Source organism: Lissotriton helveticus, chromosome 4_1, assembly GCF_964261635.1.
Source record: "Lissotriton helveticus chromosome 4_1, aLisHel1.1, whole genome shotgun sequence".
NCBI classification, from domain to species: domain Eukaryota; kingdom Metazoa; phylum Chordata; class Amphibia; order Caudata; family Salamandridae; genus Lissotriton; species Lissotriton helveticus.
This window is the reverse complement of record NC_136063.1, coordinates 7,541,507-7,685,685: the sequence shown is the minus strand read 5'-3', so window position 1 is coordinate 7,685,685 and position 144,179 is coordinate 7,541,507. Positions and strand designations below refer to the sequence as shown.

The 144,179-nt window shown below is 48.6% G+C and overlaps 1 protein-coding gene across 2 annotated transcripts; it reads right to left on the bottom strand.

Annotated features, from left to right (window-relative positions):
* Nucleotides 1–51,505: 51,505 nt before the first annotated feature.
* Nucleotides 51,506–121,912, bottom strand: LOC144826890 (ly6/PLAUR domain-containing protein 2-like). 2 transcript variants are annotated; one of them, XM_078685346.1, is made up of 4 exons: nucleotides 121,808–121,912; nucleotides 77,202–77,324; nucleotides 58,803–58,979; nucleotides 51,506–51,738 (listed from the first exon to the last, which is right to left on the bottom strand). In XM_078685346.1, exons 1-3 carry the CDS (start codon nucleotides 121,857–121,859, stop codon nucleotides 58,804–58,806), a joined length of 351 nt encoding a protein of 116 aa, XP_078541472.1. In that variant the 5' UTR covers nucleotides 121,860–121,912; the 3' UTR covers nucleotides 51,506–51,738; nucleotide 58,803. The 2 variants fall into 2 exon arrangements, with proteins under 2 accessions (XP_078541472.1, XP_078541474.1); XM_078685348.1 differs by having other exon boundaries at nucleotides 51,506–51,735.
* Nucleotides 121,913–144,179: the final 22,267 nt, after the last annotated feature.

Below are 144,179 nucleotides of genomic sequence, written 5' to 3'. Positions count from 1 at the left end.
GTTTTTATATTTGTTTATTTAGTTAGAGTTGTCTATTGGTTTGTGTTTTAAATGTATTGGTTGAGATAGCTTTTTAGAATTGTTTAGCTGTTACCTTGTGATTTATTTAATGTTTATTATGTTTATTTATTGTTTGTTTTTATTTTTTGTTTTTTATGTTAATACATTCTATATGTTTTATATATTATATATATGTATGTTAGTCAGTCAGTCAGTCAGTCAAAAAAACTTTATTCGGTTAATTAAAACCATAAAAGCAGTACATAATACGAAAAATGATTATTTTTTATATAAAAAACAATTAAATCAGTAGTAAGGGTTGATTGCATTCCTACTTAAAAACAAAGGATAGGGAACATTAATAAAAAACGATTTGATAGATACAGGAAACACCTAAGGATAACAGTATATGAATTTCACCAGAGTATATATTAGCGATCAGTTTCCATGGGTTGATAGTACAGCAGTTCTTACTCTTTTCTGTCTGGCGGCAGCTACTAAAAAACAGGCTACGCCATAAGCGACTGGCACTGAGTTCAACATCTGTAAATATAGTAATGCTGGCCGTACCTGAACGAAGTTTAAAGGTTTTAAAATGGGCACAAGAAATTTTTTTCGCAGGACCAAAAAGTGCTCACACAGCATAACCAGATGCAAAGTGTCCTGTGTTGAAAAACAGTCGCATGTGCAAGGAGGAGAATTTTCTGGAGTACCCCAATCTGTATACGTACCAAGGATAAAATGGATCAAATTAAATCTAAACCTAATGAGCAGAAATCGATGGTAGGGCTTTGTGACATATTTTAAATAGGGTTCCATCTCTGTAGTAGTGGAAAGTTGAAAAAGTAATCTGACTGTGGGTTTACTGATTTCGGCCGATTCTCTTTCGCCTTCCAGCAGAGATCGGAAATGTTGCTTCACCCACTTTGCATCCTCTTTTTTAAGATGTTGCGGAAGAGAGTACATTTCAGGACGCCCTAGGCTAGCACATGCCGCTCTAACATATGCTAGCCATGGAATGGTAAGAGCTTTATCTAGAGATGTACAATCCTTAAGGATGGAGTGATTCAAACCGATTTCTTCATTGGTCCAGGTTTTGATCCAGCAAAGTACTGGGGACATTTTTAGAAGATCGGTAACGTACCCCATACCTAGTTCATTATGCAAGGAATGTATGGGGGAAGATTTCGGGAGAGTCAACAAGGCCCGTAAAAAAATATTTTCGGCAATTTGTATGCCTGGGACCGAAACATAGCCCCAAATATCTGCCCCGTAGGAAGCAATTGCCAAGCATTTGGCTCTATAAATCCTGGTCATCGCTTCCATAGGTTTCGAGCCCAATTTTTTCGAAAAGCTCAGAAGTGCTGCTGTTGACCTAATTACTCCATTTTCCTTGAGTTTCATTTGTGGCTTCCAGGTTCCTCTCTCGTCAAAGGTGACGCCCAGATAACAAAAGGAGGGCACCCTTGAAATTGGTGAATTATTGGAGCTGAAAGATCTGATCTTCATGTTTTTCTTTCGCGAACCAACAACCATAACATGGGACTTGACGGTGTTAATTTTTAAATCAAGTGCTTCCATGAACTGGCCAAAATGGTCCAAAAGTTTTTGGAGCCCTATGCCAGTCCGCGCTATATGTATGTTTATTTATTTATGTTTTTTAAAATATATTTGTATGTTCTATTGTTTGTTTCCTAATTTGTTTTTGTCTTTTTGGGTTATTTGTTTAAATTAATGTGATTCATTCTTAATTTATATTATTATTTTTTATATTTGGTATATGTTATTTTATTGTATTATAGTAAATAGTATTTTTTATGTTTAAATGTTATTTTTGATATAGTTTATATGTATTTTTTCAATGTTTGTGTTGTCGATATTGTTTGTATCAATATTTTTGATGTGTTTCATTTTATTTTAATGTTAGCCATATTTTTTTGTTCTATATTTTTGTCAGCGATATTTTTGTCATCGAGATTTATTTAAACTGTATTTTTTAATCAATGTTTGAGTCCTTTCTATTTTGTGTATTCTTTGTAGATATTTTTGTTTATGATATTATTGACTTGATAATTCAGTAGTTCGACGTCACGAGAGTCAATGTTGTATCAGTGATCCATTCAGTCGAAGCTGGAGGTGGTGCGTAGGATCGGCCCACCTTAAGGCAGTAGTTTGAGCCACAGACGCTTGAGCACTTGACTCTCCCCTGCAGATGATCCACACATAACAGAAGCCTGTCCGGACATGGAGTAGCGAGGCACTGAGAGAAAGTCTCCTACAAAAATCCAGTTTTATCAGGCTGGAAAGCAGCAGCACTCTGACACTGAGTATGCTTCTTATTCTCAGTAATCGAGTCATCGACGCAGAACTCATGACAGCAGACCCTATGCTATTCTTTCAGTGGAGTCCAGGCAGCTTCACAGCACATCCTCAGTGTCAAGCAGCAACATAGTTTGGTCTTGAGTCCCACAGCAGACCCTTGCGGTTCTTTCAGTGGAGTTCAGGCAGGTTTCAGCTCATTCTCAGATTCAAGTAGCAGTGGAGTTTGTTCTTGACTCCTTCATGAAGGCAATCAATCAAAGTGTCCTTCACACAGATCAGCCCTGACCTCTGCTGGTGCACAGTGCTTTGCTTAAGCAACCATGATTTGTTTGCCATAGCTGAAAGATTAACCATCATAAACACTTTACATAGCATATGGGCCATGCCACATAAGAATTTATCTCTGGAGTATTCTGGTGGTGATTTAGGGTAGGCATGACAAGACACACACTACATACTTATGAAGCCAATGCTGGTGTGGCAGTAGGTTTACTGACTGGGTAATCGTTAGGCTTTGTAAAACATGAGGTGGTCCTGGAAAGCCATTGTGAAGGAGGTACAGATCTCCACAATGTGTGGTTGCCAATGCCCAATACTCCTTAAGTGGGACGACCATTGGACACCTAACAAGAAGTTTGGAATGACGAGAAGATTAAGGTTGACTGGGTATCAATGACAAGTGTAGTGGTATCTGCTGGGCACTGAAGAGAGGTAGATTCAGTAGGGAACATTTCTGGGTTTGAACACTAAGGTCAATCCTTTGAGTACTCTTCATAGCAGCTGCCAGCAGGCTTAGCGACTGACGTCAGAGATTCTAGTGTATTGAATGTTACAAGGAGTTTTTGTGGCAGTGTTTGGTTCTGTCTCCAGTGGGATAAAAGTTTTTACAAAAGAACAGCGATTCCTTGTACTCAAAATATTAAATCTGTAATTTACAAAAGCAATACAATAATATCTATGTTTTGACTGTCCAACTGGACGTAATCATTTTAATGTAAACGGTTAATTAGATTGACATATAAGTGGGACATTTGACAAAAAGAAAAAGGAGAAGGACTCAGGCATTAGTTAGTAAGGCCTATAGCATTATTAAATAGTTTAGACCAACAGGTACAATTCTGGCACCATAGCACTATTTAGTAGGTTGTAAGATTGTGTAAAGGTGCAAATAGTCGACGACGTTTTGATCCACTTGTCAAAATAATGGTATTATCTTGAGGCCAACGGGGATAATGCCTGAGATAAATATTAAGTGCAACAATAGCTAAGAGACAGAAGAGGATGGAGAGAGGGAAGGGGAGGGAAATGGGTAAAAAAGAGAAACGATACTCCGTTAGTATTGGGTCCCAATGGGAATTATGAGAATTAATCCAGAACGTTGAGCGGTACATTGTCCCAAAGTAACAAGACCTGAGAGCGGTGGTATAGGAATCCAAAGGGGGTTGCACATATGTCAGTGTCCATGGATAAGTAGCAGTCCGGAGCCTAGGGGAGAGACGGTCAGCGTAGAAGCAAATAATTGGAAATATTAAAATTTCCTAGCAGGAGAAGAGAAGAGTTGATCTACTGAATCATACCTTTAGAGAAGGAGCAATTTGTCAGGTGATATGATAAGAACCCCAAGGCAGTAGTTGAATACTATGGGGCCCATTAGGATGGCGGGCGGATCGCCCCCCCAGGCCAGCGGTAGTCACTGCCAGCCTGGCTGGGGCGATCCGCCCGTCATCCTAACCAGAATGACCCCCCACCATATTAGCATGGCTGGGGGGTACGCGGCTGACAGAAAGACTGTCCGCCACTTTTCCACCCCGGTCGCAAGGCGACCAGGTAAGAAAAGGGTTTATATGGTGGCTGTGTCTATCAGACACCGCCAGCCATATTAGGATAGTCATTTTGCAATGCCTTTCGGTGGAGGCAATGCAGCCATGGAAAGGCATGCGGAGTCTGCTTTTGGGGGCCCGTTGCGGGCCCCTGAGGACTCGGGGGTGGGGTGTGCACATGGGGCGTACCTATGGTACCCTCCAGTAGTCCCATGGACAACATGGTAGGCACCGCGCGGTGCCTGCCATGTTGTGCTTGGAAGTGCACAGCTTGCCCTCCTGCCATTGTGGCAGGCGGTGCTGAGTGCACCGCCTGCCACAATGGTAGGAATGCTGAATGTGCCTGCCACTGTGGCGGGCACTTCCTAATTCCACCAACAGGACCCCCGCCCTTATGGCGGGCGGTCCCTTTCCACGACAGGAGTGCGGGCGGACATCTTAATGAGCCCCTATGTTGCAGTGATTGATTCATTGAGAATGAGGGTGAGTTGGCAGTGAATTTCCTTGCTTCCAAGGTTGAAGTGGCAGTGGAGGCATTGGTCCGTGGGTGCTCTAGAGTGGATGGAGTTTATGATGGCTGTGATGCTCTATGTAATGCGCTGTTCCTATGCAGTGAGTGAGTGGTTAGGGGTGGCGTCATTTGGTATGAGGAGGATTTAGAGGTCAGTGGCTTGGGTTTCAAAGTTACAGTAAATAGAGGATATTTTGTTGTGGGAGTCATTTGCGAGTGTCAGGAATCCTAGGGTAGCCACCGCACTTGCCGTTAAGGAGTCTCACCAGTGACCCTGGCCTGCAGGCCGATGCCTCTTTTGGAATTCTGCTCACTCATTCATGCAGTAGGAACACGGTCTCATCTTGCAGTTACTCATGGTCATGGACTAGGATACTGTCTAGACCACCTTAGATCTCCTTTTGGGGGCCTTCCTGCCTGCTCTCAGGGTTGCCGTAGTGTAGTTGGGGGCCTTTCATGCATGGCTGTTGTTTGACTTGACTTATACCTCAGATTGTGTCCCAAGCCTTTGGAGTGAGCCTCGAGGCTGGCGAGCCATCCAAATCAACACGAGGCAGACGGTCAACATTGTGCAAGACTTCTGAGTCCCGATGGCCATTTTGCAGCCTTAGGACTATAAGAAGCATGGTTCCTGAACATTCAATGCTTCGCATCGAGGATTCTAGACTAGACACATCTGATTTCCAGACTTCAGCTTTCTGGACAATTCCCTTCCTCAGAAAGATGATAAGTATCAATTTGGAACTTAGATAATAGGCCCATTGCTGTGGTGCTCAATTGGGAGGGGCCTTGTCGCATTTGCTTGGACTGCCAGAGGCTAACTCAGATCAAAACAAAGAAACATTGTATTCCTCAAGGGTGGCAAGACTTCTCAGTTGAACAAATAAAGTTGCTGAACATTCCTGACAGCAAAACTAGTATTATTTAAATCTGCAAAGCTAATGTGATTGTTTTTAAGTGTGTATTGTGCATCATTTCAAAACCTATTGGGTTATTGATTACCATGCAATCTGTGTGGTGATATCTGAGAAGAGAATACTAAACAAAATGTGTGCATTATTTCAGGGTACCAGTGGAATTCACGCATAGGCTAGATATACAGGCAATTATACAACACGTGTTGTGTTGTGCTATGTAATGTGTGTTCAGAGTAGATCTTGTGATATCCTTCATGTATACACCATAGTGAAATCACAGTGTATGTGTACACCATATTGAGGTTATAGTGTTATGCCTACCTTGTGTGTGCTTGTTTAGAAGGTGCAGTATATTGTTTCTACCCTTGAGCGGATGTTAAGGCCCCCCGGAAGATAGCAAGTGTAAGTTTTCATTTTGGGTGAAAAACTGTCCTGCCATCTATACTATACTAACTTATTGATTACTCTGTGTGTAGGTTCAACTGCTGGAGGATAGCTGGCTGACATGCTTGTTATTTTGGTAATTTATTTTAGCCTTTTATTTTAGTTAGTTGTTTGTTCCCAAACCTCTTTTCCTTGTGTTTATCCTGGAACAATCACATTCACTTTTGCCAGTGATGTGGTGCTGGATGTAGGGGAGAGTCACTGATTGCTGCTCCCACTACGGTTGGTTTTGGCCCTCATAGAGTATGACCTAAACTGCAATGTACGCTGATATCAAGTGTGTCGCAGAGCTCCTAGGAAGGGGAGATTGTGTTCTCAGTAGCTGTCAGGGTGGAGAACTCTCTGATGATGCTGAAGAATTCCTTGGTGTGGTTGGCGTTTGCTTTAATGTGATTTTCCAAGGCATGTCTGTTAGGTATTGATGGTATTTTTTGAGGGCTGACTTGAAGGTAGCTCAGTCAGTGGGGACTTTGCTGGTGTGCCATTCCCTATCCAGTTGTTGGAAGTTGCATTTCATTGGAAGGAAGAGGTGTGGCGCCGCGGCTAGGGCGACTGACTCCGGAATCTGGGGATCACGGTTCGATCCCCGGCACCGGCGGCAGATTAGCCCAGCACCATGTGACTCTGGGCAATAGCTTGCTTAATCTTCCCGACGGCCCCCAGCGCCTAGAGACCCTTACGGGTGATTGTGCGCTTTACAAATGTGGATTATTATTATTATTATTATTGTCCTGAGTTCTGGTGTGTACCAACTGGATTGTGTTTAGGCTCTGAGGGACTTAACTGGCTTGGTGGGGGCTACTCTGTCCAGGCGGTGAGGTGCTAGACTGACTAGTCCAGGTTGATTTTGGGGTTAGGCTGGCTGGTGTTGATGCTGTCTGTCCATTGGGTTTCTGTCACTTTGTTCCAGCTGCGGAAGGATGATCTGGGAGGCCTAGTGATACGGCCTGGAGATCCAGCAACGGTGAAGTGGATATTAGCGTAGCCGGTCCAGATGAGTTGTATGACATGGCTGAACTAAACCCTGTTGCCGGTCATGAAGATCGGGTCAAGTGAGTGACCTGCGCTGTGTGTGGGGTCAGTGACCAGTTGTGTGAGGCTCATGCATTCCAGGAGATTGACGGTGTTAGCATTGTAGCGTTCATCCAGGTGGAATTTGTGGTCCTGAGTGAAGATGTGTTGCTTGGAGTCAATAACTACTGGGGTGATGAATTTGTGGATGGCATCGCAGAAGCTGGGGTGTGGTGATGGGGTTCCATAGCCAAGGGTGCCTCTGATGGTCATTTTGCCGTTGGTGTGGACTAGGAAGTTGAGGTGTCCTGTGATTGGTTTGTTGTTATCCTCTGTGGTGGTGCATTGGATTGACTCCTTGTGAATGATGGCAATACCTCCTCCATTGTTGTTGATGCGGCCCGGTGTGTCATGTTGTAGCTATTGGATATTGCGGTGGTGATGTCGGGGTGGAGGAGGGGCTGAACCAGTTCTCTGTGATGAAGACCACGTCAGGGACGAGGATGGTAATGGGGTCCCAGATTTCAGTGACCTGTCTGTAGAGTGATCAGGAGGCACTGGAGTGGGTCATGGGTGGTTGAGATCAGAGCAGTGGGGGTTGTACAGCTTTCCATGGGGTGGAGGGTACTGAATTGCAGGTAAGTAAGTATTGGATTTATAGAGTGCGAACTAAGCCCAAGGGCGTCAAGGCGGAGAGAGAGCAGCAGCACTTGAGAGGTCCTACCATTGATCAAGGGGATTAGATGCAGCAGTAATTGTTATGGTATCTGGCGTCCATTTCTCAGAGTTCTGTGGTGGTGTATCTGTGGATGGCCAGCGGGCCATGGTTCCTGGGGCTGGGCATAGTCCAGGTACGGACTGGCGCACACAGGTTTGTCTTTGGTGCACCTTCAGTCTCCATTAAGTAGGTCCTGGGAGGAGGGTGAGGCGGTGGGTGGAGGGGGGCGATGGGTGTTGTGAGGAGGGACTAGTGATAAAACTGTGGGAAGCAAGCAGCAAGGCGGGCCGACTCACTGTACAACAAAAGTGGATAAAGAAATCAGATCACAAATAAATAAAGCTAGAAAATGGAAAATAAAGCAACACAACAAAATACAATGTTAGGGGCTAGACTAGACAGAAACAGAAGACTAAGGGCCAGATGTAGGTAAATCTCATTTACCGATTCATAAATACCGAATTTTACCGATTCGGTATTTATGAATCTGTAAATGAGATGTAGGTAAAAATTCGGTATTTTTTACCGAATCAGTAAGATTCGGTATTTACCGATTCGGTAAATACCGAATCGATATTTGCTATTGAATCCTATGGGCCTTGAAGCCCATAGGATTCAATAGCAAATACCGATTCGGTATTTACCGAATCGGTAAAAATACCGAATTGCTAAGGGGGACAGGGTGTCACTTTGACACCCTGTTGCACCCCTGTAACTGGCTTTTGCGCCATGTGGCACACATACATGCCCTTAGGGCATGTCTGTGTGCCACATTGCACAGGTGTACATGCACAGATATGCATGTACACAAGAATTCGTAATTTACCATGCAATTGTATTGCATGGTAAATACCGAATTCTTAAGGCCCTGTAGCACTGTTAGAAGTTCTACCTATATCTCGAAATACATATTCGGTAATTTTACCGAATGGTAATTTTACCGAATCGGTAAACTTTACAGAATCGGTAAATTTACCGATTCTGTAATTTTAACGATTTGGTAAAATTACCGATTCGGTAAAATTACCGAATATGTCCGTTTTTTGTGCGCCTACATCTCCATAGCCCTTTACCGGTCGGAAATGGCCGAAAATCGGTATTTTCGGCCGATTCCGACCGGTAAAGGGCTACCTACATCTGGCCCTTAACCGATACAGGCACTCTAAATTTAACAGCAATAAAGGCTGCACTGACACAGTACATGTACAGAATGACAGTTCAAGGATCACAGGGAAGGTGTCAGGAAGGGCGGTAGCGGCAAGTGGGGAGAGTGAATCGAGCGGTAAACGGCAGACAGAGCAGGGCCAGGAGACAAGCTTGACTGCAGTGTGCGTAGCTGGTGCAACAACCTGTTGATTAATTGTCTTTTTGTTGTTTTGCATATTTAAGAATAATTTGCAAATTGTAATGTATATGTAGAAACGTATCTTTCTATATATAGTTTACATGTTAGTAGTGAGTTATTTGTTTTAGAGTGGAATGAAATGGGAAGTTAATTACTTTTGATTAACTTTTTAATTTAAATAAAAAATTTAATTTGTTATTATGCAAATTATTTATTTGTATTAATGAATCAATAATGTGATTTTGTTTTCTTAAAAATGTCATTGTCATTTTAACGTTTTTTGAGCAATTTATACTTTAGAAGAGTGTTTAGGCAATTTTATATGGGAATTAAGTGGTTATTGGATTTGTCATTTTTCTAATTCATTTTTATTCATATTTTATTGATTAATGATATTTTGTTTTTAAAGGACACATTTATTTTCTCAATTAATTATATTAAAAATGGTCTTATTAAATTATTTTTTGTGAGAATTTAAATTGTTAGATGAATAAGGTGTGAGACATAGTCAAGCAACAGCCACAGTTCCTTGAAGAGTGAACTACAAAAAGTCACTAAATTAACCTGTGCCTAACCATGCATAGCTTGACACAAAAAGCAGTCAGGCATAAATTAGAGACTTAGGGGCCTATTCCGAAGACGGACAGACCTAAGTTTGCCCGACATCGGGCAGGAGCTGTAACCGACATACCTGCTGTCGTCGGCTACAGCCCTGATGGTACGATGCGACCGAACAGGGTTCGGTCGCATTCGTATACCCTACAATGCAAGCATGCTTTCCGACCACTTGCAATGTAGTAAGCAGGGGTGCAGTTCATCCCTGCACCCTGTGGCCGGCACCCCAAGGTGCCTGCCGCCGGGTGCAGGGATCAACGGAAGGGCACCATGGGTGCCCCCAGGCGGTCATCTGGCAGCCTCACACCAATGGGGGCCCTGCTGGGGGTCCCCAAAGACAGCTTCCGACTGCCTTTTTTTCCTGCCGAACAGACCGGCATGAAAAGGGAGTGAAAAGATGCCATCGTACTCCCTCGGTCGCACAGAGGCGACCGGGGGAATACTGGAGGATTTCCGGACTGCGGACAGGCTCTCCGAGCCTGTCGTCCGCAATCCGGAAATCCAAATCGGATTCCTTCCCGACCCAGCCCATCGGAATGGCTCGGTCGGGGAGGAATCCGGCCAGCACTGACCGATTCGGTCGGAAGGGCTCAGAACATGGTTCGGAGCCCTTCTGGCCGAAACAGGAATTGGCCCCAAACTGTAAAGTATTTATGCAGCAGACAAGCAGTAATAAAGTGACAAAACAACAAAAGAAAAACCCCAAACCAATTCATAAAAATAGAATATATTTTAATAAATTATATTACAACAAAATGACAAAAATACCATTAGTAGAACCTGCGTTATGAATTTTTTTTTTTTTTAGTGAAATCTAGTGCTGAAAAGATCAAAGTTCAAACAATGGAAATCAGGTCACGGGATGGGTTCATAGTCGAATGTTAAAGCTGACCTATATGGAGCATGTAGGAATACAAGTAGTAGATTGGGCTTGGACAGCTCTTACCTTCAGACTTAAAAGCATTTTGAAAGAAAAATATGTGAGAATGTAGAAGTTTAGTGGGGCAAGGCTGCAGAAGTGTTTGAGGAGATTAGCGTCATCGTCTGATGGCCATGAAGCGAAGCAGCGGATGAAGTTTTTACCTTCCGACTTAGTTACTAAAATGGAAGTCAAAAACCTCCAGGGGGATAAAGCATAGGGCTGTAGCTGAAGACAGTTCAACAAGGTCAGATATCCATGTGGTGAATGACTGCTGAAATGGATTTGCTACTACATGGAAGACCGAAATGGGAGAAGCTGTGAAATCAATCCGACCAGCGAGGCACCTTGGGCAGATAGGCAAATAGGTTGGTCAGAATCCTCTCCTGGTTCTCAGAGCACTTTTTGGCCAAATTCTTTCTATGTGCTTAGTTTTGGAAATTGGCCATCTGGGCATGTTAGCACCACAACTAAGGGTGTCATTAGAATCTCAGGCAGATCGCCACCGCCCGCATGGCGGTGGTGATCCGCCCGAGAGCTGTACCGGTCCGCCACCCATTTCCCCCCCACCATATTACCATGACGGGGGGACTGCGGTGGACGGAAAGACCGTCTGCCGCTTTTCCACCCGGTCAACAAGCCGGCCGGGTGGAAAAGAATTTAATATGGTGGCGGTGTCTGTTAGATACCGCCAGCCATGTTACTATGTGGTCGTAAACATGCCTTACCGTGGCAGCATTGCCGCCATGGAAAGGCATGCGGGAATTGCTTGTGAGGGCCCGTTCCGGGCACCCAGGGACTCTGGGGGTGGGGGGTGCACATGGGGGGTACCTATGGTACCCCCCTGCATTTCAATAGACAACGTTGCAGGCACCGTGCGTTGCCTGTCACGTTGTGCATTTGAATGTGAGACATGTATTTTTAGCATTGCGGCGGGCGGTGTTAAATATGTTAAAGGTGCGGGATGTGTCCGCCACTGTGGCGGGAGCATCCTAATTGCCCCCACGGGACCCCCGCCTTTATGGCGGGTGGTCCCTCTTCACATCAGGATGGCGGGCGGACAAAGTCCACCTGCCATCCCATTGACCCCCTAAGGGTCCAGTAGTGGATGTATACCTCTTGGGGTTCAGGACTCACTCACACTGGGTCCTGGTACGGTTTCAAGCTGGTGGAAGCCTGTTTTGTCCCTGTGGCTCTGAAGAGGAGGACAGCAAACTAGCCCTTGGAGTCACTTCTGGCAATCCTGGAGGGACAGGTGAAAATGAAGGGCTCAACAGCAGCGCTTGCCTCTGAGAGTTCAAGGCAAGCTCCAGGCAGTGATGCAGTACTTTCAGGTACCCCAGCAGTCTGGCAGTGTTCACTGCAGTAGGCAGTGCTTTGAAAGTCCATCCAGAGCTCCAGCATTGAGCTGAAGCATGGGTCTGAAGGTCCTATTTTTATTTATACTGTGGTGTACTTCTTCAGAAGGTGGGAGACGTTTCTGCAAATGTTCTGTGAAGTGCTTGAAATTTCCTGACTGACCTTCCCTGGCTACAAACCGGCTGTAGTGACAATACCGGGTTGTTAAGTCTTTTGTGTGGAGACAGGACACAGCCTATTCAGGTGTGATTGAGGTTGTGCTGAGCTCTGCCCTCCTCCTGCTAGTAATGTCCCATTGAGCCACAAATCTTTCTATTGTGTATCACTCACCCCCAGTCACAGTTCTGGGTTGAATCCCGCATCGTTTTTTTAGCTCACTTCACCAGCCCAGTTCAGACACAGCTATATGCAAATCATTCTTGACCATCTGCCTCATGGGCACCTCATCTTCCTGGGGCACCTGACTAGATGTGGTTGGAGGATGCTTGTTTACGGTTCAGGAAAGATATGGTTTGGATGATCGTCAGGACTGTTCCCATTGGTGTCAATGCTGGGAGTCCCAACTTGTTGCGCGGAGTGGTCAACAAATTTCATTGCACGCGCTGCATTGCCAAATGCGATGCAGCACACACAACAAAATCGGTTTTATTTATTTATTCGTTTACTTACCTCTGCTGGGCCATATTCCATAGTTTAGTAGCCCCACCCTTCTCCACCCTGCCCCGCCGCACCTCCCCGCAGCACTAGCACCACCATTCGCTACTGCTAGGATTGACTATATTGTATCATCTGCGGACCAGTTAGAAGAAATTAGAGAGGTAAGCCATCGTGCAAGTGGTATACCAGATCACTCGCCCTTCTGGGTTTGGATAGAGGTAGGAGAGCCTACAATTGGTAGGACGGCCCGATTAGTCCATGGTATCTTAAGAGCCCCCAGATAAAAAAAAATTGTACGCGACACTGAGCTTTATTTTCAAGAAAACAAGCATTCGGTGGATTCAGCTCAGATACTGTGGGAGGCATACAAGGTCATGACACGAGGAGCCACTATCTCTCAGCCCGCTGCAGTCAAAAAAGATGAACAGGTAGCATTAGTGCGATTAGAAATTGAAATACTGGAATTGGAAAGGAAGCTCTGAGATGTGAGCTCTGATGGGGTAAGGCACGCCTTAATATTAAAAATAAGGAATATACAGTCCTGGCTGCCGATGCGGGCAAGGCACAATATAAGGCAATGCTCAGTAGGATATATGAACTTGGGACAAGGCTGGGAAAATGCTTGCCTGGCTGGACCGTAGGGAGCAGGCCAATAGAGTGGAACTAGTTGTAGAGTCCGGTAGGAGAATCACTGAGCCGCAGATCGCAAATACATTTGAGGACTACGATCGCAGTATTTATACTTCCCAGACATCATACACAGAAGCAGATGCACACTCTTTTTTGAGATATTTCTTTACCCATGCTCTCAGAAGAAGAACAGTTGAACCTGGAGCAAGACTAGAGCACCACACAGGTAGAGAAGGCTATACAAGAGTTATGAATGGGTAAGGCGACGGGCCAAAATGGCTTGCCCATTAAATTATACAAACTTGTCCGAGTAAGATAGCATCATATCTGGCTAAAATGTTTCATGAGAGTTGCAAAGCAGGCTGCTCCCAATTAACCACAGGTTGGCAACTATAGTGCTCATTCACAAGAGTGGGAAGCCGGAGAATTTATGTTCCTTGTATCGATTAATATCACTGCTTAATGCAGAAGCCAAGATCCTGGCGAAAATACTGGCTACTCGTTTACTGCGTGTTATAAGCCAGCCAGAAATACCTCTCTTAATTTGCAGAGACTACAGGTAGTGCTGGACCAAGCCAACACGATTTGCGAGGATGCGGTGGCAGTGTCTCTTGATGCGGCTATGGCGTCCTGTATGTTTTCAGTATTAAAGTAGCTGGGATTTGACCCCCGGCTTTTTGAGATGGGTCCACCTCCTATATCAAGAACCACTAGCCCAAATAGTAGTCAATAACCAAAAGTCCCACATATTTGCACTTAAAAGGGGTACCTGATAGGGTTACCCCCTTTCCCCATTGCTTTTCGCCCTTGTGCTCGAGCCATTGGCAATGTGAATACAGAGAGATCCCATTAGCAGGAGCCTCAGGCGGGCCAAAAGAGTGTTCCATATTTTTTAAGTATTTGGAAGTTTTTTCAGTTATAGGATTAACTGGACCAAGTCAGTCATCTATGTCTGCAGTGGTAGATTGCCTTCCTTGCCCAGGGGTTTCACAATTACTGAAGCGGAGACTGGGTTCAAATACCTCTGAATCCAGGTCTCCAATAACTAGACTCACTTTTACAAATGTAACCTTCTGCCCCCGCTGCAAAGACTCCAAAGTAATATTTTACACTGAAAGTCATTCCCACTATCCCTACTGGGACACGTAGCCCTATTCAAAATGATGTCCTATCCACGTTTTTTATACGTTTTGCAAAATACGCCGTTTCTTGTAGAAACTGAATACTTTAAATCGATAGAGGGTGCCTAGGAGAGCTTTTGTGGGAAGGAAAACTGTCCAGAACATCTATTTAGAAGCTCAAACGAGGGTGGTATGATGGGGGAATTGCCTGCCAACATTAAAAGATGTCTCAGGTCTGCCATTGCGCCCTGCGTGTAGTTTTATACTTCATATTTGGCTTGGCAAAATAAACCTTTTGCCAATCCTTAAACATCTTTTTTAATATATATGTCACCCCTAGGGTAGGCCCTAAAAACCCATAGAACAGGGTGCAGTGTATTTAAAAATTGTGACATGTACGTTCACGATTTTCATATCCTGATAGTGAAAAAATTAACAAATTTGTTTCCACTCCTGTGAGGCATACCTCTCCCATAGGATAACATTGGGCTACCTTATTACATTTATGAAGTGTTAATTTTTGTTTCAAGTCAGCTAGAGTTGTCATGTTTTGTGTCTAAGGCATAGCAATTTAAATGTTTCTTTTGTTTGTTTGTTTGTTTTTAGGTTAATTTAGCACTTTTGTGGTTCATCCTGACAAGGATCGTGGTTGTTGCTTGAAAAGGGTGGACAACGCCCTCAATCATTAACCCAAATTCTCACACCATGTATTATACATTTGCAACATGTTGTATATGGGCTAAAGTCAATGCAAGTCGCTTAGAAGTACTGTCACCAACTCCTCGGGACTTGCAACCACCTTACAATGTGCAGCAGGGGGGACTTCATCTCATGTATGATTCACGGCACAGATCTGCCCAAGGGCACTGTTGGAGCCATCCTGAACACATCTTCTCTTCACTGTCCTTCTTTCTGTCCTTCTCACTTGGAATCCAGCTATAGGCACAGCTCCTGTTCTGTCACTGGATATATTGGGGCATAGTTATGAGAGCCTTGCATCACATTAGCCACTTAAAACCAAACTCTGTGACTTTGACCGGCCTCATAAATCTTGAGTAAGATAACACGGCGCAAATCACTGCGTCACCTTACTCTACATTCAGGAGGCGTTCTGCGGGCATTGCGGTGGGTGTTCCTATGCCACTTTAATGTTTTTTATGCATTTCCAGATTTACAGTGCTCTGCAACAGTACTGTATGCCTCTCCAGAGCAGGCGCAACAAGGAGACATCTCATTATTTCTCATTGTTTTTCCCTCCTTCTAAGCGTGCTTGATCCTGCAGCACACATAGAAAGAGGAATATGCCTCCCAGGATTGTTTATAAGCAGGAAGGGGCCCCTTTCTGCACAACACCAATCCTGCCAACAACACAGGCACCCTTACACCAAAGTGCATGGGTGCTGCGTGCAAGGGTGCCTGCGTTTGCACTATGGTGCTGAAACAGGGCCAGTGCAGGGGGAAAGGACAGGAATGTTCAATACTGAATTTATATGATGCATTCCTGCCCTTTCACTTTGACAAAGGGCACAGGAAGATGACTTCTTGCAGGTCCGGCCGACGCCAAATCCCCATCAATGAGGGTCGTTGACTGCTCCCTCCACTATACGCACATTCCTCAACAGAAGACCCAACCATGGCCGGACTATGCTCTCTGCCACTCCAGCAATCTTTAGGTCTGCTGCTGGCATGAGGGCTGATATCAGAGCTGGGTGGGCTGAGATGACCCCACCAGGCCCCCCCGCGGCCTCACTCCAGAGACCTCTTGTGCAGTGTGTGCCTGGTTTGAACATTGTTGCCAGGGCTGACTTTGATTTTTCTTCTCTGACACAGAGCACAACACATCACATTGTAGTTAACACAAAAAATGAACAGTCTGACCATTCCTTTCATGATAGCAAGGTGCAGCTTTAGGGATACCCCAAGGTACAGGGTCAGTTTCGCATCTTACGAACGACCTCTGTTAGAGGCAACAACGTTTCCCTTGTCTTTCAAAAGATGGTGTGCTGGGAGCCTGTGGGTGCAGAGAGAAGTTATATTGCTCACTGATTCAGAACCCATGATGAAGAACCAGGATACCGGAGTCTGTCAGGTGTGTTGGGAGCAATGTTTATGCATGAGCAGAGGAGACTGAAGTCATTAACTCATCACTAATAAACATTTGTTTTTTCACATCATAAGTTACCTTTATTGCAGAAGTAACTCAATTCTACACTTATTTCTGTGTCATGAGAAGCACTGCAAACAGAGAGATTGTTTGCTGAACTAACATATGATCTTCTATAGGCAGTTTCATGTCTGCCTCTTATGAATTTAATTTTACGAAATACGTTTTAGGGGACCACCACCGTGTGAGTGAGCTGACCCCAATCCTTCCTTCACTGGCCCTGAAAGTGGCCTGTTTTAAACCAGGGGGAGACAAGAGCCACAGCTCACTGTTCTAAACCGGGGGGAGACAAGATCCACAGCTCACTGTTCTAAACCAGGGGGAGACGAGAGCTACAGCTCACTGTTCTAAACCAGGGGAGACGAGAGCCACAGCTCACTGTTGTAAACCAGGAGGAGACAAGAGCCACAGCTCACTGTTCTAAACCAGGGGAGACAAGAGCCACAGCTCACTGTTCTAAACCAGGGGAGACAAGAGACACAGCTCACTGCTCTAAACCAGGGGGAGCAGAGAGCCACAGCTCGCTGTTCTAAACCAGGGGAGACAAGAGCCACAGCTCACTGTTCTAAACCAGGGGAGACAAGAGCCACAGCTCGCTGTTCTAAACCAGGGGAGACAAGAGCCACAGCTCACTGTTCTAAACCAGGAGGAGACAAGAGCCACAGCTCACTGTTCTTAACCAGGGGAGAGAAGAGCCACAGCTCACTGTTCTTAACCAGGGGAGACAAGAGTCACAGCTCACTGTTCTAAACCAGGGGAGACAAGAGCCACAGCTCACTGCTCTAAACCACGGGAGACGAGAGCCACAGCTCACTGTTCTAAACCAGGGGAGACAAGAGCCACAGCTCGCTGTTCTAAACCAGGGGAGACAAGAGCCACAGCTCACTGTTCTAAACCAGGAGGAGACAAGAGCCACAGCTCACTGTTCTTAACCAGGGGAGACAAGAGCCACAGCTCACTGTTCTTAACCAGGGGAGACAAGAGTCACAGCTCACTGTTCTAAACCAGGGGAGACAAGAGCCACAGCTCACTGCTCTAAACCAGGGGGAGCAGAGAGCCACAGCTCACTGTTCTAAAACAGGAGGAGACAAGAGCCACAGCTCACTGTTCTAAACCAGGGGAGACAAGAGCCACAGCTCACTGTTCTAAACCAGGGGAGACAGGAGCCACAGCTCACTGTTCTAAACCAGGGGAGACAAGAGCCACAGCTCACTGTTCTTAACCAGGGGAGACAAGAGCCACAGCTCACTGTTCTAAACCAGGGGAGACAAGAGCCACAGCTCACTGCTTTATACCAGGGGGAGACAAGAGCCACAGCTCACTGTTCTTAACCAGGGGGAGCAGAGAGCCACAGCTCACTGTTCTAAACCAGGGGAGACAAGAGTCACAGCTCACTGTTCTAAACCAGGAGGAGACAAGAGCCACAGCTCACTGCTCTAAACCAGGGGAGACAAGAGCCACAGCTCACTGTTCTAAACCCTTGGGAGCAGAGAGCCAGAGCTCACTGTTCAAAACCAGGGGGAGACAAGAGCCCCAGCTCACTGTTCAAAACCAGGGGGAGCAGAGAGACACAGCTCACTGTTCAAAACCAGGGGACAAGAGCCACAGCTCACTGTTCAAAACAAGGGGAGACAAGAGCCACAGCTCACTGTTCTAAACCAGGGGAGACAAGAGTCACAGCTCACTGCTCTAAACCAGGAGAGACAAAAGCCACAGCTCGCTGTTCTAAACCAGGGGAGACAAGAGCCACAGCTCACTGTTCTAAACCAGGGGGAGCAGAGAGCCACAACTCACTGTTCTAAACCAGGGGAGACAAGAGCCACAGCTCACTGTTCTAAACCAGGGGGAGCAGAGAGCCACAGCTCACTGTTCTAAACCAGGGGAGACAAGAGTCACAGCTCACTGTTCTAAACCAGGGGAGACGAGAGCCACAGCTCACTGTTCTAAACCAGGGGAGACAAGAGCCACAGCTCACTGTTCTAAACCAGGAGGGACAAGAGCCACAGCTCACTGCTCTAAACTAGGGGGAGACAAGAGCCACAGCTCACTGTTCTAAACCAGGGGAGACGAGAGCCACAGCTCACTGTTCTAAACCAGGGGAGACGAGAGCCACAGCTCACTGTTCTAAACCAGGGGGAGACAAGAGCCACAGCTCACTGTTCTAAACCAGGGGGACAAGAGCCACAGCTCACTGTTCTAAACCAGGGGAGACAAGAGCAACAGCTCACTGTTCTAAACCAGGGGAGACGAGAGCCACAGCTCACTGTTCTAAACCAGGGGAGACGAGAGCCACAGCTTGCTGTTCTAAACCAGGGGGAGACAAGAGGAACAGCTCACTGTTCTAAACCAAGGGGAGCAGAGAGCCACAGCTCACTGTTCTAAACCAGGGGGAGCAGAGGGCCACAGCTCACTGTTCAAAACCAGTGGACACAAGAGCCACAGCTCACTGTTGTAAACCAGGGGGAGCAGAGAGCCACAGCTCACTGTTCTAACCGGGGGAGACAGGAGCCACAGCTCACTGTTCTAAACCAGGAGAGACAAGAGCCACAGCTCACTGTTCTAAACCAGGGGGAGACAAGAGCAACAGCTCCCTGTTTTAAACCAGGGGGAGCAGAGAGCAACAGCTCACTATTCGAAACCAGGGGGAGACAAGAGCCACAGCTCTTTGCTCTAAACCAGGGGGAGCAGAGAGCAACAGCTCACTGTTCTAAACCAGGGGAGACGAGAGCCACAGCTCACTGTTCTAAACCAGGGGGAGCAGAGAGCCACAGCTCACTATTTTAAACCAGGGGAGACAAGAGCCACAGCTCACTGTTCTAAAACAGAGGGAGACAAGAGCCACAGCTCACTGTTCTAAACCAGGGGAGACAAGAGCCACAGCTCACTGTTCTAAAACAGAGGGAGACAAGAGCCACAGCTCACTGTTCTAAACCAGGGGAGACGAGAGCCGCAGCTCACTGTTCTAAACCAGGGGGAGACAAGAGCCACAGCTCACTGCTCTAAACCAGGGGAGACAATAGCCACAGCTCACTGTTCAAAACCAGGGGAGACAAGAGCCACAGCTCACTGCTCTAAACCAGGGGAGACAAGAGCCACAGCTCACTGTTCCAAACCAGGGGGAGACAAGAGCGACGGCTCACTGTTCTAAACCAGGGGAGACAAGAGCCACAGCTCACTGCTCTAAACCAGGGGGAGACAAGAGTCACAGCTCACTGCTCTAAACCAGGGGAGACAAGAGCCAAAGCTCACTGTTCTAAACCAGGGGGAGACAAGAGCGACGGCTCACTGTTCTAAACCAGGGGAGACAAGAGCCACAGCTCACTGCTCTAAACCAGGGGGAGACAAGAGCCACAGCTCACTGCTCTACACCAGGGGAGACAAGAGCCACAGCTCACTGTTCTAAACCAGTGGGTGCAGAGAGCCACAGCTCACTGTTCAAAACAAGGGGAGACAAGAGCCACAGCTCACTGTTCTAAACCAGGGGGAGACGAGAGCCACAGCTCACTGTTCAAAACCAGGGGAAGCAGAGACCACAGCTCACTGTTCTAAACTTGGAGAAGACAAGACCCACAGCTCACTGTTCAAAACCAGGGGAGACGAGAGCCACAGCTCACTGTTCTAAACCAGGGGGAGACGAGAGCCACAGCTCACTGTTCTAAACCAGAGGAGACAAGAGCCACAGCTCACTGTTCTAAACCAGGGGGAGCAGAGAGTCACAGCTCACTGTTCTAAACCAGGGGAAGACAAGAGCCACAGCTCACTGTTCTAAACCAGGGGAGACCAGAGCCACAGCTCACTGTTCTAAACCAGGGGAGACCAGAGCCACAGCTCACTGTTTGAAACCAGGGGAGACAAGAGCCACAGCTCACTGTTCTAAACCAGGGGAGACAAGAGCCACGGCTCACTGTTCTAAACCAGGGGGAGACAAGAGCCACAGCTCACTGTTCTAAACCAGGGGAGACGAGAGCCACAGCTCACTGTTCTAAACCAGGGGGAGACGAGAGCCACAGCTCACTGCTCTAAACCAGGGGAGCAGAGAGCCACAGCTCACTGTTCTAAACCAGGAGGAGCAGAGAGCCACAGCTCACTGTTCTAAACCAGGGGGAGACAAGAGCCACAGCTCACTGTTCTAAACCAGGGGGAGCAGAGAGCCACAGCTCACTGTTCTAAACCAGGGGGAGACAAGAGCCACAGCTCACTGTTCTAAACCAGAGGGAGACAAGAGCCACAGTTCACTGTTCTAAACCAGGGGAGACAAGAGCCACAGCTCACTGTTCAAAACCAGGGGAGACGAGAGCCACAGCTCACTGTTCAAAACCAGGGGGAGACGAGAGCCACAGCTCACTGTTCTAAACCAGGGGGAGCAGAGACCCACAGCTCACTGCTCTAAACCAGGGGAGACAAGAGCCACAGCTCACTGTTCTAAACCAGGGGGAGACAAGAGCCACAGCTCACTGCTCTAAACCAGGGGAGACAAGAGCCACAGCTCACTGTTCTAAACCAGGGGGAGCAGAGAGCCACAGCTCACTGTTGTAAACCAGGGAGACAAGAGCCACAGCTCACTGTTCTAAACCAGGGGGAGCAGAGAGCCACAGCTCACTGTTCAAAACCAGGGGGAGCAGAGAGCCACAGCCCACTGCTCTAAACCAGGGAGACAAGAGCAACATCTCACTGTTCTAAACCAGGGGAGCAGAAAGCCACAGCTCACTGTTCTAAACCAGGGGAGACAAGAGCCACAGCTCACTGTTCAAAACCAGGGGGAGACGAGAGCCACAGCTCACTGTTCAAAACCAGGGGGAGACAAGAGCGACGGCTCACTGTTCTAAACCAGGGGAGACAAGAGCCACAGCTCACTGCTCTAAACCAGGGGAGACAAGAGCCACAGCTCACTGTTCAAAACCAGGGGGAGACGAGAGCCACAGCTCACTGTTCAAAACCAGGGGGAGACGAGAGCCACAGCTCACTGTTCTAAACCAGGGGGAGACAAGAGCCACAGCTCACTGTTCTAAACCAAGGGGAGACAAGAGCCACAGCTCACTGTTCTAAACCAGGGGGCGACGAGAGCCACAGCTCACTGTTCTAAACCAGGGGGAGAGAAGAGCCACAGCTCACTGTTCTAAACCAGGGGAGACAAGAGCCACAGCTCACTGTTCTAAACCAGGAGGAGACAAGAGCCACAGCTCACTGTTCTAAACCAAGGGGAGACAAGAGCCACAGCTCACTGTTCTAAACCAGGGGGAGACGAGAGCCACAGCTCACTGTTCAAAACCAGGGGGAGACGAGAGCCACAGCTCACTGCTCTAAACCAGGGGAGACAAGAGCCACTGCTCACTGTTCTAAACCAGGGGGAGACAAGAGCCACAGCTCACTGCTCTAAACCAGGGGGGCACTGAGCCACAGCTCACTGTTCTAAACCAGGGGGAGCAGAGAGCCACAGCTCACTGTTCTAAACCAGGGGAGACAAGAAAGAGCCACAGCTCACTGCTCTAAACCAGGGGAGACAAGAGCCACAGCTCACTGTTCTAAACCAGGGGAGACAAGAGCCACAGCTCACTGTTCTAAACCAGGGGAGACAAGAGCCACAGCTCACTGCTCTAAACCAGGGGAGACGAGAGCCACAGCTCACTGTTCTAAACCAGGGGTAGCAGAGGGCCACAGCTCACCTCGCTGCTTTTCTACCAAGATTCCAGAGGGTTAAGTTAGGTTAATTTAGCAATTGTTTGGTTCATTGATTGAAAAGGGTTAACAACACCTTTAATCATTAACTCAAATTCTCACACCATGTATTGTACATAAAGTCACTGCAAGTCACTGAGAAGTACTGTCACCAACTCCTCCATGACTTGCAATCACCTTACAAAGTGTGGCAGGGGTACTTTATCCCATATAAATAGATGGATATATGGGTAAAAGGGTGGATGGGTTTGTGACAGGATGGATGGATGAGTGAAAGCTTAGATGATGGGCGAGTGAATGGGTGGATGGATGATTGAAAGGGTGGATGGATTGAATTGATAAGAGAAAGGGTGAATGGATGAGTAAAAGGAGATAGATGACCAAAAGGATGGATAGATGAGTGAAGAAGTGAAAGGGTGGATGGATGAGTGAAAGGATAGACGAGTAATAGGATCAATGGATGGAATTAGTGAATGGATGAGTAGATGGAAGGGTGGGTGGATGGATGGATGGATGGATGTATAACTGAATGGGGGATGGAGAGAGAAAGGGAGGATGAATGACTAAAAGGGTGAATGGGTGGAAGGATAAGTGACTGGGTGGATGGATGAGTAAGTGAATGGATGGCTGGATGGGTGAAAGGCTAAATGGCTGGATGGATGAGTGAATAGATGGATGGGCGGAAGAGTAGATGGACTGTACGCATGGATGTGGTGAAAGGGTGGCTAGATGAATAATGGATGGATGAGTGAAAGGGTGGATGGAAGGATATATGATGGAATTTTTGCAAATGTTTCAATGTGTTTGGATATAGATGGGCACATAGATGGAAGGACCGAATGAATGGTGAAAGACTGTATAATAGATAAAAGTATGATTACACCTTGTAGCACCCATTATCTTAAGTAACATTTCCTATATATTTACTTTCATGTTAATATGAGTCAGTGTCTCTATATAATGTGTGTGATGTAACGCACTCCGACACCCTGCCCTACATACTTGGTATGAGTAACACTATAAGAGAAATTAAATACACAGGAGAGACGGTCTAAGTGAAGATGAGGGGCACCATTGGAGGGTGGTAGCAAGGCCAGACGGGTCAGACCCGGCATCAGGTTTTCCCTGGGAGGCTGGAAAGGGGGGCGGGGGGGTTTGTTACTGGGGGTTGGCACTGCAAAGTTCTGTGTATATCCAGTGATTTTCAATCAACAATAAAATTGGCCTCACTTATATTCAGGTGTGGTTCCCCGTTGTCTGCTGACTAATGTACCTGCTGGAGTGAAATGTGAATTTTGAATCGTCTAAGGTAGCAAGCTGCGGCCATCAAGAAAAACCGTGAAGTGCACAACTGTCTCAACCTAATATAAACTTATTTTGACTTGTACTTAGATGGTTGTCTATTTACTTACTTATATGCTATTGCACGACCACCTCTGACGTGTCCGTAAAACTTACCTTTTGATCCGAAATTTTGTCCTGAATTTTGTCCTTTTGCTCTGAATTTTAACACTCACCGTCCTGAATTTGCACCTATGCCAGTTGGTCACCCTATGGCGCGGGGACTCGCATCATAGCAGGGTGAGCTGAGATGACCCACCCATCGCCCTCCAGGCCTCCCTGGCATTCTTCAGGTGTGCCGCTGTCACGGGGGCTGATATCAGAGCAGGATGGGCTGAGATGACCCAACCAGGCCCGCTGGCTTGACTCCGTAGAAGGTCCAGTGCACTTTGGCCGGGGCTGACCTTGTTCTGGCCCAAAGCCGCACACCTTATGGGTGTGAACAGAAAAATCTGACTGCCTGACCCTTCATTGCATGATAAGAGAGCGTGACGTCAGGAATCGCTAAAGGTACCGGGTCTCTTCATCACCTTGGTTACAAATGTGGTCAGGAGCTACATTTTCTTTTTTTTCCCATTTAAAATAAAAATTGTATACACAGTTGTGGTTTTGGTCAGACATACTCGATGCCAGACTTAGTTATTGACTGCATTTTCTTTTTTAACAGAAAACAAAATATTTAAAAAGTTGCCTTTCACAGGTGCATTTTCTTTGTTTCTTTGCATTTTTCAAAAAGCAGAATATATTGTGAACTGTGTTCAGGGGTGCTGTGGGTGCAGAGAGATATTTTTCTGCTCACGGATGCAGATAGAAAACCCTGGAGCAATAACAAGAAGGGTAACAGCTGAGTGTCCGCCATGCTGGGCGCCATCTTTATGCATGAGCCGCAGCGCCTAGAGGGACTGCGTGCAAAACAGGAAGCCGCTGGAGGGTCCTGGGTGCAGGGTAAATACCCTGTAGGTGCGACACATCAAACGTAAATTTCGTCCTGGCGTATCATAAGTTACATTTATTCCATTAGTCACTCAATGCGACACTCATTTACATAGTTTTAAGACAAGCCCTGCAAACAGAGGCATGGTTTGCAGGGCATAGTTCTGATGTCATCAGCTCTCCAGACAGTGTCCTGTTTGCCTTTAGTAATGAATGTATTTTAATTACAGCGCGGTCCTCTTTAACTACAGTGCCGCAGGTATTCACAATGGAGCCGCCCCAACCACAGAAACACAGAAAAGGGACCTGAGTGCCGGATGGGAGCCTGTGATGCCCAGCTCACGCATCCGGCACCAGCCCCGCCTGGCAGCATCCACAGCTCATTCCCTTCGCCAGGAGGAGCACCTTTCTTCTCCAACATCTGCCAAATCATGTTAGATCAGGATTCCCTGTATACAGCATTTCCGCTCGGGTGCCTTAATAGTGTCACGATTCGCTCCCTGTGCTCCCAGTGCTCTCATACCCATCACCAGGGGGCCACATAGTGGGACTTTGCAGTCTTCTAATAAGCTTCCAGACCCTCCCCTGCACGCATATCCTGACTTCCAGCCATTTGGACACTTATTGGGAACTGACATCCATTTCCAATCTATTCCGGGCTTTGTGAAAGCCAGCCTGCTTAAACTTGAAACCAGCCTACTCATGTCTGAAACTCCATTACCCAGAATTCCCTGCTCACTGCTTTGTCTCCACCCCTGCAGGCCAAGGATGGGTGGAGGAATTCAGCTCACCTGTGGCTGGCTGCTGCTAGCCTGCTCACACCTGCTGCATGTGAATACTGTGAGCTCTTATAAGCCCCAGCTCCCTTAGGGCCAAGGCTGGTCATTGTAGCTGTTGGAGGGGCAATCCCAGGGGAGGGCAGACTCACCACCTGACCACCCTGTGACCCACCTCTTCTAGGAACACAGCCAAGCACTGGCGGGAGACCCCTCCGGGAGAGGACCTTCGATCTAGGATCGTACGCGCTGCGCTAGCACCACTCGACAAAGGGACACCACACCGTAGGATTAAGAGAACGTATTCTTTATCTTCAAGAAAGAAATGGATCTTTATGATCGGCAGATTTTTATGTACAGGCGAACAAGGGCTCAAAAATGTCTCGGTAGGGGTAGGGTAGCGGGGCAGTCTCAAAGTTCAAAGTTACTTGCGGGTGTGTATCCTGCGCACAGCTCTCAATCCTCGAGCCAGGGAATACAGGGTGATCTTTGGTCCAGCCGGACCAGGGTAGTCTCTGAGCCGCGATCGAATCAGCAGGGCTCGAGCAAGAAAGTTGCAGTTCTTACGGTCTTTGGAAGCCGAGATCGAATCAGCAGGGCTCAGGAGTTCTCAAGGTTGCAAGGGCGCCGCGACAGCGTCAGCAGGGCTCAGTGATCGTTCGGTTGCAGGGGAGCCGCGACAGCGTCAGCAGGGCTCAGGTGGTCTCGGCAGAAGTCCTTCTCTGCTCGGTAGGAGCCGCGACAGCGTCAGCAAGGCTCAGGTGGTTCTTGAGGTTGCAAGGGAGCCGCGACAGCGTCAGCAGGGCTCAGGTGGTCTCGGGCAGAAGTCCTTCTCCGCTCGGTAGGAGCCGCGACAGCGTCAGCAGGGCTCAAGTAGTCTTCAGGTTGCAGGGGAGCCGCGACGAGGTCAGCAGGGCTCACGTAGTCCAGAATACAACTGGGGAACGTCCCTAGAGCCACTCTTGATATAGGACTGCTCCCCTTTGATGTCCGGAGTCCTCGCCGGCGAAGGTCTTAGCACCTGGGGGCCGGTTGTTGGGGGTTCCGCCTCGGCGGCTCCTTTCATCCTTTCAAGTTGGGTCTGGAGGGATCCCAGACACTCAGCGGGCCTGGAGGCAGCCCTCAGGGAAGCCGGATGGGTGATCAAAACTCATCTCTTGCGGGGAGGTGGGAGGTGTGATCGAGCTACTCCTCCCTCTCTCACTCACAGGGAGCGCTCTACCCCCTGGCCGGGTATGGCGCCGAAGGCCGAGGTCGGGCTGGGGCCGGGGCGGCCAACTTAGGTGCGGGGACATGGGCCTCGGCCTCGGGTACCAGGGAAATGGAGGGCGAGGACGGGGAAGCCCAGTGTCGGGGATGTGGGTCATGGAGGGAATGGTCGGGTGAATCAGGGTCATGGGGAGCTGCACGGGTCAGGAAGGACCACGCCACGAGGCCGGGTCCAACAGTAGCTGTTTACCGGTGAGACTGATCCTTGTTTCCAGTGTTTCCTGAGCCTTTGAAATCCTTGTATCTTGATTCCTGAGCTATAGCTATTCCTTGTACCTTAATTAGCAATGCCTGAAGTGCTACCTTGTTTCCTAAGTTCCTAAGCTATAGTTATTCTTTGTTCCTGTTCCTGGGCTTCTGCTATTTCTTGTTCATGATTTGCACTGCTTGCCGTGCTCTCTTGACTCCTTGTTTCCTGAGCTGAGCTCTTTCCTGTTTCCTTGAACCTGTACTGCCTGCATTGTGCCCTTGACTCCTGAGCTCTAGCAATTTCCCTGTTCCTGAACCAGCACTGCCTGCAGTGCTACCTTGATTCTTGAGCCTTAGCTTAAGTCTTGTTCTAGCCCCAACACTGCCTTCTATTCTACTTTTTTCTTGATTTCTTAACCTGCACTGTTCTAGTATACCCTTGTAGCCTCCCCTTCTGTATACCCCTTTCCAGTCCCTGTCTTTCTTCCCATTTCCTTGGTTCCAGTTCTAGCTTGCTGTCTTTCTATTCTGCTGTCTTGCTTCTGTTGCCTTGTATGTTTGTTACCTGCTTTCTGCCAAGTGTGCCCTGACATTTCCTTCCTTCCCTGTTAAGCACTCCTCCTTGCTAGCTCCTTGTCTATTGTGCTTGTGTTTAGTTCTACCCCCTTGCTGTTACTGCCTTGCGTGTTCCTGTTTGATTGCCAGGATCCGTGGGCACAGCTGACTACCTAGATGGTGTTTCTTGTTCACTGTGAGTTTTGTCTTTGAGTTGCATTTATAGCATCACCATAGGTATCAGCTCCACAGACCCTGCCTTTGTATCCATATCCTACATGTGGGTATTTGCAGTCAGTATCTGTAACAGCAATTGCGGGTAAGAAACTTACTGAGCTTCAGTCTTACCTTGTGGAGCTCCTGAGTGCTTTACCCCACACCTCCTTTATTGTTAATGTTGTTTCATATATATGTCTTGCACATCTGTCCTGGGTGTAGTTATTCTGAATGCTAAATTGCCTCGTGAGTGCCCTTCCTTTCTGAGTCTTACCCATCTTGTTCACTTGTACAGGCTCCCACTTTGGATCCCATTTTCTCCTCTGACTCCCTGTATGATCCTGGGCAGCACTGTACTCCTCTTCCTGTGAAAGTTTTCTACCCAGTTATCAGTCCTTGCCCAAGTCCCTGACTGTGTTCCCCAAATAGTCCCGGACAGTCCCTGACAAATAGGCATACATACTAAATCTATACATAACAAACTAAGGGCCAGATTGACGAGCCCCCTGCGCCACCAGTGCTTCACCCACCTTTTGTGTCGTACTGGTGGCGCATGTTACTGCTCCATATTCACGTGAACAGGAAGAGCCACCCTGCACTTTGCATGAATGGGGCATTCCATGTTGCTGTGGGTGTTCCCACGCAACACCCATGGAAGGTGTTAGAAATGGGGATTTCTGGTTGGCTGAGGCTTGCGCCAAAGCCAGGCAGAAACCACCACTCTAGTCAGGGCAAGGAAGTCACCCGTCAAGATAACCCCTGCTCACCCGCTTGGTAGCTTGGCACGAGCAGTCAGGCTTATCCCGGAGGTAAGGTGTAAAACGTTTGCACCCGCACCCAGCAAAAAGACCCAAGGCCCACCACAAAGGAAACTCCACACAAGGTTATATATAAAAATAGCCTTTGCATTATACCAAACACATTAGATAACAAACACACATTTTACACTGTGCCACTGGCAGGGGCAGAATTTACAGGGGATTATATACAAGGGACAGGGCCACGTGAACCACTGTCAGGAATAAGCACTTGGTAGAACTAGCACTTTGTAGAAATAGCACTTAGGACATAGAATAATTGTAGCACCAAATAGCAAATGTAGCACACAACCAGTAACCACTGGTAAAAGGTAAGTACACCCTACGCAATCCTAAACACCTTAGGCATATATCACGCAGGGAACCATGTGCTCTCTAGCATAACTATACTGGGAAAAATAACCTCCTAAGCATAAACATACATTTAGAGGTATAGGCAACAAGCATCGCATAAATCACATTAGACTAGTAACACATTTGTGCCAAAAAGTACACAGAACTGACCCCAGGCCAACCTGGCCTCTCAGGGGTGCACTGGCCCAATGCCCAGAATGTCTGAGCTGGCTGCGCAGGCAGCCAAAGAAGATTGAGCAAAGGCCTAAATGAGGCAGCTGCCCACTAAGTGCTGGGTAGCTGGGGGACTGAGCCTGGCACCAGCGTGCCTTCTGGCTCTCCTCTGGGGCTCTGGACACAAAGATACCCCCATAGATGTAGGAGCCACGTGGGATCTGAACAACGATGGGCCCTTGGAGCTTCGTGGGCTCGAAAGAACAAGACTGCCACCAGGGGCCGCTCTACCCTCTAAAATCCCCCTTCATTGGTGGGGCCTCGTGGACTCTAAACAAATGCCCCCGAGATTGTTGGAGTCCCGTTCTGGGGACTCTGAAAACAATGGGAATCCCGCATCACAGCAGAGTCTCTGGCAAGCTTGGCATAGAATTGCGGAGTCCCCCGGCAGGCCTCTACTTCATCCAGGCAGCCCCCACAGTCCTGCGTGAGCCCACACATCAGTTAGTCTCCCCCACTCACCGGTGCTTCTCTGGGGCGACTCTCGATCTCGGCGGCGGCTGTAGGGGAAGCTCTCTCTCCCCTCGGCTCTCTCCCGGCCCTGCAACTCTTCAGGCACATTAACGCTGCACACATCATCGCGCAGCATTTAATCAAACGAGTCCACTCATACCAAACTCGACCCCCACACATCAGGAACTAACATGGACACATACACTCAGCGTGCGCACTCACTTTACACTGGGACACAGTGAAAGTGTGCAAAAGCCAAAAACAACTAACACCAAGTCACGTATCAAAGCAAAAAGTTTAGGGGTGAACCTGCCAGAAAGGCCACGTCCAACAGAAGGAGTCATATTTCCAGATTTACGAGTGATCGGTGATCTGGAATTGTGTCAGTATGCTACCCCACCCTAGGGGTGGCGTAGCGAGGCACAAGGAGGAGAAATGTTTTCATTTCTCCTCGTTTTTCCCTCTTTCAACACATGCTCGAGGAGTACTCTGGTCCGGCTGGACCATTGACGCTACCACACGACATGAGTCGACTCGAAGTGAGTGAAACAGTCGGTACGACCATCATCTTCTGTATCCCACGGCTCGAGGATTGAGAGCTGTGCGCAGGGTACGCTTCGTACTGGCCTAAAGACTGAGACTGTCCCGCTTCCCTCTTCCCGAATTCCTGAGACATTACGATCCCTCAATCGCTTGTAAATAAGAGTGCTGATTCCTTTTTACTGTTCATAAAGAACGTGTTACTGAAAACCTACGGTGTGGTGTCCGTTCGTCAGTGTGGTGTGAGCTCAGTGTGTACGATCCTAGACCCAACGACCTCCCCGGCGAGGACCTCACGATAATACTCGGCATTACTTGTGGGAGAGGTGGGTCCCGGGGTGGTCGGGTGAGCATAACCTGGCCCTCTGAGATCGCCCCGTCTAACATTGATGGCAGGCGACGGGATAACAGCCTACGTCTAGGGATCGTACAGTAAAACAACTGACACACTATCTGAACGTAGAACAACCATGAGTCTCACGGCAACAAGCGAAAAAAACACATTCCAGAAGGACCTTCTGGAAGAGTATACCCACCGAGAACTGAAACAATTCTGCAAGGATTTCCATATCACTACCACTGGGTTGAGTACCAAAGACGACTTCCAAAAAGCCCTGACAGCATGGGTAGAGGCCGGAGCCCATCTTCCCCTGCCAGAAGGAGACGGTGGAGAAGGAGGGTCACAGACCGAAACCCGCGATCAAGAGGGTGAGGGAAGTGACTCCCTAACACAGAGTCCCAGCACGGAGAGAGGTCTGTCACCAGAGGAGATGACAGACCGAGAACGCAACCGAAGTCACGAGCTAGAGCTGGCACGCCTGAAAATGGAAGGTGAGCTCAAGTTGGCTGAAAAGAAACTGGCCATCGAGCAGTTACGGCTGCAAGGAGAACTGGAGGAGAAGAAGCTCCAGAGGGAACACGAAGGCAAGAGACTCCAGCTGGAGCACGAGCGCGGCCTGAAGGAGATCGAACTCAAGGCCCGGAGCAGAGACAACCGGACCTCAGAGATCCGAGAAGTTGTTCCCCCGGCAGAACCAAAAGTCCACATCCCCAAGGATGTGGTCAAAGAGTATTACAAGAACGATGATATCCAGCAATGATTCAAGGCCTACGAAGTCGCCATGACCTCCCACCGAGTTCCTAAGAACTTATTACTGAAAACCTACGGTGTGGTGTCCGTTCGTAAGGGGGGTGTGAGCTCAGTGTGTACGATCCTAGACCCAACGTCCTCCCCGGCGAGGACCTCACGTTAAGACTCGGCATTACTTGTGGGAGAGGTGAGTCCCGGGGTGGTCGGGTGAGCTTAACCTGGCCCTCTGAGATTGCCCCTTCTAACATTGGTGGCAGGCGACGGGATGCGAGCCTACGTCTAAGAGATCGTACAGTAAACGACTGACACACTACCTGAACGAGGAACAACCATGAGCCTCTTTGTAACAAGCGAAAAGACCATATTCCAGAAAGACCTTCTGGAAGAGTACACCCACCGAGAACTGAAGCAATTCTGCAAAGATTTCCATATCGCTACCACTGGGTTAAGTACCAAAGAGGACTTCCAAAAAGCCCTGACAGCATGGGTAGAGGCCGGAGCCCATCTTCCCCCGTCAGAAGGAGACGGTGGAGAGGGAGGGCCACCGACCGAAACCCGCGTGCAAGAGTGTGAGGGAACAGAGTCCCTGACACGGAGTCCCAGCACGGAGAGAGGTCTGTCACTGGAGGAGATGACAGACCGAGAACGCAACCGAAGCCACGAGCTAGAACTGGCACGCCTTAAAATGGAAGGGGAACTCAAGTTGGCTGAGAAGAAACTGGCCATCGAGCAGTTACGGCTGCAAGGAGAACTGGAGGAGAAGAAGCTCCAGAGGGAACACAAAGGCAAGAGACTCCAGCTGGAGCACGAGCGCGGCCTGAAGGAGATTGAACTAAAGACCCGGAGTGGAGACAACCGAACATCGGAGAACCGAGAAGCCGTTCCCCCGGCGGAACAAAAAGTCCACATCCCCAAAGATGTGGTAAAAGAGTACTACAAGAACGATGATATCCAGCAATGGTTCAAGGCCTACGAAGTCGCCATGACCTCCCACCGAGTTCCGCTGAAGGATTGGGGAGCCGGGTTGTGAGGTCGATTCCTGAGCGAGGGGCGAGACACCCTGCTCGATCTACCGTCCTCCGAGCAAACATCCTACAGCCACATGAAAGAGGCCCTCCTCACGAGATATGGGCTCACCCCAGAGATGTATCGACAACGGTTTAGAGACTGCAAGAAGATCCCCGGCACCACATGGGTAGAATAAGTGAATTTCTACAGCCGGGCCTTGGAAGGATGGATCAAGGGCAGCAAGGGGACCACTTTTGAAGGACTCATTGATCTCATCGCCTATGAACACTTATCATACAATTGCTTTGTGGAACTGAGACAGCACCTTCTGGACAGCAAGTTGGCCGACCCCCGGAAGCTGGCTGTCGAAGCAGACCGCTGGGTAAGCACCAGAGTCCCCCGGGGGCCCGGTGGAGACTATGGCCGACACGAGCAAGGATCCTCCCGCCAGAGGGGAGGGGGAGGTCAGGGTAGACAGAGGGGGTCCAAGGTAGGGCCCCAACGAAGCCACCCCAGAAACCAGTCCGGAACATCATCTCCTCCCGCAGCAAGAGCCGGGTTTCCCCTCGCTAGACAAGGACCCAGAATCAGCAACGCCTGCTACAGATGCCAGCAAACAGCGCATTATGCCAGTGACCCCCTGTGCCCCATGCTCAAGAAACCCAATGCTGCAGGTCCCCCAGCGCGCCAGCTAGCCACAGTAGCCTTAGAAGAGGAAGAGTTCGAGGATCCGGAAGGGTGGGAACCAGCAGCCATGACTTTAGTCTCCCTGGGTGATAGGGAAATGGTCCCCGGAGCCCCCTTGCCAGACAACACGGGAAAATACCGACAGCAGGTGACCGTCAACGGGCACCGCATAGGGGCGCTCTGAGACACAGGGGCCAGCATTACTGCAGTAAGGTGTCACCTAGTCACAGAGGACCAAATTGTACCCCACGCCTCCTGCAGGGTGATCTCAGCAGACAATTCCATCCGCACCTGCCGGATAGCTCAGGTCCCGTTCGGGTGGGAGGGCGTCTCCGGGGAATTACGAGTAGCGGTCCGCACCGACATGCCCGTGGACTGCCTACTGGGTAACGACCTGGAGAGCTCCCTGTGGAAGCAGGTAGAGCGAAGAACTCACCTGGAGAAGGTAGGCCTGCCCGAGTGGGCCTGCGTGAACACCCGATCCATGACCGCCCGACTGTCCACCCCCGAGGGGGTAGAACCCGAGAACCCTCGCCCGGTCACTGATGACCCGGAGGGCAGCGGGCAATCCGAAGTCCCCGAGCTTCCCCCCAGTGAGAGCATCGACCCTGACGCAGATCCCCTAAGCCCTGTCGTTGAACAGACCCCAAACTTGGACGACCTTCCTGAGTTAGCCTAGTGGTGCCAGGAAGGAGGACCTTCCCGAGAAGAATTCTGCCTGGAGCAGACCTCCTGTCCTTCCGTGGATGGGCCGCGGCAGCAGGCCGCCGCCCAGGCCGCCGGTGACCAGTCCGGCTCCCACCTTGTCTATTGGGAAAACGGCCTCTTGTACAGTGAACAGAAGTCCGCCGAGCTAGGGTCAGCCCGGATGCTGGTGGTACCCCTACGCTTCCACGGCTTCCTCCTGAACCTGGCCCATGATCTGCCCCTGGCGGGACACCTGGGACAGGACAAAACCTACCACCGCCTGCTCATTCACTTTAACTGGCCCGGCATGCGCTCCGATGTGGAGGCCCACTGCAAATCCTGCCCCACGTGTCAGGCCAGCTGGAAGAGCGGAGGGAGACGCAAGGCCCCCTTCCAACCCTTCCCCATGGTCAGTACCCCCTTTGAACGGGTGGGAATAGATATCGTGGGGCCTCTAGACCCCCGGACCTCCTTAGGCCACTGATTTATCCTCGTCCTGGTGGACCATGCCACCCGATACCCCGAGGCCATTCCCCTCCGAACGGTGACGGCCCCCGTAGTGGGTGGGGCCCTCATGGGGATTTTCTCCCGGGTGGGATTCCCGCGAGAAGTGGTGAGCGATCGAGGGATGAACTTCATCTCCAAGTACATGAAGTCCCTCTGGCAGCAGTGTGGGGTGATGTACAAGTTCACCACCCCATACCACCCCCAAGGTAACGGCCTGGTTGAGCGATTCAACCGGACCCTCAAGGGAATGATCATGGGTCTCGAAGAGCCCCTGAGGCGCAAGTGGGGCGTCCTCCTTCCCTGTCTCCTGTTCGCGTAGCAAGAAGTCCCCTGGAAATCCTTGGGATTTAGCCCCTTCGAGCTGCTCTATGGGCACCCCATCCGGGGGCCCCTCAGCCTGGTCAAAGAAGGTTGGGAAATGGCAGCCCAAGAGCCCCCTCCAGATGTGTTTCGATACATCCTGGCCCTCCGAAATCAGACACGGAAGTTCCGGGAACTGGCCGAGGCAAACCTCGAGGCCAGTCAGGAAGAAATTAAACGCTGGTATGACCAGAATGCAACTCTGGTCGAGTTTCAGCCCGGACAGCAGGTCAGGGTGATGGCCCCAGTGGAACCGTGTGCCATGCAAGACAAGTGGACAGGGCCCTTCAAGGTGGTGGAACGCAAGAGCCAGGTGACATACCTCATAGATGTGCAGTCCCCCAGGAACCCCTTGAGGGTCCTTCACGTGAACCGCCCCAAACCCCACTTTGTGCGGTCCGAGTTGAGTTTGCTCCTCGCCACCGACGACGGAGCGGAAGAGGACACGGAGCCCCTCCCTGATCCCCTGTGTGCGAAAGAAAAAGATGGCTCCATAGAGGGAGTGAGTCTCTCCTCCTCCCTCACCCCCGAGCAGCGCGAGGACTGTCACCAGTTACTGGGACAGTTCTCTGACCTTTTCTCTCTTGTCCCCAGCATCACCAGCTGGTGCGTCCACGACGTGGACACCGGGGACAGCCCTCCGGTACGGCACAGAGCCTATCGAGTCCCTGACAGAGTCCGGGCCTGCATCAAGGCCGAAGTCTCCAAGATGCTAGCCCTGGGAGTGGTCGAGGCCTCTGACAGCCCATGGGCCAGCCCCATGATCCAGGTTCTGAAGGCGGCCGCCCCCGGTGCTGTTCCCGAGCTGGGGTTCTGTGTGGACTACCGTCGGCTCAACGCAGTCACCAGAACCGACACCCACCCCATTCCCCGAGCAGACGAGCTCATTGACCGCCTAGGAGCGGCTCGCTATCTCAGCACGTTCGACTTGACCAGCGGATACTGGCAGATTGCCCTCACTGAGGAAGCCAGAGAGAGATCCGCCTTCTCCACCCCGGATGGTCACTACCACTTCCGGGTGATGCCCTTCGGGATGAAAAATGCCCCCGCCACCTTCCAGAGGCTGGTTAAACAGGTACTGGCTGGGTTGGAGGAATTCAGCGCCGCCGATCTCGATGATATCGCGGTGTTCAGCTCCCACTGGTCCGAGTACCTCCAACACCTCGGGGAGGTGTTGAGGGCCCTGCAGAGGTCGGGCCTCACAATTAAAGCAAGCAAATGCCAAATCGGACAAGGGTCCATGGTCTACCTGGGGCACCAGGTCGGAAGCGGCCTAGTAGCTCCCCTCCAGCCCAAGATCGATGCGATAGTGGCCTGGGAGGCCCCCACGACCCAGACAGAAGTGCGGGCATTCCTAGGGCTCACGTGGTACTACCGAAGATTCATAAAAGGGTACGGAAGCATCATGGTCCCCCTCACGGAGTTGACCTCCAAAAACCAGCCGAAGAAAGTTAGCTGGACCCCGCCTGCCAAGAGGCGTTCGAAGCATTAAAAGACGCCATGTGCACGGCTCCTGTTCTCCAGGCCCCCGACTACTCTCGAGAGTTCGTGGTCCAAATGGACGCGTCCGAACATGGCATCGGAGCGGTCCTGTCCCAGATGAACGAAAAAGGTCTAGACCAAATATTTTTTAAACCGATTTTATTCTTGTATAGAATACATGTGCTGCAATAATCAGTAGACAGTAGCATATGAAAGTGATTACAAACACAAAAACAGTAAATAGAAGGCAGGGTTCCACCATGGTGCTAAGAACAGTTTATATATGCAGGCATATATAACAAGTACTAATCATGCATACTGCTATTATGCAATCGCTGCCCTATATGTGTTTAGGTTGTGTGTGGGTGTGTAGCCAAGAATCCCCTCAACGGATGATCCAAACCCCTTACCTGGCAGGACAGAGTGTAGTACCCCATCTTGGTCACAAACTGAGCACCCCTCACGGAGATGTAAGGCCGCTGCTTGGTGAAGCATCAGCATTCAGGGACCTCTCGATGTCGGCATAAGTGTCTCCTCTGGTTAACCCCCAGAAAGGCTTATTTATTTATAATAAAAAGCATTCTTCTGATGTATTTGCAGATTAGCTTTGTCATGGATATGCGGATAGCCCCGTCGCCTCATGGATGAAGATAGAACGACATTGTATAGCGCGTCCAAAGGACTTTTAGTCGGTGTTCGAAGCATCATGATAATGTTGCATGAAGCAAAATGTGTCAACAAGGCAGCTTCGGAGAAAGTAATCCAACATTGTCTTGCACGCAAATATGTGCAGTATGTTCTCATAGGATAGAGGGCAATGTGAGAAAATGTGCAGCGTTGCTACATGGGCTTAACTCGGGGACATACCAGTGTGTTACGTTTCAAAATTTAGAAATATTGATAAATATCAATACAAAGATATTATTTTTCAATAGTGATTAACACACTAGTTTATAGGTTAATGTTTCATTTTAAATATATAGGCTTTTATTTTGGTTTATTGCATCTTCAGAGTACTTTGTAATCTATTTTATACATAAAAGAATGGCCAACGTTATGATGGCGTCGGAAATTGCCAAGGGCAGATGTCGGTCCGGCAATGAGTCAGTGGTTCCACCTGCCCAATTAGGATAGGACCGCCTGTAGGGGTATTGGAATTTGCCTTTTTGTACTGTGTCTTGCCCAGGAAAAGGGTCACAGCACAAGACACAGTACAAACAGGCACTTTTCAAACAGCCATTCACTGTGTGCCAGGCAACTTCTTGTGCCTGGCACGATGCATGGATGTTTGGGGGTGCACCACATGTGCCCCCTGGGCCACTTAGCAGTGGCCCACAGGGCACAGACCCTGCTTGAGACCCCCAACGTGTCTTTCTGACTGTCTTTTATGGCAGTGGGACTGCAGTGAAAAGGCTGTGCGAAATGGAATTCCTAATCCCTAAGGCGGTGCCTGTGCAGGCGCTACCTTAACTGTTGGGTTTAGGGTCCGACAACGACCCCGACGGGCTTCTTTAGCCTTGAGGAAGCGGAGGTCTGTCTCCCAGACTGTTGCACTCCAATCATTCGCATCATAATGAGGCGGTCAGACAGATGGCCTGGATGTTGGTAAAACAGCCAAAGATGGCCTGTTCGTGAGGACCCCACTGACATCAAAATTAGGCCATATGTGTGACTATGGAAAATTGATTTTACACATTAAAGTTTTGGTGTCCGTCACCTTCGCTAAAATGGTTCAGATTAGTGTGGGAATAGTGACTTTTGTCCCTTTGGTGTCTAACACCTTCCCCAAAATGGATTGGAGTGGCAATAGTGTATGTCACTCCATTAGTGGCCAAAACGTTCCACAAATTTGGTTTAGATTATAGTTGCAATAGTAAATGTGACGCTTTTAGTGTCCAACATCTTCCTTAAAACAGTTTAAATTCGAGTTGGAATAGTAAACTTTGTTCTTTAGTGTCCAACACCTGCCCGAAAATAGTTTAGATTGGTGTGGTGATCAGCCGCGACCCTTGCAGATAAGAGAGGTGTGGCGATGGGGTTGGTTGTGGGGGATTCGATAGACGACCATGAAGGCTCAGCCCTTTCCTGCTTTTTCCATCAGAGTTTAATGTGGATCCCTTTCTCAAGGTCCTCCCTTCACAGCAGCATCTTTGTCCTGAGGAGTAGGACCTCGTCTGTGGCGATCTACAGGTAAGTCCTTTTGGTAGAGCCATTGCCAAGACTGGCAACATATGGGTCAGACTCCGGAAATGGGTAGGCGGTATTTTACCACATGTGTTATGCATATGTTTGCATTTAACACATATGTAGTCAAAATACTTACACATACTTTTTGGCTATGTGGATACAGAGGATACTCTGCAGCTACAGAAGAGTAATAAATATTTAATGTATTTGTTTTTCCTGGGCAATTATATATTTTAACATTTATGTGAGTGTTATGTGATTGTGATTTGGTTTTATATATATCAGGGGCCCTAACCTTTTCTATATTAAGAGTTACATTTCTCAAATGAAAATCCTCCTGAGCTGCTAATATTATTAGTGTTGTCATAGTGAGCACATCAGATAATATTACATGTGTGGCCATCCCTTGCAAAGTTACTAGTAGCAACCACCACAGCACAAGGGCATAGGGCCTGATTTATATTACCGGCGAATGGGATATGCGTCACCGTTGTCTGAGTAACCCATCTGCCAAGATCTACATCAAGCCCTAAGTTGCCAGCAGTATTGTAAATGGCTTTATCAATTTGGAAAGTCTCTAAGCAGCTAAAAATGAATGTACACATGTATTTATTAAGCACAATCCTTTGCCCGGAGGCATCTTGTCGCTGCAGAACCAGTGAAGGGGTGAAACTAACCAGTTCCTAGTTTTTTTTAACAAAAAGCCAGGTTTTGCGAGATCTCCTGAAAACTTGCAAAGGGTAAACATTGTTTAGCACAAATGTGTTTCCCCACAGGGAATTAAAACACGATTGTTACAACAACTGCGTTGAAACAACACATACCACTACTCTGCAAGTCTGAGCAACGACTTGCGGAGGGGGCAGAAGTTGTTGCATTTAAAATCCAGCACCTTCCCTACTGTTGCACAAACTGGAGTAGGAATAGTAAATTATACTATTCCAACATCCAACCCCCCCCATCAAGGCGTTGTTATGATTTGCGGGATAATGGTATCCGTTGTTACAACGCGGTCATTGTAACAACTGCATTGTAATTGCATGCGGAGAAAAGGAATGCAAAATGATGTGGCACATTCCTTGCAAAGAAGGAGAGGTTTGAGTTCCAAAGGCAATGCATTCCAGAGCAGAGCTGTGGATCAGAAAAAAACTATTCCCACCTCATGTGATTTTTCTGAAGGGAACAACTAAAATATTCTTGGCCGTACTTGGGCATAGAGCTCTGCACACAAGTCTCTCCACGACCTGGGCCCAAAGTACCTCAACGACCGCCTGACCTTCTACACGCCCACCCGCCAGCTACGTTCTACAAGCCTCGCCCTCGCCGCCGTACCACGCATCCGAAGAGCCACCGCCGGAGGAAGATCCTTCTCCTACCTGGCGGCCAAGACATGGAACTCCCTCCCCATCCACCTTCGGCTGACCCAGGACCATCTCGCCTTCAGGAGACAATTCAAGACCTGGCTGTTCGAGCAATAGCGGACCTCTTCCCCCAAGCGCCTAGAGACACTTCCGGGTGAGTAGTGCGCTATACAAATGTTATGATTGATAGATTGATTGATTGATTGCTAGGAGTGTACCACCTAAGATGTTTTTTAAAGTAGGCAGGTCCATACCCATAAAGGGTCCTTAAAGCTGTGCACAGAGATTTGAAGATGATACGTTGTCTTACCGGAAGCCAGGGGAGTGTGCTAATGGCTCACTTTACCGATTGGAATTTAGGCACTTTTAGAAGAAAGGGTGCTGATGTATTCCTCAAAATTTGAAGCTTTTTTAATAGAGCAACCAAGATATCAAGAAAGAGACGATTACAATAGTCGAGTCTTGTCAGCAGTAAGGCTATGACCACGGTTTTATAAGTTCTAGAGGCAGGTATTTCTCAATTCATTAAATCTCAGAGAGCAAAAAGAGGCTGAAGTGACCGTAGTGATGTGTTCCTTCACCTTCAGTTCATTCTCAATCGTTATCCCTAAATTTGTAACCTTTGATAATGGAGTAGGAAGTGAACATAATTCAGAAGGCCACCAGGTATGTGTCCAAAATGAGGGATTATTTCCAAATAGGATTACCTCCATTTTGGATGAGTTTAGTTTTAGGCTATTATACTCCATCCATTTATTAACTTCCGCCATGCATTCCATGAAGGATTCAATGGTGTTAATAGCATTTTTGGCCAATGACACGACAATCTGCGTGTCGTCTGCAAAGGATGCCAGAGACAAGCAGATTGGATTTTATAATTTGGGCAAGTGGTGTAACATAAAAATATAATATAGTAGGGCTCAGACATGATCCCTGAGGAACTCCACAAGGCAGGAGGAATACATTACAGCCATGGTTTCCATGCCCCTGACACCAAGGAAATATTTGTAATACGACTCTACAACTCTGCTTGATTTATGACCCAAACATCAGCTTTAAACATATTTTGGAAATTCAACAATTTTTCTCCAAACCATCCGATTATGAGGTCTAGAAATACACACATTTATATCTTGAATGCAGGCGTTCCAATTTTGGGATCCTTATGTTAATTCAACAAAGCAAAAGCTTCAATTGTAGTTTGGTGGACTGCACACCGGAGAGCTACTTAGATGTGGCTGGAGATCTACCATTAGCTCACGAGCTGCTCGTTGGAGTAGCCTGATCTATATTTAGTGTTATAATTATTTTTTGCAACGGTTTGAGTTTGTTGTTAGAGGCTTTGGGTGGCAATTTTTTTTTTTTAATATATATAGTATACATATGCTCCTTTTTATTGTATTAGTCTTATTTACAATTGGATTTCTATTTAATGTTTTGACTGATGTAAATTAAAATGATATGGACGGGTTACTCAGTCATAAACATGACAGATATCCTGTCCGCCGTCTTAAGATCTCCATAGGCTACAATGGGATTATAATACAGCGATCGGTCCATCCGTCATGTTTGTGACGGAGTAACCCCCTCTACCATACTATAAATCTGGTCCTATGTTTTTTATATTTATATAAACGTTTGTAATATTGGTTAAGATGATGACGAGAGATCACTGGCAATAAATGGGGCAAGATGTTAGCCTATCCTCAAAAGGTCTCCCTCAACACAAGGTTGACATGAATACAATTTAACGTAGTGTATGTGACCTGTATCACACCACACAGGCTAAAGGATATATATATATATATATATATGGAGGGGAACCTTGAGGATGCCCTAGGGGCCACTTGTTTCATGCTAACTTTACCCACATGATGGGGGGGTGCCCAAAATTACAGACATACATGAACAAGGTGCTGCATTCCCTCTGGCTGTTTCTGGGGCGCTCCCTATCCTGCTCCATAGGAGTATGTCTAGGTTGGCACTAGATTATTGGACCTGGCACTCACATTAGCTAGGTGCCGCCATGCACTGACCTCAAAGTCTAGGGTGGGAACAACAGTGGCGGCATGGGCTAGAAATGTCACATTGTGGGCCGGGGCAGAGTAGAGGATACTCAGGTGGGAGGATGCCCAGGGGATCAGGAGGCCCTCCAGTGCAGGATTATGGACTGTTGTGTTGTGTCCTGTAAAGGTAGACACAAGGAGCAAGAATGTATATTTAAGTCTTCTTTATTCAGTTTCAGTCCAAGTTACATCAGTCTTGACTCCAACCAGCCTAGTGTGGTACCAGCCCCACCAGGAGCACCTGCCTAGCTGCTCAGCCCATCTCCAACTCCCAACACTCATCCACTCAGACACCCAGGCATTCCCAGCATCACAGGCACACCAACATTCCAAGCATCACTAGCACACCAACATTCCAAGCATCACATACACACCAACATTCCAAGCATCACAGACACACCAACATTCCAAGCATCACAGACACACCAACATTCCAAGCATCACAGGCACACCGACATTCCACGCACCACAGGCACACCAACATTCCAAGCATCACAGGCACACCAACATTCCAAGCATCACAGACACACCAACATTCCAAGCATCACAGGCACACCGACATTCCACGCACCACAGGCACACCAACATTCCAAGCATCACATACACACCAACATTCCAAGCATCACAGACACACCAACATTCCAAGCATCACAGACACACCAACATTCCAAGCATCACAGACACACCAACATTCCACGCACCACAGGCACACCAACATTCCAAGCATCACAGGCACACCAACATTCCAAGCATCACAGGCACACCGACATTCCAAGCATCACAGGCACACCAACATTCCAAGCATCACAGGCACACCAACATTCCAAGCATCACATACACACCAACATTCCAAGCATCACAGACACACCAACATTCCAAGCATCACAGACACACCAACATTCCACGCATCACAGGCACACCAACATTTTAAGCATCACAGGAACACCAACATTCAACGCATCACAGGCACACCAAAATTCCACGCATCACAGGCACACCAACATTCCAAGCATCACAGGCACACCAAAATTCAACGCATCACAGGCACACCAACATTCCATGACCAACTCACACTCTGGCTGAGCAGCTAGAGGCTGCAGGGCTGGAATACGTGTAATAACAGCTACGTAGGGTGTAACATTATCCCTTTTTCTTCAAAGAAAAGGAAAAGGAAAATAACATGTAACTGTTAGAATTGGGGGTCTCTAGTTGGCACAGGTATGTACTAGTGACAAATAGGGACCCTCTCCTCTAGTCAGAGTAGGGTGGGTACACTCCTAGAATAACCCCTGCTCACCCCCTTGGTAGCTTGGCACGAGCAGATAGGCTTATCTCAAAGGCAGTGTGTAAAGCATTTGTGAACACATACAGTAATGAAGTGACAACACAACAAATGGACACAACACACGGTTTTATATAAAAAATAAGTATATTTTATATAGAGTTACCACAAGACCAATAGTGACAAAAATAATCCACAATACTATTAGAAGGTTAAAAAGGCTTAAATCAGGGTTCTGAGTGAGTCTGTAGCCCTGTTCGGCTACGCCGTTGTTGAAATAACACAGAGTCTAACAAATCCAGCGGACCGCGTAGGTACGGGCCCACTCAAATGTCGACGGACTCAGTAACAGTACCTTTAACTTGATACTGCCTGCACGGACGTGCAAGCAGGCTCCGGTGTTCGTCGCGGTGCAGAAAAAAAAGCATTGCAGGACACGTTGTCCCTCAATGCGGTGCATGCAGCGGCCCGTTGACAGAGTTGTGGATCCAAGGCGTGTGTTGCAGGGCGAATCGGTGCTTCGTTGCGGTGCTTGTAGCTTGCGGTGCGGCGACAGAGCCAGAGTTTGGGAGCTGGTGTCGATCAGTCTGGACAGCTGTGCGAGTGGGGCAGTGCGCCGCGAAGTGTGCGAGGCGGTGCCCAACTCCGGTGCGTTCACAGGACTCCAAATCAGCAGCAGTGACCACTTCGGTCATACCAGTACGAGTCGGTGTAGCGAGGCGTTGGACGTTGTGGTGTCCACCAGTCGTGGTGCAGGCAACGGCTTGGTGGCGGCATCACAACGGAATCAGTGAGCTCAGAGCTTGCTTTGTTTGAGGCGCACGTTTTTCGATGCGGTGCATACAGGACACCAGGCAGGTCGTGAGAGTCGGTCACAGCTCCCTGCCTCTGTAGCCGCTGAAACAGCATTTCCAGCAGCAATCCACAAAGGCTGGGGAAGTCTACTGGTCCTGAGACTTCGGTCAGGGGACAAACTCTCTTCCAAACCCTTGGAGATCTTTTCACAAGTTGAAAATAAAGTACACAAAGTTCTTTCTCCTTTCTTTGGCAGTCAGGCAACCACTGCAGGCCAATCCCCCAAGCAGCACTTCAGCTTGGGAATAGTCTTTCCTCAGTTTCTTCAGGTTCCTCTTCTCAGCAAAGGTTTTGTCTTGTACTCCAAAAGTGATCTAAATTCCTGGGATCTGGGTCCCAATATTTATACCCCAAAATCTTTTGTTCTCTGAGGGGAGAGGGGCCTGTGCCCAGTCCAAACCACTTCTGAAGCACTCTGTTTACCAGACTTCTCCTTTCCTTTCACAGCACAGGGCAGGAACATCAGACGCCCCACAGGAGAAGAGGAAGCGTGTCACCGTCGCTACTGCAGCCGTCGCAACTCCAAAGGAGTGTGTCGCCGCTGTAGCTGTCGTATTGCACCACATCAAGAGAAGTGTATCGCAACGAGGAAGAAGCGTGTCGCAGTCGCTGCTGCTCCGGTCGCATCGTGGATGTCGCCACTGTAGCAGTCGTATTGCACCACATCAAGAAAAGCACCTCGCATCCACGGAGAGTCGTGCCGCCGTCGGAGCAGCTGCCGTCGCATCTTGGATGTCACCGCTGTAGTTGCCGCATTGTGCGGAAGCCTCTCGCAACATCGGAGAAGAGTGCCGCTGCCGAGGCTGTTGCCGTCGCATCGCTGAACAAGGGTGTCGCAGCTGCAGCTGACGCATCGAATTGAGACTTCTCGCATCATTGGAGAAGCGTGCCGCATCTGGAAGATCTTCACATCTTTATTTCTTTGCTCCAGAACTTTACCGCATTTCCATCGCTGCAACATTGCTTGTTGTGGAAGCGCAAAGCATCTTAAGAACTGCACTGAACTAAGCAAAAACTACCATCTATTGTGGATGTTTGCCATTTGTGGTCTTGTGGTAAGTCTATATAAAGAATACCTATTTTTGATATAAACCTTGTGTGGTGTTTATCTGTAGTGTTCTCACTGGGTGGTTACTGTATGTGGTCACAAATGCTTTACACACTGCCTCTGAGATGAGCCTGTCTGCTCGTGCCAAGCTACCAAGGGGGTGAGCAGGGTTTATTTTAGAAGTGTATCCCCTTTACCCTGACTAGAGGCAAGGGTCCCTATTTGTCACAAGTACCTACCTGTGCCAACTAGAGACCCCCAAATCTAACATTGGTGGTCAGCAGTGAGTTTTCTGGACTTGCATTTGTGACTCATGTACAGTGATTGGTGAACACTACTTAGTGAGTGCAGACCATAACGATACCGCATACTTTTTGGTAGATTTGTTTTTGGGGATTATCTATTTTTGAAAGATGCCAGATTCAGTTTTCATGGAAGATACAGAATCCATAGCCTCTATTGATTGTGATTGGGAAGAGGAAAGGCTGTAAAGCTACAAAGTGAAACAGCTGAAGTATTTCTGCAAGAAATTCAATGTTTCCACTGCTGGGTTCAGAATAAAAGAGGAGTTCTACAAGGCACTGAGGGCCTGGGTAGAAGCAAGGAAAGCCCCTGAGAATGAGGAGGGGGATGACCATGCAGATGTACAGCTGGAAGGGCCATTGGGTCCAGGAGGAAGGAAAACACCTTCCCCCGCTGGTAGCAGTGCTTGTGGCAAGAGTCTGTCTCCAGAGGAGTTGGAGGACAGAGAGAAATGCAAAAGGCATGAAATGGAGATGACCAAGTTCAAGGTGAATAGGCAACTAGAGTTAGAAAATAGAAGATTAGACATAGAGGAAAATAAATTGCAATTTGAACATGAAAAGGTTTTGAGGGAGTTGGAATTGAAGCCAAGAGCTTAGAAATTACTCCCTCTGGTGACAGCATACCATCAGTGCCCGTGGAAGCTAGAGTGTATATTCCCAAAGATGTGGTGAAAGAATGTTATAAAGATGATGATATTAGGCAGTGGTTCAGAGCCTATGAGGTAGCCTTGTCTTCCGACCGGGTCCCTGAGAGAGATTGGGGAGTGGGGTTGTGGGGAAGGTTACTTAGTGAGGGGCGGGATACACTGTTAGACTTGCCTTCTGAAGTCCACAATTCATACACTCACATGAAGGATGCATTAATGTCTAGGTATGGTTTGACCCTTGAACTCTATAGGCAGAGGTTCAGGTCTTGTAGGAAGATAGAGAACAGTACCTGGGTGGAATATGTCACTTTCTTTTGCAGAGCACTGGATGGTTGGGTGAAGGGCAGCAAAGTGAATCATTTTCAAAGGCTTTTTGATTTGATTGCATGGGAGCACTTGTCTAGTAATTGTTTTCCAGAGCTGCGCGAGCACCTGATTGATAGCAAGCTGACTAACCCTAGGAAGCTTGCTGAGGAGGCGGACCACTGGGTGAGCACCCGGGTCTATAAGGGTTACATGGGAGATTCAGCCAAAGGTGGGCAGGGTCCCCAGCAGAAGAGTGGGGGGGACAAGGGTAAACAAAAGGAGTTCCGCAAAGGGCCCCAAAGTAGTCCACAAGGGAACTAAGGGAAAGGTTCCCTGCCTCCCCCGGAGAGAAATTAAGGGGTCCCGAGAGGTAGTCCTGTTCCCCAGGGACGCCTGAGATGTTACAAATGTGGCGACCTGGGTCACAAGGCGAGTGACCCCAAGTGCCGCATATTAGGAAAAGCAGCACCCACTGGTGCTCCGCCCCGGCAGATGGCTAGTGTAGCCTTGGGGGAGGAGATTGGTGTCCAAGGTGGTTGGGGACCCACAGAAATGTCCCTTGTCTATATAGGAGACTGTGAGGTGGTCCCAGGGACCCAACTGCCCAGGAACACTAAGAAATATGGGCAGTGGGTGACCATCAATGGCCATAAGGTGGAGGCCCTTAGAGATGCAGGAGCCAGTGTGACAGCTGTCAAGTGTCACTTGGTTTCTCAAGAGCAGATTGTCCCTCATGCATTTTGCCGAGTTGTTGCCGCCGACAACACAGAGAGCCATTGTCCAATGGCTCAGGTTCCCTTTGAGTGGGGCGGTCTCTGGTACTCTTCAGGTAGCTGGGAGACCCGCCATTCCTGTTGACTGTTTGTTGGGGAACTATTTAGGGAGCTCACCTTGGGGAAAGGTGGAAAAGAGTACTCACTTGGAGATGGTGGGTCTGCCTGATTGGGCGTGCATGACCACCTGGTCAATGGCAGCCCGTAGGGGTGCTCAAGAGGACCTGGAGCCTGAGAGGGAGGCCCAGGAACCTGCCTTAGAGAAAAGAGGCAGGTTGTTATAAACCATTTGTAATTTTCCCGATTCATGCCCTTATATAGGTATAAATCACTACATCCTTATATAGGCATAAGAATCATAAACATATTTAGACATAGCTCATGCTGTCCAAATACGGCAGGGCTACTTCCACTAATTCCGAAAATCTACAACGAATTCCTTGGACAACTCGGCTTCAGCAGCTAGGGACTTCCCCTTGCCCGAGAACTGACTTGTCCAAGAACTGATGGAGTTTTCAAAGAACTGAGAGTCTTTAATGACGTTATTATGTCCACCTTTGCGTTAAACTCTGCAACTTCAAGGTATAAATATGCCCACACTTGCCTTAGCAAATACACGGTGGTTTGGAGCAGTGTGACTATCTACTTGCCCGATGCATCCTGCTACAGCAAGTGCCAAAGGAAGCCGACCCTCCAGCAGACATACTGAGAGAGACGCTGCCTTTTCTCCTGCCGAGAAATCCAGCTCCAGTTTTTCCAAGCTACCCTTGCGCGTTGTTGGGAAATCTATTCCTGAGCCTGACCTTCTTCATTCTAAACTAAGGTACGGAGCTGATTAGAACTTAAGAGAAATCTTGGATAGATTCTTGGCAAAGAATACTACATTTATCCTACACCTCACTTACTTCTTCCCTCGTACTAAGCTTACATTAGGTACACTGGGGTAGGCGTATTTTATAAGCACCAGTTGAGTACTTTTTAGACTCTGTTATTTATGTATGTATTTATCTAAGGTTTAGAAACCATACAATGCTTCTACAGTATTATTTTATTCTACTATTTATACTGTTTGCATTATATTTTACCAACAGTTTTACGATTGTAGCAGTTCATTTCTTATGCTTGAGAAAGAAGACTGTTGAATAAAACCTTTTATTGAAAATGCCCATCTATCTATTTCTCTGCACCTCTGGTGAAACGGAGCATGCACGATTGACTGAGTGAAATATCTAGCTATTGTTTCCACGACTCTGGTGATCAGTTTTATCTGGGGGAAACAAAGTTGTCATGTTTATGCAGTTGTCAGAAACGAATCCCTTCTTGTTTATTCGAGAATGTTTCTAGTGACCTCTGAGCTAGCTGGCACTCACAATTAACTCTAATATATTCTATAGAGACCTAGTCGACCTCAGTCCTACGTCTAATCTATAGGATATATTATTCCAATGCGCAGAACCTATTGGGAATATAGGAACTACACTACATAGCGCCCAATGTTTGGTGAGGCACTAATTTAACGCTAGATACTAGAGTAACTCAGTCGTGCTTTTCACAGAGACCCCTTTTTACCGTAAAAACTCCAATAGACGTCTGGAGTGGGTTAAAGGATAAAATATCCGCCTTAAACTGAGTAGGATGAAAATCCTATGTATTTGTTTTTTGGTTTGTTCAAACTTGAAGGATACAGTGTTCCAAAATATTGTGCACCTTATCTTTATTTCCTTGAAACTTGCTCTGCAAAACGTTTTAACAAAATGTCGGATAGTGACACTGAGAACAGTGGAGCTGCAAGAACTGCAGCCTAACTGGTTTTTAACGTTACAGAGTTCCAACAAAATGAGTCGGATGCTATAATCATCCCGAAAAAAGGAAGGAAAACCATAGCTATAAAGCTTATAGAAAATGGCCTATCAGCAAGAGGTGGTAGAGTCATATTTGTCATAGAGGCACATGAATATCGGCAGAAAGAGGTATTCTATTCATGGGTTGTCTTTCCACAGGCAAATCCAACAACCCATGTGTTCCACTTCTATAAGATAGAGGAACCTCCAGCGGAATACGTTCCTTTCGAGGGCATTGAAATTCCACTAACTTACCAAGAGCATCAGCTCTGGTTTAAAGGTGCCCTATAACTTCAAAATCACATTACCAGGCTCAGTCCACTAGGTAGACCAGGAGCTACATGGCCGGTACTAGCCAGCTATATACCACATCCTGACATTGAGCAAATGACTGCACCAGAAGTGTTAGCTCAGCTAAAACAACTAATAAAAATACATAGACAATTGGTACAATATGTCATGCGGACATTAACAGTCCAACCTGCTATAAGAATTCCACAGCACACCCCTCATCAGGGGAACACAAACAAAATCACACCACAGACTATACAGTCAGTAATCAGTAAGTTGCCCGCAAAAAGGGAACAAATTCCATTTTGGTTAGCCCTGAAAATTACTCAAATAGAGGCAGTATTTCCCGATAGAACACCTCATGAGAAACACAAGATTCTAACAATCTGTTTACCAATGGGGATTGCACCACACATGGAGGACTGTGACACTTGGGGTACAGTCTTTGCTTCAATCTACACAAAAACACGTGGTGTCCCATCTATGGCGGTAATACCAGACGTTCTGAGACAGATTCAAAATGAATACAGACCAGAACCAGCCTTGAATCTTGGTATGAAATGACTGAAACATTTCAAACAGGTCTCGGCTATCTTATTAGCTAACATTAAAGGTGAAGCAGCATCCGTGGAAATCCGCCAAAAATTAAAATAACTTGATATTACTGACCAACCATATGAGCTTTCCAGAATTATTGAAAAATCCTATAAAGAACTAGGAAGAGATAGTTTGGGAGGGAAACGTGTAAAGCCTGAACTAACAGAAAATCCTGGAAAAGTTTTTTCTCAAAAATAATCTAACTACTCCAAAAAAGAAATGGGAAAATGGTAGACACTCACTTCCTAAAGAGAAGCACTCTCAGTCCAGAGGTAGATCTCCTCAACAGAAGCACTCTGAAAAGAAATATAAACTTAGAAATAGGGATAATTTAAGAAAACCTGATAGCTATCAAGATACTGATACACAATCCTCTCGTACTTTTCAGACTTCCTCGCAGAAATTCGAAAGAAGAGGACAATCAGAACACAAAGAAGAACGCGTGAAGTCCAAAGACGATCAACACGTTCCAAAACATAAGAAAACTCAATTCTCCAAAAAGAAGGTAGCAAGTATTAAAATCAGACATGCCGAGGATCTTGAGGACACAACTCAAGAACGGGGAGTGGGCCCAGACAATGCTGGACAGCGCAGCAGAGGTCACCATAGCTCGCAGGATCCTGAAAGATCATCTGGAGACAGTGGATCTGAATGAATGCATCCAGGTTGAAACTGCCAACACCAGGGTTAGAGTACCCCATAAGTTATATGAAGTAACACTCCCAATAGAGGGGGATATATCTTGTAAAATAAAAGCATTCTTTTGGGAAAAACTATCCGAGGGTTATGATATTCTTCTGGCTGAAAAATACTGGCCCCTGAATTTGTCAGGGGGTACCCACATGGCAAATAAATCATTATGCCAGCCTTCTCTAATCACATGCAAAGAACCTCAGAGAAGTATTCAACAACCAACTCACCATTAGCAGCCAAAAGAACGCAGTCTCTATCTACTGCTTCCACATGCCTACGATGCTCAAGAAGATCTTTAAATGGCTCCCCACCAACACATGCAGAACCCCCAATGTGGACAACATCAATGCACTTTATGCCAGGATTAACGCTTAACTGACCAAAAGACTGCTTATCATACAGAACTCAGTGGCCGGCCTCACCCTCAAACTCCCACCCCACACGCACATCACCCCATCCCTCAAAGAGCTCAAGTGGCTCCCAATCCACAGATGCACACTCTTCCAACTCCACACACACACACTTAAAAAGCCTTAAACAATACTGGCCCCACGAAGCTCAAGAACTACATAAATGTCCACAAACCTATGAGACACGTCTGCTCAGCTGAACTCCTATTCGTACACAGCACCCACACATGAAAAACCAGATCCTGTGTTTGTATCTTCTACCTCGCTCCTAAAGTCTGGAATGACCTGCCCTTGCACAACTGAGCCGACGCATCAGTTCTTGAATTCCACAAGATCCTGAAGGTCTGCTTCTTTGCCTAGGCCGGGCTGTGGCTCAGTCCATAAAGCTCCTGCTTCTGTTCCAGGATACCCTCTTGGGTGACTCGTTTGCTATACAAGTACACCTAAGATAATATACTGTACATCATGGAAGGGCACCCTAATTAGAGGACACTGCAGGATTTTATGGGAGATAGACCTTCTTACTTTCAGGAGGACATGTACCCAGAACTACGGTAAGATGTAATAGTAAATCATTTCATATCATGCTATGAGGGGACAGTAGCCCCCACAAATGTGGAGGGGGTTACACTTTGGGTGGACGTGAAGAACCTGAAGACGATCTACACATTAGCGAGTCCATTGGTAAAAAATTCCCATGGATGGACAGAACAAGAGTAACACAAATTTAATGGGATGGTGTACTAGGAGATGTATGCACCTCTGTCCCTACTAGGGTACATCATGACTCTTCACCCCATCAAGGGTGTCCGACAAGGTACTTAAAATCAACGTGACCTGGGACCTAGGAGAAAAAAAAGCACTGTGAGGCTAGAGAAACTTGTAACAGAGAGGAGAACGGGTCTCTGGATTAAGAAACAGTGGGGTCTCAGGCACAAGGAATGTCACTGGGTGAAACCAAATGAATAACATTCCCAAAGCGACATGGGTCTCAAGATCATCTAGAGTGGGTGCGGTGGAGAGCCGCACTCACAGCAGATTTTATGATCATCTCACAGGGAAGGAGGGCCTCAGGTTCCATGAACACAGGAGCTCAGGAAGACCAATGGGGAGACATAAGTAATCACTCAACCACATAGTTTGAAGACGTATTTATTCTTATTTATTCTTCATTTACCCATTTGGTGATTGTCAGAGTTTGCATTTAATGATTGAATGTACGGATCTGCCGAAGGAGATGAGGGCTCCTTCTGTCTTCTGATTGCAGCTGCTGTCAATAGCTCCCTCTTTCATGTGGCTTCGGTATGTTCAGTATGGCACGTGCAGCTGACTGGGAGTGATGAGCAGCCTGGAACCACCTCTACTCCTGCTTCAGAGACACAAGACAAGAACATTTAATATGTTAGCTAAAGTAGTGTATGTTTCATACTGCAACAATATCATTCTTCTCAGAAGTTGAAACAAGCACCATTTACATGTTTTGACCAGCATCCTTAAGTTTCTTTGATTTCTTTTATTTTTGCATTTTATGCAAAGCTATAGTGGACATGTCTCTCTTTTCAGATGAACTGATGAACTCCAGCCCTTATGGTACAGGCTACCCTGGGTCTTGTCCACCTTCCAATGAGTTGGTTGTAACTATCCTCATGTCACAGACCTCCTTAGTTCAGACCCAATCAAGGTTATTCCAGCGGAGCTGCGCCACGTCTGCTTCTAGCCACACCTCAAACTCCCAGGAGATGATCAGGGACCTTGATTGAAAGTGAAAGGTGAGCTCTGAATCCAACCATTTTCAATTTAAGAATTTACCAATGCTTATACTTTGCAATAATGATGGTGGTTGAGTAAAAAATAATACCTTTCAGGATAGGCCCCAACTCTGGCTCTGACCTGGGACCCTTGCCTAGGGCTCTCTGCAGGAGACGTTTTAATAAGAAAAGGTTAGTTGGGAAAACTTCTACAAGAGAGTCTGTGGCTGCAGTGAGGGCTCTGCCAGAGGTTTAGGTGTGAAGAGGGGGGACTTTGAGGTAGTATATGAGATGACCCCTTCTCCCAAACCTTGGTCTTGGTGCTATTGTGTATTTGTGATACTTTGGTCTGGATGCTATCTTATACGTGTGATACCTTTGTCTATATGTATGACACCCTGGTTGTATGTGTGAACCCTTGTTCTGGGTGCTATCTTGTATGTGTCATAACTTGGTCTACATGTGTGATACCTTGGTCAGGATACTGTCTTGTATGTTTGACACCTTGCTCTATAGGTGTGATACCTTGATTGATTGGCACCTGTTTACATATCATCATGCTTGGATGCTGTCCTGCCTGAATGCTCCTTTGCTCTAGTGCCTGTCCTATCTGCATGCTCACTTGCTCATTAACCTCTCATCTCTCAATGATGTCACAGCTTATTGTTAGCTTGCTCTGTTGCTCTTAAGTCTTGATGCTCTCATCTCTCGATGATGTCGCATCCGGTTGTTCGCATTCTCTGTTGCTCTTGAGTCTAGATACTCTCGACTCACAATGATGTTATGTCTGGTTGTTAGCTTGCTCTGTGTGTTCTTGTGTCTAGATGACATTATCTCTTGATGATGTCACATCTAGTTGTTAGCGTGCCCTGGTGCTCTTGAGTCTAGTGCTCTCATCTCTCTATGATGTCACATCTGATTGTTAACTTGCTCTGTTGCTCTTGAGTATAGATGCACTCATCTCTCGATCATGTCACATCCTGTTGTTAGCTTTCTCTTTGCGTTCTTCATTCTAGATGCTCTAATTTCTCGATGATATCACATCTGGTTGTTAGCTTGCTCTGTGCGTTCTTGATTCTAGATTATCTCATCTCTCGATGATGTCATATCTGGTTGTTAGCTTGCTCTGGTGCTCTTGAGTCTCGATGCTCTCATCTCTCGATGATGTCACATCTGGGTGTTCGCTTGCTCTGGTGACCTTGAGTCTAGATGCGCTCATCTATCAATGATGTCACATCTGGTTGTTAGCTTGCTCTGGTGATCTTGAGTCTAGATGCTCTCATCTCTTGATGATGTCACCTCTGGTTGTTAGCTTGCTCTGTTGCCCTTGAGCCTAGATGCTCTTATCTCTGGATGATATCACATCTGGTTGTTTCCTTGCTCTAGTGCTCTTGAGTCTAGATGCTCTCATCTCCCGATGATGTCACAATTGATTGTTAGCTTGCTCTGTTGCTTTTGAGTCTAGATGCTCTCATCTCTCGATGATGTCACAATTGATTGTTAGCTTGCTCTGTTGCTTTTGAGTGTAGATGCTCTCATCTCCCGATGATGTCACAATTGATTGTTAGCTTGCTCTGTTGCTTTTGAGTCTAGATGCTCTCATCTCTCGATGATCTCACATCTGGTTGTATGATTTCTCTGGAGATCTTGAGTGTATATGCTCTCATCTCTCGATCATGTCACATGTGGTTGTTAGCTTGCTCTGTGTGTTCTTGTGTCTAGATGACATTATCTCTTGATGATGTCACATCTGGTTGTTAGCGTGCCCTGGTGCTCTTGAGTCTAGTGCTCTCATCTCTCGATGATGTCACATCTGATTGTTAACTTGCTCTGTTGCTCTTGAGTCTCATCTCTCGATCATGTCACATCCGGTTATTAGCTTGCTCTTTGTGTTCTTGAGTCTAGATGCTCTAATTTCTCGATGATGTCACATCTGGTTGTTTGCTTGCTCTGTGCGTTCTTGAGTCTAGATTAGCTCATCTCTCGATGATGTCATATCTGGTTGTTAGCTTGCTCTGGTGATCTTGAGTCTAGATGCTGTCATCTATCGATGATATCACATCTGGTTGTTTGCTTGCTCTGGTGCTCTTGATTCTAGATGCTCTCATCTCTCGATGATGTCACATCAGATTGTTAGCCTACTCTGTTGCTCTTGATTCTAGATGCTCTCATCTCTTGATGATGTTTTGTCCGGTTGTTAGCTTGCTCTGGTGCTCTTGAGTCTATATGCTCTCATCTCTCGATGATGTCACATCTGTTTTTTCGCTTGCTCTGGCGATCTTGAGTCTAGATGCTCTCATCTCTCAATGATGTTATATCTGGTTGTTAGCTTGCTCTGGTGCACTTAAGTCTAGATGCTCTTCTCTCTTGATGATGTCACATCTGGTTGTTCACTTGCTCTGCGTATTCTTGAGACTAGGTGCTCTCATCTGTCGATGATGTCACATCTGGTTTTTAGCTTGCTCTGTGTGTTCTTGAGCCTAGATTCTATCATCTCTTGATCTGGCGGTGTCCTAGGGGTCCATAGATCTGTGGGTGTCCTTTAATCCTGAGATCTGGTGGTGTCTTGGTAGTCCATACATCTAGTGGTGTCGTGGTAGCCCTGAGACCCGCTGGTGTCCTGGTAGTCGAGGCGAATGCCCAAGATGTTTCTCAGCTTTAAGAGTTGTCACATTCAAGTAATCGGGCATATGAAGTCATCAGGAGTCTTGTATATACTGGAAGGCAACAGTGGAGGGGTGTGTCCCTTCCTTTGTCTGCCCCACTTTAATTTTCGCTGAATTACCCCAGAAAAGCACTGGTAAGGCTGGGTAAATCTAAGGTTACCAGCATGGAGGTTGCTGTGCTTCCAGAGGATATATCTGTGGGGATCCTGTATTCCTGCTTGCCCCAGTGATGGGACCTCTACACAATCATAAATACATTTTTTATTCTTTTGTCCATTTTATAGGTATTACTTTATATTGTTCCTTAAACTTATTTTAAATGGTTAATATTTCATAAGGTGTACCTGCAGCAACTTGGTAGCCCTGATGTTTCTTTTAGCGTTCGCTTCTTTCTCAAGTCAGCGGTAAGATGCAGGAAAGCCATGGATGTACTCTAAACTATTGTTTTGACGAGGAACATTATTTTATGAAAACAATAACATTTCTAACCATTTATTGTCTTAATACTATATGAATTTTAACATTTGTTTTTATCTGTTTTGATGAATCGATGTTATCATTTATGGTTGTTTCAACCGAATAAAGAAATATTGATTTATTTATTTATGCTGTAGGGTGAGTGGTGCTGGAGTTTGGAATCGTACAATTTACTATTCCAACTCCAGTGTGTGTAACAGTGGGGAAGGTGTTAGATTGAAAATCCAACATATCCAACAACTTCTACCCCCCTACAGCAAGTCATTGTAATGACCTGCGTTGTAATGGCATGCAATGTAACAATGTGCAAAACTTCGAGCAAATTTGGAGCCAAAATGTACCGTAGTGGAACATCGGATCGGCTGCAAAATGGCAGACGCTCCCAATCACAGCGCCCCCCCTCCTAGAGGTTCATCTGTTTCCTTCACCAAACAGCTGATTCTTGTAAAGAAAGCCATTTGTGATCCTCTGCTAAAGGTGCCCTTCATGTTCAAACTATTGCGCTTTATCTGCCCTTCATGTGGATTGCTCTTGGGAAACTGCTTGTATCTGCCTGACTTTAAAATGGCGGCTGAAATATCTCTCGAACCTCGTCTACACACATCTCGCCGCAACATTTGTTTCCTGAGTAATGCGGAATTCTAAGTTTGCCAGCGCTTCTTCATTCTGTGGCCCCTTGACACATTATAACTGCTCACTCACTCACTTTAGTCCACAAGTGTAGCAGCACCTGTAGAATCTATGAACAAAATGGTGCCCAGCACATGTTAATTCTGTACTTTACCGGCAATAGCATTACCACCAACATTTGTTGTGTTGGGACAGCAGAATCCCAGGCAACTGAACCAGCAACTTAATTGTCAATTCCCCCCACAGCAGTGAGGGACATTCCTTGGAGTTCCAAACGATCGTTCTGTAGATCCAAATCACCTAGGAAACCGCTCTAATTATTGTGGGTGGATGAATAAACCGTTTTAACTGGTTATGAATGGACTGAAGTGAGCCTCTTATTATTTCCTCGGACCTTCCACGGACCGGCAGCGTTTTCTTACGGACCAGTACCCCCAGTGGCCAAGATTTGTCACGGGTGTATCATTTATGAGCTGTCTTCCCCCCTTCCTCGACGTGCAAGCCCTGATGAAGGTGCGCCCGTAGATCTGGGCCTGGCACCGAAACGCGTGTTGGCGTTACCTGGTTGTGGGATCCTGTTTTATCGACCAGGACTCTTTAGCAGTGTGCTATCTAGGCTCCGCTGGATCCCTCTCTTGTGTCATTTTGGGAATTACGTTGAGGAATTTACTGTGAATGTGGAACTTGCGTGAATGTATGTGTGTGTCTGAAGTACCAGTGAGTGTATGGTTGTGGAGAGGTTGATGTGGGGAAACTATGTTATACTATGTACATTTATTTCGGTAATAATTTTCTATTTATTTGTTGAATTGTTATGATGTCTTATGCTTTGAATAACGAATATATTAATTTAATATGATAAAAAGAAAATAAAGATTTTGTACACTTATATTTGAAATTATTTCATCCCCGTGACTCTTCTGTTGCCCCCTTTTGTGAGCTCCTGCGCAATATATATTAACTTGTGGATTCCCTGTGAGCCATTGTTCAATTTATGTGGGTGGACTTTTCCCCTAACAGTTGTGAGGGACATTCATGCCAGCCTGACTGTCCCTAAGATGGCCGCCACGAGTGGGCCTTCCACAAAAGCACTCTTGTCTCCCCTTGTTGGCGAGGGATCCAGCATGTGTTCTCCAGGGCTAAAAGGACCTCTCCGAGAGTGACGACAGCAGCAAGGGAGACACACTCAGAAGAGGATTGAAAGCGCTCCCACTGCCACTGGCATCCTGCACAAATGGCCAACATTCACTACTGCTGCTGGAAATGGGGAAGATCTGCAGACTCTGGAACTGTGCCTACCTACCACCTCTCGTCTCACCACTCTTGACCTGGGGGCAAGCTGCAAGACAAAGAGGATGGCGCTCCCCAGTAACACCTCGACTGGTGCTTTTGATGGAACTATAGGGATGCACCCAGGGAGGAAACCCTAACTGTCTGTACTTACTGTGGAGCCCGAGCAACCTTGGCGAATGCCCGGTGGAGCTGTACTATTCAGCTGTAGAGGAGTTTGGCTCTGGTTCCCCCCCCCTCCTTGGTCTTCATCTACCCAGCCGGACATCGGACACTGTCTACCTTGTCTTCCCGTTGTGTTTCTTTTCCCTCACCCGCCTCCTTCCTCCGTGACTCCCTCCCTTCGTATTCTTTCATTGAAAATCAGGTCGGTTTTGTCTGTCTCCCACTTTGAAAGCTTTGTTCCCCCTGAAGTACTTTTCCCCTTTGCCTGACTGCCTGACTCTATCTGCACTCCTTAACCCTGTTTACCGTTCCCCCTCTCCCTTTTATTCCCCACAAGATGTGTGTCTTGATATGCTAGGTGCTAATTACTCATATTATTGTGTAATCTCTTGTTTTTTCTTCTATGTCTATACTTGGCTCCTGTAATTGATGAAACCTGTAATTCACTGATCCTCATGTATAGCGCTCTGATACCTCCGGGTCTAACCAGCGCTATGTAAAACTTTGCAAATGAATACATTTAAAAAAACGGTGCAATGTAAACGTGTATACCTTAAAGCACAGCTCTGAGTGGTGGGACACTGATCCCTGCTCACTTCCTGGCAGTAACTGGGGTGCAGGTTGCACCCCCATTTGCCTTACAGAACAGATTTCAGCAGGAGGGCACTGGTCCCTTCTGAGAAAGCGCGGGAACCATTTGTCTCTGGTGCCCACAGGTAGCACCCCTGAATAGCATGTACACATAGTCTTGTGGAGATTGATGCGTAGACTGTACCCCACTTCTTACCTTACAGCATATCTCTCCTGCTGCCTGGGGGCGTCCTCTAGTTGTGGCATCCAAGCAAAACTCCAATGGGCAGCTTGTTCATACAGACCAACAATGAGGTGTCAGCAGGGTACACCCCCTGGTTACCTTACAGAGCTGTTCTCAGCAGGGGGGCACTGATCCCTGGGTCCTGGAGGGGGGTGCCCCCTGCTGCTGGGAGGTGCCCCCTAAGTGGAGAAGTGTGGCTTGATGGTGGAGAAGTGTGGCTCAATGGTTAGAGTGGCAGACCCTGATGCAGAGGTTTAGCCCGGGACCAGGGTTCAATTCCCCGCCTCGGTGGGTCTTGGGCTCAAAATTCCACGGACCTGATAATTCTCGCCTTGGTGCCTATTCCAATCATTGAGTCCCACTCTGCAACTCTGGGCAATAGCTTGCTTAATCTCCACAACGGCCCCCACAACGCTAAGGATGCCTGGCCTCCACCTTGGGGGTGCCCAGGAGTGGACACCTCACAGGGAAAGCCAGGATGGGTTCCACAGCGGTATTCGTACAAGCGCCTTGAGACCCTTGCGGGTGAGTAGTGCGCTATACAAGTATCAATTTACATTTTTTAAGTGAGATCTACTGGAAACACCCCATAAGAACCATGTACATGTAGTCTGACAGTGACAGGTGAGTGCCTTCTGCTTACCTTACACAGCAGCTCTCAGTAGGAAGGCACTGACCCCTGCTGCCAGGGTGAGCAGAGGGTAGCTGGTCTTCATGTTAGTGGCTTCATTGCAGAAATCCTTTCCGCAGCAGGTAACCGTCTTGGTGTTCGTGGTATTGTCCGTACACGCGCGCTCACATGTCTTGGTGATGCGTATCGCTGCAAAGAAAAGAAGTAAAGGTTGCTGTGGTTCTACTTATAGGTTCCATGTCTTCTTGACGCTATACTATATAACAAACATGCACGCTCCTGTTGCCAGCAGTGGAGAGCTTGTAACATTGGTGTCAATTGATGACTGCATTTAGAAGCCACCCAGTGCCTAATTTCTGCCGGTGTTTGCCAGTGCTAGACATCTGCACTTATTTCATCGCACTGGCCCAGACTTATGATATTTCAACACATGATGGTGCTGTTCATCTATTTTTGAAAAAAGCACATGAGCAAACAGTTTAAAAATGCAATATATACGATAAGAAAATAATAATACCAAGGTGCTCCTGCCTTTTTTACCGCTTTGTGTCACCTAGTCTAGTTCGAATTGTCACACTTGTTGGATTATTGCAGTAAGTATGTGCCGTTGGGACTGGTATCGGGCAGCGCTGAAATGACCGCAGGTGGATCAAGCTGCAGTGGCCTCCTGAGAAATATCTTGGGTGCCGGCACTTAGGCCCTTATTTCTGGGGATGTTCGCACAGGGAAGTATCGTACGTTTTGCCACGCTGCTTTACGCCACTGTGGAAGGACAGGAATGCACCGTATGCCTGTGCACAAACTGCTGCTTAGCGCCAAATGCAGGCACCCTCGGACCATGGTGCAGTGGTGCCTCCATTGCAAGCAGGATTGTTTTTGTGCAGGAAGTGCCTCCAACCTGCACAAACACAATCCTGAGATGCATTTTCCTCTTTCTATGTGTGCTGCACAGTGCGGAACAGATGGAAAGAGGACAAAACAGGGAGAAATAAAAAATATTTATTCTTATTACGCCTGCTCTGGGGAGGGGTACGGTTTGGCGCTGCCCCAAGTTTACGTGATCGAGTAAATTTGAGGCAGTGTCAAAATCCATGGTTGCTGAGTGGGAAAACTCACTCCAACGCCCATGGAACGCCTCATTGATCAGAATAAGGCAACGCAGGGCTTTGCACTGACTTGTCTTACTCCATGGCCATGGAGAGTCAGGCAGGGTGGCTTTTTGTGCCCTCACAGATATAATTAGAAAGGCTTGCGTTGCTGGATTATCAAAAATAGTGACGCTTCGGTGGTGCAAGCCGCTCATAAACAAAGTACTGAGCTCACTCCCAGGAAAGGCACCCCCAAGCCAGAATGTATAAGTCTATATTGGCAGAGGTGTCCGGAGGGCACATAGAATCACCCATGAAACATGGTTACACATAGCTGCACTCTCCCGGTCCCCACAGTTCCTGCCTCTAGTCTGTTGGCCCCTTGCATAGAGCTGGGTAAGTTTTCAGGTATGGTGAATGTGGGGTTGGACTGAAAACTAATCTCAGCCCTGGCAAACATGTTTAAACCAGCCCCAAACTACAAAAAACCACAGTTAGAACGAGGTGATGGTGGCCTGGCTGGGACATGGAAACTCGTCCTGTTCTGAGAGCTCGGCTTGCCGGCTACCGAGGACATGCCAGAATGGTCGACTTGTCCTCTCCCCAGCTAAGTCTTCCTGAGTGCAGGGGGAAGCCTCTGTAGCTGCAGCAGGTGCAGCTGTACCAGGGCCCAGAGCGCACCTGAACTCAAGTTGTCACAGAAGCCAGGGGCGACCTCGCCTTCCTTCCACTAGGGCCCAAGGCACACTGGCTCGGCCACTACCCTTCCCTGCATGGCTTAAAGCTTCCTTCTCACTTCACAGTCCACTGGTCTGTAGAGAGGACTCCGCTGTCAGTATACCGGGGAGGGAGGTGTTAGTACTGCAATGACTTGAGCTGTAGATCCCAAAACATTTGTTGAGTAGAAGACGTAGATCCCCCTAAATGTTGGGGGACTTCTTGATCGCATAAGAGGGACCCTCAGACACCTTTCATCTTCAGCCCCTTATGTTTTAAGCCTCTGCACCCCTGCTGCTACTTTCCACACCCCTCAGCTACTGTTGCATCCCTGCCTCCCAGAACTGTTAGTTGTTATTACACCCCTGCTTCCAACACCCACTCAGCTTCAGTTACACCCCTGCTTTCAACACCCTCTAAGATTTCATTTCACCTCTGCTACCTAGCTAGCTACTACTCCCAACTCTTCTCATTACACCCAACCTTACTAGCCTTCATTAGCTTTGATTACACTCCTGTTTAAAAAGCTTGTCTTAGATTTAAATACACCCCTGCTTATTAGCCCTGCTTCAGGATTCATTACACTCCTGCTTCCCAGTCCACTCAGGTTGTGTTACACCTTTGAATCCCAGGCTCTACTTCCCGACGCTATCATGTTTCATCACACCCAGCCTTACTAGCCCCTGGCAGCTTTCAGTTCACCCCTGCTTGCCAGTCCTACTTCAAGTGTTGCTATACCCCTGCTTCCCCCCCCGACAGCAGTTATACACACCTGCTTCAAAGCACCCTTTCAGCATTACATCTCTGTGTCCTAGCTGCTGCTCCCCAACACTCTCAAGTTTTGTTAAACCCATCCTGCCAAGATCCCCTCAGGATTTATTACATCTTTGCTACTCAGCCCACTGCTAGGTTTCGATGTATCCCTGCTTCCTAGAAACCACTCCTACCCAGTCACCTTCCCAAGCTTTAATTACACTCCTGCTCTGCAGCGCTCTCAGGTTTCATTACACGCCTGCTCTACAGCTACTGAGGGTTCATTACACGCCTGCTCTGCAGCTCCTCTGGTTTCATTACACTCCTGCGCTGCAGCTCCTGAGGTTTCATTACACTCTTGCTCTGCAGCCCCTCCGGTTTCATTACACTCCTGCTCTGCAGCTCCTCAGGTTTCATTACACTCCTGCTCTGCAGCTCCTCAGGTTTCATTACACTCCTGCTCTGAGGCTCCTCACGTTTCATTACACTCCTGCTCTGCAGCTCCTCAGGTTTCATTACACTCCTGCTCTGCAGCTCCTCAGGTTTCATTACACTCCTGCTCTGAGGCTCCTCACGTTTCATTACACTCCTGCTCTGCAGCTCCTCAGGTTTCATTACATTCCTGCTCCTCAGCCCCTCTGGTTTCATTACACTCCTGCTCTGCAGCCCCCTCAGGGTTCATTACACTCCTGCTCTGCAGCCCCCTCAGGGTTCATTACACTCCTGCTCTGCAGCTCCTGAGGGTTCATTACACGCCTGCTCTGCAGCTCCTCTGGTTTCATTACACTCCTGCTCTGAGCCCCTCAGGTTTCATTACACTCCTGCTCTGCAGCTCCTCAGGTTTCATTACACTCCTGCTCTGCAGCCCCTCAGGTTTCATTACACTCCTGCTCCGCAGCTCCTCTGGTTTCATTACACTCCTGCTCTGCAGCTCCTCTGGTTTCATTACACTCCTGCTCTGCAGCTCCTCTGGTTTCATTACACTCCTGCTCTGCAGCTCCTGAGGTTTCACTACACTCCTGCTCTGCAGCTCCTCAGGTTTCATTACACTCCTGCTCTGCAGCCCCTCAAGTTTCATTACACTCCTGCTCTGCAGCCCCTCAGGTTTCACTACACTCCTGCTCTGCAGCTCCTCTGGTATCATTACACTCCTGCTCTGCAGCTCCTCTGGTTTCATTACACTCCTGCTCTGCAGCTCCTCTGGTTTCATTACACTCCTGCTCTGCAGCTCCTCTGGTTTCATTACACTCCTGCTCTGCAGCTCCTGAGGTTTCACTACACTCCTGCTCTGCAGCCCCTCAGGTTTCATTACACTCCTGCTCCGCAGCTCCTCTGGTTTCATTACACTCCTGCTCTGCAGCTCCTCTGGTTTCATTACACTCCTGCTCTGCAGCTCCTGAGGTTTCACTACACTCCTGCTCTGCAGCTCCTCAGGTTTCATTACACTCCTGCTCTGCAGCCTCTCAGGTTTCATTACACTCCTGCTCTGCAGCTCCTCTGGTATCATTACACTCCTGCTCTTCAGCCCCCTCAGGTTTCATTACACTCCTGCTCTGCAGCCCCTTCAGGGTTCATTACACTCCTGCTCTGCAGCTCCTCAGGTTTCATTACACTCCTGCTCTGCAGCCCCCTCTGGTTTCATTACACTCCTGCTCCGCAGCCCCTCAGGTTTCATTACACTCCTGCTCTGCAGCCCCCTCAGGGTTCATTACACCCCTGTTCCGCAGTCCCTCAGGCTTCATTACACTCCTGCTCTGCAGCTCCTCAGGTTTCATTACACTCCTGCTCTGCAGCCCCTCAGGTTTCATTACACTCCTGCTCTGCAGCCCCCTCAGGGTTCATTACACTCCTGCTCCGCAGTCCCTCAGGTTTCATTACACTCCTGCTCTGCAGCCCCTCAGGTTTCATTACACTCCTGCTCTGCAGCTCCGCAGGTTTCATTACACTCCTGCTCTGCAGCTCCTCAGGTTTCATTACACTCCTGCTCTGCAGCCCCCTCAGGTTTCATTACACTCCTGCTCTGAAGCCCCTCAGGTTTCATTACACTCCTTCTCTGCAGCGCTCTCAGGTTTCATTACACTCCTGCTCTGCAGCCCCCTCTGGTTTCATTACACTCCTGCTCTGCAGCTCCTCAGGTTTCATTACACTCCTGCTCTGCAGCTCCTCTGGTTTCATTACACTCCTGCTCTGCAGCTCCCTCAGGTTTCATTACACTCCTGCTCTGCAGCTCCTCTGGTTTCATTACACTCCTGCTCTGCAGCCCCTCAGGTTTAATTACACTCCTGCTCTGCAGCCCCTCAGGTTTCATTACACTCCTGCTCTGCAGCCCCCTCAGGTTTCATTACACTCCTGCTCTTCAGACCCTCTGGTTTCATTACACTCCTGCTCTGCAGCTCCTCAGGTTTCATTACACTCCTGCTCTGCAGCTCCTCAGGTTTCATTACACTCCTGCTCTGCAGCTCCCTCAGGATTCATTACACTCCTGCTCTGCAGCCCTCAGGTTTCATTACACTCCTGCTCTGCAGCTCCTCAGGTTTCATTACACTCCTGCTCTGCACCTCCTCAGGTTTCATTACACTCCTGCTCTGCAGCTCCTCAGGTTTCATTACACTCCTGCTCTGCAGCCCCCTCAGGTTTCATTACACTCCCGCTCTGCAGCTCCTCAGGTTTCATTACACTCTTGCTCTGCAGCCCCTCCGGTTTCATTACACTCCTGCTCTGCAGCTCCTCAGGTTTCATTACACTCCTGCTCTGCAGCCCCCTCAGGTTTCATTACACTCCTGCTCTGCAGCTCCTCAGGTTTCATTACACTCCTGCTCTGCAGCCCTCTCAGGTTTCATTACACTCCTGCTCTGCAGCTCCTCAGGTTTCATTACACTCCTGCTCTGCCGCCTCTCAGGTTTCATTACACTCCTGCTCTGCCGCCTCTCAGGTTTCATTACACTCCTGCTCTGAAGCCCCTCAGGTTTCATTACACTCCTGCTCTGCAGCCCCCTCTTGTTTCATTACACTCCTGCTCTCCAGCCCCTCCGGTTTCATTACACTCCTGCTTGCCAGCCCCTCAGGTTTCATTACACTCCTGCTCTGAGGCCCCTCAGGTTTCATTACACTCCTGATCTGCAGCCCCTCAGGTTTCATTACACTCCTGCTCTGCAGCTACCTCAGGTTTCATTACACTCCTGCTCTGCAGCTCCTCTGGTTTCATTACACTCCTGCTCTGCAGCTCCTCAGGTTTCATTACACTCCTGCTCTGCAGCTCCTCAGGTTTCATTACACTCCTCTCTTCAGCCCCCTCTGGTTTCATTACACTCCTGCTCTGCAGCTCCTCAGGTTTCATTACACTCCTGCTCTGCAGCTCCCTCAGGTTTCATTACACTCCTGCTCTGCAGCTCCTCAGGTTTCATTACACTCCTGCTCTGCAGCCCCCTCAGGTTTCATTACACTCCTGCTCTGCAGCCCCCTCAGGTTTCATTACACTCCTGCTCTGCAGCCCCTCCAGTTTTATTACACTCCTGCTTTGCAGCTCCCTCAGGTTTCATTACACTCCTGCTCTGCAGCCCCCTCAGGTTTCATTACACTCCTGCTCTGCAGCCCCTCCGGTTTCATTACACTCCTGCTCTGCAGCTCCTCAGGTTTCATTACACTCCTGCTCTGCAGCCCCCTCAGGTTTCATTACACTCCTGCTCTGCAGCCCCCTCAGGTTTCATTACACTCCTGCTCTGCAGCCCCCTCAGGTTTCATTACACTCCTGCTCTGCAGCCCCTCAGGTTTCATTACACTCCTGCTCTGCAGCTCCCTCAGGTTTCATTACACTCCTGCTCTGCAGCTCCCTCGGGTTTCATTACACTCCTGCTCTGCAGCTCCTCTGGTTTCATTACATTCCTGCTCTGCAGCTCCTGAGATTTCATTACACTCCTGCTCTGCAGCCCCCTCAGGGTTCATTACACTCCTGCTCTGCAGCTTCTCAGGTTTCATTACACTCCTGCTCTGCAGCCTCTCTGGTTTCATTACACTCCTGCTCTGCAGCCCCCTCAGGTTTCATTGCACTCCTGCTCTGCAGCTCCTCAGGTTTCATTACACTCCTGCTCTGCAGCTCCTCTGGTTTCATTACACTCCTCCTCTGCAGCTCCTCAGGTTTCATTACACTCCTGCTCTGCAGCCCCCTCAGGTTTCATTACACTCCTGCTCTGCAGCCCCTCAGGTTTCATTACACTCCAGCTCTGCAGCTCTTCAGGTTTCATTACACTCCTGCTCTGCAGCTCCTCAGGTTTCATTACACTCCTGCTCTGCAGCTCCTCTGGTTTCATTACACTCCTCCTCTGCAGCTCCTCAGGTTTCATTACACTCCTGCTCTGCAGCTCCTCAGGTTTCATTACACTCCTGCTCATCAGCCCCTCAGGTTTCATTACACTCCTGCTCCGCAGCTCCTCTGGTTTCATTACACTCCTGCTCTGAGCCCCTCAGGTTTCATTACACTCCGGCTCTGAGGCCCCCCAGGCTTCATTACACTCCTGCTCTGCAGCTCCTCTGATTTCATTACACTCCTGCTCTGCAGCTCCTCAGGTTTCATTACACTCCTGCTCTGCAGCTCCTCAGGTTTCATTACACTCCTGCTCTGCAGCCCCCTCAGGGTTCATTACACTCCTGCTCTGCAGCTCCTGAGGTTTCATTACACTCCTGCTCTGCAGCTCCTCAGGTTTCATTACACTACTGCTCTGCAGCTCCTCTGATTTCATTACACTCCTGCTCTGCAGCTCCTCAGGTTTCATTACACTCCTGCTCCGCAGCTCCTCTGGTTTCATTACACTCCTGCTCTGAGCCCCTCAGGTTTCATTACACTCCTGCTCTGCAGCCCCTCAGGTTTCATTACACTCCTGCTCTGAGGCCCCTCAGGCTTCATTACACTCCTGCTCTGCAGCTCCTGTGGTTTCATTACACTCCTGCGCTGCAGCTCCTGAGGTTTCATTACACTCCTGCTCTGCAGCCCCCTCAGGGTTCATTACACTCCTGCTCTGCAGCCCCCTCAGGGTTCATTACACTCCTGCTCTGCAGCTCCTGAGGTTTCATTACACTCCTGCTCTGAAGCCACTCAGGTTTCATTACACTCCTGCTCCTTAGCCCCCTCAGGGTTCATTACACTCCTGCTCTGCAGCTCCTGAGGTTTCATTACACTCCTGCTCTGAAGCCCCTCAGGTTTCATTACACTCCTGCTCTGCAGCCTCTCAGGTTTTATTATACTCCTGCTCTGCAGCTCCTCAGGTTTCATTACACTCCTGCTCTGCAGCTCCCTCTGGTTTCATTACACTCCTGCTCTGCAGCTCCTCAGGTTTCATTACACTCCTGCTCTGCAGCTCCTCAGGTTTCATTACACTCCTGCTCTGCAGCCCCCTCAGGTTTCATAACACTCCTGCTCTGCAGCTCCTCAGGTTTCATTACACTCCTGCTCTGCAGCTCCTCAGGTTTCATTACACTCCTGCTCTGCAGCTCTTCAGGTTTCATTACACTCCTGCTCTGCAGCTCCTCAGGTTTCATTACACTCCTGCTCTGCAGCCCCCTCAGGGTTCATTACACTCCTGCTCTTCAGCCCCCTCAGGGTTCATTGCACTCCTGCTCTGCAGCCCCCTCAGGGTTCATTACACTCCTGCTCTGCAGCCCCCTCAGGGTTCATTACACTCCTGCTCTTCAGCCCCCTCAGGGTTCATTACACTCCTGCTCTTCAGCCCCCTCAGGGTTCATTACACTCCTGCTCTGCAGCCCCCTCAGGGTTCATTACACTCCTGCTCTTCAGCCCCCTCAGGGTTCATTACACTCCTGCTCTTCAGCCCCCTCAGGGTTCATTACACTCCTGCTCTGCAGCCCCCTCAGGTTTCATTATTATTATTATTTTTATTATTTTAATTTTATAGAGCGCGTAGTCACCCGTAGGTATCCCAGCGCTAGGATCAGTACACCTGGCGGGTCAGCGGGGGAGGGAAGGAAAGTTTAAGGGAAGAAGTGAGTTTTCAGTAGCTTCCTGAACCTTAAGTAGATAGGTTCAGTTCTCAGATGGTAAGGAAGGGCATTCCAGAGGCGTGCGGTATGGACCGAGAAGCGCCTGCCTCCAGTTCGAGCCTTCTTGACTCTAGGGATGACGATTAGATGTTCCTGATCGGATCGAAGGGATCTGGGGGCTTTGTAGGATTTGATAAATTTTTTTAGTCCTGGGGGGCCAGTATTTTGAATCAGCCTGTGTGCCAGGCAGAGGGCTTTGAACTTTACCCGTTCTCTCACCGGGAGCCAATGGAGGCGCTTCAGAGCTGGTTTGGCAGAGACTCTGGCGGGGGTGTTGGTGAGGATCCGGGCTGCTGTGTTTTGGATCCTTTGAAGTTTGTTCAGGGTTGCCTCCGGGGCCCCAAGATAAATGGAGTTGATATAATCGAGCCTGGAGAGAATCAGGCCTTGAATCAGAAGTTTTTGGGAGTTGAAAGGGAGTAGGGGCAGGATCTTCCGAATTGACCTAAGCAACCCAAAACACATCCCGGCAACCTTATGTGCCTGTGTTGTGAATGATAGTTCTTTGTCGAGCCAGACGCCCAGGCTCTTCACCTCTGATTTCGAATCCGGGAGAGGGCCTAAGCAGGGGGGACAGATGTTTTGGAGTGAAGTGGGTCCCTTCTGACCGAGGAGGAGAATGTCAGTCTTTGCTCCGTTGAGCTTCAAAAACGATCTGTTCATCCACCCTTGTATCTGCGTAAGACAGTTGTAAAGGTCTGCAGGTTGTTGTTTAGGGTGCGAGAGGGACACCACTAACTGAGTGTCGTCAGCATAGCTGACGATGCTCACTCCGAACGGAATTACGACCTCCTCCAAGGGGGACATGTAGATGTTAAATAATGTGGGGCTCAGGGAAGAGCCCTGAGGCACGCCACATTGGAGGGGGATGTCGGAGGAGCAGGTGTTATTCTCCTAGATTTGAAAGGAGCGCTGACTCAGAAAGGACGCTATCCAGGACAAAGCCATTCCTCCGATGCCGACGCTCCTAAGTCGTTGGATAAGGAGCTGATGGTTGACGGTGTCGAAGGCCGCGCTAAGATCGAGGAGGATCACTGCCACTGATCCACCTTCGTCTAAGAGTGCTCTGGCCTCCTCCAACGCCATGAGAAGGGCGATGTCGGTGCCTTGCCCGGGGTGGAATCCCGTCTGTGAGTTTTTTAGGCAGTTGTTGTTCTCCAAAAATTGTGAAAGCTTCCTGTTCACCAGTTTTTCCGCGATTTTACTCGTTCCCTGGAGAAGGGAAATAGGTCTGTAATTTGCCAGGTCGGCAGGGTCAAGGGCAGGTTTTTTTAGTAATGCCTTGACGACTGCCGATTTCCAGCTGGGGGGACAACTCCTGATAGGAGAGAGTTATTGATGAGGTGGGTGAGGAGGGGGGCGATCGTGGGTGCTACCCTTTTGAGGATACGTAAAGGGGCAGGATCCCTGGGTGATCCGCTTTTGATGACTTGCATCGTGTCTTCGACTTCTTTAGCCGTCACCTGTTCCCAGGAAGTGAGACATGGGGGGGTGAGAGGGGTGCTAGTATCTTTTCCCTCGCTCGGAGTCGTGGATGGAATGGAATCGAGGATAATTTGGATTTTCTCCTTGAAAAACTCCGCTAACTTATGGCATTTCTCCTCATCAGTTTTAGGATCTGGGGGATCTCTGGGTCCCGGGTCAGGGACTTTGAGGAGTTCTTTTAAAATGATAAAAGATTCCTTACTGGAACTCGTGGAGTGTTCTATTCTTTCTTGGAAGAAAAGACTTTTGGTTTTACGGAGGGCAATTTTATAGTTTTGTGATGCGATTTGGTAAAGAGCCGGAGTGTACCAGGGGGCAGGGGCCACTCTTTTAGTATGTTTAAGAGTGGTGGTATTAGGGAGAAGTTTATCCAGAGAGGATGTGACCGAGAAGTTAAATTGTTCGTCGGCCGTGGCCGGGTCCGTGGAGAGAATAGGGGTAGAGTCTGCGAGTACGCCGGCCCATTCAACTGAATCCAGCTTGTGCCAACGTCGGCCCTTCACTTGGGTTTTGGGCGGTTGGAGGGGTGCTATGGCATGGGGGCAGGAAAAGGGGACCAGACAATGATCTGACCACGGAAAAAAGATGGGAGGATCTGAGGAAATATCCGCAATGTTGGTCAGAACCGGGTCCAGAAGGTGACCTTTATCATGGGTAGGTTCTTTGTTGACCAGTCGGATATTAAATGACCTCAGGTCCTGAAGGAAATCCGAGGCTGGGGAATCTGCGGGGTCATTAAGGTGCAGATTGAGATCACCCACAAGAAGAAAGTTCGAAGCAGAGGAGGCTAATTGTGACAGTACGTCAGTGAGGGCGTTAATGAACTTCCCTGTAAATTAGTAATCCTGAGATGGAGTGTCCCGGGGAAATTTGGAGTGAGAAGTGGCAACTTTCGCACTCTGTGATGTTGGCATTGCTAATCCGGCACGTAAGCTGTTCTCTATGGATAATTGCCACCCCCCTCCTCTCCCTTTAGGTCTATGTATGGTTTGGATAAGATAGCCTGGGGGAAGGGCATTGACAATATCTGCGTCCGTGCTAGCAGAAAGCCAGGTTTCTGTGAGGTACAGGACGTCCAGGCCCCGGTCTTGTATCATCAGGTTTCATTACACTCCTGCTCTGCAGCTCCCTCAGGTTTCATTACACTCCTGCTCTGCAGCTCCTCAGGTTTCATTACACTCCTGCTCTGCAGCTCCCTCAGGTTTCATTACACTCCTGCTCTGCAGCCCCTCAGGTTTCATTACACTCCTGCTCTGCAGCCCCTCAGGTTTCATTACACTCCTGCTCTGAAGCCCCTCAGGCTTCATTACACTTCTGCTCTGCAGCTCCTGAGGTTTCATTACACTCCTGCTCTTCAGCCCCCTCAGGGTTCATTACACTCCTGCTCTGCAGCCCCCTCAGGGTTCATTACACTCCTGCTCTGCAGCCCCCTCAGGGTTCATTACACTCCTGCTCTGCAGCCCCCTCAGGGTTCATTACACTCCTGCTCTTCAGCCCCCTCAGGGTTCATTACACTCCTGCTCTGCAGCCCCCTCAGGGTTCATTACACTCCTGCTCTGCAGCCCCCTCAGGGTTCATTACACTCCTGCTCTTCAGCCCCCTCAGGGTTCATTACACTCCTGCTCTTCAGCCCCCTCAGGGTTCATTACACTCCTGCTCTGCAGCCCCCTCAGGGTTCATTACACTCCTGCTCTGCAGCCCCCTCAGGGTTCATTACACTCCTGCTCTGCAGCTCCTGAGGTTTCAAGTCAAGTTTAAATACTTTATTCGACAACACTGTCATAAAAGCATGTTTCCCTAGGCTATAACAATAAATACTATTCTAAAATTAAGAGCAAGATAAAAAACAGATTAAACCGTGCATTTAGATGTAGTGCTGGCGAATAGTTCAGTTCATAAAAGGTCAAACATTATAAAATCCAAGTCACAGCATAGAGCCTTGCATACACATTCAATTATAGTTACAATTTTAAAGTGCGCGTGCGTATTAGCCAGGCCCACCCCATGTATTTGGCTACAGCAATAGCAAGATGGGGGACACAGTTAGATCTTAGTATTCTCAGAGCCTCTGAGTAATTCCTAGTCCCCAAATTCCTGCATATCGGTTTTAGCCATCTACTTCTTGGGGCAGCATATAGCGGGCAAACAAACAAAAAATGTGGGATGTCTTCTACATGTACTTTGCAATGGGAGCAAGTATTCACATTTCCGGAGGACCATTTGACAGTAAAAGCATTAAGGGGTAGGGAACCAATTCTAAACTGGAAATATAACTTTCTATCTAGGGGTTTGGAAATCAAGTCCCAATACTGTTCATATTTTGGTATGGGTTTAAAATCCAAGAACTGAGATGTCAACATCGATGGTTGGTTAGAAATCAGTGCCGTGTTAAATATCATATCCCAGTACATTTTTTTCAAACATGTCTTGGATGGAAAAACTTGTGGATCTACTGCTGTCCACAGGTAATCTAGGTGCAGTTTCTGGAGCAAGGTTCTTACTTCATTGAGCCATAATATCTTATGAAAGCGATCGGAGCTTACAACATCCATAAGGGCAGCTGCATAATGATTCAGTTCGGGAGTGGTTTTTATGCATCTCCAATATAGGAGGGGACGCAGTCTTGCCATGTCCTCTACCTTTTTCCTCCCGAGATCATATTGTAGTGGGATCGTGGGTGTGCTCTGGGGTACCCCAATCATTCGTCGAAGAAACTTATTTTCGGCGACGACTAGTGGATTCAAATTTGAAAAGCCCCATAACTCTGATCCATACAAACAGGCTCCCAAAACTTTCATGCTGTAGATCTCCATAATTGGCTGGATGGGTTTTGTAAATGAAGATTTATGTTTTAGTGCTATTGAACCTGCTAGTTGATTAAACTTTAGCACCACATTGTCCATATGAGATTTCCAGTTCATGTTTGCTTGTAATGAAATGCCTAGATAGGTAAAAGCATTCACTTCCTCCAATACCGAGCCATTAAAATATATTTTCCCCTTGAATTTCTTAATCGGGCACAAGTTCATGAACTTTGTCTTTGTTGTGTTCAGTTCTAAGCCCCGGATCCGGCAGAAGTCACCAAAAATGTTGAGTGTCTTTTGTAATCCACTGGGGGTCCGCGAGACCAGCAAGGTATCGTCGGCAAACATCAATACTGGTACTCGCTCCCCACCTAATATTGGGGCATCTGTCGTGGATTGTCTCAAGAAATCAACTATACCATTGATGTACAGTGAAAATAAGGTGGGTGCCAGGACACAGCCTTGCCTTACTCCCCGCTCCACGGGGAAGGATTCTGTGACATCTCCCTGGGCACCCCACCTAATCCGGGCGTAGTTGTCTTCGTGCAATCTCACAAGCAGGGTCAACATTTCTGGACTTATTCCAAGATCCCTCAAGACAATCCAAAGTTTGTGTCGGGGTACCAAATCAAACGCTGACTTCAGATTCACGAAGACAGCGTATAATGGACCGTTTGTCAGGGTTACATTTTTCCAGAACATTGTCAAAAAGTGGAATATCTGATCAACAGAGCTAGTTAGGGGGCGGAAGCCGGCTTGGTACGGGGAGAGGATGTCCTTATCATCAATCCAGGCTTGTATTTTGTTTTGTAGCATCCTACCCATCGGTTTTTGCGCAGCGTCTATAAGGCTGATGGGCCTATAGTTGCTAGGAAGAGCCTTGTCCCCTTTTTTAAAGACCGGTATTATCTCCGCGCCCTTCCATGTTGCTGGGATCGTGGCACCTTGTGCAATAGCATTAGCGAGCCATACAAAATATTTACACCAGTTAGTCCTGTCCGCTAGGAACACGTCCGCTGGTATTCCATCAATGCCTGGCGCCCTGCCTCTGGTTACTCCATCCATTGCCACTTGTGCATCTTTTAATGAAAATAGTTCTTGGGTATAAAATACCCTTTGTAGGGGGGATTCTATTGGGGGAGGTAAATTGTCTGCGTATTGCGGTTTGAAGAATTCCACCCAGTCATTCTTCGCTACATGATTTTTTGGGCAATCTGCAGTTCCCCCTTTACCCCACTTTAATATAGCCCAGAACTCCTTCTGATGTTTAGCAGCACAAGCTTTCTTCAAATCTAGCCACGTGTTCTCATCCCACAATCTTTTTGCCCTATTTTGTGCTGTTCTATAATCATTCCTGGCTTTTAATACTTCTGTTTTTGTCCTCAGCGCTATACTGAGTTTCTGTCGCGCTACTCTACACGAATTATCGTACCATGCTTCTTTTACTGGTATTCTGAAACCTTTCTTCTGTTTAGTTTTTTTGAAGAATAACTTCTGAATATTAGCAAACAGCTTTTGCTGTGACTCTTCAATCAAATGGTTAAAATTCAGCTCATTAGTAAGAGATTGTAATCTGGTAACCTCTACATTAACTAATTCCTCTAAGACCTGCATGTCCCCTAGGTTATCCATCAATGTTGCCCATTTAATATGACGGAGATTATTGGATGAAACAACATCTAATGTTGCCACACCCTTTCTCTGGTTAGTTGTGTTTTCACCTGGTACCAGATTAATGAGCAAACACAAAGGATTGTGGTCGCTCTCCAATCTCGGTACCACTTGCATGTCTACCACTTTGGGCCAGTCTCTAACATCAATGAGAATGTAATCTATCCTACTCCTTGACCTCCCATTGTCAAAGGTGGGATTACCCTGGGGGTCAGAAGCAGTACGGCCATTTACTGCCCTCAGGCCTCTGGACAGGCATAAGCTCTTAGCCTGTATAGCTACTTCTGTCCACTTCTTTACCAGTGGTAAATCCAATTGCGGAATACCCCATTTAGAGTCTTCTTCTTGGGTCAGATCATTATCCTCACAACCTAACGGTTCAAATGTTGTATTCAGATCTCCCCCCACGCAAATAGTATGATTTGCGGGTAGGATCTCTAGGTCATGATCTAATGCACCTATCACATCAGAGGCAACGCCCCCTTGCATTCCCCTGGCATAAATGTTATATAAAGCCAAGTTTTGGCCATCCGCCCTAGTGAGCACTAACGAAAGCAGGTCACTGTTGTTAATGGGTCTCTTTTTGATGGTGCATAGTAGGGATTGTCGTACCCAAATGATTAATCCCCCTGAGGGACGTCCCTTAATGTTCTTTTTCGCGGGTATATGATAATTTAGAAACCCCAGGCGAAAAACTGGTGCCACTGCCCAGGTTTCCTGCATCATGATAATATCATAACTATCAATAAACTCGCACCATTCCGGGGTCTCCATTTTATGGTGGATACCTGCTATATTCCAGGAGATGAATTTTGTGCTACCTTCTGTCTGAGCAATGCCCCTTTGTAGCAAAGGGCACTGATTAGAACAAGGCGGAAGGTGTGAAGGATTAATTTCCTCTTCATTTATATTGGTAAGGGAATTTAGCGGGATTAGCTCAGCTATGCTAAGGGTATCTTCCCTATGGATGGACGTTACTTTCTCACTGCAATTTAGTTCTACATTATTTAAAATACTGTATTTTCCTTCGTAGGATACAATAGCCTTAGCCACTTCTGTGGTAGACCTTTCATTCAGTCAATCACATTCACTTAGCCCAGAAAGGGACGAGAATCTATTTTCCAACGGTATTCCCCAATGATTTATTTTTCCACTAGTTTTGGCTTTCCTTATTACAGGGTTCCATTTAGTTTTCAACATGGTTGGATTTAGGGTGTAGCTTTTTTTTGGATAGAAAAAATCCAACGTTAATGGCACAATTTCCGTGGTTCTGCGCTGGGGGGGATATATATTAGCTAATATGTTTGGCAGAACTTCTGGATCAGTAAGATGCAGCACCACACAATCCCCCTTAAACTTTTTTGCGCCACCCCCGATCCATTCAACTCTTCGAGCTTTAGTTATTTCTTGTGCCAACTGGTCCCTGCCTCCTTGCAAAAAAGCCATGTTCCCTGATAACCAGTGAAGAGATTTATTTATTAGGGAGGGAATGTTCTCTGCTTGTCCTCGCTCCAGTTGAGGAACATTTGCGAGGACTAGTATTAATGGAGAAGCTTCAACAACTAATTCTACTGCCCCTTTGTCTAGCTTAGCATCTTCTATGCTATGTGTATGGATTGGCCCTGCGTTGTTCCTTATGTTGGTATCTGGGTCCAAGACTCTTACCCCCCCCTCCCATAATCCGAGCTCTCCAAGTTGATTGTGGGAGTATCTACTAGTACTTCTTGTCTGGGGGCAGTTTGGGTAGATTTGGAGTCAACTGCAGGTGCTTTCAATGGCGGGTTTTTTATGTTCTCCTCTATTGATTTTTGCAAGAGGTTCCCTAGTCTATTCACCTCTTCAGTTAAATTATCAATTTTGTTTAAGAGTGGTTTGGTTATTGATTTAATTTTATAATCTATAGCATGTAATAACTTTTTAAATTGCTCATCGTCCATATATACCTTTCCTTCTATCAAAGCACTTGTTTCTTCTACACTGTTTTTCTCAAGTGACCCATTGGGATGTTTTTTACTTGACCGTAGGCCACCTCGTTTGGGCAAGATCTTCTCCCCCCCCTTTACTATTCTCGGTGCTGGGGCCTCCTCTTCTATGGAGATTATTTCTTGGTCTTGTAAACTCTCAAGGACTGGTTCATCTATGACCACCAAAAGTTGGGTCAAAGGGATGTCATCCTGGGTCTGGAACACCTCATTGCTGATATCAAGGGTAGAGGTGGGTGGTTGTGTATTATCAAAATGCATATCAGGTGAATGGCTCAACCCCAGAGATGATCGCCTGTCATGGTTGATTTGGACAACTTTTTGTACCATGTAATTGTCTATGGTATTGACGGGAACATTCACTTTTGATTTAGACATGTTAATTTGTCTTTTGAATGCTGTGGGAGCAGGTACTTAGTTTTAGCAGTCTATGGAGGTATCTTTTACTCTTACAATTATGCGTGATGGGATCAGACTTACTTCGGATATTTGTGCAGAGTTTTGGGCCCTGCCCCTGCCTCCTCGTGCCGATGAGGGCCGTAGAGGGCCCGCCCTTTGCCCGGGCTTAGCCCCGGGCGTCCCGCTCGCGTCCCACGACGCGGGGGTCTCAGGGATTTAATAGCGCCTCCTGGCGCGTTGTCCCCACCTTCCCTGTCGGTTCCTGCGCGCCGCCGCGTGGCCTGCCGGGTATTGTAGTCCCCGGAGCGGCGGCGCGGTAGTTGCAGCCTTTGTGACTCTTGGCGGTGGCGGCTGGTCCCGGACTCAGCGTTTTAGGACTCTCGGCGGTGGCGGCAGTAAGTACAGTTACCCCGCTCTGCCGGGGTCTCAGGGATTTAATAGCGCCTCCTGGCGCGTTGTCCCCGCCTTCCCTGTCGGTTCCTGCGCACCGCCGCGTGGCCTGCAGGGTATTGTTGTCCCCGGAGCGGCGGCGCGGTAGTTGCAGCCTTTGTGACTCTTGGCGGTGGCGGCTGGTCCCAGATTCAGCGTTTTAGGACTCTCGGCGGTGGCGGCAGTAAGTACAGTTCCCCTGAGGTTTCATTACACTCCTGCTCTGAAGCCCCTCAGGTTTCATTACACTCCTGCTCCTTAGCCCCCTCAGGGTTCATTACACTCCTGCTCTGCAGCTCCTGAGGTTTCATTACACTCCTGCTCTGAAGCCCCTCAGGTTTCATTACACTCCTGCTCTGCAGCCTCTCAGGTTTTATTATACTCCTGCTCTGCAGCTCCTCAGGTTTCATTACACTCCTGCTCTGCAGCTCCTCAGGTTTCATTACACTCCTGCTCTGCAGCCCCTCAGGTTTCATTACACTCCTGCTCTGCAGCTCCTCAGGTTTCATTACACTCCTGCTCTGCAGCTCCTCTGATTTCATTACACTCCTGCTCTGCAGCTCCTCAGGTTTCATTACACTCCTGCTCTGCAGCTCCTCAGGTTTCATTACACTCCTGCTCTGCAGCTCCTCTGGTTCCATTACACTCCTGCTCTGCAGCCCCTCAGGTTTCATTACACTCCTGCTCTGCAGCTCCTCTGATTTCATTACACTCCTGCTCTGCAGCTCCTCAGGTTTCATTACACTCCTGCTCTGCAGCCCCTCAGGTTTCATTACACTCCTGCTCTGCAGCACCCTCAGGTTTCATTACACTCCTGCTCTGCAGCTCCTCAGGTTTCATTACACTCCTGCTCTGCAGCTCCTCAGGTTTCATTACACTCCTGCTCTGAAGCCCCTCAGGTTTCATTACACTCCTGCTCTGCAGCTCCTCAGGTTTCATTACACTCCTGCTCTGCAGCTCCTCTGGTTTCATTACACTCCTGCTCTGCCGTCCCCTCAGTTTCTTTTACCCATGATCCTGTACAATGCTTACCACTTGTGCTCATGTTGGTAATCATGGTCTTGCAGAATATTGAGGCGTCTTCGCACACAGTGGTCACCCTACAGTTGTCATATGTAGGCTGGTTGGTGCAGGTGAAGCAAGCCAAGTTACAAGCTGCAAAACACAAAGAGATATGGCATGTAATTAGGTCTCACCTCACACACAGGGCGGCACAGAGCACCCTTGGATCTTTGTGACATGTGGGTTAGGTGCTTGTTTGTTCAGCATCCCACTCTCACACAGGGCATGCATAGATCACTCTCATACATGCAGGTGTTTTCTTCAGACTGTATCCTCACACAGATCATGCACAGGCGAGTTAGACTTTTGCCTTCTCACACTCCTTCTCAGGTTTTCTCAAGATCAGGAACAAGAATCCCAACATGCCAAGGCAAGCCTGCCCCCGCTGCACTCTAAATCTACCCTTCGATATGCCCATTCTCTCTATGGCTCTGTAAGAACTGGGACCACCAGTTCGCCGGTCGGTAGCTTGGCTCGAGCAGGAAGGCGGCCAGGGGCTTATGTGTAAAGCAGCTACTTAACACTCACATCCAATGAAACACACAGTGGCGGAATAATGGAGACCACACCAATGGTTGTGTTTGAAAATCAAGATCTTTTATATAGACTTTCGATCAAAGCAAATAATGCATTAGCAACCCAGTAGCATTTCATTAAAGTATCTCATCAGAACATTGCAGGAACGCCTTTCAAAATACTTTTCCTGTAAAATGGTAAAACATTTCATTAACCCCTTCCGTGCTCATGACAAGGTCAGCTCGTCATGTAGTTCACTGCTCCTGTGCTAATGACGAGCTGACCTTGTCATGAACAATGGAAATCTGGAGAGTTCAGCACCCAGCAGGAATTGCCTTAGCACCAATGTGGTTAAGTACTTTCAGTACCGCAGAAAACTCCAAATAACACAGCCTGTTGCGTTATACTATTCAGCAGGCTAAAAGGTAGTTTCATAAACGATGGATTAACCTTTAGGAAGCAATCATAAGCATTTCCTCTTGTAAATATCAACAGTCTTGCAACCAAAATCAGATCATCAAAATAGTGCTGTTATGCATCATGAGGGATCAGTACTCGACCCCCTCAGGAACTGTAGAGGCCCACCCCTGCAAGAAATTCAGTACAGGGAAAAAGAGCATCTCATAAGCAGGCATGAATACAGTTAAGTAAGCATGAACAGTACAGGCGGCATAGACTGCCACTAGACATCAACAACCAATGAAGTGGATTATTTGATGACCAGGTGTGAACCCACAGTTCAATTAACAGGCTTCAAACCGAAAACTGGCAATAAGGCAGTACGATGAAGTATGGACACAGTCTGTCCCCAGGCCTCCCAGACACTCGAGGCATATTAGGGGGGGCCAACGGGGCCCAGTCACAGTTCTCCCCAGGGGAGGGGCAACCTCGGGGCCTTACCCGGCCTACCGCTAAGCATGAGCGCAAAATCCGCTCCGATCGCGGATTTTGCGGATTTTCGGTAAATTCGCGGTCCGCGAACTCTCGCGAATTTACCGAAAATCCGCAATCCGCGAGCGGCGGATTCCGCGGTCAAAAGTTCAAAGCCTAATTTACGATGGCGCCGGCAAGCTGCCAGCGCCATCCTCAAATAGTTACTTAATTAGCTTCAACAGGAAGCTCTAATAGATAAGATACAGCAGGGGCTCGAGCGCCTGCTTTATTTTATCAGTTGGAGCTTCCTGTTGAAGCTAATTAAGTAACTTTTTCAGGATGGCGCTGGCAGCTTGCCGGCGCCATCGTAAATTATTTACGATGGGGAAAAACGGTGGTGTCTTCTTGAATAAATATGAAGGGCAGGGTTAATTCTGGCACGACGGTCCTGGCACAAAAAATAAACCTCAACAGGAAACACTTGCAGATATCAATAAAGCATGTGCCCTAGTTGAAGCTTAAATTCAGTGACTCATTAATCAGCCCAAAATCAATCGTGAGCGTTGTGGAGGCTGGGCAGGTGTGCCTTCTTCCCAAATATACCATCGAAAATCCGCTGTGATGCAGGCCAGAGGCATTTGCATCTTTGACTTTCACGAGCGCAATCCCCGTGCTGTTCCTGTGACCAGGAGCTTCTGTCTCTTAATCTGCCGCTCTGATCGGTCTCTGACCTTTTATACACACAAGAGGCATGTGCGCTCGCATGGAAGCCCCGTCCGTTTGTCCCCGCCCACACACTCGAGGAAGCCCCGCCCCCAAATCCGCCGATCTGCAAAATCCGCGGATTTTGCGGATCCACGATCCGTGAATTCGCAAATTCGTGAATCGTGGATCCGCAAAATCCGCCCATGCTTACCTACAGCCCTCCTCCCCGGGGGTTACCTTGTGCCTTCGGCCTGATCAGGGCCCTTGCGGATGTACCGATGATGGGGAGGGGCTCCGACTCTCCCGGGGCCTCACTCGACCCGGAGCGGTGCGGGCACAGCTTCAGGGCGCCCGAGCCGGGGTCGAGGCGGGACCAACAGTGGGGGCAAATCGGAGGGGGCTCTCCGGCTTTCTCAGCCCCCTCCGCGACGAGTCTGTGTGCTCTGGGGGCCCTCCTCGGTACAGTTGCGGCCCAGGGCCAATCAGAGCGGGGGCCGGGGCTGCTAGCACCAATCACAACACCCGCCTCGAGGACGCGCCAGCCAGGACCAATGGCTGCGCGGCGCTCGGGGGCGGGGCGGAGCAGCTCCCCTGTCCCGTGGGGTGAGGCACTGGCTTCAGGCCTACCGCGGCCTAATTGGATTCTGCACGGGCAAGGCTTGGCTAGGCCCGGGGCCTCCGATCAGGGCCCAGCCGGGTCGATGTTCGCGGCAGCGGCCTCTTCGGAGCTCCGGGCCCGTCGTGAGTGGCGCTTGGCAGGGGATCGCGCCTGGGGGTCTCCCAGCGCTCCTTAAGAGGCGCAGCGGAGAGGCGCTTGAGGCAGTTCTCGGGCGGGCGCCCAGCAGGGTTTCTCACCAGGGCAGATTGCAGCGCTAGGCAGCGCAGACAGCCTATGACCTAGCGCTGGGAAGAGGGGTCAGAGTGCAGCGCTTCTCGGGCGATTGAGCAGGTGATGCAGGCAGGGTGAACAGCAGAGCAAGTCAATCAGGGGGAGACAGGCAGGGCAAGGAGGGCCCGCTGCAGGCAGGGGGTGCGCAGGGCAGCTCAGTCCAGTACCTGGTCGATCCCCCAGCAGTCTCTGGTCAGAGGAAAGTAGACTTCTTGGCACTTGGATGGGTTTGCGCCGTTAGATGTTGGTTTCTTGCAGTTGAAAGGGGGGGTAAGTTGGAGGCTGGATGACTTTTCCTCAGACACTGCAGATGGACCCTGGGGTTCCCTAATGCTGGGCCAGATCAGGGGGCTAGTCTAGGACACCTCACCCAGCTTAAGAGGCAGCACCTAGATCCTGTCACTCCCAGTAGCATAGGTTCCTCACTAGGCCCTCCCGCCTAAGACTCCTGCGTGGGTTCCCCAGGTCAGTGATGCCCCAACTGACTAGAAAAAGTTCCCTCCCTTGCTTAAGTATGCCCAGGTCAGGTGACCACTCTCTAAGGCGGCCTTTCTTCTGGAAGGTTCCAGGAGCTTCCCCACTCTACCTATAGACAGGGGATGGGTGGCTGGCATTGCAACATTGTATGGGGATCCAGCCTGCTCCTGGCAGCTAGGGTGCTACACTAAAAAGACCACGCTGCAGTAGCAGGGGCCAGTGGCAGCCATGTTTGAAGTAGAGAGCACCTGCACTCTAACATGGATTAGCCATGAAAAGGTGCCCGAAGACCTAAGGGCCAACAAAAAGAAGGTGGGAAAAAATGAGGCAAGGGCAAAAAAAACACAGGGAAAGACCACCCTAGGGCTGACAGGTCTAACAGGCTCTATCTAGAGCCTAACCGTGCTGGTGTATTCACATTTGTTGTCACACACAGAGGCAATGAATGAAACATTCTCCCAAGGATAAATCCACAACTAGTTGATTGTTATAGAATGTTTAAGACCAGGGACAAAAAGTTTTAAAGTAAGTACTTTTAGAGTTACGAGTTTGCAAATGCATCTAAAATCAGGCAATGCTTTCACAAAATGTGCCTTCTCCATTTAGATCGATTGCGGAAAAGGTCCAAAGTTCCAGCAGGAGAAGTTCAGGAGAGTCCCAGATAGGCTGGGAACAGGGGTGCGGGGGTCTTGGAAGATGAAGTGGGCAGTTAAAAGAGCACTGCACAGAGGGACTTACTCTACTAGGTTTCCTGAGAGGAATCAGGCTGAGGACCACAGGAACAGTGCTGGGGCCGTTGGGGCTGGGTACAGAGTGAACAAGTCAGCCGGGCGTCATGCGGTGCACTCTTGGTACAGCTGGACCACTCAGGAAGTGGGTTTCGGGTTTCTCAACGTGCTTGCTTCTGGTACTTTGGGAGTCCGGTGTGGACTCTTCTTTCCAGTATTTGTTGTTGTGGCTCCATGACTGCGGTAGGTCCTGGTGTCTCTAAATGTGGTGGGGAGACAGGTCAGACCCTCCAGAGCTGTTGTATGTTTTCTCCCTTCAGTTCCGCATCGAGCCCGTCAAGCATCAGCACATCGACAAACTGGACTTCGGAGGATTGCTGTCAGGAAGGTCTTTTCGTGTAGGCAGGCACACATAGTTTCCCCAATCTGTAAGGTTCCTGGGGTGGCAAAGTGTCCTTGTCCCTTAATTAGTTGGAGCGCGCTGGTTTCAAAATACCGCTGGAGGCTGTTAGGCATTTCCCAGTTGCCACGTTTTGCTCCAGGGGTTAGCGCTCTAGCTGTTCCTAAAAGACGATCACAGCTGAATGTGAAGCGCGAGCGTTCTAATAACGTCGCACTTCAACCGTTATTTCCCGAGAGGCGGTAGCTAGTTCGCGCTCTCCAGCTCCTGTGAGGCCAGTGGTCTAAACCATGTTTGGTATCTGGCTTTCTTAGTATCTTTGACTCCGAGCTTCAGTGTCGGCATCTCTGCGGTGCCAGCAGCTGTTTCCAGACTGGTTCGGATATTCTCAGAACAGACGTTTTTCTCGTCGTGTTCTGCTTCAGTCCTCCTGAGTTCCTGAGGCAGTTATTCTCTCTTTGTGAGCCTCGCAGCAGTGACAGCCAGCCACGCCAGCTCATGTTCCAGAGGCAGCACTCGCCAAGTATTTGGTGAGACCTTTCCTTGCTTGAACGTTCATTTTACAAGTACTTCAGCATTTACCTGCAGTTTGTCAGAGACATTATTTTTGAGTTTATCTGTAGAGAGTAGTTCTTCAGTTTATGACAGTGATTCATACATGGGTTTCAGTCGAGTATAATTACGCTCATGGAGTAATGAGCAATTTAGAAGTCCTCGTTTCAATGAACTAATTGCATTGTTTAATAGGAGTTTAAGCAGTGACTTGTTGACTTAGAGCGCCCTCTGCTGACTAATAAAAGGCGCCATAATTTGGAACTGAACTTTTAGTCATTGTCTTCTGGAATATTGTGTGGAGTACAGCGACCAGAGGATTCTACAAGTAAATAATAATATATATATATATTCTTGTGTACCACCTTTATCTTCAGTCTTCCTCTTCCTCCACGTGTTCCATTGAGGCTCAAGAATTCTACAGAAGCGTGCTATTTAGAGATTTACTAGAGAAGGGCTAACCCCCACACTAAGTCAGGTAAAAGAAAAGGGAGACAGGAGTATTTTAGTAGTATTGTTCTTTTTACATGTGCATGAACTTAGTAATGTTATGTTAAATTTTGTAGGAAGAACATTTCCCTCAGCAGAACAATCGAGGTGAAGAATCTAGTGTGGGCAGTCTCTCTGTTTGTCTCTTCCACTTCCCCTTTCCCCCGCGTCACTGGGGCAAGAGTAATCTGGCACAGTGGTGTGAGGGAGTTGGGAGCTCTCATCCTATTCAGCCGGGCATCCCTGCGGACATCAGGAAATTACAGGTACTAATCTGACAGATTGAAGTGCCCGCAGTTGCCTTCCGCCTGGGTGTCATGGCTGAGGGACTAGATGTAAAGGCCCTGGGGTCCATTTTGGAAGGCTTGCAGAAGCAGTTGATTGAGACTAGGGAAGAAGTTAGAAAATCAAATCAAGAGACAAGTTTCCTTCGTCAACGTTTAAATGAACTCACAGTTAGTCCTAGACCAGATTTTGGAGGTCAGAGATCTCAAAACTTTAATCCATCTCCATCTTCCTCTGAGCTTACAACTCAGGTGGTGCATGCCATGTCCCCTACTATCCCGCTTGCTCCACCAGAAAGATTTATGGGAGATCCAAATAAGGCACAAGTATTTGTCACCCAGTGTTCGTTGCATTTCTTGTGCAAACCTATCATATTTAAGGAAGATCAATCCAAAGTGGCGTTCATGCTGTCGTACCTGAGTGGGGATGCTGCGGCATGGTCTTTGCCACTGGTGTCTACCAATGATCCCAAGTTATACAACTTTGAAGAGTTCAAGACTGAATTTTTACGAATATTTGATCGCAGAGCAATTTCTCAAACTACAGATAATGAGCTTCTAGATTTGAAACAGGGGAATCGCGAATTAGTGGCATACTTAGCACAGTTCAACAAACTTATTGTGGAGACTAAGTGGCCATCAGAAAAAAGAGCAGCGATCTTCTACAGAGGTCTGAGAGAAGAACTTAAGGATGGCTTAGCTCAGATTCCCAAAAGACCCACAGATGTTTCTGAATTGATTGACTTGGTTCTTCAAATTGACCAGAGACAATCTGAGAGGCGTTCAGAGCGGCGTAAAGAGAATAGACCGTTTCCTCCCAGATTTGATCGGATTCGCTCTGAAGGGACTAAACCTAAGGAAGAAGTGATCGCTGAAGAACCGATGCAAATAGGAACGGTTCGAGGACCTTTGAGTAAAGAAGAACGTGAAAAGAGAAGAGTCGGAAAGTTATGTATGTATTGTGGTGGATCAGGTCATTTTGTCAAGGAGTGTCCCCGAAAACCGAAGATGTCGACTTGGGTAAAAGAGAAGCTCCACCAGTAGACGGAGTTGCTCTGGTGGATGCCGAATCTAAGTCAACTCCCTTTGTGCAGTCCTTGTCAAACACAATGCAGTTCTCCGCACCACATCTCATTCTCTCTTGTCAAATTCAATTTGGAAAAGATCAACGAGCAACTGTAGCAATAATGATAGACTCTGGAGCCACTGGAAATTTTTGCGATATCCTATTTGCAAAAAGTCTAGGAATTAATTTTGTGAGAAAAATTAAACCAGAGCCTGTGCGAGCAGTGGATGGTACTCCACTATCCTCCGGCCCGATAACATTTGATACCGAAGTAATATCGGTTTTGGGTCCTGGGAAACATTGCAGTGTCATTTGCTTCAGTCTAATTGACGCCCCGCAATTTCAGTTAATTCTGGGTTTGCCCTGGTTAACCGAACACAATCCGAAGATTGATTGGGCCAAGAGAACTGTAGATTTGAATTCTGAGTATTGCTTGGAACATTGCTTTCATTCTCCTCCACAGGAGAAGGAATTAGGTGAATCGTACTGTTTGGCTAACCAACCGCAGATGATTTGTTTGGTGGAACTTCCGGAAATTCCTGCTCAATACCAAGACTTGAAATCCGTTTTTGATGAACAAAAAGCGCAAAAACTTCCTCCCCATCGGGATTATGATTGTACAATTGAATTGGAGCCAGGTGCCTCCCTACCTTGCAGTCGCATTTATGCTCTTTCCGAATCAGAAAATTTGCATTTAAAAGAATACTTGGATAAGAACTTGGCGAACGGATTCATAAGACCATCTCAGTCTCCAGTTTCCTCCCCTCTTTTTTTCATTCCCAAGAAGGACAAGAGCTTGAGGACTTGCATCGACTATAGGGCTTTAAACTTGGTGACTAGAAAAAATCGGTACCCGTTGCCACTCATCTCTGAACTTTTGGACCAGGTGAAAGAGGCCCATGTCTACACCAAATTAGATCTAAGAGGGGCTTATCACCTGGTTCGGATGGCGGAGGGTGATGAGTGGAAGACGGCGTTTCGGACCCGATTCGGGCTTTTTGAGTACCAGGTGATGCCCTTTGGGTTGTGCAATGCTCCTGCGGCTTTTCAGCATTTTGTAAATGATATCCTTCGGGAGTTTTTGGATCGATTTGCAGTCGTCTATATAGACGACATTCTTATTTTTTCCAAGAATATGGAGGAGCATGTCTCGCATGTCCGAACTATTTTGGAATGTCTCTTAAAAAATCAACTCTACGTAAAATTGGAAAAATGTGTGTTTCATACCACTAAGGTCGAATTTTTGGGATTCATCCTTTCCCCGGATGGTGTGTCTATGGATGAATCGAAGCTTAAAGCAATTCGGGATTGGCCAGCTCCAAGTACAGTAAAAGAAATCCAAAGTTTTTTGGGGTTCGCCAATTTTTATCGGCGTTTCATCCAGAATTTTTCTGAGAAGGTGAGCCCAATCACCCGTTTGCTTCGAAAAAATGAAAAGTTTGTGTGGGGGTCTGAGGCAGAGGGGGCTTTTCAATTTCTCAAAGAATCCTTCATCTCAGCGCCAATTCTGCAACACCCTGATCCTTTGGAACCATTTTTTGTGGAAGCTGATGCTTCCAATTTGGCTATTGGAGGAGTTTTGTCTCAACGCAATAAGAAAACTGGGCAGCTTCATCCCGTTGCTTATTATTCCCGAAAATTGTCTTCAGCAGAGCTCAACTATGCCATTGCCGACAAGGAATTGTTGGCAGTCAAGGATGCGTTCCTGGAGTGGCGACATTATTTACTGGGGGCCAGACATGTGGTTACAGTGTTTACAGACCACAGAAATTTGCAATTCCTTAAATCAGCTCGGACTTTGACTCCGCGACAACTTCGGTGGTCATTGTTTTTTGCTGATTTTGATTTTGTACTCACTTATAAACCTGGAGTGATGAATGGGAAAGCTGACGCTCTTTCCCGTTTGAATGTGGGAGAAAATCAAAAAGCCAGACAGGAGGAATACCTCATTCCTAAGGAGAAGATTGTGGCTATCTCGGTGGTGGATGAATTGGAAGAGCAAATGGTGCTGGAATTTCAGAAAGAAGAATATCAGAATTGGGAATCTGAAGGTCCAAATCGTTCAGTGAAAGATGGGAGACCGTTTTTTCAAGACAAGAGATTCGTTCCTGGAGAAAAGCTTCAAGTAGAAACCATTCAAAGGTTCCATGATCTTCCTTTGGCCGGACACAAGGGAGTGGTAAAGACTTTGGAGTTGGTGAAGCGGAATTTTCTTTGGCCCGGCATGGAAGCTCAGGTTCGACAGTATGTTGCCACTTGTGAACAGTGTTTGAAAGGGAAAAGCCTCAGACAATCTCCACAGGGCCTACTTATGCCATTACCAGTACCTCCCTATCCTTGGCACACTGTGTCGATGGATTTCATAGTTGAGTTACCATCCTGTCAGGGGAATTCGGTCATTTGGGTGGTGGTTGACCAATTTTCCAAGATGAGTCATTTTGTTCCACTAAAAAATCTTCCTAATGCTACAGAATTGGCTTCTTTGTTTGTGCAACATGTAGTTAAACTGCATGGAATCCCAAAGGTGGTCATTTCCGATAGAGGCCCGCAATTTGTGTCTCGATTCTGGCGATCCTTCCTTAAAGGGTTGGGGGTTGACTCTCGTTTGTCCACCGGTTATCATCCAGAAACCGACGGACAGACGGAGAGAGTTAATCAGGATCTAGAACAGTACCTTCGGTTATATCTTATGGAACAAGAGGGAGATTGGCCTTCATTGCTTTCCCCAGCAGAATTTGCGTACAATAACTCAGTCCATTCTGCCACAGGGTTTTCCCCATTCTTCTTGAACTCTGGTAGGCATCCCAATATGTTGGTGGGCAGAGAAGATGTGGACGTCCCTGCAGTCGAAGAGGTTCTTCAGAAGTTGCAATTGGCTTATCAGGCTGCCTCTTCTAATTTGGTAAAGGCTAAGGCAGCCTTCAAGAGACAGGCTGATAAAGGTCGTAAGGAGAGTCCAGTCTTTGAACCTGGGGATCAAGTTTGGGTTTCCACGCGTCATATGCGTTTGCGTGGAAATCGAAAATTCCAACCAAGGTTTGTGGGTCCTTTTCCTGTGGTCAGAATGGTAAATCCAGTGAGTGTGAGATTACTTTTGCCTCAAACCTTAAAGATTCACCCAACTTTCCATGTCTCGTTAATCAGGAAGCATCCTCCTAATCTTCGTAAGGTACTTCCACCAGCACCTGTGCTTGTAGATTCAGTTGAGGAATTTGAAGTCAAAAGAATTCTGGACTCCAAGGTTAGGAAGGGTCAAGTTTTCTACTTGGTTGACTGGAAGGGTTATGGTCCTGAAGATCGATCTTGGGAACCTAGTTCTAATATCCATGCTCCAAGATTAGTGAGGGAATTTCACAAGACTTATCCACAAAAACCTAAGGAGGGGGTTTTGGTGGGGGGTACTGTCAGGAAGGTCTTTTCGTGTAGGCAGGCACACATAGTTTCCCCAATCTGTAAGGTTCCTGGGGTGGCAAAGTGTCCTTGTCCCTTAATTAGTTGGAGCGCGCTGGTTTCAAAATACCGCTGGAGGCTGTTAGGCATTTCCCAGTTGCCACGTTTTGCGCCAGGGGTTAGCGCTCTAGCTGTTCCTAAAAGACGATCACAGCTGAATGTGAAGCGCGAGCGTTCTAATAACGTCGCACTTCAACCGTTATTTCCCGAGAGGCGGTAGCTAGTTCGCGCTCTCCAGCTCCTGTGAGGCCAGTGGTCTAAACCATGTTTGGTATCTGGCTTTCTTAGTATCTTTGACTCCGAGCTTCAGTGTCGGCATCTCTGCGGTGCCAGCAGCTGTTTCCAGACTGGTTCGGATATTCTCAGAACAGACGTTTTTCTCGTCGTGTTCTGCTTCAGTCCTCCTGAGTTCCTGAGGCAGTTATTCTCTCTTTGTGAGCCTCGCAGCAGTGACAGCCAGCCACGCCAGCTCATGTTCCAGAGGCAGCACTCGCCAAGTATTTGGTGAGACCTTTCCTTGCTTGAACGTTCATTTTACAAGTACTTCAGCATTTACCTGCAGTTTGTCAGAGACATTATTTTCGAGTTTATCTGTAGAGAGTAGTTCTTCAGTTTATGACAGTGATTCATACATGGGTTTCAGTCGATTTAGAAGTCCTCGTTTCAATGAACTAATTGCATTGTTTAATAGGAGTTTAAGCAGTGACTTGTTGACTTAGAGCGCCCTCTGCTGACTAATAAAAGGCGCCATAATTTGGAACTGAACTTTTAGTCATTGTCTTCTGGAATATTGTGTGGAGTACAGCGACCAGAGGATTCTACAAGTAAATAATAATATATATATATATTCTTGTGTACCACCTTTATCTTCAGTCTTCCTCTTCCTCCACGTGTTCCATTGAGGCTCAAGAATTCTACAGAAGCGTGCTATTTAGAGATTTACTAGAGAAGGGCTAACCCCCACACTAAGTCAGGTAAAAGAAAAGGGAGACAGGAGTATTTTAGTAGTATTGTTCTTTTTACATGTGCATGAACTTAGTAATGTTATGTTAAATTTTGTAGGAAGAACATTTCCCTCAGCAGAACAATCGAGGTGAAGAATCTAGTGTGGGCAGTCTCTCTGTTTGTCTCTTCCACTTCCCCTTTCCCCCGCGTCACTGGGGCAAGAGTAATCTGGCACAGTGGTGTGAGGGAGTTGGGAGCTCTCATCCTATTCAGCCGGGCATCCCTGCGGACATCAGGAAATTACAGGTACTAATCTGACAATTGCCTGTAGTTTGCAGAGGTGTAATACCCTCACTCCAAGGGAGCTTTTTGGCAATTGTTTGAAGGCTGAAGGTGCTCCAGGGGTTCTTGGAGTCCTTTCAAGTTACAGGACAACACCGCAGCAGAAATTGTCAAGTCCAGGGGGCTGCAGGTGAGGTTTTGGTGCCTTTATCTTCTGTAGCAGGGCCTCAGTTCTCGAGCAGTGGGTCTTTTTTGTCCTGGTCTTCTCTTGTCCGTCAACTCTCATGTTCAAGTCTTGGGGTGCTTACTTTTAGGGTGTCTACACTCCCTATTGACCACGTCTTGTTATGTTATGTTATGTTATGATGAATTTATTGAGCGCACTGTCACCGTGAGTTTCCTGGCGCTAAACGGACCAGGGGAAGGAAGAGAGGAGACAGAAAAGAGGAGAAAAATTAGTGGGGGGGAGGGAAGAGTAGTGTTTTTAATGATTTCCTGAAGGAGAGGAGGGAGCAAGAAGACTTGAGCTGAAGTGGGAGGGAGTTCCACAGCTTAGGGGCTAGACAAGAAAAGCTGTGACCGCCCGATCTAGAGAGATTGAAACGAGGAACAACTAGGAGTTGGAGATGAGTAGACCTAAGAGTGCGAGAAGGACAGTAGGGAGTGATTAGGGACGTCTTGAGGGAAGAAGCACTACCCTAGCCATGATAGGTTGTTTTTCCACCATCCCAAGAAACTAGAATTTCAGTAGAGGGGTACACATTGCCTGCCCTGCTTTAGGGGTGGTGCAGGCTATGTGGGGACCCTACTACCAATCTAAATAATTCTCCTGTCTTGCCTCTCACCAAAAGTAGAGCAGGAAAAGGGACTTGGCCTTCCACACTATCTGGCAGCATCACCTCTGAAGCTGCCTGCCCTGGAAGGCCAAGCTGTCCGTGCGGAGGTGTGAAGCACCTCTGCCCAGAGCAGGCTTTGTCTATGTCCTTTGAGAGCACTGACTCTCACCCCATGAGGTCAGAAACATGTCTGGTAGTGGCAGGATGATGGAAACAAGCCAGGACCACGTTGATGCTTGGCAGGTATTCACAGGACCCTCTAAAAGGGTCACCTGTGTGATTTTTTTGAATACTTCCTCCACTGGCATCAGCGCGGATTTATTAAGACAAGATATTTGGCACCTGACATCTCAGGGTGCAGTGAAGCCATCATGGAGCTACGGAAACATGTGTACTTTTTATGGCTTCCCTGTACGCTTAAAGCATCTCGGAACAGACTGGACTTGAAGGGGCGTATCTGCGCATGCTGAAATGCCCTCACATAGGAAAAACTGCACTCTGCCTGTAGTAGGGGTGACTCTCCTATACCTTATGCAGTACATGGGGAGGCATGGCACACAGGGGTGAGTGTCATGTCGACTCTTCTGATTTTCCTGCACCAAGACACACATCCTGCAATGGCAGAGCGCGGAGCCTTGGTGGGGGGGCCGTGGGGTGGCATAACCAGTGCTGCATCGCCAGAGGACCCTCCTTAGAACTCTTGCCCTAGGTATCAGGGGTACCATTTACTGGAAACATAAAGGGGTAGCAGAAGTTGTGCTAAACGTAATACCGTGTTTGGGGTAGAGATATGGCATTGGGAACCTGGCAAGGCCATCTGCATTGGCATGGGCAGTCCCTCGCCTGTGTCCCACTGTAAAGTCCATTCCCTGTAGGGAGATGGACCACCTTAGCAATTTGGGATTTTCTTCTTTCATCTGCATGAGCCATCTGAGAGGCCTCTGGTCCGTTTGGACAAGGAAGTGAGAACTAAACAGGTTTGGTCGCAGCTTCCTCATGGACTAAACCACAGGAAAGGCCTCCCTCTCAATGGCACTCCAACGTTGTTCCCTGGGGAGAAGTCACCTGCTGATAAAAGCAACAGGTTGGTCATGGCTATCATCATGGGTCTGGGTTAGGACCGCTCCTATCCCATGTTTAGAGGTATCAGTCTGCACCATGAAGTGTATCGAGGAATCTGGAGATTTTAAAATGGATGCTGAGCACATTACTTCTTTCAAGGTGTCAAAAACCTTTTGACAGCTCACTATCCACTTTAACTTTTTGGACATTTTCTAAGAGATAAGTAAGTTAGTAAAACAACTAGTAGAGTGCACAAATGCTGAGGCATCTTGGTGCTGAGTGTAGCAAGGTCATGATTGCATACTGTATCATTCCTGTGAAGGGGATAGCCAGGTCCTAAGCATTTTCCTAAACAGGGGTCTGGTAGATCGAAGCCTGATGATGCCGGCAGCAGATTCCAGAGTTTCAACGCTCGATAGGACAGGATTCTACCTCCCTATCCCGCTTTATGGATTTTTGGGACCTGGATTAGACCTTTATTGGTAGATGTAAGATGTAAGATTCCGCCGAGGGCAATACGACTGAAAATGTTTCTATAAGTCAGATGACCCTCCACCATTACAAAGCTTTATGCACCAGGCCAAGCGCCTTGAACTCAATGCGCTGCTTGACCGGTACCCAGTGAAGCTCCCTAATGCTGCTAGAGATATGGCGGTATTTTGAATACTGAACAGCACTCGCATGAGGCATTTTGCAATGATTGAAGTTTTAGTAGCTGGTGATTATCTAAGCCCAGAAAGAGGGCTTTACAGTAATCAATCTGGGAGAGAAGTAAAGCGAATTAGGTCAAGTGGACTAAAGTGCAAAATTTTGCGCAAGGATTTTAGTCAAAAAAATTATGTCAAAAGGTTGATCTGTCCTGCAAAGTTGAATTGGACATCAAACAGGAGTCCCAAGGCTCCTCGCTTTAGCCGCAGAATTTGGACAGTGACCTGCTTCTAAGCATGAGCGTAAAATCCGTTACGCTCGCGGATTTTGCGAATTTTCGGTAAATTCGCGATCCGCGAACTCCCGCGAATTTACCGTGAATTCGCAAATCCGCGAGCGGCGGATTCCGGGGGCAAATGCACCTGCTTTATTTTATCTATTAGAGCTTCCTGTTGAAGCTAATTTAGTAATTATTTTAGGATGGCGCTGGCAGCTTGCCGGCGCCATCGTAAAATAGTTACAACAGGCCAGGCAGGTGTGCCTTCTTCCCAAATATACCATCGAAAATCAGCTGTGATGCTGGACAGAGGCCTTTGCATCCTTGACTTTCACGAGCGCAATCCTTGTGCTGTTTCTGTGGCCAGGAGCTTCTGTATCTTCATCTGCTACTCTGATCGGTCTCTGACCTTTTATACACACAAGAGGCATGTGCACTCGCATGGAAGCCCCGTCCGTTTGGCCCCGCCCACACACTCGCGGTGTGCACCGTCTTCCCGCCATTTACCCACTATGATAGCTCACTCAAGGGACCCCTGCGCCCTTCGGCGCGATTGCATAGTACCACACACCTGGTCGCTGTAGACAACTCTCTGGCACTTTAGGCAGCTGTAGTGTAGTAAAAGCACTATACATTTACCCAACGAGGTAGCACTTACTGATTATCCAGTATAAAGTACTCCAGTTGAGTCGAGGTATGGCACAAAACGGTGGCGTCTTCTTGAATAAATTTGAAGGGCAGGGTTCATTCTGGCACGATGGTCCTGGCACAAAAATTAAACCTCAACCGGAAGCACTTACAGATATCAATTAAGCATGTGCCCTAGTTGAAGCTTAAATTCAGTGACTCATTCATCTGCCCAAAAAACAATCGTGAGCGTTGTCAAGGCTGGGCAGCTGTGCCCTCTTCCCAAATATACCATCGAAAATCAGCTGTGATGCTGGACAGAGGCCTTTGCATCCTTGACTTTCACGAGCGCAATCCTCGTGCTGTTCCTGTGGCCAGGAGCTTCTGTATCTTCATCTGCTGCTCTGATCGGTCTCTGACCTTGCAAATCCGCAAAATCCGCGGATTTTGCGGATCCACGATCCGTGAATACGCAGATCCGCGAATCGTGGATCCGCAAAATCTGCCCATGCTTACCTGCTTCCATCATCACCAAGATTGGTTCCAGGGTGGTGGTCCATTCCCAAACTCCATGACTTCTCTTTTGTCTGTGTTTAATTTAAGATAGTTCCGATACATCCAATCCATGAGGTGTTTCAAACAGATAACAATCTGCGCGACATCAATATATGATACCAACAAGAAACCGTGAGCCCTTATCGGTTTGGCCAGACTTGCAAAATCGATGTTAAATAAGGTTGACGACAGTGCTGAGCTTTGGGGACACCACAGTGGTGAGTTCTGTGGGGGGACCACCGTGGGTCCATATCCCTGCTCACACCTGCTCAGGTATGTCCTGGAGCAATTACAGGCTCTTGGAGTACCTCTGTCCCCGGAGTGCACAAGAGCACAGTTGGCAGACAAAATAGAAACATGTTCTGTTGGGCTTGGCCCTTTTGCCTGATATTTTTTGCTTTTTGCTTCCCCGAATTCAGGATGTCCCCCCCTTGTAATAAAGTTGTATAGGCCCTGTGAGGTTGTAATGCCCTGTGTATTATTAAAATTCATGTTAGGTGCAGGTGCCCTCTTCCCTCAACATGGCTGCCATAGGCCCCTGCTACTGCAGCGTGGTCTTGTTAAGGCGCATTCTAGTTGCCAGGAGCTGGCAGGGACCCCATACATTGTTGCCATTCCAGCCTGCCTTGCCTGCCCACAGTTAGAGTAGGGAAGCTCCTGGCACCTTCTAGAATAAAGGCGGAGCCTAGTTTTGCTGCTTTAGAGGGTGGTCACCTGACCTGGGCCTATAAAAAGAAAGGGAGGGAAACTTTGCAGTCAGTTGGGGCATCACTGACCTGGGGGATCCACGCAGGGGATTTAGGCGGTAGGGCCTAGTCAGGGACTAATGCCACTCTGAGTGACAGGGCTTAGGTGCTGCCTCTTAAGTTGAGTGAGGTACCCTGAACTAACCCACTAATCTGGCCCGGCAGGAGGGGATCCCAGGGACCATCTACAGGGACCTGCTGAGGATTCCTGGCAGCAGCCCTCAACTCAACCCCCCTTCAAGAAACAAGAAACTGCTATTTACAAAGGGCTCAGGAACCATCAAGCGCCAAGAAGAAGAAGTCCGACTGCGCTAACCAGGACCACTGGGGATCCACCAGGTATTGGGCTGTGCTCCTTCTGCCCCTTTGTCCTGACCTGGGTCCCTGCGCAATCCTGCCGCTGTCGTGTGGCCTGTCCTGCAGACTGAGCTGCCTGAATTGGGAACCTGCCTGCTAAGCGCTTCCATTTCTCTGCGCCAGTATCCCGAACTGCTGCACTACTGGTGTGAATGCCCTACCTACGCAGCGCTATCCTACTGTGCCTCTGAGTAGCGCTGGAGACTGCCGATAAAGCGCTGTGGTAATCGCCCCCAGAGAAGCGCTGCCATTCGCGCCCTGCTGACTGAGCCCAGCGCCGTGAAACCCCTGGCGCTAGGCCCCTTTGAAGAGCGCTGTGTTGCCCCTTCAAGCGCTCACCTGCCACGTCCAGTGAAGCACTGTGTTTTGCCCCCAAGCGGCTCCCGGTGCCAGGAGAGGGCCGCCGCTACGTCCGGAGGAGTGGGTGGAGAAGATGCCATTTTTCGGCATACCCAGGGGCCGTAATCACCGCCGCAGCCCGGGGGCCCTCTGGGCCTGAACATCGCTGTCGCGGCCCAGCGTTCTCTTGTGGGCGCCGGTGCCGCTCTTATCGCCCCTTCGGCGGCCCTCGGAGCCAGGAGAGGGCCGCTGCGAATGTCAGTCAGGCCGCGCTAGGCCTGGGAAGCCGGGGCACTCACCCCACGTGACGGGGGTGCCCGGCCGCGTCATTGGCCGCACCCCCGCCTAAAGCTGCGCAGCCATTGGCTGCCATTTACCCGCCCCCGGCAGCCACTCTCCGATTGGCAGCTGTGGTCGGGCCCCTATTCTAGCCTCCTCCTGATTGGTTCCCGGGCCTGGAAGCCATGGAAGGCCCGGGAACAGCCTACTGAGACACCGGAGGGCCCGAGAGAGTGCCAGGGCCCCCCACCAGCCGGCGCAAGCCCCGAAGGGGCCAAACGTGATTCTCCAGGCCGCATGAGGCCTCTGGGAGGACCGGAGTCCTTCCTTCCCACCGGAAACCACCGCCATCGTGGGGTGGGCTCAGAGGAATCCCGAGCCCCTCCCCGCCTAACACACCCACTAGGGCTGCACTACGATTGGCTGAGGAGGGCCGGAGCCCTCAAACTCCACCAGTAGCCTACGCAAGGGCCCTGGAAGGGCCGAAGAAAGCAGGTAACCCCCGGGGAGGAGGGCGGAAGGCCGCAGTAGGCCTCGAGTTCGCCCCTCCCCTGGGGAAGACTATTGTTGGGCTCCGTTGGCCCCTGTGTTGCCCGCAGGGCTCCAGGAACCGATGTGGAGCCCTGCTTTGACTGTAGAACCCTCCCCTCGGGGGAAAACTGGTGACTGGGCCCCATTAGCCCCAGTCAAGGCCTACAGGGTTACACTGAAAAGTCCATTGCTGGGGAATGAAACGTTTAACCCTTCAACAAACTGGTTAAATGACAGGCTGGTTTCATGAAAGTTATTTCATGGGTAATGAAATGTTGATGCATACCTAATGAAAGTTTTCCTTGTGCTAGTTAAATGTTCTACATCTAATGAAAGGGGTAGCCCTGATTAAGGAAATGGTCATGTTTGCCTAATGAGGTGTTCCCTCTGATTGAGGACATGGTTTACTTTCAGTGACCTGTTCTACTCCTACTCTGGGAAAGGTTTGCTACTCCTGCCTAATGCAGTGTTTCCCGAGGGCTTCTAGTTATATAAAGAAAAGGATACCCTGGGTAAAGGAGGTGTTTACTCTTGCCTGCTGTTCCCTGACATAATGAAATGTTTTACTCTTGTTTAGGGTAGGAGTTCCTGAATGCCTACAGGTGGCCAATGAAATGGTTATCCTTACCCACTGAAAGGTTTTACCTCTGCTAATTCCCTGTGCTATATTCAATAGAAGGTTATTCCCACCTAATGAGATGCCTGTTCTCCTATGATGAGATGTTGTCTACTCCCTACAGAGTGTGATTGCAGAGGTCATGGTGGTAAATGCTGATGAAGTCTTCGTGCACCAGAGTTACTTCCACCTGATTACCTGTTTACTCCTACCCAATGGAATGTTGAGTAACTTCTTAAAGGAGGGTGTTACAAGGCAATGTTTTATGTACAGGAGCGAAGTTGATATGTTTATTGAAATGCACATGTTCACCTGAGGCCTGGTTCCCTTTGCCTCCTAAAGGGCTTACCTCTGCTGATTACCTATTCTACACTTAATTAAAGGTTTTATACTTCCCTGAAGGAAATAGATATGAGTTCCCACTGAAATGGTTACTCCCCATGAATCGGTTATGCCTGCGTAGCGTAGGTCCTGAAATGTTGATTCTTGGTGCCTAATGTATCTATGCTCCTTTTACCTTAGGCATGGTTTATTCCAGGTTAATGAGAGGCTAAAGGAAGCTTACAGTTACCGACTGAATGGTTCACTGTGGTGTAAAGAAACGTTATTTCTTTCCTGACAGGATTATTGCAAGGTGCTGCATTGATAACGAATGTTTTCGTTTTACCCCCGAAATGTTCTTGATTAATAGGGGTGCTGTTCTGCTTATTCCGGCTAAAGAGTTTTATGTAATGTTCACCCTTGCTTGGTGAGAAGTTGATTGATTTGCCTACTGTACAGGTTGCTCATCTGAAGACCTGTGGACTCTTGCTACAGGATTTGCTCATCCTTGTCTGATGAGCTGGTTGTCCATGCTAATTCTTTCATGAAATGTTTATTGTTAACTAATGGAATGCTAATCCTTCTATGAAATGTTTATTGCGACATGCTATATTGATTATTGAACTGCTCCCTTTTCTCCCCTCCTATGAAATGCTTTGATGACTAATTGATACTGTGATTTTCCACTCCTGAACCTTGATCTTAGACAAAAGTTTATTTTTAATCAAAACTCACTGGAGTGGCGTCAGTTATTGCGTGTGCCTTTTATTGTCTCAGTGGTTGTGTGTGCTGTGTAGTCACTTAGTCACTTAAGCTTTCGGGTGCCTACCTGCTTGTGCCTACCTGCTCGTGCCAGGCTACCCCCGGGGAACTGGTGACCCCAGTTCCTACATGCTCTAACTGCAGTTTCTGTTTCAGTGGAGGAGTGTGGCTCAATGGTTAGAGCGGCAGACCCTGATGAAGAGGTCTGGGCCGGGACCAGGTTTCAATTCCCGCCTCGGCGGGTCTTGGGCTCAATTTCCTCGGACCTGACAATTCTTGCCTCGGTGCCTATTCTAATCACGGGCCCCACGCTGCAACTCTGGGCAATAGCTTGCTTAGCCTCCACACCGGCCCCAACAGCGCTAGGATGCCTGGCCTCCACCCTGGGGGTGCCCAGGAGTGGACACTTCACAGGGAAAGCCAGGAAGGGTTCCACAGCGGTATGAGTAATAGCGCCAGGAAACCGCTGGGTGGCAGTGCGCTCTACAAATACCTTGACATTTACATTTTACATTTACCTAGGCTGGAAACCAAGAAGGATAAACAACCTTCCAGTACTAATCAATTATCTTCTCAAAACAAACTCTTCTCTTTCATCAGCATGAATTGTCGTTCCCTCCCTAAACACAAATTTGATGTATTTGACTTGCTAATTAAGGATCAACCTGACGCAATCTTTCTCAACGAAATTTGGCTCCAGGAGAGCTCTGGTCCTGACATTGCCGCGGCGCTACCCACCAATGATGCAATAGTCAGGAAAGATCGCAGAGTGAAAACAGGAGGATTATAGCTATTGGCTTCAGGAAAGACTACCAATGTGAAATTGAACATCTCCCTCTCCCCAACTGTGAGGCAGCCCTTGTCAAGCGATCCCTCACCCCAAAGTTTACCCTTTCAGATATACTTGTCTATCATCCTCCGCATGTTTTGTCAAACTGCGCATGATTGGAACAATCTTCCCTTTTCTCCCTATGGACTCACTGAGGACGATCATTTATGTCCTCATTACCTCCCACCGGGATTATTCCAACAGTTTATATGTGGGAGCACCAGCATATCTTATCAATCGGTTGCAGATTATGCAGAATGCGGCTGCGAGGCTGATATGTAACATCCCTTATCGCCACTCAATAACCCCGCATCTGCGGAAACTCCACTGGCTCCCGGTGTCCTCCCGCATCCAGTTTAAAGCCCTGGTCTTGTCCTTCAGGGCTCTAGATGGCAGCGGACCAGTTTATCTCAGACGAAGGCTGGAGCTGGTGCACTCATCCCGAGCACTTAGATCCAACCACCTCCGCCTTCTGCTCCCCCACCGCTTTCAACGCTCTAGAAAAGGGGGTAGAGCTTTTGCGGTGGTCACGCTCACGGCCAAGCTCTGGAACTGTCTTCCCCTTCGTCTCCGGCTTACCGAATCTGAATCCGTGTTCAGGTGCAGCCTAAAGACCTGGCTGTTTTCCAACCACTAGCCTACACGTGTTTTTTGCTGTTTAGCAGTCTACAGCGCTGGGACACCCCTGTTGGGGGTAGCCGCGCACGTAACAAATTTCAACAATAACAAATTGCACACCCGGGGCTGGAGGGGGCTGGAGGGGGCTGTGCACACTCAGGCTGGTGGCCACTCCCCCCCGCACAGGGAGCCCGGGTGTGAGGGGCAGTGAGGGACAGTAAGGGACAGTGAGGGACAGTGAAGGACAGTGAGGGGCAGTGAGGACAGTGAGGGGCAGTGAGGGACAGTGAAGTACAGTGAGGGGCAGTGAGGGACAGTGAAGGACAATGAAGGGGAGTGAGGACAATGAGGGGCAGTGAGAGACAGTGAGTGACAGTGAGGACAGTGAGGGGGAGTGAGGGGCACTGAAGACAGTGAGGGACAGTGAGGGACAGTGAAGGACAGTGAGGGACAGTGAGGGGCAGTGATGGCCAGTGAGGACAGTAAGGGACAGTGAGGGACAGTGAAGGACAGTGAGGCACAGTGAGGGGCAGTGATGGCCAGTGAGGACAGTAAGGGACAGTGAGGGACAGTGAAGGACAGTGAGGGACAGTGAGGGGCAGTGAGGGGCAGTGAGGACAGTAAGGGACAGTAAGGGATAGTGAGGGACAGTGAGGGACAGTGAGGGACAGTGAAGGGCAGTGAGGGACAGTGAGAGACAGTGAAGGACATTGAGGGGCAGTGAGGACAATGAGGGGCAGTGAGAGACAGTGAGTGACAGTGAGGACAGTGAGGGGCAGCGAGGGGCACTGAAGACAGTGAGGGACAGTGAGGGACAGTGAAGGACAGTGAGGGACAGTGAGGGGCAGTGATGGACAGTGAGGACAGAAAGGGACAGTGAGGGACAATGAGGGACAGTGAAGGACAGCGAGGAGCAGTGAGGGACAGTAAGGGACAGTGAGGAAGAGTGAGGGGTAATGAGGGACAGTAAGGGACAGTGAGGGACAGTGAGGTACAGTGAGGACAGTAAGGGACAGTGAGGGACAGTGAGGGACAGTGAGGGACAGTGAAGGAAAGTGAGGGGCAGTGAGGACAGTGAGGGGCAGTGAGGGACAGTGAAGGACAGTGAGGGGCAGTGAGGGACAGTGAAGGACAGTGAGAGGCAGTGAGGACAATGAAGGGCAGTGAGAGACAGTGAGTGACAGTGAGGACAGTGAGGGGCAGTGAGGGGCACTGAAGACAGTGAGGGACAGTGAGGGACAGTGAAGGACAGTAAGGGACAGCGAGGGACAGTGAGGGGCAGTGAGGGGCAGTGAGGACAGTGAGGGGCAGTGAGGGACCGTGAGGGACAGTGAAGGACAGTGAGGGGCAGTGGGGACAGTGAGGGGCAGTGAGGGACAGTGAGGGACAGTGAAGGACAGTGAGGGGCAGTGAGGACAGTGAGGGGCAGTGAGGGACAGTGAGGGACACTGAAGGACAGTGAGGGACAGTGAGGACAGTGAGGGGCAGTGAGGGACAGTAAGGGACAGTGAGGGACAGTGAGGGACAGGAAGGGACAGTGAGGGGCAGTGAGGGACAGTGATGGACAGTGAAGGACATTGAGGGGCAGTGAGGACAGTGAGGGGCAGTGAGGGACAGTGAGGACAGTGAGGGGCAGTGGGGACAGTGAGGGGCAGTGAGGGGCAGTGATGGACAGTGAGGACAGTAAGGGACAGTGAAGGACAGTGAGGGGCAGTGAGGGACAGTGAAGGACAGTGAGAGGCAGTGAGGACAATGAAGGGCAGTGAGAGACAGTGAGTGACAGTGAGGACAGTGAGGGGCAGTGAGGGGCACTGAAGACAGTGAGGGACAGTGAGGGACAGTGAAGGACAGTAAGGGACAGCGAGGGACAGTGAGGGGCAGTGAGGGGCAGTGAGGACAGTGAGGGGCAGTGAGGGACCGTGAGGGACAGTGAAGGACAGTGAGGGGCAGTGGGGACAGTGAGGGGCAGTGAGGGACAGTGAAGGACAGTGAGGGGCAGTGAGGACAGTGAGGGGCAGTGAGGGACAGTGAGGGACACTGAAGGACAGTGAGGGACAGTGAGGACAGTGAGGGGCAGTGAGGGACAGTAAGGGACAGTGAGGGACAGTGAGGGACAGGAAGGGACAGTGAGGGGCAGTGAGGGACAGTGATGGACAGTGAAGGACATTGAGGGGCAGTGAGGACAGTGAGGGGCAGTGAGGGACAGTGAGGACAGTGAGGGGCAGTGGGGACAGTGAGGGGCAGTGAGGGGCAGTGATGGACAGTGAGGACAGTAAGGGACAGTGAAGGACAGTGAGGGACAGTGAAGGACAGTGAGGGGCAGTGGGGACAGTGAGGGGCAGTGAGGGACAGTGAGGGACAGTGAAGGACAGTGAGGGGCAGTGAGGACAGTGAGGGGCAGTGAGGGACAGTGAGGGACAGTGAAGGACAGTGAGGGGCAGTGAGGACAGTGAGGGGCAGTGAGGGACAGTGAGGGACAGTGAGGGGCAGTGAGGGGCAGTAAGGGACAGTGAGGGACAGTGAATGACAGTGAGGGGCATTGAGGACAGTGAGGGGTAGTGAGGGACAGTGAGGTACAGTGAAGGACAGTGAGGGGCAGTGAGGACAGTGAGGGGCAGTGAGGGACAGTGAGGGACAGTGAGGGACATTGAGGGACAGTGAGGACAGTTAGGGGGAGTGAGGGACAGTAAGGGACAGTGAGGGACAGTGAGGGGCAGTGAGGGGCAGTGAGGACAGTGAGGGGCAGTGAGGGACAGTAAGGGACAGCGAGGGACAGTGAGGGGCAGTGAGGGGCAGTGAGGGACAGTGAAGGACAGTGAGGGGCAGTGAGGGGCAGTAAGGGACAGTGAGGGACAGTGAGGGGCAGTGAGGGGCAGTGAGGGACAGTGAAGGACAGTGAGGGGCAGTGAGGACAGTGAGGGGCAGTGAGGGACAGTGAGGGACAGTGAGGGGCAGTGAGAGACAGTGAGTGACAGTGAGGACAGTGAGGGGGAGTGAGGGGCACTGAAGACAGTGAGGGACAGTGAGGGACAGTGAAGGACAGTGAGGGACAGTGAGGGGCAGTGATGGCCAGTGAGGACAGTAAGGGACAGTGAGGGACAGTGAAGGACAGTGAGGCACAGTGAGGGGCAGTGATGGCCAGTGAGGACAGTAAGGGACAGTGAGGGACAGTGAAGGACAGTGAGGGACAGTGAGGGGCAGTGAGGGGCAGTGAGGACAGTAAGGGACAGTAAGGGATAGTGAGGGACAGTGAGGGACAGTGAGGGACAGTGAAGGGCAGTGAGGGACAGTGAGAGACAGTGAAGGACAGTGAGGGGCAGTGAGGACAATGAGGGGCAGTGAGAGACAGTGAGTGACAGTGAGGACAGTGAGGGGCAGCGAGGGGCACTGAAGACAGTGAGGGACAGTGAGGGACAGTGAAGGACAGTGAGGGACAGTGAGGGGCAGTGATGGACAGTGAGGACAGAAAGGGACAGTGAGGGACAATGAGGGACAGTAAAGGACAGCGAGGAGCAGTGAGGGACAGTAAGGGACAGTGAGGAAGAGTGAGGGGCAATGAGGGACAGTAAGGGACAGTGAGGGACAGTGAGGTACAGTGAGGACAGTAAGGGACAGTGAGGGACAGTGAGGGACAGTGAGGGACAGTGAAGGAAAGTGAGGGGCAGTGAGGACAGTGAGGGGCAGTGAGGGACAGTGAAGGACAGTGAGGGGCAGTGAGGGACAGTGAAGGACAGTGAGAGGCAGTGAGGACAATGAAGGGCAGTGAGAGACAGTGAGTGACAGTGAGGACAGTGAGGGGCAGTGAGGGGCACTGAAGACAGTGAGGGACAGTGAGGGACAGTGAAGGACAGTAAGGGACAGCGAGGGACAGTGAGGGGCAGTGAGGGGCAGTGAGGACAGTGAGGGGCAGTGAGGGACCGTGAGGGACAGTGAAGGACAGTGAGGGGCAGTGGGGACAGTGAGGGGCAGTGAGGGACAGTGAGGGACAGTGAAGGACAGTGAGGGGCAGTGAGGACAGTGAGGGGCAGTGAGGGACAGTGAGGGACACTGAAGGACAGTGAGGGGCAGTGAGGACAGTGAGGGGCAGTGAGGGACAGTAAGGGACAGTGAGGGACAGTGAGGGACAGTAAGGGACAGTGAGGGGCAGTGAGGGGCAGTGATGGACAGTGAAGGACATTGAGGGGCAGTGAGGACAGTGTGGGGCAGTGAGGGACAGTGAGGACAGTGAGGGGCAGTGGGGACAGTGAGGGGCAGTGAGGGGCAGTGATGGACAGTGAGGACAGTAAGGGACAGTGAAGGACAGTGAGGGACAGTGAAGGACAGTGAGGGGCAGTGGGGACAGTGAGGGGCAGTGAGGGACAGTGAGGGACAGTGAAGGACAGTGAGGGGCAGTGAGGACAGTGAGGGGCAGTGAGGGACAGTGAGGGACAGTGAAGGACAGTGAGGGGCAGTGAGGACAGTGAGGGGCAGTGAGGGACAGTGAGGGACAGTGAGGGGCAGTGAGGGGCAGTAAGGGACAGTGAGGGACAGTGAAGGACAGTGAGGGGCATTGAGGACAGTGAGGGGTAGTGAGGGACAGTGAGGTACAGTGAAGGACAGTGAGGGGCAGTGAGGACAGTGAGGGGCAGTGAGGGACAGTGAGGGACAGTGAGGGACATTGAGGGACAGTGAGGACAGTTAGGGGGAGTGAGGGACAGTAAGGGACAGTGAGGGACAGTGAGGGGCAGTGAGGGGCAGTGAGGACAGTGAGGGGCAGTGAGGGACAGTAAGGGACAGCGAGGGACAGTGAGGGGCAGTGAGGGGCAGTGAGGGACAGTGAAGGACCTTGAGGGGCAGTGAGGGGCAGTAAGGGACAGTGAGGGACAGTGAGGGGCAGTGAGGGGCAGTGAGGGACAGTGAAGGACAGTGAGGGGCAGTGAGGACAGTGAGGGGCAGTGAGGGACAGTGAGGGACAGTGAAGGACAGTGAGGGGCAGTGAGGACAGTGAGGGGCAGTAAGGGACTTTGAGGGACAGTGAAGGACAGTGAGGGGCAGTGAGGGACAGTAAGGGACAGTGAGGGACAGTGAGGACAGTTAGGAGGCCCTACAGAGATCCTCACAGGTGTCCGTAGGAGGCCCCCTACAGAGATCCTCACAGGTGTCCGTAGGAGGCCCGCCCTACAGAGATCCTCACAGGTGTATGTAGGAGGCCCCCTACAGAGATCCTCACAGGTGTCCGTAGGAGGCCCCCTACAGAGATCCTCACAGGTGTCCGTAGGAGGCCCCCTACAGAGATCCTCACAGGTGTCCGTAGGAGGCCCGCCCTACAGAGATCCTCACAGGTGTCCGTAGGAGGCCCCCTACAGAGATCCTCACAGGTGTCCGTAGGAGGCCCCCTACAGAGATCCTCACAGGTGTCCGTAGGAGGCCCCCTACAGAGATCCTCACAGGTGTCCGTAGGAGGCCCGCCCTACAGAGATCCTCACAGGTGTCCGTAGGAGGCCCCCTACAGAGATCCTCACAGGTGTCCGTAGGAGGCCCCCTACAGAGATCCTCACAGGTGTCCGTAGGAGGCCCCCTACAGAGATCCTCACAGGTGTCCGTAGGAGGCCAGCCCTACAGAGATCCTCACAGGTGTCCGTAGGAGGCCCGCTGTACAGAGGTCCACATTGGAGTCTGTAGTAAGTACTCTAGAGGCGACAAGAGTGCATGAACCTGCCTCTCTGTACAGTGTACTAAAATGAAATACAATATGCAGAGAGTGGGAGAAATCCCCAGAGGAAGATAGAGGATCACACTAACATACATTTTGTGGTAGTGTGGACGAACAGTGAGGCTTATCAGAGGACAGTGTTATGTATTAGTGGACTTCAAATATACTTCATACAGTTTCAATTATCGAAATAAATGAATGGCTGTCCAAAGTATGCGGTACTTTCTGTATCTAGGCACTCTGTGGTCAATACCATCAAATATGGACCATCAAGGTTGTCGGGGAGAGCAATGGAAGTGAACAGCTGTATTGGGGTTCAGCAAACCGCCAGCCCAGTTACCGTCGCGGCCGCTGGCAGCAGGTCACTGGAAGCAAATGGGTGCAGAGCACCGCCAACCCAGCAGTGGCGGTTGCTGGAGGATGGTAGATATTCTAGTAGTGGAGGACACCCATCCCACTTACTGTCATGGTCGCTGGAAGGAGGACTCCACCAAGGCGTTTCAGATGAGTGTGGTTCCTTGGAAGGTCAGAGGTCAGCTTCAGAAGTGGGATGAAGGTCTTTGAGGCCTAGGACTCGGGTACAAGAGGTAGTTGGGTTGCACCTGGAGCAGGAGTACCGGAGGTCGTGGGTGCTGGTTCCGGAGGTCACCTGCAGCAGCCAGGCTGTTGGTGCCATGCAGGACAGACCATCATGGAGGAGGCAGGTTTGCCAGTGTTGCTGCTTTACGCTATCTACGTCACTGGCTGGAGGGTACCGGCTCTCAGGAACGGGGCTGTTTCTAGCATTGGTCGTTATGCTGAGAGGATCCGTTGAGTTGATGGAGGCGTGCATGGGTCGGTTCCACCGGACTCTGGAACCAACAGGCCTGGGAAGCTGCAACGGTTCTTTCAGTGGTGAGTCGTGTCGACACAGAAGGTGCCAGTCATTAATCATGCCGGTTTCTTTACCAGTGGACGCCGGGGACTAGAGCCTCCAGCCCAAAGGGAGGTTCCGGCAATTTGCAGAAGGCTGGCGGCTCTGGAGTTTCTCTGAGGCCACGCAGGTTCAGGAAAAGCAGCAGGTTGCAGCGCCCACATTCTTAGCAGTGGTGGGCGTTTGTGACAGCTTCTCCTGTGTTTTGTCTCACTGCTTGAAACACAGGGTTCTTTCTTTGTTTTTACTGCAGTGGTTCAGTTCCTGGTCCGTCAGTGGTTTTCTTCCGTTGTCTTCTTCTGACTGTCAAATCTGAAGTTTGGTTCTGGAGGAACCACCTAAGTACTGAATTTAGGACGCTTTTAAGGGAGGCTCGTAGTATCCAATAGGCTGTCTCCATGTTGGGTGACTAAACGCTCTTTATGAGCACCCCATATGGGGGGCATATTGTAACTCCTAATAATACTACTATCCCCATCCTCAAGATGGTGAAAAGTGGGATCTGCTTTGCCTGCCTCACTTGAGGGGTCGTACAGGCTGACGGTAGGCCCAGCTCCTGCTTTACCTAATTTTCACGCCAGTCCTCCCGCCAAAAGAGGAGAAGGACTGAGGTATCGCCACCTGCTTCTAACAGAAGAGGGCTGGGAGGCAGGGTTCACAGGCAGTATGTCCTTTAACCCGTTCCATGCTGATGACGGAACCGCTCCGTCATCAGCTACGGGTGCGCTGTGCTGATGACGGAGCGGTTCCGTCATGGCCCACCCAGCTCGATAGAACGCTCATGCGCGGCGCGAATTCCGCGCCTGCGCTGAGGGTTCTATTGAGCAGGGCGGGCCGTGACGGAACCGCTCCGTCACGAGCACAGCTCAACCGACGCTGGTGACGGAGCGGTTCCGTCACCAGCATGCGGCCGCCCCGCCCCCTTAGCACTGCGGCGGAATAGCCGCCGCAGTAAAGGGGTTAAAATTGCCTGCTTCTGCCAGGGTAGATCCTGGAGGGGGTAAGGTGTGACCACCTCTGCCCAGAGCAGGCATTGTATCTAGACCACGAGAGGGCTGTCTCTCCCAGCAGGGGTTCAGCAACATGTCTGGTGATGGCAAGCAGGCTAAAACTATACCGGGACCAGACAAGTGCCAGGTAAGGTTTCAGGGGACCCTCTAAAAGGGTCTCCAGTGTGAACGTATTAATACATCCAATACTGGCATCATTGAGGATTTATTAGGACACGATGTTTGGTACGAAACATCTTAGAAATCAGTGAAGCCATCACAGAGCTAGAAAATTCGTGTATGCAACGTGTATGAAACCTCATGGTTTCCCTGTTTCCTTAAAACATGCAGAATGGGCTGGATATTGTAGGGACCTATCTGCTCATGCTAATACGCCATTACATAGGATCTAGTGCACCTTGCCTTAGGCCTGCAGTAGGGGTGACTTACTTATATATTACGCAGTGTAATGGTGGCACGGCGCAAAGAGCTGTGTGCAATGTTGATTCAGGGTTTCTCTGCACCCAGACACGCAGTCCAAGATAGCAGCACCACCTGATCCGGTCACGGGGTCCCAAGGGGACCTTCATCTGTCCTCATGCCCTGGGCACCAGACGTGCAATGCACTGGGGGCTCACAGAGGAAGATGTGGCAATCGTGGTACAATTTTACGCAAATTAGATCTGGCACTGGGAGCCTGGGCAGCAGGGACTCAGTGCACTTACAGTTCAAAATTACATCCTACATAAGGGAAAGAGTGGGGGGGCTAACCATGTCAAAAGAGGCACTTTTCTACAAGGAGGCAACAGGTTAGTTCATACTCGTATAATGAGTAGCGCACAGTAGCTGAGGATGAATGCACAGGATCTCCTCTGCGGCCAGCACCGGCTGACAAAACTCGAATCATCACATTCTTAATACCCAGCCACAGCAAAGGAAACTTAATTGTACTAGATTCCAATGTAGATAAACAATGCTGGCTAAAAATTCAAATATAACACATCTTCCGTTCTCCCAGCAATAACCTAAACGTGTACACAAAAACACCACAATGGGGAAGTAGAAGGACCACACAGAAGCACACACAACAACACGACACACAGGTAAACAAATACGCCTGAAACCTAGAGCATAAAAATATGCAATGAAATGAAGAATATACATTCAATATGCTGGGCCTTACTATGTCTCTTCTACTACTAAGTATCACCGCTCTCTGGAAATCCCCAGAAATGTCTTGATCACTGCTCAGGTGTTGACTCTCCTGAACACGATGAAGGGTGCCAGAGAGGACAAATAAATTATGTCAATCATTTTCACCATCTCTCTTACTCTTACAACACTTACCCACCTTATAACTTTTGCTAGATTCCACCAGTGTCCACCATTTACCATAATATCATTCCCACAGATTCTTTCCACTCTCATTGGCTCACTGAACTTACTTTTTCCCTCCTGCACATTAACAGCAACCATATCACCACCCATATCACAAAATGCTATCTTGATCCGGTTAACACCTTTCTTTTTTTCATACAGGCCTTTTTCCTTCTCTTACTCATGACTAACATTCATTTTAACCAAGCCCATCAATTGCTCCACATCAGATTCCCTTTTAAGCCTTCCATCCATCCACACGGGACAAAAACTAGTATCTGCTTTACGGCTCTTGAAGAGTTCAAAGGGAGACACTTTAACAGCTGAGGGTCATGCTGAGGGTCATGCTGAGGGTCATGCTGTTCTGTACAACCATAACTATGCACAGACTTCACAACACCGTGTTTCCCACTTTTTGCACACCTGATACACTCACCAATCACCTGATTCATCCTCGCCTCAAGACCATTCGTTTGTGGATGATATAAGGGTCATATAAGGTGTCGAACACCACACGACTCTAGAAAAACGAATAATGAATTAGGGGCATATTATCAAGAACGGAGTAAAGAATATCGCCGCTTAATCGGCAGGAAACTTCAGCTAAAGCGGCGATAGTGGGCTTGATAATATGCCCTTGAGAATTCCCATAGAAGCCCATGTTTACACCAGAACCTGGGCTTCAATGGTACTTCACAAGCGCATAATATCAAGCCCATTATCGCCGATTTCGCAGCAGTTTCCTGCTGCTAAAACAGCGATAATTTTAACACAGTTTCTTGATAATATCCCCCTAGGTGCTCTTGTCAGAGAGGAGAAATTCTGGTAAACACCCCCTTAAGAAATTCTATGACAGCACCTGCATTTGGCACCTTTAACATCTTGAGTTCTGGTAATTTTGAACAATAATCTACCAGGACAAGGCGATACGTGGCACCACCGACAAGGAGTCATACCGACCCACGATATTGATTCCTACCTTGATTCATGGACCTGATGTACCCTCAATCGTCATGAGAGGAGGAGGTGAAGAGCCCTTTAAGCTTTTGTCAGCTGATTTGGACACAAATAATTTTCTACCACCTCTTCCACTTCATTGTCCATTTTGGCCACCATAAGTATTCACAAACCCAGAGTTTTTTTTTAATTGTATTGATTACATAGTTAATACTTCTTATTTCAACTGTTGGTCGACACACATAGAAGGATCCCTCACCGTGGGGTTTTCCCTCTCATGTGTGTCCTTTGACACTGGGATATTAAAGTCTTCATAACCAGCCACCTGTACTAAATCATGTAGAACTTCTATTTCAGAATCTATTTCTGACTCAACAAAACATGCAGCAGTCTTTTTTGAGTTTCTCTTTTTCTGGCAAAACATCTCAGAATGGCCAACTTTTTTGCAGCAACTGTAAGGGACACCTGCTCCCTTTAATATGTGGAGCATTGCTACAAGGGAAGAAATTGTAGCTACACGCAGGGGATGAATCTTCCCCTATCATAGGTCTTAAACCCCTTGTTCTCAAACTGTAGTTGGCAATGTGACATGATTTGCCAGAACCTATGGTGTTAACCACCTTAACTGGTTTCTCATCCAACTCCTGAACACTTCAATGTCCATTCTTGCTAATCCCCTGTGCTGGGCATACATGGGCTCGTATCCCATCCTCGTCGCCAATAATGTTGTAGTAATTACTCTTGAGATGACAAGAGCCCACAGAGAAGTTTATTTTTAAGTACAGAAATGTACTATTGTGGTGGACAAATGCACATTATTATTACTGCATCATAGCATTCTTGCAAATGTATCTTAATAGCACTAGATTCCAAGATATAACAATGTTTGGAGGCGGCCCGCCCTACAGAGAACCACACAGGTGTTCATAGGATACCTGTCACACAGAGGTCAAAATAGATGTCCCTAGGAGACTTGCCCTACAGAGAACCACACAGATGTCTGTAGAAGCCCTGGCCACTAAGTTCCTCACTGGTCTCCACAGTCGGCTCTTCCTACAAAGGTCCACACAGGTGTCCGCAGAGCTGGCCCATGCTCAGACAGCTCCCTGGACAGAATGAAGTTTGGCACCCCTGCTTTTGCTACTAAATAAAATAAAGTATTGCATTGAATCAAATTTTCACCACATCAGCTACCTGTAGATTGAATTGTAGTTCCACAAAATGGTCAGGTCATTACCCTTACAGAATATAAAATATACAATAACTGATGAAAAAGAGGTCAAATACAACTGTGCTTCGTTTGTCTTCTCCCAGCCAAACCTAAAAGTGATACACTCAGAAAGGTTTCTCCTGCTATTGGACTTGGCTCTCCCTTCAGGGTCACCCCCAAACCTTTTTCCTTCACCCCTCCTGATTTTCTGAATTTGTTTTTTTTGGCATCATTACTCTGTTCACTTTACCGTTGTTAACCAATGCTAAAGTGCTTGTGCTATCTCCTTTAAGCACGGTAAAAGTGCCCTGACCCTGATTGGTGAACTCATTTGTTGAAATGTACCTAGTACTGTGCTATAGTTAGAAGAGATCGAGATCCTGGCAAGGGTGGGGGCATTGCTATAATTTATGATAAATCTTATCAACGCAAGTTAGAAGATCCACCTTTTTTAAGTTGTGAGGCAGCTCTATTCAAAATCACGATGACACCGCAATTTACTTTTTCGGGCATTCTCGTCTATCGGTCCCCCAGACCATCCGGTTCCTGGGCTTCCTCACTTCCAGAGATAGTCACTCCATATCTTCTTAAAGCGGCAAAGTTCACTATTTTGGGTGATTTTAATTTACATGTCGAAAAATCTGAATGTGAAGTCAGCAGTAGACTGATCGCTGATCTTGCAGCACTAAATCTTTTGCTTTGTAACACTGACCCGATGCACATTGCGGTGAAAAAATGAGCTGGCTCTGACACACAGTCAACACCCCCTATTCTAGATGAACAACAATGTGATAGTCTTGCTAAGTATTTTGTGAATAAAGTGGAACAAATGTATTCCACACTGCACAATTTTCAGTCAGTGGTCCGTGCCTGTCGCTTTCCATTACTGAGTCTGCCCATATGGAGGACTATCACATCAAACTGAAAACTTGACTTGACATCAATTCCTTTAAAAAGATTTTAGGCAGCATTAAATCCGGCTCCCCTTGCAATCTCCTTCTGGCCCCAGTGTTGCAGCAGCTGGATCTACCATCTTTGATGTTAATTATGCATCTGCTCAATGCCTCTATTCTGTCCTCGTGCTGTTAGATGTATCCACTGCCTTCGACACGGTGTCACATGAGATACTTCTCGGTCGTCTGAGGGAGATGGGCATAGGAGGCGTGGCTCTGTCCTGGTTGGAGAGCTTTCTTTCGGGCCGTTTACAAGGTGTCAGATTGGGCTCCCATCATTCCATCTCAAGGGAGCTCACCAAGGGAGTGCCACAGGGCTCATGCCTAAGCCCCACACTGTTCAATGTGTATGTGGCACCCTTGGCAGACATTGTAAGAGCACATGGGTTAACCCCTGTGCCGTATGCTGACGACACTCAGCTTTTGGTCCCCTTTCAGACCCTGACGCCCGCAATACAAAAATCTTTTGCAGACGGAATGAGGGCAATATCGGACTGGATGGCTTTAAATTGCCTCCAGTGCAATGTAGGCAAGACAGAGGACATGCTGTTCGGGGAGGCCACCCTTCTGTGGTCTCCAGAATGGTGGCCCCCGGATTTGGGACCAGCACCAAGTCCCAAACAGATCATAAAAAATCTCGGTGTGCGGCTAGACAAGGCACTTTTGCTCAAAGAACACACAAATCAAGTAGCAGGATCCTGTTTTCGGATCATTGGACTGCTACGACGTGTCTTTCCATTCCTATCTGACACCTATAAGAAAACACTTGTCCAGACGTTGGTAATCAGTAGACTAGACTACTGTAATGGCCTGTTCATCTCGGCCAATGAGGAACAACTACAGAGACTACAAGTGGTCCAGAATACCGCAGCGAGACTTGTTCTCAATGCCCAGCCAAGGACTGCTTCACGTCCCCTCCTGGACAAACTCCATTGGTTGTCGGTTAGGCAGCGTATAAAATTCAAAATCTGCTGCACAATACACAAATGTCTGCATGGCAATGGACCTCAATACTTGAAAGAAAAATGTGTCCCCTATAATCCTGGTCGCACTCTGCGCTCTAGTAGTCAGCAACTGCTCCAGGTTCCAAGGATTAAAAAAGCTAGACAGGGAGGTCGAGCCCTTTCCCACAAAGGCCCCATTCTATGGAACTCACTCCCCCCCACCTTGAAACAAATCACCAACTTTCAATCCTTCAGGAAGACCCTAAAAACGTATCTATTTCCGGCCTGTTAAGATATCACCACACTGATTCCCTCACAGTTCATGACCATGTTTAGGTTCCTTTGGTAAAGCGTAAGCGCGGAGACACCCCTTCGGGGGTCGAGTCCTGCGTTATATAAGAATATAAATAAATAAATAAATAAATTCAAGAGGCTATTATCATGTCAGCTTGGAAACATGCTATGGTCCTTCCCCTCTTGAAGAAGGCCAATCCTGATCCAGCCCAGCCATCTAATTTTAGGCCCATTTCTATACTTCCAATGTATTCTAAAATTCTGGAAAGGCATATAAACCTGCAATTAACTCAGTTTGTCGAATCTGTTAACTTTCTACACCCCTCTCAATCCAGCTTTAGAGCTGGTTGTTTAACCGAGACAACTCTCCCTGGGGAATCAGAAATGTTACAACAGCGCTTGGATTCCGCGGACACCGTGGCCCTTACATAGCTCGATGTGAGCGCTGCATTTGATACGGTGTCCCATACCATGTTAATCAATTCCCATTCCCTACAGTCTCTGGGCATATCTGGTTCAGTACTCGGCTGGCTTTCATCCTTTTTAGCTAAGCGGACATTCCAAGTCTTTTCATCCAGAGCCACCTCTAAAAACTATTCTTCTTATGGGGTACCCCAAGGTTCCATTCTAAGTCCTCTTCTGTTCAATGTGTATGTAAAACCTTTGGCGACAATGGCAGAGGAGGCTGGGTTGTCCCTTTTCTCTTACACGGGCAACACCCAAATCATCTTTTCCCTTTCCACGGAAGGGTTGTCTGGGCCTTCAGTTCTTCGAACCGATTTGAGTAATACTGCATCTTGAATGCAAGCCAATTTACTTTAGCTTAATGGTGAAAAAACTGAAGTCCTACTTTTGGGGGAAAAAAAATTCTGGGGCCCCCAGCATTGGCCGATTGTAATGGGTGCTTTACCCCAACCCACTGATCAAGTCCGTAATTTGGGAGTCGTCATTGATGACAAACTATCTATGAAGCAGCAGGCAGTGAAGGTAGCAGCCACTTGTTTCACCATTTTAAAATGGTTGAAAAAAGTCATCTGGATGCTCCCGGCCCCTACTCAGTCTCCGTAGTCCAGGAACTTGTGACCTCTAGAATGGACTACGGGACCATCCTTTATTTTGGGGTAAACAAGGATGTTACGCGGAGGCATCAGGTGGTTCAAAACTCTGTGGCCAGACTGCTCTGCCAGACTCCAAAAACATCTCCCACTTCTAGTGTCTTGAGAGATCTACATTAAGTATGGGCCGAAAATTCGTTCCACTTGCGGAATTTGCGGATTTTCCGCAATTTCGCGATCCGCGAATCTCGCGAAATTGCGGCAAAATCCACGAATCTGCGAGCGGGACGAATTTTGTTCAGGAAGCACTTACAGGGTTACAGCAGGTGCCCAAGTTGAAGCTAATTTCTTTGTAACCATTTACAAAAGGGTTACAAAGAAATTAACTTCAACTTGGGCATCTGCTGTAACCCTGTAAGTGCTTCCTGAGCGGCTCTTCGTTGCCTACTTGCAACTTTTCTCTGACCCTGCTCTAACCCTCGAAGCAGGGTCAGAGAATAGTTACAATTAGGCAACGAGGCTCCTGTCACAAAAATTAAACCTCAGCAGGAAGCACTTACAGATATAAATAAAGCAGGTGCCCGAGTTGAAGCTCAAATTCAGTAACAGAATTTATATTCAGCCCAAGAATCTAGTGAGCACGGTCGCTGCTAGGCAGGTGTGCTTTCTCCCCAAATCTTCCGTCTACAAATAGCTGTAATCCGTGATGGAGGTCTAGGCATCCACGAGTTTCTCGAGCGCAATCCAACTGTACTTCCAGTGACCAGGAGGCTGATTTCTCCTCATCTACTGCGCTGATCGGTCTCTGACCTTTATAAACAAGAGGCATGTGAACTCACACAGAAGCCCGTCCCCACACATACTAGGCTATGCAACCTCTTCTTGCCCTGTCCCCCACTGTGATGGACAGCTCACTCGAGGGACCTCGGCGCCTATGGGCGCGGTGGCAAAGTTACAGACACACGGGGTCACTGGAGACAACTCTTCTGGGCCTTTACGCAGCTGTAGTGTAGGAAAAGCACGATACATTTACGCATCGAGGTAGCACTTACTGCTTTCTCCTCATCTGCTGCTCTGATCGGTCTCAGACCTTTATAAACAAGAGGCATGTGAACTCGCACAGAAGCCCGGCCCCGCACACACTAGGCTATGCAATCTCTTCTCGCCCTTTCCCCCACTGTGATGGACAGCTCACTCGAGGGACCTTGGCGCCTATGGGCGCGGTGGCAAATTTACAGACACACGGGGTCACTGGAGACAACTCTTCTGTGCCTTTACGCAGCTGTAGTGTAGGAAAAGCACGGTACATTTACGCAACGAGGTAGCACTTACTGATTAGCCAGTAGAAAGTACTCCAGTTGAGTATAGTGGAACTGCCAAAAAATCCACGATTTCGCGGGGAAATCCGCCAATTCGCAATTTTTTTGCGAATTTGCGCGATGTCGCAAACCGCAAATTCGCAAAATTCGCCCATACTTAATCTATATTAGCTTAGGGTCGAAAACCGTGCTAAGTTTAAAGCCCTGAGTTACACATATAAAATCAAGGTCAGCTAAAGAACTATTGATGGACAGAATGCAAGACAATGTCATACATTCACCCCAGTTCAGAGATCTGGGCCTAAAGCCATAGTTTTGTGCTCACCATGCCATTCCAGTGTGGACCCAGTCATATGCAAATCAGTCTTGACCCTGCACCCAATAGGAACAGTCCAGCTGGAACTGCCAGGCCAGGTCCTCCCTAGACTAGAAACAAGCATCCTAGGACCGGTTTCGGGGTTTCACTCCTCTAAAGTCAGGATGACTTGATTCCAGTGGCATGGAGAGCACGGGACTCACGTCTGAGCATTCCCGTCCCACTCGGGGTGACAAATGCAAAAAGAACTATTGATGGACAAGGTCGGCTCTGCCCCTAAATACCTGCAAGACCTAGTCCACCCCTACCAACCTTTCTGTCAATTATGATTGACCACTCAGGGAAAATTCTTGGTTCCCAAGATTAAACTTACAAGAATGGAAGGTTGTTTGTTTGCTTAACCTTGGCCCATCCCTGTGGAATTCTCTTCCCATTGCGCTTCATAATGAAACTTCATGCATGAATTTTTGCAAACTTTTAAAAACCTGATTCCTCAACCAATAATTCATGATCTGTTTTTTACTTTTTGTTTTTCTTCTTTTCTGCTCCTTCAGGCTTTGCGCTGGGAAACCCTTGTTGGGTAGCTGCGTGCCGTACAAACCTAATTTAACATAACATAACAACAACATATGGTATGAGATATACCCAGGGCCTTTGAATTAAAAGCTACTAGTGGGTCTGCAGCACTCATTGTGCCACCCACTGTGTCACCCAATCAAGTAGCACTTTTAGACATATCTCTGGCCTGCCATTGCAGCCTGAAATACAGTTTTAAACTGCTATTTCGAACAGGCAAAATAAACATTTTGCTAGGCCTAAACCTTCCTGTTAGACCTGTCAGCCCTAGGGTGGTCTTTCCCTATTTATTTCGCCCTTGCCTCATTTTTCCCACCTTCTTTTTTGTTGGCCTTAGGTCTCCGAGCACCTTCGCATTGCTAACCAATGCTAAGGTGCAGGTGCTCTCTACTTCAAATATTGCTGCCATAGGCCCCTGCTACTATAGCGTGGTCTTTTTGTGTAGCACCCTAGTTGCCAGTAGCTGTCTGGAACCCTTAAACATTGTTGCAATACCAGCCTGCCTTGCCTGCCCATAGTTAGAGTAGGGAAGCTCCTGGAACCTTCTAGAATAGGGGCGGGGTCTGCTTTTGCCACCTTAGAGAGTGGTCACCTGACCTTCTTACCGCTATATTGCGGGAGCCCTCTGAGCCGGCCTGCCCCCGCTGTGGCCCCGCACTCTGGGAGGCGCAGACATCATCATCATCTGCCCTCGGCGGCCCCCGGTGCCAGGGGAGGGCCGCCGCCGTGTGCCGTGTGCCGCGCCAGGCCCGGAAGAGTAAGCTGAAGAGGCGCCGTCATCCGGCGCACCCAGGGGCCGCTATCACCGCCGCAGCCCGGCCCAGGAGTGAAGAATCCCCGCGGCAGCCCCCGGAGCCTGAGGTAGGCCGCCACGACTGGGTGTAGGCCACGCTAGGCCCTGAAGCCACTGTATTCCCCTCACGTGACGGCAGCGCCCGGCCGCGTCATAGGCCCCTCGAGACAGGCCTCTGATTGGCCCAACTCCAGAGAAGCCTTGGACCGGTCCGAGATTTGACCCGGAGGGGGCCGGGAGGAGCGAGAGACCCCCTCTGACCGACTACACCCTCAGGGCTGACCCTACCACCAGCGCGGGGCCCCGTGAAGCCCTACTGTGGCCCGCGGCCGGCCCCTGCAGCACGAGATACCCTGGAGGGCTCTAAGAAGAGCCAGAGCCCTCCCACAGCCAATTAAACCTCCGCAAGGGCCGAGGGGGCCGAAGAACAAAGTAAACCCCCGGGGAGGCCCCGAGATCGCCCCTCTGCGAGGGAAGACAGTTGTTGGGCCCCGTTGGCCCCTGTGACCTGAACTGGGCAAGAACATCCAGCAGGCTCCCGGGTAACTGTGGTTCACTGAGTTCACCCCTGACTAGGGGTCTGTTACTACTAGATGGCAGCAGCAGCATAGATATTATCGAAGGGACAGGATGCTTCAGTGCTCTTGCTGAGGTTGAGGTGATGTTATGCCGCAGATGTTATTGTGGTAACTGCATTGGAGACCTGTTAATGCAAACATTGATTGAGTTCCCCTTTAATGAGCTCCTTGCCTGTGCTCCCATGAAGAAGGGTTTACATATGCTTAATGAAGTGGTTATTCTTGCGCCATGAAATGTTTATCCTTACCTGAGGAAATGGTTATTCTTACCTAATGAAATGTTTTGCCTTCAATGAAATGCTTTACTCCTGCTTAGGGGGGGGCTTTTCTACTCCTGCCTGATGCCGCATTCCTGAATGCCTACAGTTATATAATGAAATGTTTATTACAGAGTAATGAAATGTGTAATCCTTTAATGAAATGGTTATAGTGATATGCTACAGTGAATTTTGAATTGCTCCCCTCACTCCCCTCTGATGAAATGCTTTGCCGAGACATTGATGCTTTGATTATTGATTGCCCTGAACCTTGAACTTAGATAAAACGTATTGATTTCTACTCAAACCTTACTGGTGTGGTCTCAGTCATTGTGTGCGTTACAAGCCTCAGTGGATGTGTGTGCTGTATAGTCACTTTACACCTAAGCTTTCGGGTGCCTACCTGCTCGTGCCAGGCTACCCCCCGAGGAACTGGTGACCCCAGTTCCTACACTTCCTTTTTAATAGTTATATCAGCCCAAAGGAGAAAAAGCCATGGGGCAAGGAACATTGTGTTTGAAAAGTAGGACATGTGGGCTTTATTTTTAAATGTCAAGATAGTGGAGAACTCCCAAATTTGCTCCTCACTACTGTAAGGCCTATCACTTCGATTGAATAACATTGGGTTATCTTATTGCATTTAATATGTGCTAACTTTTGATTGGGACCTGAAAGGGATGTCAAGTTTGGACTGCAATGGATTGTATTTTAAAATCTTATTCAATGGTAAGGTCTGATTGTAAGTCACAACTCTGAAAATGCCACTTTTAGAAAGTTGCCATTTTCTTCTCCTAACCATGTGTGCCTTCTGCCAATATCCTGGGTCCTATGACTGTGAAAGGCTCTGTTGTTAGTGTTTGTGTATTCCTGTCAGACTGTGAGACAATGGGAACCGGATATAGGCAGGATGTTCCGTCCTGCCAGGATGGATGTGGGTGGAGCTGTTCCCTTCCCACTTACACTTCAAAGTGATAGCCTTCAAAGGACCCCGACACCAGCCTTTTTTTACCCCAGACTTGTTGGAGCCTTGCAAGGGGAAGGGAAGAACTTTCTAGAACTAGATGTGGGAATAGTATAGAGAATTGTACCACTTCAAAGGCTGGCACCAGGTATACATATTGGAGCCTTACAGCACCTCTTCAGTCCACTCCTGGACCTGTGGATTACAAAAGAAGGACTGCCTTGCCCCTAGAGGATGGTCCTACTGCTTAGGCCTGATTTGTTTCCCAGAATACTGCCTTGCTACTACCAGCTGCCTGCCTTGTTCCCCAGATGATTTCCCTGTTTCCTTGAGGCAAGCCTTGTTCCCCAGAGGATTTCCCTGTGTCCTTGAGCACTGCCTTGTTCCCCAGAGGATTTCCATACTCCTTGAAGCCTGCCGTGCTCTCCGAAAAGGCAGACTGGGCCTGCTCCTTTCATTCTAAACTAACCTGAGTGCCTCCAAGGGTCAGTTAGCTGACCTCATTTTCTGAGCTACAGGGATACAAAAAGCTCCAGAGGCCTCCCTGCAACTGATCAGCTGACCTGCTACAACTGGACCTGCCTGGACCTGCAATCGGACCTGTCCGAGCCCTGCTGGCCTCTGCTAGACTTAGTGCCTGATCCCCAAGTGGTGCCTCTCCAGGACCAGGATATTTGGGGCCCAATTCACAAAGGTAAAATGAGTCCAAAAGTCTAACTGTACTACTTTTTGGCATTCACAAAGGTAAAATTAGTCCAAAAGTTGAACGTACTCCAAAAGACTAACTATACAACTTTTCGATATTCATAAAGGTAAGCTACTACTAGTTAAGTTAGACTTTTGGACTAATTTTACCTTTGTGAATACTAAAAAGTAGTAAACTTACACATAAGTGTAAGTTTATCTTTGTGAATCAGGCTCTTGGGTGGCATCGGAGGACACTCCTCTTCAAGAAAGAGAGAAATCCTAAACTTTTACACTGTTCGCAAACAAGAATGGGCACATTTGCACTAAGATACTTCAGCCTGCAATGACCAACAATGTGTAGCTCGGGGATCTTGACTCTTTGCGCTACAGTGGCCCCCAGTGACGACCACCAATGCGAGATCTACACTTCGTGCTACAGCAACTACATCCCACGGTGACTGCCACACGAAGCCCGAGCCATGCCTGCCCATGATGCTCAACCAGATCTTTGTGCTACAGAAATGACAGCCCACACCACCTGACCTGTTCTTCACTCTACAGCGACGAATATCCGCGATGATCTTCTTGCTCCTCTCAGCCTCCTCCACCGTGGAACTAGACTCTTCTCGGCAGACTTTGAGCAGGTACCGTTATTAGTAAGGCTAACCTGGTCCCTGTCTCTGGCCTAGTGCTCCATTGCAGCTAGCCTGAACTTGAGACTTTCCCCCAGTCCAGCACGACTAGATGACCGTGAGTACTGTTTGTGCTTGCCTTTTAGGCGCTATTATAATCTAAATCTTGAAAGTGCCTTCCTGCAATTCTACTGATTGGATTTTTGCTATTTTGGTCATATTTTATTTATTACAAGGTATCCTATTTACCTAAATTATTTTGGGAATTTTCTTGTTTTGTGTTTTCACTTTATTAATGTTTGTGTGCTACATAAATATTTTTCACAGTGCCTCTAAATCAAGCCTGTCTGCTTTTGTGTCAAACTACAAGAGAGTTCAGCACCAGGAAAATTAGTGACTTTGTGGTTCACCCTGACAAGGATTGTGGTTGTTGCCCTAGTAAGGTTTCACCCACCACTCAACCAATACCTCAGTTTCTTACACCCACATATATTAGCACCAGCATGCTTATATTTAAGTACCTTGATTGCTCACAATATATTCAGTATTCTATATGGATGATGCCATGACTATTATGTGAAATTACTTTTGACTCTACCAGGCAGATGAAGTGTTGTGAATTTGATTCAATGCAGTACTTTGTTTGTATGAGAGAATTGTAGACTCACACTTTCAGTGAGCCCGCCACTGACAGGCTGATTTTGATGATGGGCGGTGTGCTGATGGATGGAAAGTCTGACCGCCATGGGTTCGACAGTAGCAATCATTTTGATTGCCTGTTGGACCGTTCCGCATCCCCAGAATGGTAGCACCGCCATCGGGATTAGGATGGTCCATCCCTGCCAGTCTTTCCATGGAGGTTCACCTGCCATGGAAATGCTGGCGGGGATAGACTTTGGGGGCCCATAGTGGGCCACCCTTAAGCAGGTGCATTCCAGTTTTGCACTTGGAGGCACCTATGGTGCCCCCTACATTTACCTGCACCATGTTGCAGGCACCGCATGGTGCCTGCCACATAGTGAAGGAAAGTGCAAAAAGTGCTTTTTTTACATTGAAGCCAGCAGCACCCGCCTCCAATGGAAAAATGGGACGTGTGGCAGCCCTGGTGGCGGCCGCATTATAGTTCCACCTGTGGGACAGACGCTTTTTAGGCGGGTGATCCATATCCCTGGGATGATGGCGGACTGACAGAAGTAATCAGCCCCTTAGTTTTTCACAATGCTTCACAACCCAGGTTCTGATGAATACAGGGCAGTACCATAATTTTTATAGTAAACAAATGAGGAAACAAGGGGCCCATTTGTGCTCCCAGGTCAGTCTTTGGCTGATTACATCAGAACAGTGACTGACCTCTAAACACAAACATCTCTTAGCCTCCCCCAAGTCCCCTAAATGGCTCACTGCTGAGCTCCATCAATCTAATGCCAAATTGTTTGTTTGGGATATGTGGGATGGTGTTTGGTGGCAGGGGTTGAAGGAGATAGGAATCCAGCCCCTCAGAGATCCACATTGGTGGGCAGCCCAATAGAGCCCCAAAGGCTTTCAAAAGTGACTAGCCCACAAGAGGCTTGCAAGTTATTCCAAAGATTTCTAGACCTCCAGTGATGCACACTGATGTCCATAGGTATGAGGCTAGTCCTACCGATCCCCAGTGGAGTCCACAGGTGTCCTACAGAGCCCATCCGCTGTGCATAGGCCACCATCCTTGACTGCCCCTCTGGGATCTCACTAGGTGATCAGTCAGAGATAGAGTTACACAAGTATTCATAGGTGGCTAACCCCACAGGTTGCCACACGTGGCCTACAATGCCCCACTGGTGACAACAGGTGAACAGCCTTGCAAGCCCCTCAAGAAATTCCAAAGATGACCATCGCTACAGAGTTCTTCAAAGGTATCAATAAGTGGCTAGCCCTGCCGAGCCCCACAATTGTCCGCAGGTAATCAGCACTACAAAGCCTGATGGGTGTTGACAGGTGACCATCACTCCAAAGTTCCACACAGATGTCCATAGATTATCACTTTTACAGAGATTCACACAGGTGCAGCCTCTAACGAGATTCACATAAGTGTTCACAGGAGGCCAGTACTGCCGCACTCCACAGGAGTCCACGGGTAGCCACCTGTACAAAGCCTCACAGGTATCCACAGCTCCATCACTAGACAAAAGTGATGGAGCTGGTCAACAGTAGATGACTCCTTATTCATAAGGTGTACAGGTGCAGCCTCTAAAGATGCCTACAGCTTACTCCCTGGGTAACCACATCTGCACAGACAAACACAGGTTTCTATATGAAAAACAAAGCCTGCATAGCCCCACAGGTAACTTCAAGAGAGGCCAATCCCACAGAGACCCATCCAGGAAGCTCCATATCTGTCTGACCATGCAGAGCCTCCATTGGCCTCACACAAGTAGGTACATAGGGATGAACCAGACACAGCTCCACACAGATCCAGAGGTGAGGAGCCCCTCACAGCTCCACACCCTTAGGACCACAGGAGACATGCCACTAGCAGCCCCACACCAGCAGGTGCATAGGGACAAACCTGACACAGCTCCACACAAATCCAGGGGTGGGGAGCCCCTTACAACTCCACACCCTCACGACCACAGGAGACAAGCCACAAGCAGCTCCACACTAACAGGTGCATAGGGACAAACCTGACACAGCTCCACACAGATCCAGGGGTGAGGAGCCCCTTACAACTCCACTCCCTTAGGACCACAGATAACAAGGCACAAGAAGCTCCACACTAACAGGTGCATAAGAACGAACCTGACACAGCTCCACACAGATCCAGAGGCGAGGATTCCCTTAAAGCTCCACACCCTCTGAACCATAGGTGATAACCCACAGGGAGCCCCACACAGGTAGGTCCATAGGTCATGAACCCAACAGAGCTCCACATAGATTCAGAAGTGAGGAGTTCCTCAAAGCTCCACACCCCCTGGACCACAGGTGAAAAATCTCAAGGAGTCCCACACTGTTGTACCTGTATGCAGGGAGAGTCTTACCGATGCCAATGAAGAGGGAGGCAACCAGGAGAGAGATGAACCAGTTCTTCATGTCTGCCGAGAGCTGTCGCTGGCACCGTGCGGGAGGTTCTACTGAGAAGTACGAATGTGTGCCCTGCTGAGTGCTGGGTGGATGTGTAGCTCATGCTCCTTGAAGTCACACCCTTTGGCCTCCAGCCAGAGTTACACAGCCCTATTTATATACATAGATATGATTTCTGGCAATTGATAACGTTTGGGTAAGGCACAATTGTATGCAGAGTGTGATGCATTTTACTGAGGCAATGTCGAAGAAGTAGGTCTGCGTTATATTATAAGTGTGTGCAAATTCTGTGTCTGTGTGTTCTTCTCCACTCTACACCACTCCACTCTACTCCACTCTAAACCACTCCTCTCTGCAACTCTGCTCTACCCTATGACACTCACTTTACAACATTCTGTGCCACTCTACTCCACTCTATGTCACTATACTCCATTCCATTCTATGACTTTTTACTCCACTCTATGAACCTCCACTCTAAGACACACCACACCACTTTGACACTCTCTGACACTCTATTACCCTCCACTCTATGCCCCTCCATTCTTTGCCCCTTCACTCCATTACACTCAATGACACTCCACTCTACACAATATCCCACTCTACAACACTCTATGCACCTCCACTCTATGACCCTCCACTCTATGCCCCTCCGCTCTTTGCTTCTTCACTCCGGGCCCCTCTATGACACCCTCTGCCACTCTATGTACATCCAATGTTTGACCCTCCACTCTAAGACGCTCCACGCTCCTCTATGACACCCTCTGCCAATCCATGCACCTCCACTCTTTGGCCCTCCACTCTAAGACACTCTGCCACTCTATGCACCTCCACTCTTTGGCCCTCCACTCTAAGACACTCCACGCCCCTCTAAGACACTCCCTGTCACTCTCTGCACTTCCACTCTTTGACCCTCTACTCTAAGACACTCCATGACCCTCTATGACACCCTCTGCCACTCTATGTACCTCCACTCTATGACCCTCCACTCTAAGACACTCCATGCCCCTCTATGACACCCTCTGCCACTCTATCTACCTCCACACTTTTCCCAGACTCTATGCCCCTCCACTCTTTGCTCCTTCACTCCATGCCCCTCTATAAGACACTCTGCCCCTCTATGTACCTCCACTTTTTGACCCTCCACTCTAAGACACTCCACGCCCCTCTATGACACTCTCTACCACTCTATGCACCTCCACTCTTTGACCCTCCACTCTAAGACCCTCTACAGTCCTCTATGACACCCTCTGCCACTCTATGCACCTCCACTCTTTGACCCTCCACTCTAAGACACTCCACGCCCCTCTATGACACCCTCAGCCACTCCTTGCACTTCCACACTTTCCCCCCACTCTATGCCCCTCCACTCTTTGCTCCTTCACTCCATGCACCTCTATAAGACACTCTGCCCCTCTATGTACCTCCACTTTTTGACCCTCCACTCTAAGACACTCCACGCCCCTCTATGACACCCTCTGCCACTCTATTCACCTCCACACTTTGACCCTCCACTCTAAGACACTCCACGCCCCCCTATGACACCCTCTGCCACTCTATGCACCTCCACTCTTTGACCCTCCACTCTAAGACACTCCACGCCCCTCTATGACACCCTCTGCCACTCCTTGCACTTCCACACTTTCCCCCCACTCTATGCCCCTCCACTCTTTGCTCCTTCACTCCACGCCCCTCTATAAGACCCTCTGACCCTTTATGTACATCCACTTTTTGACCGTCCACTCTAAGACCCTCCACGCCCCTCTATGACACCCTCTGCCACTCTATGCACCTCCACTCTTTGACCCTTCACTCTAAGACACTCCACGCCCCTCTATGACACCCTCAGCCACTCCTTGCACTTCCACACTTTCCCCCCACTCTATGCCCCTCCACTCTTTGCTCCTTCACTCCATGCACCTCTATAAGACACTCTGCCCCTCTATGTACCTCCACTTTTTGACCCTCCACTCTAAGACACTCCACGCCCCTATATGACACCCTCTGCCACTCTATGAACCTCCACTCTTTGACCCTCCACTCTAAGACACTCCACGCCCCTCTATGACACTCTCTGCCACTCTATGCACCTCCACTCTTTGACCCTTCACTCTAAGACACTCCACGCCCCTCTATGACACCCTCTGCCACTCTATGTACCTTCACTTTTTGACCCTTCACTCTAAGACACTCTACGCCCCTCTATGACACCATCTGCCACTCTATGCACCTCCTCTTTTTCCCCTCCGCTCTAAGACACTCCACTCTTTGCCACTTCACTCTGTTACACTCAATGACACTCCATTCTACAGAAAATCCCACTCTACAACACTCAATGCACCTCTACTCCATGACACTTTACTCCACTCTATGCCCTTCCACTCTGAGCCCCTTAGCTGTAAGCTCCTTCACTCTATGACCCTACAGCACCCTTTGACTCACCACTCTACACCACTCCATGCCACTCTCAGCCACTCCATGATACTCTACATCACTCCACACTGCTATACTATACTCTACTTTAAGACACGTTACTCTACTATATGACACTTATGACACTTTACTGTACTCTGCACAACTCCACTCTCCTCCACTCCTCCCTATGCACTCCACTCTCTTCCACTACTCTCTATGCTACTCCACTCTATACCACTCCACTCAATGCCACTCCACTCTATGCCACCCTACTCAATGCCACTTCACTCAATGCCACTCCAATCTATGACATTGCACTCTATGCCACTTCACTCTATGCCACTCCACTCTATGACGCTTCACTCAATGCCACTCCACTCTATGCCACTCCAATCTATGACATTGCACTCTATGCCACTTCACTCTATGCCACTCCACTCTATGACGCTTCACTCTATGACACTCCACTCTATGCCACTCCACTCTATGACGCTTCACTCTATGACACTCCACTCTATGCCACTCCACTCTATGACGCTTCACTCTATGACACTCCACTCTATGCCACTCCACTCTCTTCCACTCCTCTCTATGCTACTCCACTCTATGCCACTCATCTCAATGCCACTCCACTCAATGCCACTCCACTCTATGCCACTCTACTCTATGACACTTCACTCTATGCCACTTCACTCTATGCCACTCCACTCTATGACGCTTCACTCTATGACACTCCACTCTATGCCACTCCACTCTCTTCCACTCCTCTCTATGCTACTCCACTCTATGCCACTCCACCCAATGCCACTCCACTCAATGCCACTCCACTCTATGCCACTCTACTCTATGACACTTCACTCTATGCCACTTCCGTCTATGCCACTCAACTCTATGACGCTTCACTCTATGACACTCCACTCTATGCCACTCCACTCTCTTCCACTCCTCTCTATGCTACTCTACTCTATGCCACTCCACTCAATGCTACTCCACTCTATGCCACTCTACTCAATGCTACTCCACTCTATGCCACTCCACTCAATGCCACTCCACTCAATGCCACTCCACTCTATGCCACTCTACTCTATGACACTTCACTCTATGCCACTTCACTCTATGCCACTCCAATCTATGACACTTCACTCCATGACACTCCACTCTATGCCACTTCACTCTATGTCACTCCACTCTATGTCACACCACTTTATGCCACTTCCCTTTATGCCACTGCTCTCTATGACACTCCACTTTATGACACTTCACTTTATGCCACTCCACTTTATGCCACTTCACTCTATGCCACTCCACTCTATGACACTCCACTCTATGCCACTCCACTCTATGACACTTCACTCTATGACACTTCACTCTATGCCACTCCACTCTATGCCACTCCACTCTATGACACTTCACTCTACCCCACTCCACTCTATGCCACTCCAATCTATGACACTTCACTCTATGACACTCCACTCTATGCCACTTCACTCTATGCCACTTCACTCTACCCCACTCCACTCTATGCCACTCCACTCCACTCTATGCCACTCCACTCCATGCCACTCCACTCTATGACACTTCACTCTATGCCACTCCACTACATGCCACTCCACTCTATGACACTTCACTCTATGCCACTCCACTCTATGACACTCCACTCTATGACACTCCACTATATGACACTTCACTCTATGCCACTCCATCTGCCACTCTATGCACCTCCTCTTTTTCCCCTCCGCTCTAAGACACTCCACTCTTTGCCACTTCACTCTGTTACACTCAATGACACTCCATTCTACAGAAAATCCCACTCTACAACACTCAATGCACCTCTACTCCATGACACTTTACTCCACTCTATGCCCTTCCACTCTGAGCCCCTTAGCTGTAAGCTCCTTCACTCTATGACCCTACAGCACCCTTTCACTCACCACTCTACACCACTCCATGCCACTCTCAGCCACTCCATGATACTCTACATCACTCCACACTGCTATACTATACTCTACTTTAAGACACGTTACTCTACTATATGACACTTATGACACTTTACTGTACTCTGCACAACTCCACTCTCCTCCACTCCTCCCTATGCACTCCACTCTCTTCCACTACTCTCTATGCTACTCCACTCTATACCACTCCACTCAATGCCACTCCACTCTATGCCACCCTACTCAATGCCACTTCACTCTATGCCACTCCAATCTATGACATTGCACTCTATGCCACTTCACTCTATGCCACTCCACTCTATGACGCTTCACTCAATGCCACTCCACTCTATGCCACTCCAATCTATGACATTGCACTCTATGCCACTTCACTCTATGCCACTCCACTCAATGCCACTCCACTCTATGCCACTCCAATCTATGACATTGCACTCTATGCCACTTCACTCTATGCCACTCCACTCTATGACGCTTCACTCTATGACACTCCACTCTATGCCACTCCACTCTATGACGCTTCACTCTATGACACTCCACTCTATGCCACTCCACTCTATGACGCTTCACTCTATGACACTCCACTCTATGCCACTCCACTCTCTTCCACTCCTCTCTATGCTACTCCACTCTATGCCACTCCACTCAATGCCACTCCACTCAATGCCACTCCACTCTATGCCACTCTACTCTATGACACTTCACTCTATGCCACTTCACTCTATGCCACTCCACTCTATGACGCTTCACTCTATGACACTCCACTCTATGCCACTCCACTCTCTTCCACTCCTCTCTATGCTACTCTACTCTATGCCACTCCACTCAATGCTACTCCACTCTATGCCACTCCACTCAATGCCACTCCACTCAATGCCACTTCACTCTATGCCACTCCAATCTATGACACTTCACTCCATGACACTCCACTCTATGCCACTCCACTCTATGCCACACCACTTTATGCCACTTCCCTTTATGCCACTGCTCTCTATGACACTCCACTTTATGACACTTCACTTTATGCCACTCCACTTTATGCCACTCCACTCTATGACACTCCACTCTATGCCACTCCACTCTATGACACTTCACTCTATGACACTTCACTCTATGCCACTCCACTCTATGCCACTCCACTCTATGACACTTCACTCTACCCCACTCCACTCTATGCCACTCCAATCTATGACACTTCACTCTATGACACTCCACTCTATGCCACTTCACTCTATGCCACTTCACTCTACCCCACTCCACTCTATGCCACTTCACTCCACTCTATGCCACTCCACTCCATGCCACTCCACTCTATGACACTTCACTCTATGCCACTCCACTACATGCCACTCCACTTTATGACACTTCACTCTATGCCACTCCACTCTATGACACTCCACTCTATGACACTCCACTCTGTGACACTTCACTCTATGCCACTTCACTCTATGCCACTTCACTCTATGCCACTCCACTCTATGACGCTTCACTCTAGGACACTCCACTCTATGCCACTCCACTCTCTTCCACTCCTCTCTATGCTACTCTACTCTATGCCACTCCACTCAATGCTACTCCACTCTATGCCACTCCACTCAATGCTACTCCACTCTGTGCCACTCCACTCAATGCCACTCCACTCAATGCCACTTCACTCTATGCCACTCTACTCTATGACACTTCACTCTATGCCACTTCACTCTATGCCACTCCAATCTATGACACTTCACTCCATGACACTCCACTCTATGCCACTTCACTCTATGCCACACCACTTTATGCCACTTCCCTTTATGCCACTGCTCTCTATGACACTCCACTTTATGACACTTCACTTTATGCCACTCCACTTTATGCCACTCCACTCTATGACACTCCACTCTATGCCACTCCACTCTATGACACTTCACTCTATGACACTTCACTCTATGCCACTCCACTCTATGCCACTCCACTCTATGACACTTCACTCTACCCCACTCCACTCTATGCCACTCCAATCTATGACACTTCACTCTATGACACTCCACTCTATGCCACTTCACTCTATGCCACTTCACTCTACCCCACTCCACTCTATGCCACTTCACTCCACTCTATGCCACTCCACTCCATGCCACTCCACTCTATGACACTTCACTCTATGCCACTCCACTCTATGACACTCCACTCTATGACACTCCACTCTGTGACACTTCACTCTATGCCACTTCACTCTATGCCACTTCACTCTATGCCACTCCACTCTATGCCACTCCACTCTATGCCACTCCACTCTATGCCACTTCACTCTATGACGCTTCACTCTATGCCACTCCACTCTATGACACTTCACTCTATGCCACTCCACTCTATGACACTCCACTCTATGACACTCCACTCTATGACACTTCACTCTATGCCACTCCACTCCATGCCACTCCACTCTATGACACTTCACTCTATGCCACTCCACTCTATGACACTCCACTCTATGACACTCCACTCTGTGACACTCCACTCTATGACACTCCACTCTGTGACACTTCACTCTATGCCACTTCACTCTATGCCACTTCACTCTATGCCACTCCACTCTGTGCCACTCCACTCTATGCCACTCCACTCTATGCCACTTCACTCTATGACGCTTCACTCTATGCCACTCTACTCTATGACACTTCACTCTATGCCACTTCACTCTATGCCACTCCAATCTATGACACTTCACTCCATGACACTCCACTCTATGCCACTTCACTCTATGCCACACCACTTTATGCCACTTCCCTTTATGCCACTGCTCTCTATGACACTCCACTTTATGACACTTCACTTTATGCCACTCCACTTTATGCCACTCCACTCTATGACACTCCACTCTATGCCACTCCACTCTATGACACTTCACTCTATGACACTTCACTCTATGCCACTCCACTCTATGCCACTCCACTCTATGACACTTCACTCTACCCCACTCCACTCTATGCCACTCCAATCTATGACACTTCACTCTATGACACTCCACTCTATGCCACTTCACTCTATGCCACTTCACTCTACCCCACTCCACTCTATGCCACTTCACTCCACTCTATGCCACTCCACTCCATGCCACTCCACTCTATGACACTTCACTCTATGCCACTCCACTCTATGACACTCCACTCTATGACACTCCACTCTGTGACACTTCACTCTATGCCACTTCACTCTATGCCACTTCACTCTATGCCACTCCACTCTATGCCACTCCACTCTATGCCACTCCACTCTATGCCACTTCACTCTATGACGCTTCACTCTATGCCACTCCACTCTATGACACTTCACTCTATGCCACTCCACTCTATGACACTCCACTCTATGACACTTCACTCTATGCCACTCCACTCCATGCCACTCCACTCTATGACACTTCACTCTATGCCACTCCACTCTATGACACTCCACTCTATGACACTCCACTCTGTGACACTCCACTCTATGACACTCCACTCTGTGACACTTCACTCTATGCCACTTCACTCTATGTCACTTCACTCTATGCCACTCCACTCTATGCCACTCCACTCTATGCCACTCCACTCTATGCCACTTCACTCTATGACGCTTCACTCTATGCCACTCCACTCTATGACACTTCACTCTATGCCACTCCACTCTATGACACTCCACTCTATGACACTCCACTCTATGACACTTCACTCTATGCCACTTCACTCTATGCCACGCCACTCTATGATACTGCACTCTATGACACTCCACTCTATGACACTCCACTCTATGCCACTCCACTCTATGACACTCCACTCTATGACACTTCACTCTATGCCACTTCACTCTATGCCACGCCACTCTATGATACTGTACTCTATGATACTGCACTCTATGACACTCCACTCTATGACACTCCACTCTATGACACTCCACTCTATGACACTTCACTCTATGACACTTCACTCTATGCCACTTCACTCTATGCCACGCCACTCTATGATACTGCACTCTATGACACTCCACTCTATGACACTCCACTCTATGCCACTCCACTCTATGACACTCCACTCTATGACACTCCACTCTATGACACTTCACTCTATGACACTCCACTCTATGACACTTCACTCTATGACACTCCACTCTATGACACTTCACTCTATGCCACTTCACTCTATGCCACGCCACTCTATGATACTGCACTCTATGACACTCCACTCTATGACACTCCACTCTATGACACTTCACTCTATGCCACTTCACTCTATGCCACGCCACTCTATGATACTGTACTCTATGATACTGCACTCCATGCTACTCCACTCTATGACACTTCACTCTCTATGACACTCTACTCCATTGTATGCCACAACACTCTGCGACACTCGATGCCCCTTCACTCTACAACTCTCTATTCTATGAAATTCCACTCTATGACATTCCACTCTGACGCTCTACTCTACGACACACTACTCTAGAACACACCATGCTACACCACTCTAATGCACTCTCTGCCACTCAACTCCACTCTACTCTACTCCGCTACATGCCACTCTACTCAATGCCACTCTACTCCATTCTAGTGCATTGCATGGCACTCTACCCTCCTCTTATCTAAGTTCTTCCTCTCTACAATACTCCACTCTACAACCCTCCATTCTATGACACCCCACTGAACGAGCCCTGCACTCTATTCAACTCTAGAACTCCACTCTACAACACCCTACTCTGTGCCATTCCACTTTAGGGCACTTAAATCCACTCCATGCCCATCCCCTCTACAACACTCTAATATACTCCTTGGAACACCCTCTATGCCACTCCACTCCACTTTACTCCACCTTACACCACTCCACTGTACATCACTCTACTCCACTCTACACCTCTCTATGCCACTCCACTCTATGCCACTCCACTCTACAATACTCTATTCCAGCCCAATCTATGACACTCTACTCCACTCTATGCCCCTTCACCTACCCCTTCCACTTTATGCCACTCTACACCATTCTACTCTACTCTACTCTACTCTACTCTTCTCTACTCTACTCTACTCTTCTCTACTCTACTCTACTCTACTCTACTCTTCTCTACTCTACTCTACTCTACTCTACTCTTCTCTACTCTACTCTACTCTTCTCTACTCTACTCTACTCTACTCTACTCTACTCTACTCTACTCTACTCTACTCTACTCTACTCTACTCTACTCTTCTCTACTCTACTCTACTCTACTCTTCTCTACACCATTCTACTCTATTTTACTCTATTCTACTCTACTCTACTCTACTCTACTCTACTCTTCTCTACTCTACTCTACTCTACTCTACTCCTCTCTACTCTACTCCACTCTACTCTACTCTACTCTACTCTACTCTACTCTACTCTACTCTACTCTACTCTACTCTACTCTACTCTACTCTACTCTACTCTACTCTACTCTACTCTACTCTACTCTACTCTACTCTACTCTACTCTACTCTTCTCTACACCATTCTACTCTATTTTACTCTAGTCTACTCTACTCTACTCTACTCTACTCTACTCTACTCTACTCTACTCTTCTCTACTCTACTCTACTCTACTCTACTCTTCTCTACTCTACTCTACTCTACTCTACTCCTCTCTACTCTACTCCACTCTACTCTACTCTACTCTACTCTACTCTACTCTACTCTACTCTACTCTACTCTACTCTACTCTACTCTTCTCTACTCTATTCTACTCTACTCTACTCTACTCCTCTCTACTCTACTCTACTCTACTCCACTCTACTCTACTCTACTCTACTCTACTCTACTCTACTCTTCTCTACTCTACTCTACTCTACTCTACTCTACTCCTCTCTACTCTTCTCTACTCTATTCTACTCTACTCTACTCTACTCCTCTCTACTCTACTCCACTCTACTCTACTCTACTCTACTCTACTCTACTCTACTCTACTCTACTCTTCTCTACTCTACTCTACTCTTCTCTACTCTATTCTACTCTACTCTACTCTACTCCTCTCTACTCTACTCTACTCTACTCCACTCTACTCTACTCTACTCTACTCTACTCTACTCTACTCTTCTCTACTCTACTCTACTCTACTCTACTCTACTCCTCTCTACTCTTCTCTACTCTACTCTACTCTTCTCTACTCCACTCTACTCTACTCTACTCTACTCTACTCTACTCTACTCTACTCTACTCTACTCTACTCTACTCTACTCTACTCTACTCTACTCCACACACTTTACTCAGCTCCATGACACTCCACTCTACTCCAAGGCACTCCACTCACCTCTGCAACACTCCATTCCACTATAGTCCACGACACTCCACTCTACAACCCTCCACTGTACGACACTTTATTCTACAACACTCTACTCCACCTTACCCCATTTTGTGACACTCTACAACACTTCCCTCTGCACCGCTCTCATCAACACAACTAACTTTTAGCCATGCTGATCAGCAGCTGCACTGGTGTACAACACGGCTAAAACATATTTGCAAAGCCAATAGCTCTTGCATATGCGAGACCTATTAGTGTCGTCAATGCTTGTTTATTGGTGGAACTGGCGTCATTGATGTGATGACCCCCCTCTCTTTCACTGTTAGGTTTGTCAGGGGGAGGAAATGACATTACCATTCAAATAGTCTCCTGCTTACTTTTATGATGAACGTTTTTCTGTTTTCAAGAAAGAAGTATAGACAAAGCATATAGATTGATTTAAGTGTAACTAATTTAGGTCATGAAATAATGAAACAAACATTTTCCTTTAGTGTTAAAAGGGTCAGAGAAAGAGATATTGATCCACTGGTTGAAATGTGTAGCACATTGTTATGCGCACTGGGGCCCTTGTGGTTCTAGGGCAGACTCTAAACAGGAACTGCATCCTATGCAGGGATGTGTTAGGGTGTGGTTAATGTTGAGTATGAGATAATGCGCAGTGCATGACTGAGTGCCGACGAATAAAGAAGTATTTAACTGCAGCTTCCATGTGAGGTACTTTGGGCCCGATTCACAGAACTAACTTAAGATAAAATCTTAAACTTACTACCATTTCGGTATTCACAGAAGGCACTTACTCATTTTGGTATTCACAGAAGGCACTTACTTACTTTGATATTCACAGAAGTTAGGAGTTCTAACTTTAGGACTCCTAAATGCCTTCTGTGAACACCGAAAGTCTTAATGTTAGGATTTTTCTCAGTTTAGGAGTAGTAAAATTAGGAGTCCTAACAGTACTACTCCTAAACTGAGAGAAATCCTAACTTTAAGACTTTCGGTATTCACAGAAGGCATTTAGGAGTCCTAAAGGTAGGCTTTCTCTCAGTTTAGGAGTAGTACTGTTAGGACTCCTAACTTCTGTGAATACCAAAATGAAGTGCCTTCTGTGAATACCAAAAGGGTAGTAAGTTTAGGATTTTGTCTTAAGTTAGTTCTGTGAATGGGACCCTTAATCTGCATGTTCCAGTGCTGGGGGAAGATGCTGCATCTGCCAATCAGTAGGGATACATGCCCCGAAGAAAACAAGGCTGCTCCCCCTGAGAGTTTGCAACGGTACAGCAAACTTCTTGTGAGTGTCACATATGTCTCAAATTGATGCAAAGCAGTCAGTGACTGCTACATGTGGAGTCAAACCCCTGCTCCAGCCCAATCATGGCCAAAGAAGAAAGTTCAGGCCCCGCAGAGGAGCACATTCAAAACGTCCACCAAAACCACTGTGGAAGCAGGAGATGCTGCGTTATGCCAAGGATACGGAGCAATTACTCAATAAAGCAGAAAGATAATGGCAGCGACAACCAGGTATGAGAAACAGATAATTTACTCTCCTTCATACAAAAGTGACGCATTCTACGACCTAGGATAGGGCGTAGTGACCCAAGTTCAATCACAAGGGTTGTACTTGCAGACGGAAAGGGCTGGGGGTACAGCGAAAGCTGCCTGAACAGCGTGTGATCTCAAAGGAAGTGAAGGAGAGCGCAAAATATAATGTAGCTGTCTTCCTGAAGCCACCACTGCATTTAGACACTTTTAAGAAGCAGAACATTGGCGCAAGGTGGGCTGTGTGGAATGAAACATTCGATGACTTCATAAATGTTCTAGAAAAAGAAGATGAAAGGAAGATTTTCAAATATTTGGAAAACCTTGCAGGTGAGGGAGTGAAAGAAGTGCTAAAGTTTCCCTGGCTGATGCAAATCGCAGCAAAAGTTAAAAGAAACATTGGAGGCTAAGTTCAACCCAATGCTGAATGTCGACTATAAAAGGTATTTTCAAGCAAGCATAACAACAGGTTGGTGAAACAATGGATGTGTTTGTTGAAAGACTTGATACACTCACTAAACATTGTAAATTCTGTGATTCCTCCGACAAAGAAGCCTTGCGCCTCAGAGTCATTGACGGCTGCCTTTCAGATTTGTTTAGAAGGTGCATGTTGTAAGAAACACACAGCTTGGTGAAAATGGTGATGGTTGCCAGAGCAGAAGAACAAGCAGATTGTAAAACTGCTGCCATAATGAATCAGCGCTGATTATGAAAAGCAAAAACAGGCATAAACAAGATGCAATCAAAAAACGCGGGGACAAAGAAGAATAACTGGGTTCACCCTCCTCGATAGTACAACATGAAGAAAAAAAGAAAACTCAGTAAAATGCAAGTTGAGCGATGGACACACCCTCCACAAATAGGGGAAAACTCTGTTTATGATGAAGAGTGTGTCAATTAATCTATTTCTTTCTGGTCTAAATGTTTCGAGCCATGCCCATATTCGGTCTTCGTGAGGATTAAGTTGCGTCAGCCTCTGGCTGATGTTTTTTTAAACTCTCCCCTCTTCTCTGTTTTACAGAAACGCAGTGACGTAAGACCTGAGATTAAGTTTGTATATAGGTTGTGTGATTCTGCATGGCACGCAAGACAATGTGTTCCCAATAGGGACTTTTGAGGAGTGATACCAATAGGAACTAGGTTTATTATTATTATTATTATTAGATCCTGACGAAGAGCCAATAGGGGCATGGCTCGAAACATGTTGACCAGAAAGGAATAGATTTATTGACACCCTTTTCTTTCTCCCTATTGTTTCCCTGATTTTAATCATTGCGACTAGCGACAGGAATAAAGTAGGGCTCGCTACTAGTCACTTATTTTTAAACTTGTATAGCACCTTCACTCTACTCCCCTCCCACACCACCGTCTTCATCATAGACAATACAAAAAAAGTGCTGCTGCTTATTTCATATGGTCACAGCACACCTCAATCCATAGCAGATCTGGGAGTACCCCAATGATGAAGCATGCCACCAAGGGGCAACCCTGGTGGGTGAGGGATTTCTAAGAAAAACAGAGTTTTTCTTTCTTTGTGGAGGGTTTGCCCATTGCTAATCTTTCATTTTACTGGGTTCTCTTTTTTTGTTCGTAAACAAGATGCATGCAAGTCGATGTTGTCAAAGACAAAAAAATTATGTTTTTGATGTGGAATTTTGTTTTCCCATGAAGGTGAATATCTGGCCATCGGGCAGGTCTGCAAAGGTTGTGAAAAAAGAAATCGTTTCATAACCATGCGCCAAGCTAAAGAAAAATCAAGTGGGTCAGAATGAAAAGAAAAGATGGACGATAGAATGTTCTAGAAGCATTCTCACCAGGCCCACAAAATCAAAAAGAGTAATAAACTACAAGTAGAAGCCAGACACAATCAGTCATTGTCAAGCTCATCATACAAAGGCTCCTCGACATCATTATGGAGTGCCAGTGAAGAAGATGGGTGTACGCTGATAATGTTTGACGGAGGGCGGCATGCACATGTGGGGTTAACCACCTGTAAGGAAAGTCAAAGACATATTACCAGGTAAGGCAACTAAATTTATTTGGACACTGCCTTAAAATCACATTTAAAGTGAATGATCGCCCTACAACTTAAATGATAGATAGTAGTGCATCAGTTAACACCATGGCAGTTGAGAAGTTTAACTGCCTATCACCTGTACCTCATCACCTCACTCCTTCAGGCCCACAGGTGTATACTTGGGTGGCATTTGAGCCAATCCAAAGCCTGGAGTCATGAACAGCCACAATACAAAACAAAAAGACATCGGTGAAAGCCACCATTCAAGAATGCCCCATGTTGAAAAGATATCATCAAGATGTTCAATGACCTTTTCATGGGTTGTTGGCGACATGTCTTCCATCAAACGAAAACATATATATTCATCTATGACTACCATGAGATGATTGGAAAGCAGGGGCATAGGTTCAGGTGTTGAAGGCATACTTTTGGCAGGCTGCCTCACAGATGGCTTCACGACTCCTATGGCTGGGTTCAAACTAGAATGGCATGGTGAGCAAAAAAATGATGGATTTAGGCCCATATCTCTGTACTGGGGTGAATGTATGACATTGTTCTGCATTCTGTCCATCAACTGTTATTTTTACACTCCAAAGATAATCTGCACATACCCTCCGGTAGCTTGGCATAGAGCTGTCAGGCTTATTCCAGAGGCAATGTGTAAAGCGTTTGCACAACATACTGACACAGAAACACAATAAATCCACCACAAAAGAAACTCCACACAGGAATATATAAAAATATTGTATATTGTAACTAACATCAGACCAAAACGACATGAATTATAAATACCGTGCATACTCTGCAAATCCTGATATAGTACTTGTTATCCTGAGAATGCATAATCCAAATGACAATCTTTATAATATCAGTGCATGTAACGCCAGTTTAGGTTAGGGAAAAAGAAAACACACAAATTACCATATATCACCATAAGCACATCTATAACAGTAAAAAAACAAGCGACACCCGAAGATCTGCACTCCTACTGGCAAGGTTGCGGTAATCACTGGGGGCCCCAATCCTGAAATGAGTGGAGTTATGTAGGGTAAAAGGGATACATCAAATGTTGGGAATTACCATTATATAAACTTCACTTTCTATACATGTTACACGTCGGTGCTTTTGCACATAGAGCAAATCTACAGAGAGAAAATATCACAGTGAGTATGTCCTGGAACCATAGGGTACAGAAACACCTGCACATGCACAACTTCATATGGTAATTCACCACAACAAATCCTGACTAGGATTGGCAACCGGACTGTCCCATTGCGGGAGCTGTGTCACAACTCCACTGCAAGCTTATGAGTGATGGTAAAATCCTGAGGGGGAGAATAGTGATCCTCCCAACGCATGATCCAAAGCCACTGGACAACAAGCCTCCGGCATACACCCAGCCTCCTGCTACATGCAGGTCAGCTGTGGGCTGCACTTGTAAAAGGAACCCAGAGTTCAGGCTAATCCTGCCCCTAATTTCACACAGCATCCTCAGGCCTTTGTGACTGCTCGATTCAAGGGGGCAGGAGCCATCCCGCCGGAGATTGTGAGGTAGCCATGAAGCCTTCCATGTGGCCCTACACTCCCTTAATATCTTCTGGTGGGCAAGGTGAGCCTGTGCGACTCCAGGAGTGGTCTCTTCCTGTGCTGGAAGTCCGCTCCCCTCTGCACGGCTTCCTTTTTTTTCTGGAGATGCCACGCTGAGGCAGGTTCTCCTGGCGTAGCAGAAATCTTCAGGGGGGCTGCTCCTTGGGTCTCTCTGGTGAGAGGAACAGAACTAGCTTGTCTTTGGCAGTACCTGGGATGCAGAGAGCTCATATGCAGGATGGTGGTGCCTCTGAATGGGGCCTATCTCCAGAGGCCTGCATGGCTAGTATTCCCTTGGGATGGCAAAAAAAACAAGACTTTCGAAGTACTTGTCACACGTGCCTCTTTATGGAGATTCCAAAAACGTACACCATGTGCTGATTCTATAACCACAGAAGAGGATAGATAGCACTCATCATGCGGTAAATAAAGCCCATGTAGCAAATAACGCGCTGAAGGTGAAACATAAGGAGCAGTAAACAGCGCTCACTATTTGTTGGGATCCTTGGAGATCACTTGGGGAGCACACAGGGATCGTCAGGCCAGCAAGTCAGCACAAAAAAGTACTGAGTAAAGTGGCAGTCCCTCAAGCAGCCCAACAGGCATTCGGCCAGAGCAACAAAGCGGGTAATCATAATGGAGGTTCCTCCTGGCAGCACAGCAGGCCTCTGACAATGTGCAGTATGTTGACCCTTTAGCTTCTGGCTACAAGTCCCAACCAGTGACTAAAACATGGGGTCAGAGCCCCTGTACTTATACACAAATTTGTCTTTGTTCAAGGGGTGACTTCAAAGGAACCCTTAGAAGTGCACAAGAACCCCTTTCAACCCAGCCCTTGCTCCAGATATCAGTAAGGGGTAAATCAGCCCTGTGTGTGAGTGCAGGACACACCCTATACAAACGGAAAGGGCGACCGACCCCTCCCAGCCCAGGAACACCATCAGTATGCAGATGAGTGCAGATTTAACCCCTCTCTCACCCAGCCCCTCCTGTGTTCGAGCTGTCTGGAAAGTATGCACCAAGTGGCATTACTAAGATAGTAATGTAAAATTCAAGTACACCAGTAAGTAGGATGTATCACTATCATTATACACATTCCAAACATGGAAATGCCACCCTGTTCTGGTCAGAAATTTCCACTTAAGTATATATATGCCAAGCGCCGCATTCAGTTACAATCTGAGTCTGAAACTTGTCCCTGGGGGTCAGGAGCGTTGGCGCGAAGGTCCTAGGCGAGCGAGGGGGCCACAGGAACAGAGACCGAGGTCTCGGGGCTTTGCCCCTAAATAGGCCCAAGGTCTCCGCCCCCTCACCTCTCCGGAAGCGCCACCTGACCGCGTGCTACGGGCGTGCTACGGGCGGCTGGGTGCCCATAGGGCGAGCCGGCCGCCCAATCTCGTGAGACCGAAGGCGGGGCCCGGGGGGCCAGATCCTAAGTGCGCGCCCCTTGAATGCGGCGCTTGGCATAGGACCCGGACCCCCCAGCAATGTCCCCGCCTCCCCCTGACCAACATTCCAAACCCACATATAAATCACCAAGAGATTTGCGTGGGTATAAAACGGCCATGTTTAATATCAACAATTCATAAACATGACAAGCAATAACATGCATAAGTGATAATAACATTACACTTTTAATAATGACATTTCGTCGTTCTTCATATCCCCCAGCACTAAGGGAGACCCTCGGGCTCGCATCTCACAACTGAGCATCCTACGCCATGTGCCGTGCACCTGCCCCTTAAAGTGGTGGGCCCCAACCTCTGATCCTTGTCCGTCATTACCAGGGCCCACCCCTCAACCACCAGGCTACCCATGGACCCAGGAGGCTCGAAATCTGTCGCCTTCGCCTCCCCAGCCGGCGGTCACTCCTTCCCAGCGGAGAGCTTACCGTCTCCCCCCTCAGTGCTGGCCTATGGAGTGCGCAAGGCGGACTCCTGTCCATTGTGTCCATCAATGTTCACTGATCGCAGGTCTCATTACCGCCACAAGGGTGGCCAAGGCCCACAGGTCTGCCACCCTCCCCACCTGCGCTCAAAATAAAGTACCACAGTTCCATGATAAAAGTATCGGTGCCCAAGTCCGACAGGTGCACCCCATCTTGATGAAACATAGCATCTCCCCTGATCATCCGATGCTGAATATAGCACAGGCGGCCCTTCGCTGAGCACAGCCGCGCCAACTCGCCATTGAGGCGTTTCACCGAGACATTCAAAGATCTGGCCCGCACTCCGGGGCCCCATGTCCTGCGTGGTATCATACCGGACCAGGCAATCCTTGTGGATGGAAAAACACGCCCCAACCAGGCAAATTCCATGAGCAACGCTTCCTTCACATTCAGGTGCCCTCGGTCCACCATGTCGTTGCCTCCCAAGTGCAGGATAATCCAATCGGGCGATCTGTGCCTCTCCTGTACCCTCAATTCTTCCACGAGCCACCTAAAGTGCCGGATTCTCAATCCGCCGATGCCTCGCCACACAAATCGGGTCTCGCCCAAGCCTACCGGCTTTACCACTCGTCGTTGCTGCAAGCGTCCAGTCACACGACACACAAACGAGTGCCCCAGTACCCACACCAACTTTGCAGGCATACTAGTTAAAAAGGAGAGAAATAGCACAGTTAGGCGCAGTCCACCATTACGCAGTCATAACAGATCTGGTCTCACATATCGCTTTTAACAGTTGGATGACCAGCGACCTACCGCCTTTACTGAGGCAACCTGCAGGCCTGCCCCCGCCGCCAGGGTGGCCGCCCCTATCCTAAAGGAGTGGGGAGTATAGCCCAGATCCCCTAACCCCAGTTTCGCCAGAGCTAACCCAAAGACTGCCTTAAATTGGAACTGGGACAGGCAATCCCCGTTCTCGTGGATAAACAGGGCCCGCCCCCCCAGTTTTTTGCGGAGGGCCATGTATGCCTGGAGCCAGGAAACAGGGCAGGCTGCCACGCCGGGTGCAGAGTGCAGTCGAACGGTGGCCCCCACTCCCCCTTGGTCTGTCTTGGATTTTCTAAGTATAACTTCCAGTGCCCCCGGGAAAAGAGTAGTGTCTCTGACTTGCAGCCCCCCATCATGGTCAGTTCACGAGGTCCCCACCACTTCTCCTAGGTGGAAGGCCCCATAGAAGGCTAGGGTAAAGGCCGCCCCCAGTAAGGCATTTCCGAATGGCGAAGCACAGACCCCGGGCAAGACTCCCAGGATGCTGATTATGGTATGAATGTCGAGTGGCCTACGCTGGTCCCGTCTAGGTCCCTCCAGTCTAGCCCAACCCGCTAGAGCCTTCTTGACTAAAAAGGAAGAACCAGGGTCCCTCCTCCCTGCTAGTTTTGCAAAAAAGCCTATTGCAGACAAGTGGGCCCTCGCATAAGACACCGCCCTGCCCTGGTCAATTAATTCTTGTAACAAACCATATATTGCTTCGGCAGAGAACAAATCAGTAATGCCGGCCTCCACCATGAAGGACCTGAAAGTATTGAATTGCTGTTGATATGCACGCTTGGTGTGGTCACTCAGTGCAGCACCTACCAGCCCCGCTAATGCGGGGCTCCAGTCGGCCACAGTGACGTAGGGAACACTGTCATTCGCTCTTCTGCTTGCGGATGGTACCTCCGGAAATTCTGCAACTTGGAACGAGACAAAGCATCAGCAGCGTGGTTATCTACACCTGGTATATGTGCTGCTCTGAAAGTCAAATTCAACTTCAAACATGCCAACACCAACATTTTTAACAGCCTCAACACATGCCGGCAGGAAGCCCCCTGCCTGTTGATGGCCTCGACTACTGCCATGTTATCTGACCAAAAGGTCACCGCCTTGTTCTTGAATCGGCCTGCCCAGATCGTGACCGCCACCAGTATGGGGAAGAGTTCCAGGAAAGCTATATTTTTGGTCAAGCCAGATTCATGCCATTCTGCCGGCCACTCCACCCCACACCAGGATGGGCCCAGGATGGCGCCAAAACCAATGCTGCCAGCGGCGTCGGTAAACAAGCCAAGTTCAGCACTCGAAACCTGGGGGGGCAGGCCACACCACCCTCTCATTGAAGTCTTTCAGGAAGCTGAGCCAAACCCTGAGGTCCTCCTTAGTCTCTGCCCTGAGGCGTACCCGGTGATGCTTCTGGGTGAGTCTCACCATTGCCCTCGCAATGGACCTCGAGAAGGGACGCCCCATGGGAATGATTCTAAGGGCGAAATTCAGTTGTCCCACAAGCACCTGTAACTGGTGCAATGTCACCTTGGGGGCTGCCAAAGTATCCTCAATCGCCCGGGAGAATGCCTGCACCTTGTCCAAGGGCAGCCTGCATTCACCCGCCACTGTATCAATCTCAATGCCCAGAAATAACATACATGTGTCGGGGCCAACCGTCTTACCAGGCGCCAAGGGTACGCCGAATTCCTGAAACATAGTCACCAGGTCGTCCAGCGCCCGGGCACACGCCCCTGAAGCCGCTGGGCCCATCACCATAAAGTCGTCTAAGTAATGCACCACATCCAGGCACCCCGTCCTGTAAGAGAAGACCCACTGCAACATCGTGCTAAATGTCTCAAAATACTTGCAGGAAACTGCGCACCCCATTGGCATACATTTGTCAAAATAGAACTGGTGCTGTACTTGGAAGCCCAGCAAGTGATAGTCGTCCGGGTGCACCGGCAGTAGGCGAAAAGCTGACTCTATATCCGTTTTTGCCAACAAGGATCCCTTTCCTAAGTCCCTCACTTTTTGGACTGCTGTGTCAAAAGAGGAATACGTCACTGTACCTAAAGCCGGATGGATGGCCTCATTCACTGAGGAGCCCCTGGGAGCCGAGAGGTTGTGAATCATTCTGAACTGCCCTGGCTCCTTTTTCGGTACTACTCCCAGAGGGGAACAAACATAATCCTCCCATGGTGGGGCTGGGAAGGGGCCGTCCACCCGGCCCAACAAACATTCTTTCTCTACTTTCTTTACAACTACTTCGGGATACATCCTGGATGACAAGAGATTGCTACAATGGCTAACGGGGGGAACCCCTAAGGCTGGAATGCGAAAACCTCTAGAGAAACCTTCAAACAAAACTTTGGCTGCCGTCCTATCAATATACAAATTGAGCCAGTACGTCAATTTCCCTATGTCTATCGGCAAAGGCAGTTTAGGACTGCGGGGGCTTGGTGTCTTTTTGTCCTGTCCCCCCACGCTCTTTAGCTTTCTTGTTACACTTGAACTCTGGGTGAGAGGGGTGGCCACAGTATGAACATGCATGCTTGAACTTGCACTGCCCTGCGGGCCAGGTGCACATCTTTTTGGTAAATGCCCAGCAATTCCCTTTTTTCTCGCCTGGGCCTCCCTGTGAAGTCCGAAAGGGCTGCCTCGTGGACTGTTCCTTGCTATTCACGCTCTCTAACCAAAAGTTTACCTCCACCTGATCCCAGCCGATGGCCGGATTCGACTCTTTTGCCCAACGGAAGGCCCTATCATAATCAAGCCATGCCGCTCCCCCAAGTGTCGCATGCGCCTTGACAATCTTGTTCGTATAGAACAGTAAAGGTATAGCCAGCTCAGGTTTCTTCTCCAACACTACAGTTGAGAACACGTGGAAGCCAAACAGCCAATTAGTTAAGTTCTCCTCGACACTCGGCCGTCTTTCTTTGAAGGAGCCTTCCTTGCCCTCCCTTTCTTTAAATTCGACGTCCCTGCGCTTTGGTCTAATCAGAGCAAATATATCCACATATGCCCCTTTCCAAATCTTTTTGCGCATGTCCATGGTTACATGGGTGGCTAGCATGCCTGGCTGGGACAACACATTCCCCTGTGTTCCTGCCACTACTAGCCCCCCTTCCACCATTCTTGATACAGCCTCCCCTGCCTTACCTCCTATAGGTACTGGGGCTAATGCCGCTCCTGCTACCCCGCCGGGGTTCGCCCTGCGCATGTCCACCAAGAGCGTTAGCTGCTTCTTAATCTCCTGTAGCGTGCCCTGTTCTGCCGATTGCGCGGGAACCCACGGGGTCGCTGCCGAGGTTGTTGGCTTATTGCTATCTGCCCCAGGCGATGCCAACTGTCCCATCAGCGAAACTACTGATGCCATTAGGCCACTCGTCGGGTCCTGCGCGCCCCCTGCTGCTGCCGGTGGGAGAGGGGCCGGTGCCTCCTGTAATGGGTGACCTCCATTCCCTGGCGCTAATGCCTTCAAGGTCTCCCTGATCTCGCTCAGTACTGTGCTTGTTGGATCCGCCGCTGGACCGGGCGGTGGGGCCACTACTTCGTCGACCACACTTGGAGGTGTGACGGGACCTACTGGTCTCACGTCGGAATCTCCTGTGTCTTTCCCGGTCTTGCTTTTCTTTCTTTTTGGCCCCCCTTTTCCCTTACGCTGTTTGGGCTTCTCCTTTCCCTGAGGTACAGCCGCCTTAGGCGGCACCCCCCCACTGCGGGGGCGCTCTACAACGGCCGGCTGCTCATCTTGCGATGAATCGCTCTCCTCGCTACTCTCTTTGCTCAGTTTCTCTAATAAGAGCTTCATAATTGTCGCCAATGCGGGGTCCTTTTCCTTTCTCTTGTGCCCTCCCTTCTTTGGCGCCATTTCTAAAG

What these genes read in the sequence shown, in the direction of transcription:
- LOC144826890 (XM_078685346.1), bottom strand. Translation starts at nt 121,859, where the DNA reads ATGAAGAACTGGTTCATCTCTCTCCTGGTTGCCTCCCTCTTCATTGGC. An exon ending in CTCCCTCTTCATTGGCATCG is followed by an intron (nt 77,325 to 121,807) that starts GTAAGACTCTCC and finishes TGTGTTTTGCAG; the next exon opens with CTTGTAACTTGGCTTGCTTC. An exon ending in TACCAACATGAGCACAAGTG is followed by an intron (nt 58,980 to 77,201) that starts GTAAGCATTGTA and finishes TTTTCTTTGCAG; the next exon opens with CGATACGCATCACCAAGACA.